Consider the following 144,179-nt stretch of genomic DNA (forward strand, 5'->3'; position numbering starts at 1 on the left):
CTGGCTCAAGCTGACAGGAAGGTGACAGTAATTAAATAACCATGTATTACAACAGTGGTATGCAGAAGAGCATCTCTGAACGCACAGCATATCCAACCTTAAAGTGGATGTCAGCTAAGAACAAGAAACCGATGCTACAGTGGGCACAGGTTCACCAAAACTGGACGGGTAGAAGATTGGAAAAATGTTGACTGGCCTGACGATTTCTGCTGCTACCTGCACATGGTAGGGTCCGAATTTGGCATAATCAACATGAATCCATGGATCCATCCTGCCGTTGATCACATTAAGCCACTTAATACCATTGAAGATTGTTAAAATGCCACAGCCTATCTGAGTATTGCTTCGGACCCTCTGCATCCCTTTATGGCCACAGTCTACCCATCGAATAGCTACTTCCAGCATGATAACACTATGTCACAAAGCACATGTTATCTCAAGATGGTTCCACGAACTTTGGAATGTGGTGGAACCAGAGTTTAGCAGCATGGATATGCAGCCTACAAAGCTACAGCAACTGGATGATATAATCCTGTCACCATGGACCAGGTCTAAGGAATGTTGAATCCATGCCACAAAGTATTCAGCCTGTTCTGGGGGCAAACCAGGGTCCTACCCAGTATTAGAAAGGTGTACCCAATAAAGTGGCCACTGGGTGCAAGACTATAGTGAAAAAACTGTTGTCGGCAGTGAAGCAACTGTTGGAAGCATGAGGAATTAGTGTCCTGCTGTCAGTGTGATGGGAGAAGTGAGGGTTATAAATGGGGGAGGCTGCTGGGGTGGAATGAAATGTGGATGATGAAAGGTGGATCACTGAGGGATTAAAACGGAGGATGAAGACTGGGATAAAGGAAGACAATGGAGGACAGGGATCATGAAAACAGGGATGCAAGGAGAAAATGAAAAAATGAAGGGATGATGAGAAACATGGAATGAAAAATTCCACGTTACCAAAGTTGATTACTACTACAATTTCTTCCAATCTTGCAACCTCTAGACTTTACTCACATCAGGTCTGAGTGTAATCATTAATATACAGCCAATAAAATATTTTAGATACAATAACAGCACTGAACAAAGTCGAAGAAGAATGATTGTGGTTTTGTGCTATCACAGATTTGATCTAAATGTACCACCACAAGGCGGATTGTAAAGATGAACTGTTAACATACTGTAACTCCCGAATTACTCTCATTTTAGTAATCAGATTACCAGTGGAAAAATGCAGCATATTTCAGTATGTTTTCATTAACACAAATCCAGATATAAGATAAAAAATATACAGGTTATTATAATTATGGGCATCTCAAGCACTTGGTAATGACAACTTAAAATGTTCTGCCAACACAGAACAGAAAAGGCAGTTTGTGGAGGACAAAACAATGTAGGCTTCTGAAGCCAGCGAGTCAAATATAGGGATCGTAATCAATGCTGTAAGAAGATGATAAGATTCACTCAAAATCTACACCATGGGGGTATATTTACTAAACTGTGGGTTTGAACAAGTGGAGGTGTTGCCTATAGCAACCAGATTCTGTCATTTTGTAGAATGTACTAAATAAATGATAGCAACCAGATTCTAGTCATCATTTAGTACATTCTACAAAAGCTAGAATCTGGTTGCTATAGGCAACACCTCCATTTTTTTTCAAACCTGCAGTTTAGTAAATATACCCCTAGGGGTTATTTTTCAAATGGGATTATGGCTATCCAATATGCTTCATGAACCAGTCTCTCACGCAGTAGAGGTCAAACTCCCTTGAAAGCAGCCTATAACATGGCAATGGAGCAAGAAGACATCATTTAAATGTATCATTATATTCAATGTGTTAGAGAGTATTTAAGTCAGGTCTTAACAAGTCTCAGGCTCCTGGCAGCCAAGGTGCTTACAAAGTCATTGCTGGCTGTCTAACTCCTGAGTCACTTCTATAGATGCAAGTGAATGCATACCTCTTCTAGATCCTTAACAGATGCTGCCGATTTGACAGACTGGCTCATAGTCCATATTACTTTATCCACCCGTGATACAACAAAATGTGAAAGTTAGATGGGGAGGTTGTATTTCCCCTATATGAAAGCTGGACTACCACTTCCATTTTACTAGTTTTAAAATTCTATAGCTGCAGGCCTTTTTTACGGGGCTCCATATTGCAGATTTATTTCATGCGCTACATTAAAATAGTGAGGGGGGGGGGGCAGGGAACTGGGAGGAACAATCACAATCTCTTGACTGTGGCTTTTGATTGGTCCTCCCACTCATTCCCAGCCCTACCTTGGAAAAGCACGGAGCTAAGGAAATCAGATTTGTAAAATTTAGGTGGTAGTACAGCTTTAAGAAAAAAATAACCACAAAGATGGACAAATCCTATAATAATGCAATTCCTTCTTAGTGCTTGAGGATCATGAAGAATCCTCAAGCACTAAGAAGAAAGCATCCCATTTTTTTAGAGTCCAGACTCAAAGGGGCGTATTCAACTGTTAGCGGTAACGCTGATAAACGAGCGCTCAAAAAATATTACCGTTTATACGGTAATATTGCGCGCGAAAAGCGTTAATACGGTAGTTTACTCGCGAAATTTCAGCTCGCTGCTCAGGGGGCTGCGAGCTGAAATTCCGCGAGTAAATACCGTATTAACGGCAAGATTTTTTTGAGCGCTCGTTTATCAGCGTTACCGCTAACAATTGAATACGCCCCATAGGTTTAAAATTCTTCATCTTGAGAAATTGGCTAAAGATATGAAATATTGTTGTTTCCTTTGTTCAGGGATTTGTCAAACCATGCCCTAAGACAGACGTGTCAAACTCGCGGCCAAAACGCATATTTTTTGCGGCCCGCATTACCATGGGAAAACAAGTGGAATGCAGCCCACATTTTAGTTTATTCGGTTAAAGAACTTAAAAATTTGCTGAACATGACAGAATAGTTTGCGTGTGAGTTCAGTCAACCTTCCTCGTCAGTGTCACGTGACACATTTGCGCACTGATTCTGCTCGTCTCCGTCTACCCACGCTGTATGTTGTGTTGTTGCACACAGTCAGAACAGTACGCTTTCGTAATTCAGCAAACTGCTTGGCACTTAGTAATCTGTGACTGTTTGTGCTCAAAACATCATTATTCGTTTGGTAAGTTGGTGTCCAAGTACTTTTATATGACAGTTTGCTCATTGTTTATCAAATGTATTACCTGTTTGTTCCGCCGATGGTTATTTATTTTTTAGTTTTCTTATGGCCCACACAATCTTAGACTTTGATTATTTGGCCCAATTGGGGTTTGAATTTGACATGCCTGCCCCAAGATATGCATTTTGCACGGTAGCCCAACGAGATAACATTCTAGCATGACACAGGCTAGTGCTGAAACTAGAATTTCCACCTGAAAATTGTAAGTTTCACCCTTGGTGGGAACACATTACTGTAAGATAGAGTTTTTCTGCTAAGAATGTGAAGCCTTACATAGGACATTGAGAACCAAAATTAATATTCATACACAGACTTGTAAGTAAAAATGCAGCTTGCAGTGATGTCTCCTACACCTGGTCCTTGTTGTAGCAAAATGTGCTATTACAATATTGAAGTAAATCAGACATATCATAGCGTAGACATAAATATTGGAGCCAAATGGACCTTTTCATGAGCCAGCAAAAATGTAGAGCCATAAAAATGACCTCTATATTCTTCTCAAACAGTACATAAGTGCTGTTACTATATGACTTCTGGGGTTCATCCAGCATTAATGCGTTTTCCACTGTAGAATAACTCCTCTACTTTTATCCCTTCCTTTTCCAATAATAGTACTTTAGTGTGAACACCTTACCTGGGACACTCTATTTAGCTGGAATGTCTTGGGATCACCTTTGATGCTATTCAGGTCTCTAAAGCTGGGTACACACTACAGAAATTTCAACCAACTTTTTATGCCGAGCGATTTTACATGCGATCGATGTTCCGATCGCTCGGTCCATGAACTGCATACACACTAGCCTTGTTTAGGACGATAATGGAAAGAGCGGACGTCCCTTTAGGGACTTTTTACAGCCATGTTGTCGTGAGCAATGACTGTAATTTCGTACTCACTGTTGTGGATCGGTCGGAAGTTTATACACACTACACAACGGAAACGAGATTGGAACGAAAATATTAAACGGTACAGCCAACCAAATGAGGCGACAATCGTCCATTTGGGCAGACTTTCGACCGTCGTGTTACTACACAAATTGACCCGACTTTTGAACGAGCGGTCGTATGTCGGCTGATTGAGCCGATTATTGGACGAAAACCGTGTAGTATGTACCCAGCTCAAGTAGCAGAGGGGATTCAACACAGCACCACAATCAGGGCTACTGTGTCAATCTATTCTGTTACAGAGATAGCTGAGCAGCGCTGAAGATAATCAGCGGAAGTCCTGGCTGTACGCAAGGGTCGGGACTCTTCTAAATTGTGACTTATGAGTATACTATTTTTGGTACGGAGGGGTGGAGGTTAAGAAAAAACAAAAAAACAAAAAAAAAAAATAACTTTCAGCTGTCTGAGATATCATGCCCTATACCTAGCCTGACAATACCATATTCACTAAGCTTTTTCTATACACTGTATAAGAGTAATCTTAGCTATAAAGAAATCATTTGGTCACTAACAGCAGGTACAGTAGTGTACTGTTCTTGATATTAATAACCAAACAATAAATATATATACATATCTTTCAAACACTATCTCCCTGGTTTTCAATTTTCTCCAAACAGTTCCTGCTTTGTGGATATCCATTTCCGAAAAACTTGTGATAATCACCAGCCATGTCAATTCAAAATATCCACCATGTTCCAAATATGTCCACGCACAGAACATGGCCTGTTTTCCTGTAATAAAACTAAACAAAGATTCTCAGTTCTATGCGAGAACCTTCACGCATGACATATTGAGAATGTGACCAACTTTGAGTTCTCCTTGCCCATGCGTTGACAAACTTAAGCATTTTAGCCGGACACAGAGAAAATTAAAGTCATGTGAATACAATGTACTGTGTAGCTCTGCACTGAGCTTTTTTTCCATTGAACACTGCATTTGACCCTTTCATTGCCAGGGGACACAGATGAACATGAACAAAGATTGCTTAATGAAGAAGACAGTTTGCAATCAACTAGATCTGTGTGTTAAGTGGAGAACGTGTATTACATCTTATTTTCATCAGTTAGACAACCATATACCTAGTTCAATATGAAAACAGGCTGCTCAGAGTTTACTTGCACGTCTAATCAAACACTAATATGTCCACAGACAGGGCTGGGGACCGGGCAAGTGTTAAATAATGATAATAATTGTTAAAAAAAAAAGTACTAGAACTGCAACTTGCAGACCCTTCTCTCACCTCTACGGTCTGGCCCAATTCCAGGTCGAAGCCCACCACACAGATACAGTGCAGCCAGGAGGAGAAGCGGTCCCAGGGGAGGGACAATGGGTCCCCGCTGGCTGTGTGCAGATCCTCGGTCCCCTCCATCCCCAGCGTAGACATGTCTACCTGCTCCCAGCCTCCATCCAGCCGTCAATCAACACAGCCACCTACGTCATCACCCAGCGCCAGGACCGTGCGTCGCACACTGATGACGCACGAGGCGATGGGAGATTGTTTGAGCTGAGGGCATCTGCCAGGAAATGATGTTGTTAGGACATGCAGTGTGTATACAATATGCAGTAGCTGATTTGTTATTGTATGACTTGCTAATGTTGTAGCTGATATCATTCTAATAGTGTAATACTTATGAAAACACTACAATTATATGTAATACTGACTTTTAATAATAGTATAGTTTCATATTATTAAAGGTCAGTGTTTTATACTTTATACTAGAAAATCATGTTCAGTTATGTTACTATAGCCATAGTGGTGACATTCCTGCCACAGAAGCCATTTCTACAGTGTACATTTTGCTCTTGCTTTTCCTTTTTTTTTTTTTTCCAATTACACAATTACCTAAGTCACTTTAAACAGTGTTGAAAACACTTCATTTTAATTATTTAATTTAGCTCATGTTATTACAATTGGAAAGAGCTGTAGTAGAATATCAACACACTATGAAATGGCACAGGTGTCAGGAGTGAGTAAATGCCAGTGATCATGCTAACTTTTATGGATTTTGTTACTAAAAAGGTTTCCCTGATACTGTCCCAGGTTTTTATACAGATCAATTGCACAGTACTGCTCCATCATCGTTTATTTGTAAGGTGCCTCAAAACTCTGCAGTGGCAGGAAACTAGTAAACTTCTAGATTCCCCGTTTACTCTTGCTGAACTTAATGAAGCCATCAAGTCATCTCCACTAGGGAACAGCCCTGGTCCGGATGGGTTCTTGATTTTGTGTTGCAAAGCTTTTATGGGAAAGCTAGGCCCCATACTTCTGGAGGTATCTGATGTAAATGGCTTTTCACCCCAGTTGTTAGAGGCCCACATTATGGTCATCCCCAAGGAGGGAAAGGATCCTGCATTGTTGTCCCAGTTACCACCTGATCGCCCTCTTTAATGTAGACGTTAGATTATTTGCCAAATTCATTTCCAACCGGTTTAAGTTTCTACTTCCCAATCTGATTTCTAATGACCAGCTTGGGTTTGTCCCCGGAAGAGAGGTAAGAGACAATACAAGCCAAATTATATATCTCATCCACTCAGTCTCGGTCTCCTCGATTCCTCCTGTCTTCAGACACGGAATGCATTTGACTGGGTGGACTGGTGCTTTATGAGAAAGGTCATGGAACACATGGAGATCGGCCCCTCTTCTTTTCATAGGATCTTGGCCTTATATAAATCCTGGACATCCAAGTTCAGAGTTAACAGTGTTTTATCGGAATCTATCTCTATTTCCAATGGTATTTGCCAGGGTTGTCCACTATCTCTGCTTCTCTGCTAATTTTTGTTATATCTATGGAGGCTCTGGAGAGGGCTATTAGATGTAACCCCAATATTTCCAGGTAGGAAAGAGGGAGTATTGTCTTGCTTTGTTTGCAGGTGACTCGCTGGCCATTGTCACCAAACCGGTCACCACTCTTCCTAATTTGATGTCTGAATTCTCAAGGTTTGGTTGCCTTTTTAATTTTAAAATGAATTACTCTAAATTGATTGCACTTAATGTCTTAGCTTCGGAGCAAACGATCACTTGTCTTAAGACGGCCTTCCCATTTAAATGGCAATTCTCTCATATTCGCTATCTTCGGGTCTCCATCGCTAGAGCTAATGACCAATTGTTCCACTTCAATAACTCTCCATTGCTGCCCAAAATTAAGAGGGAGTTAGCATCTTGGTCCTCCTCCAAATTCTCCTGGTTCGGCAGAATCAATATTATAAAAATGAATATCTTACCCAAGGTTTTATATATTATGTAAACTTTGCCGATCCAGATGCCTAAGCAATTAATGGAAGAACTTCCTAGATTAGTTTGTGGCTTTTTCTGGGGGGTAGGAAACCTTGTTTTAAGCATTCTATTCTGTATAGACGCAAAAACATCAAAGGGGGAGTGCAACTGCCAATGTTTCAGAATTATCTCCAGGACATATCTTTGGGTAGGATATTGGGAGTGGACTAGGAGGGACGGGACCAAATTGTGTAGATGTGGAAAATGACTCTATTGAGACGTCATTACATGCTCTTCCCTGGCTATCCAAAATTCCTAAAATAGTCCACCTCATAATTTGACCTACAATACATTGGTGTCGTAGAATAAGCCTTTCCGTCTCCTTTATCCCCCATTGTGTCTAACCCAGACTTCCCCGCCGGTCTCTCCAGACCCTTGTTCAACAAGCGGATTCAGGCAGGGATCATTAGCCTTGGCCAGCTAGTGGTTAACGGGAAAGTTTGCTCCTTCCAGGAATGCCAATCCTTATATTCTGTGCTCTCTGGGGAATATTGGAGGTATATCCAGGTGATGCACTACATTAGTTCAGTTGGGGGCATTAGACCAATGGGTAGAGATCCATCCCCTTTTGAGGTCATGTGTCTGTCTAAAGCCACTCCCACTCACTCATGCCATTTCGGGAATTTACAAGATCCTAATGAAAGACTTATTTCAGTCAGCACACTCCTACATGGGTCCTTGGGAGCGAGATCTAGCACCTTATGTCCCCCATCCTTCCTGGTCCAAGATTTATCAAAACACTCACAGTTGCTCTTTGAGTGTCTCGGTAGTTGAAACACAAATGCAAATTGTTGACCAGGTGGTACAGGTGGCCCTCCACACTCCTTAAATTTCATCCACAGATGTCTTCAGCTTACTGGAGATGTGATGGAGCCTCTGGATCATTGTTACAGATATGGTGGGAATGTTCAGACATTTCATCTTTTTGGAGCGAAGTCTTTAGGCTTTCGGAGATTATAGTCAGGCACGAGGTCCTCAGAGATCCTGGGCTCCTGGTTGCTCTACCTTTCCAACATTCCAATATAAAAAGTTGCTATTAAAGCACTTGGACAATGCAGCCAGAGCTGTTGTCCCGGTACGTTGAATGTCCCGATCCACTCCCTCGATTTAGGATTGGCTCAGTAGAGCTGATTTTTATATGTCTATGGATGATATTATTTTCTCTGTTAATGACAAATCCTCAGATTTTATGGCCACTTGGTTAAGCTGGATGGAGTTTAAGTAATCGGAAGGATTTTATGTAATCTCCTCCCATCTCTGCCAAGTTGCTGAAAGCGACACATAATCTCTTATTTAAGCACTGGGTTCTTCCACAGTTGGTTCTCCCTCGTGTTCTCATTCTCAGTTGATATTCCAAACACTTCTGGAGATCCCTACATCTCCACCAAACATCTAGGGCCTGATTCATTAAGGAAAGTAAAAAAAAAAAAAGGAGTACATTTTCTCCTGGACAAACCATGTTACAATGTAAGGGGGTGCAAATTAGTTCTTGCACAAACGTTAAATACTGGCTTTTTTTCATGTAGCACACAAGTAGTTTATTTTTACACTGAAATTTAAAGTTGATCTAGGACATGCTCTACCCTAACTATAAATCTGTCCACACATTTTAAATTTACCTCCCCTCCAATGCAACATGGTTTTGCCAAGGTGCAAAGTTACTCCTTTTTTTTTTCTTTACTTTACTTAATGAATGAGATCCCTAGTGACCATTGGAGAACTTTCCATATCCACCCTTTTCTTCCTCCCTGTTTTTTCTCTTTTTTTTTTTTTTTCATTTGTTGTGTTTGTTTCCATATTACACAAAAAGGAGTGTTCTGTCATGACTCTTGTTTAGCTAAACATTCAAAGACATTCTGTATATTGTTCTCACAATTCTGTTATGTCCTTGATATGGTTGATGTAACTCAATGATTAATATTCTGTTTTTACATTCGAACATTCCTTCTTTTCAAAAATAAATAATTTCTAAAAAAAAACACAAAAACTCTGTAGTGCCGGACAGTCGGTATAACAATTCTTACAAAAAAACAAGTCATAAATAAAAACAGAATAAGGAGATAAGATGAAAAAGGAGCAAACATGAGACGGCGGTTAGAGAAGGGCCTGCTCGTTAGAGCTTACAATCTCGAGTACTTCTCTTATATGCATTTTTTAGTACTTGTTGTTGTACCTGCGACATCTAGGTGCACCATGTGTGATGTGTATCAATGCATCTTCACAGCCAAGAAATTATTGGCAGATGTTGGAAATTAAGGGTATGTAGTTACATATAAAACAATAATTATATAATTAGATTACATTATAAAAGTATCACAGAGACTGTATGAGTGTTGCTTCCTAGACTTCTGCAATTTTAATTCTCCTATGATTGTAGTTCCATACATATTTTCTTATTGTTTCACCTTTCTATTCATCAGAACTCCCGATTAAATATTGAGATGCAGGACAGCTCCGGTCAATTGATTTTTTCCTGAATGCCTGGCCACACTCCTAGACTATTTAGCCATGCTGTTCTTCATGCATGACCAGGTGGTACAGGTGCCCCTCCAAAGCATTTCAGGATATACTGACATTTGAAGGGGTCTTGAGCATTGCCCATGGAAATGGAACAATGTCATGAAAGTTTGGGAACGTTGATGGGAAGGGTATGTACTGTGTGATAATTTTCCTATACACATTTTTCATCCAAAAACTTATTTCCTTCCCCATTCTATTCCTACTCTTACAAGATAATTTATATTTCACTTTCTGTATCTATTACTATTCCTTGCACTACATATTAATTGCAATAAAAACATGTTTATTATATCAACTGGACTTTATTTTGAATTTGGGTTGACTGGGAAACAGGATGGCCATTTGAGAAGACAAAGGTAGAGCGTTGTCATATTTACATCTAGGATGACTGAGCATTAGGGTAAGCATTTCTGCACTGGGTTGGATGGAAATGAGGGCCGCATTTGTGTATCCAGGGGCAATGGCCATATCTGTAGTTGAGAACGCTAAGGAAACTGGGGATTTTAGGAAAACACAGGAATAACACGGTTATGTTGTAGTAAGACATGTTATGGCGTTTATTGCAGTATCAAGAGCAGACAAGAAAAGCACAACCTCTGACGTAATGCAGGGATGAATAATTAGCCATAATGTAATGCAAGAATCGTGCAGTAGTACAATAGCCTTTTGTTGCAACACAGATATAAACAATGTCTCTGAACGAATACTGGTGCAGGTTTATACAGTCTGAGGCAATGCACGATTATAAACAATGTCTCTGAAGCAGTGCTGGTGCAGATTTAAACAGAGTCCAGTGATCACTGCAGAGCCCCACAAGAGAGCAATAGATCGTTATCGCTGTCTGGGGATTCTGAGTAGAGCTATATATGAATACCATGTAGATGTAAACAGGAGCCAGGCAACAAATATTTGCACAGCCCGAAATCAGCAGATTTGTATAATACAATCCAGGAACCAGGAGTCCAATATAAGCAGAGTCAGGAACCAGTAGACTTGTATAATGCAAGCCAGGTATCAGGAGAAAAATTAATGCAGAGCCAAGAACAATAGATGCAGGTCAGGAACAGGAACAAACAGAACACAAGTACAGGAACCAGGAAGCTTGCATGCACAACAATATCACTGGCAATTAGCGCGTGACAGGTGATGGTTTAGATAGTGGAATTTTCCAATCTGCTCACAGAGGAAGGGACAGCTGAAGTGCATAGTAGATATAAGAATCCAGCAGGATGCCAGACAGATATAACACTACCAGGGTATGTCTTCATTTGGGGTGGAAGTAAGAATGCATATATTTCTATTTCAGTTAATCTCATAAAGCATTTGGGATGGCTTGGAAGGAGAAGATATATATTCGGATTTGATTAGGGCGTTTTATTCTGTATTTGAGGAACGTCAATTTTTAAAGTGGAGGATGCAGAAAACCAGAAGGTGGGAACAAAAGCTTTAAAGTATATTACTTTGGAATTGTCTTGTAGCATAGAGTGTAATCTACCAAAGATCTTGGAATTTCAAAAAAAAGTAATGAGGGGTGCAGCATTCTGAAAATGCCATCAAGCAAAGCAATGAAGAATCAATTGTATTGTTATACTCACAGAGATGGTTGCACAAAGCAACTAAATGTCAGGCATACAGTGAAATTATAGAAAAAAATCAGGACAAAGTCCAGTCCCCCTAAGGAAGTCCAGTCTCCCTAAGGAAGTCTAGATTTATGAAATGCATTGGGCCCTACATCAGGACTCCCTACTACTACTGAAAATCTGTTAACCCATGCTAGGAATATTGATTTGAATATTCTCCTACTGTTCATCTGTAAGTTTCCATGATCAGAGCATTTCTAGATAGCCCTTTGATCTTCCTCTTGTTTTATTGCACGTGTATTCTGTTATTGTGTTATTATTTAAGGATTGCTTTAACCTACTACACTATATTAGTTTTATTATACGGTTCTGTTGTGTGAGCGACTGAGTTACTCAAAGAAGTTGCCTTGCAACTCATAGAGTTTTCGATGGAGCTAATACAGGTAAGCCGATATATATTACTTTTGTTGTATGCATTCTAATTGTTGTTTTAATACATCCATTTTTTATTCTTTTTACTATGGCTCTTAAGTTTTTGGGAGGATTCTTTGTGCAATGAAAACACACCTACCTATGGAGATCTGCTTGCTGATGGCCTATTGGGTCTAGATAAGCACATTACCACCACTACTTAATTATTTTGAGTGTTATAGAATTTATTCACTATGCTATGTTTGGCGCCTCTTTAATTTCTGCTATTATTTTCTAGATTTTACATCTACCAACTAATCGGTATTTATAATGAAAAGGTATTTCTATTTTTAATGAATTTCATTAAATTGTATGTAATATGGTAAGAATTGGACTTTCATTTATTTTTTTATTATTCACCAGTCTCATTCACTCATTTAACATTTTTAGCGCCTGAGACTTTATTTTCTTGTATATTCAAGGAAATTTAATATATTTCCTTGAATATGCAATGTTTGAAGCTGTCCTATCATGGATGCCTTTTCTAGAGAATGTAACCTGAATTGATGCAGCAATCAGCTTAGAGAGAACCAGGTAAATAAAAAAAAAATGATCAGGGAGCAGAAAAGAGAAGCTGGATACACACTACTGTGTTTTCAGCCAAATATCGGACCAATAAGACGATAAACGACTGATTGGCCCAATATTACAGTAGTGGTTCCAATTCTGCAATGTGTATGCACTCTGCAGAATAGGAGCGACAATTGAGACAGCTGGTGCACTTACCAGTGGAAATGTGCCCTGGCAGGATTGTCAAGAAGCAGGTCCTGGCAGGGAAAAGGAAGCCCACTAGCTCAGGACAGCTGTCTCTTGCAGCCAATGGTTATGACAGATGAAGAGTACAGATATGAAGGTAATCGTGTACAGTGTCTACACATGAATTTGCATGCTGGTAGGTAGATTATTTTTGCCTGTCGGAGAATCTCTGTCATTGGTAGAGTTTTCATGTAGTGTGTACCTAGCCATAGTGTTGGTTAACACATAAATTGGATCTGTATAGAGAAGGTGACAATTACCTTAATTTTGATAATATCATCTTAACAAACTTTTTTTCTATCTACCTGAGATCTGGTAGATGTACACTGTTAAGCTCATGTGGTCCTCTTTCTCTCACTATCCCTCCCCTCTAGAATGTAAGCTCTCTGTCATCCTTGTTTATCTCTGTAGTGTCTTATGCTGATTTTTTCCTATATGCTATGTGATGTGTCCTGTTGATTGTATCTGTGCATTTATTATTCTGCTCAACAGTACTCATGTTCTTGCTATCATGTACACTGTTTCCATGTTTGTCGTATCTGTATGATTATGTCAGGAGCTGCAGAATCTGTGGCGCCATATATATAAATAATGATGATGAATACTACTTTGTGTTTCAGAGGTTGGACGCTGAAAGTCTGTAGTCACATGACTGAGGTGCTCAATATTTAAGAATCTGTCAGCCCTCTAGGAAAGAGAAAGTAAGGGACTGAGAGAGGCAAGTAATAGAGTGAGAGGTATGGGCGGCCATATATATTTTCCTATCCTCATTTCAACCTGCCTTGACTGAAGCTAAACAGCTATGCTACAGATGTATAATATTTCACAAGTGCCATTATGCATTGTGTGTTAATATGTCAAAGTGATATTAAATTATACAAGTTATTGTACAAATATAGCAAAATACTAATCAACGCACCAATTAACCTTATGCAAATCTACATTTCATCAGCCTAAATGTTACTTACTCGTTATTCTAATTAATCTAATTGTTTTTATCAGGTTAACATTTAGCAACAATCTGGATTGCCAGATTAACCCTTTGAACACAGTTACTTTTAGACACCTCCTTAAATAAACACAACCATGCATCTGTATTGTGTTCACCCTGAGTTTGGTTCCTATACATGCTGAACATCCCATACATGTCATTTGGGATAGGGATCACTGATACCTATGTGGGACGTACAGTCGTTATCATAGGTGATAACTTCTTACCTGGAGAGTACGTAAGTCTATTATGCTTGCTGAACAGAGGCAGATATTAACATCAAGGTAATTAAACGCCCTTGGTGTGAGGGTAGGATTTATAACTGTTTAAGTCAATACTTTCCACAATTAAGTGCAGTGAGAAGCTTCCACCTATCGCCATTATACCAGGAACTGCGGTTGTGGCCGCTGTAGACAACAATTGACTTTTCTGTTGTTTATAAACGTCTTAGCATACCTTTCCAAGGAGCAGCCTACCGTTAATATGGGGGGTATGTTCTGTGCACACTGTAACAGTGTTTGTCAGTGTTTATGTGAGGCTTAATAACTTCCACTTAGAATAATGCTGTCGTTTTCCTTTAAGTCTGTGCACAATGACATGAGAAAACAAAGTGTATCTTCAAGAAAGTGTGATAATAAAGATGACACATACTGACACACCTCGGGTGCTATTGCCACATATGTTAGTTGTACTTGACTGACTGGATTCCTCTCTCATTCACAACCATCTAAATATAAAATCACATTAGCACCTGAAAATCCACAGGTGAATTCTAGAACGTTGGCTTGGTAGTAAAATGCAAGGATAGGGTTGGTGCTATGATCTTTCTTTACTAGTGTTGATTATTTTCTTTATGAGTGAATACCATGGTGCCTGTGACAGCTTCAGCCGCTCGTTTCCTGAGTGTCACCGTGTATTCTTATACATTAAAGTTGGCATGTCCTGTAAATGTTGGGAAGAATTGTGAACACTTCCTGTTTCAAAGTCCATTGGGTGACACGTCAGTCTGTCGCTTACCATAGATTTTCTTTATGGATAGATTGTCTCAGACACCACTCTCCTCATCACTGTTGTCATTGCTACAGCTCCTTACTTGCATTTCTCTCTAGGCACATTGTACAGAACAAGCCCTTGTTCAACAGTTTAAACTTCCAAGCAGTTCAAGGAGATGCATTTGCTGGAGGTGCAGGTATTTGTGATTTTCTTACAAAATAATGGGAAATCACAGTTAAAAAACAGAGTTAAAACAAACTGTTATTAACATCTGAAGACAACCAGCAACAATCATCTTTTGATTCCTTAAAACTCATTCTCGAATCCCTACGAACTCCCTCAATGTTTAACAAATTGTTTATCTTACTACGCTACCATGATATTAGCCTTAAGTATTTTAAATTTCCTTTAAATTCCTTTAAATAATGCACATTCTGTATCTAACCTTAATCCTCTCTTCATGATGCACATTCACAGTTCTACCAATTACTCCATCACTTATGTTGCCATCTTTTGAAGTACACACTATCCAGTTATGTTTTCCATCCTCATCAGGATAATATAATGGATTTGAGGAATCATCAGTTGGATGGTTAGCGCTCATCCCTATGCAGCTTCAATAAATTTAACCTGGAGTGTTTCTGCCATATCATCTTGGATGTCCTCTCGCCAACTCAAACTTAATCTTTCTAAAACAGAGTTAATAATAATTCCACCCGCCAACATGAGCATACCTGACATTTCTATCTCTGTTGATAACATGACCATAAATCCCACCCCACAAGCTCACTGCCTAGGTGTAATCCTTGACTCACACCTATCCTTTGTTCCCCACATTGACTCTATATCTAAATCATGTTACATACATCTAAAGAACATTTCCAGAATTCGCGCATAACTCACGCATGACACTGCAAAAACCTTAATTCATGCACTTATCATCTCCCGCATTGACTATTGCAATTCCCTCCTTACTGGTCTTCCCAAAAACAGACTCAAACCCCTACAATCTATTTTGCACGCTGCGGCAAGACTGAGTTTACTTACAAATCGTTATTCCGCTGTTGAATCACTCTGTATGTCTCTACACTGGCTGCCTGTCTTCTACCGAATCCAATATAAAATACTTTTACTAACCTACAAGGCTATCAACAAGGCTGCACCAACATGCATCTCCTCTCTTGTCTCAAAATATCTCCCAACTCGGCAACTCCGTTCTACACAGGATCTGCGTCTCTCATCCACCCTCTTTACATCCTCCCATTTCCGGTTACAGGACTTTTTTCGGGCTGCACCCACTCTATAGAATTCTCTCCCTCGCACAATAAGACTCTCCTCTGGTCTACAAACTTTCAAGCGTTCTCTGAAAACCCACCTCTTCAGACAAGCTTATAATATTTCTCAACCACCCTCTTAACCTCACTACTTTTAGCCTGTTACCGCCTGTTACACAATTTCACACAAGACAACTACCCCCTGACCAACATTGTTGTGTGACAGGATCATTTAGCTTATGAGTCACTTTTACCTTTGCAGTCTGGCTGGGCCAAAATGCAAAATGTAGACTCAACCTCATGTGTCAATGTCCCATTGTCCCATAGATTGTAAGCTTGCGAGCAGGGCCTTCTCACCTCTTTGTCTGTTTTACCCAGTTTGTTTATTAGTTTATTATGTTTGTCCCCAATTGTAAAGCGCTACGGAATATGTTGGCGCTATATAAATAAATGATGATGATGATGATGAGTGCAATAAAAATGCTATGATGGTATCATTGTCCTAAAAGTTCACAAGATATCACTGTATAATGTTTATAGCGACATAGGCAGGGATAGATGTTTATTTAAATTTGATGTTAGATATGTTATTTGTATTTTATAACTAAAAAATCTCAATAAAAATACTTTATTTAAACATGCTATCCAGATTTTCCACATCCTTCTACATGCAAGTTGCTATGATCTATCTTCCCCTTGGATCACTCCAACAATCCCTTGAATATATTTGTGCCTGGCTCCCAGATTTATTATCCTTTGACATTTCCACCATCATCTTGGGTGAATTCAACATCGCAATTGGTGTTCCACATTATTCTTCTGTTTCTACATTACTCTAACATCCTCACTTCACCTCTCCCAGTAGACCGTCTCTTGTACTAATCATGATTGGCATTATCTTGCTCTTCTTTTATCTAGACTTTGTTCAATTTTTGATTTCTTTAACTTATTTCCCTCTTTGAGACCAACACCTTTTAACCTGCAATCTCTCATCCAGCACTTTCACTTCTTTGCAATCTAATTCAAACAAAGCTACTCGCGCCCATAGAAATCTCACTTCTATTGTCAACAACTTTCCATCTCTCTGCAACAACTTTTCAATGTTTTCCACTAACCCAGCCGAGGAACACTAAAGAAGCACACAAAAAACTTTCCTGCAAAGTAGAACGCCATTAGTTAAAGTCATGTACCTTTCATGACTTTCTCAAATATATTGCTATCTACTACTACTAACCAAATACTCTGGACTATGCCAAATAAATATACTTCCAAAACCTCATCTCTGCTCAGACTTCTAATTACAAATGCCCTTTTATTATATTTAAATCTGTTCTCTATCCTCCCACAACAACTCCCCTGACCAACATCACTGACCAAGATCTTGTTTCCTACTTTAAGGACAGTGTTGACAAGATCAGATATGAAATGGTGTCCTCTTCCCCGAAAAACAGCCTGCTCAGTTCCTTTGCTGAACCATCTGGCTCTTTCACTTCATTTATTCCACCAGTGAAAATAATATTTATTTCCTTTTCTTCATCTCCAACTCAACTACTTGTTCTGTCAATCCTGTCTCCTCACCAATATGTTGCTTGCTGTCATCTGTGGTTATCCCAGCCTTAGCTAACATCAGTAAATCTCTAACTCTCCACTGGTATCTTTCCATGATTATGTAAGCTTGCAGTTATTCCGAAAAAAATTTCTTACCCGAACGCTCTCAGATTACCATCCCATCTCTCTACTCCCATGTCCATCAAAGCTTTACACGCCTCCTTTCCTCCTAGAACCTATTGAACCCTCTTCAGTCAGGCTTTTTTTCCCAACACTTCACAGAGTCTGCGCTGACTAAGGTGGTGAATGATTTGATCACTGCTAAATCTGTCAACACTGTGGACCACTAACTTCTCATAGAAATTTTGAATTCCCTAGACCTATAGGACACTCTCCAATCGTGGTTTCCATCCTATTTATCAAACCACACCTTCATTGTTTGTTTCTCTGGATCCACCTCCTCTCCACTTCCTCTCACAGAGTTCCACTAGACCTGGTCCTAGGCCCTCTGCCCTTCTCCATCTATACCACTTCTCTTGGAAAAATTAAGAAGCTCCTTTGAATTTCAGTATTGCCTCTATGTGGACACCCAAATTTATGTTTCCTCTCAGGATCTTTCATCATTGGTGTTGGCCTGTGCTACTGAATGTCTTTCTGCCATTGGATGTTCTTTCGACACCACAAAACTCTTTCTCTGAAAAACTGAGCTAATAGTATTCCCACCAGTCAACAAAAGCTTCCTACCTGACATCTCTATTTCTGTTGACAACATAATATACCCTAAACCTCAAGCTCACTGCCTATGTTACATCAACTATTTTTTGTTCTTCACATCCAATCTGTATCCAAATCCTGTTCATATGCATCTAAGAAATCTCTCCAGACTACCTCACACAAGACACTGCTAACACTGTAATGCATACACACATAATCTTCAGCATTATCTATTGCAATTCCCCCCAATTTTTTTTTGACCACTAGGAAAAAAGTCAGACTTTAACTTACTGTCACATTTCATTCTATCTAAGCAGTTCTATCCCACCTGATTAATGTCAAATAATGGATGTTCACCCTTATGCTCTGAAGCAGCTGTATTACTTTAATCCCGTAGTCTAAGTCAACCAAGCAGTTCTTATCACTGTCCTCTAAAATGATTGGAATAGCTTCAATATCTTTATTTTTCGACCGTTGGCAAGCAAAATAGCACTTGCAGCTTAGTGTACTTATGTAATGGTTTAATTCCATGTACAAATCAAAAAAGTTTGAGTCGTAAATTGGGTGCATAATTTAAACCTTTTTTTTTATATAGATAATTTGGCATTGTCTATGAATTTATTTGACAAATTCAAAATGCTGACCATATCTGTTGGGTTTTTAACCTTCTTGTTTGATTTCCCCTATATTTTCACCCCTACAATCTACATGCGGTAGCTAGGCTAGTCTTTAGCATACAAAAACATTAACAAAACTGCACCAACCTACATCTAAAATATCTTCCCTTTTTTCAAATATCTCCCAACTCGATCTCTGATCTTCTCAAGATCATTACTCTCATCAACACTCGTTACTTACCCAATTCCCAGTTTCAGGTCTTTTTTTGGACTGCCCACACTCTGTGGAATTTCCTGCCTCGTACAAGAAGACTTTCCCCTAGCCTAGAAACCTCCAAGCATTCCCTGAAAACTTACTCCATCAAGCAAGCTTATCAAATTCCCAAACTACCTTCCTAACCTAGCCACCTATAGTACCCGATTACCAGGGCCGTCTTTCCAATTGGGCACAATGGGCAGGTGCCCGGGGGCCCAGGGGGAAAGGGGGCCCTGGCAGGTCTGCTTCTGTAAAAAAGCCTGTAAAGAAGAAAAAAAAAAGAAATAACAGCTTAACCCCAGTCCTAGACCAACCTGCTGTATCAATCAATGTCTTCCTTAGACCTGGTATTTAAAAAATACTACTTTCCCTGCCCTCTGTGTACTCTCAGTATGCTGTGTTTTGCAAACATAAGACTGAAACCTACCATAACACAGACCTTACGGTTGTGCTATATATTCTTATTCTGTTTACAACCATGAATTAAGTGCCAGTGTTTGAATAATATCACCATTGAAAATAATGAATCACTTTCTTTTATTTATGATTCGCTTGATTACATCCAAAGTGCTGCCATATTTTCCACATTTAGCCTACTGGGTGTATAGAATTTCATTTGTATAAAAGAAAGTGATGAGAGGAAAACTTCCTTTAATACACAGGATGACCACTAGGAGTACTTGCCATTTGGTTTGTGCAATGTCATTTGTAGTCATTTATTAATGTGTTGATAAATTACTACAGAATAAGAGATATTGGGATTCCCTGTTTCCCTATCTCATAGTTGCGATAAGAGGGGTGCCTCAGGCATCAATGGGGTTCAGTCCCTTTGAGCTTCTGTTTCGGAGACAACCCTGCAGAGTTCTGGACATCCTCAAAGAAGGGAAGGAACAGCAGGGACCCAAGGAGCCAAATATAATACAGTTTGTGGCCCAGTTATGCGATCGACTACAGCAAATCAGTCCGTTGGTAAAGCAACATCTGATGGAAGCACAGGGATGTCAAAAGAAGGATTATAATATCCAAGCTACCTTACGCACCTTTAACTCAGATGACAAGGTGCTTGTCCAAGTACTCACTCAATAAAGCAAGTTGTATGTGCATTGACAAGGCTCTTATGAGGTAATAGAGCCCATAGGACAAGTAAATTACCGGATACGACAGCTCGGTAGACGGTGGAGAGAGCAAATATAGTAATTTAACTTGTTAAAGCTGTGGGTGGAGGAAATCACACCATTAACATTGAAGCAGTAAAAACCTAGGACTGCATAGTCCCCGTGAAGTCTTTGCTAACATTGTCTCAGAGATGACAAACATTAGAAATGGAGGCTCGAAATACAGACGTTTTTTGGCTATTCCAGGGAACACCACGATAATTGAACAAGACATTATCACCCCACCAGGAGTTATAGTTAACCAGCAGCAATATAGAATACCTGAGGCAAGAAGGGCTGCAGTAAATAGAGAGGTGGAGGACATGTTACAACTCAGGGTAGTGGAGAAGTTCACACACTAACTACACCCACAATCAGCGTCGGACTGGCCCACAGGACTACCCGTAAAATTACCGATAGGCACGGCTACCTTACGGCCACACCCCCTTTTAGATGTGGGCGGAGCTTACCTGGAGGCCGGTTGTTCACACCAGGGTGCTCGCATTCCTCTCCGGCGTCCCCGCTGCTGCGGATGACTGGCTGTCACTGACAGCCAGTCATCTTTCACCTTTCACATGCGATCGCAGCTGCAATCATGTGACCCGCCCACTCACCCTGTCAGCTGATGTTCCCGCGCCGCTGAAGGGAGAAGATCAGAGAGGCTGCATCAATCAACTTTTGGGTAAGTATACTTTAACCAGTTGTTTATATTGTTTGTGCTAAAAAATCATTTATGTATTACAGTTTTTTATCTTGATAACACTGGATTACAATGTTATTAGTATTGGTTTTGATATTAATTTAGCTTTGTTGATCATTACACACACCCAGTATTAGATACACATTACAGTCCAAATAAGGTTTGTATCCTTGTGTGTCCCACTTCCCCCCTGATTTGCGCCCATCCCATAAAACCCTGTAAATTTTCATTTTTTTGAGTACTGTCAGGATACTCTACCCCCTGGGAATAGTGGCAGCATCACCCTCTTCACCTTCTTTTTATTTTTACCAGAAAGTACTAAGGTAGCGCTCATCGTAAAAAGTATATGGGGTCTCCCATTACATCTGTTCTCAATATATATATATATATATATATATATATATATATATATATATATAAAATGTGTGTGAATTGAGAGGAATATTGCAGGCATAATATGAATCGGGGACACTTGCGTGGCGTAACATTGTGGGCACTACCGTGTGGCATAGCATTGTTTTGGGGGCACTACTATGTGGCATAGGGGGGCTGCCTATCTATACTAAACTATAGGGGGGCTGACTATACTAAACTCTAGTGAGGGGGGCTGCACAGAGAACACTATAGGGAGGGGGTGATGGGACCTTTAATGCTGAGGTGGTTTGGGTCTATAATTGAATGTGGGTGCTGTTGATTTAATGGCAGGGATGGTTGGCATTTCTAAATGTACCCATTATTTTTTCCAAATAGGGCCCTCAACATTCCTGGATCCAGACAAGCCGCAACTAAAGAAACCAGCAGCCACAGGTGGCAAAAGTGACAACAACAGGTAGGACAGTCTGTCAAATGTTCTGAGTCTAGTGCAGGCTTGGCTAACTTGTGGTACTCCAGGTGTTGTGAAACTACAAGTCCCAGCATATCCTTACACCAATAAGCTGCTATATATTGGCAAAGCATGCTGGGGCTTGTAGTTTCACTACACTAAGGTGCTAGCTGTCTTTCGTGGACTGACCACTCCCCCTCTAGTGTCTGGTTCCGCCTCTATGATGGCTGACCACACCCCCTTTGGTGCGCCCCTAGTGTTGCATTCCCCGGTGGGCCCTTCATGCCCCAGTCCGACACTGCCCACAATCCCTAACTATTGTTCGGCTGCTAGCCAGCGTCTGAAGCCACGGCCAACAGATCCCACAATCCTTTTATACACATATACACCACAGCAACCACACCCATGTCGTACAATTTCCATAATATATATGTGTGTGTGTGTGTGACAAATTTATAGTTAGGTGTCCTACTTTATGTTGCTTTAATCAATAAAATGTAAGAAATTTGACAAATTAATATAAATAATGGTAAATGACTACACTGGTATATTAATCCTCATATGTTAACATCAATGGGTATATTTGCTAAACTGTGAATTTGAAAAACTGGAGATGTTGCCTATAGCAACCAATCAGATTCTAGATATAATTTATTTAGTACATTCTACAAAATTACAGCTAGAATTTGATTGGTTGCTGTAGGCAACATCTCTACTTTTTGAAACCCGCAGTTTAGTAACTATACCCCTGTAACAGGGTGGGCCGCCTATGCCACCCTGTCTGTTGTTGCTGGGAACTGGCTGGGCTTACTTCGCCACCGTTCTCTTTTGTTATCGCAAATGTGCCCTCTCACCGCAAGTAGGAGGGGGCTTACAGATGCTGCCACCACTGGACTCCTTTACTGGCATCCAGAACCGGGTTTCTTTTGGATAACTGACGCTGTGAGTGTACCCTGTTACTGGTGTACCTGGGCTGGTACTCCTGACCTCTTCCTATGGATCAGGGTTGCTGTGGATGGATCCCCCCTGGCCTATCACACTGGCCAGAGCTGCTGGGTAGCGAGCAGATCGGTGGTACTGGATGCTGGATTCAAACCTCAGAAACGGCCGGGAAAGGATTCGATTTTGGTTCTAATCTGTAGCTCACAGGAATAGAGAAGTTTCCAAGCAGGTCTTTGAAGCAAGTGATTGTTTATTTGCTCACCCTTGTTGATGGTACCGGGGAGCAGGTCAGATGGAACGAGAAGAACAAATTCCAATACAAGTCAGTGCTTTTTATACAGATTTGGACACAGCGTCAAAGGGCAAGCCAGCCCCCTTGATCTATTTTTAGAATCAGGATGCAATTTGTTTACCCAAAAATGGATTTACATGCAATGCAAAGCTAACAATATTTCCTGCATTTTGTTTTTAGACACAGGAAATCTAGTGGCAAGTCTTAATTAAGCCTTCCTCTACCTTCAGGTGCTGGACCATCACACATCAAAAGGTCTAATTAACATGAGATTAACATGGGTTCTTTCTTAAGACAGCTGCAGAATACACATTCCCAACAAAAGTCACAAAACCCCAAACAAGTCATTTCCCCATATCACGATACACAAAAGACTTTCTCCACAAAGGCTTATTGTATTAGATATATACTTGCTGCTGCTTATATAGGGAAAAAGTCCAAATTGTTGACTGATTGAGAACAATCAACAACCTGAACTCATAACGCCTTAAATTATATATATCTTTCCGTGCGCCCCCAACCTTGTTGCCACCCTCCTTTTCTCCTAGTAGTGCAGCTAGTGCCTGCACTATATATATGGTACCTTGTATATTATACAGTATGATGCTACTTATTTCTTTTAAAAAAATCTCTTTGTAGCTCTTCAACATCAAATATAAATTTTAAGTAAGATGATAAGTTAAAAATAAACACATTGACACATTAGGGAAGCCACTTACACTGTCTGCCATAGGAAATTACTTTCCAGGGGGCATGGCTCATTTAATCAACTATTCAAACACTTTGAAATTAAATGTTGATGGAGCTCTAGGAGTATTAATCATTATCAATCTTTGATATTCATTTTCAATGAATCCTCTTAATGGTTTATGCATGATTCCAAGTCTCATTTTTAGACTTACCGAATTAAAGTTTTACGAGGTCAGTTTAATAATTTAAAAGGAAACATGTTTTGGACATAACTGAGTTGCAGTGTGCAAATGTTACGTCTCAGCTGCAGCCTCAGTGAAATCATGAAATAGAAGAAGATAATTATAATATTATATCATATTATATTGGGGCACGAAAAGTCATGAATGAACCCAAACTATAACCCTATATATATATATATTGTGGCAAAGAGCCAAATTTGCCACAGAAGGCAACAGACAGGGTTAAAGGTTCCCTGGGATCCTCTTTTAGTACACACACACACCCACACACACACTCACGTGTTCCACATGGGTGTGATTGGTTTGCTGTGATTTGTTTGTATTGCTTGGGGTGGAGGAAAGACACTGGGCCTGATTCATTAAGGATCTTAACTTGAGAAACTTCTTATTTCAGTCTCCTGGACAAAACCATGTTACAATGCAAGGGGTGCAAATTAGTATTCTGTTTTGCACATAAGTTAAATAATGCTTGTTTTTTCATCAGTCCCACTGTCTGTATGTGTGGGTGGGACCACCGATGCCAGTAAGTGGCTGGCTTGTAGACAGGGAAGTAATGTCTAGCCAGATGTAGGTGGTGGGGATTTTTGTGTACTGTTCCTGATATGAGTGCTGAACCAGCATTAAAAATGATTTACCTTCCTGACAACTGCCAATAAACAGTTAAATGGTTCAGCATACCTGTGCCAGAATCCTGTGAATGCTGTACTTTCTCACAATATATATACATACACATACACACACACAGTATTGTAGTATGTGTTTGTGATTGTTAGTAACAAATATAACGCCCAGCTAGTTAGACAATGCATGTAACATGAATTTAGGAAGCTTTGTGCGCCAGAGTTAAACCATAAGCTAGCAGGGTGAATTAATTTAACTAGCGTGACTAAAAAACTTCTAACCTCTCGAGAATCTGCTGGTGCTGCATGTCGGAAATGGTGGAGGCCCACCCTTCTAGTAACATTGTAAATAAAATAATATTCTGTTGGCTCCCCTTTACAGTACAGTACATTACTATTAAGATTTCACTTTAAACTAAAGGCCTTGCGTTCAATAACCCCACTTATGGACTCCGTCACACAATCCTTAAACTCTTTAAAAGAATCATAGAGAACCCTACTTAGAACATACATGTGGTCAGCAAACATAACTTGTTTGTAAAACGATTGTCAAGTGTGACTTTATTTTTCCTTTAGGGTTCAGAATGATCAAAACGCTTCCAGGCCCCTGGAGAGATCTCGATGATTGAATTTGGCTGGGGCTGCCAAGTTTCAGTGCAAATGTTTTGAATGGAAGCCAGCTACTGGCAATGAGCTATATTTTTGTTTGTAGGAAGCTCTACAAGTCAGCCCATGACACAATCTCAGTTCACTGACTGTGGATTGAGCCTATCCACCTAGAATTAATTAAAACTGTTTTGTTTAAACAACCACACAGCAGTCAATGCAGACCCCAAACCGATAGCCATTGTTTGTATAAAGAAGATGTACTTTTTTCTGTATACATAGATGTGGACGCTCATTTTGGGAGGCTTTGGCATACAATTGATTATAAAACAAAATGTACTACACACACAACTATAAACACCTCTAACCACATACTATTACAATGGTGTATACTAGTCTAAACAGAGGAGATAAAGTAACAGACCTGGTAGAGTTAATGGAGAATATCCATACAGATCTACAGTAGATGACAAGAGAGGGACACCAGGCACTATTCAAGGTTAAGACCTTCTGGAACCCCATCTATAAGGATGTTATATTGTATGTTTAACATGGAACCATTATAATTGTGTCCCTAAGTGAGCTGTAAGGACCCTGTGGATTTCTTCCTGACATCCTAATCCCAAAACCCCTTTTTACTGGTGTGTCAGTAGCCCTGGCCAAAAGCAATATGTCCTAGTACTGTCAGTGTGACAGGCCAAACAAAATGGCCGCTGAACTCCATTTTATTGTTCTTGTACTTTTTATTGTGTGTATAATGAAATGCTGAAGTAACTAAGGCAAAGCCGGGATATGTCTATATACATGTATCAGCTAGGCGTTGTCCCAGTGCTAACTGTGCATGTACTGGAAAGTCCCATGTAACGTCACTAATATTGTACCTGCGTAGAATAAGTGAAACTGTTTAATACTCATAGTTGTACCAATAAGAAGTTCTTAATCATGTTTATACCTTATATGTTAGTGATATCCTTAGTTTCCTTTCTATAAAAGCTGTTTTTTCTGCGACACAAGGTGCCTCGTCCTGGACCGTCTGCAATGGTGCCAGTGATTTCTCTATCCAGCTCGAGAGAGAGAGTGGAGCCCTGGATAATTGCTGATTAAACATATTACTAAGAGAACTATTGAAGCTAAGTACCTTATTATTATCTTCTTACTTGTTTGCAAAAATAAATAAATTGATATTTGAACTTTGTGGTCACGACACTTTAACTCCTTGCAACCTGAAAGAACCTGAAATAGTTTCACCGGAAACAGCCAGCAAGGATGAGCGACCAACTTAGCAATACTAACCACACTGGAAGCAGCTGTCAGAGGAATCAAGGAGGGGAACCAAGCACTCTCTACCATGAACTACTCATGGGACTCTGTTCCTCATATGCCATATCATATTGTATGGAGTACTTATCTCCCGACTCATTTGATCAAGGACCAGCAGAGAGTACAGGGAATAAATGGGCAGCGACTCAGTTCCTAACTCACCCCCAAGATGAGTGCCACCAATCTATAGCAGCCCGGAGGATAGATCCGTCATTTGTATCCATAAAGCTCTAGTCTGGTAACTCTCGTCCACATCCAAGTCACCAGGAAAGCCTGTTGGTCTTTACACCACAGTGATGTGAAGCATAGGCTGGACTGCTTCCAACGCAAATAGTTGATTGCTACATCTTTCACATTATTGCGAATATATTGGGTAACATATTATGAAGTAGAAGCACCATTGGCAGAATTTAGGGAAAGGTATAAGAAAACTAGTTTTGCTTCCTTCTAAACAATAAGGCAGAAATAGATCCAAGAAAGCATGGATCTTCACTTACAAGTGAATCAAGGTCCCCCGGGCAGGCTCTCTGTATTTGGTTGATGTTTTCTCCTTGGTTGTATCTGGGTCTGCAGCATAGCATGGTAAGTGTTGAATCGGTACAGAGTAGTACCTGGAAATCACTAGATACTCCAGTATTGTGACATTCTGTCCCATAGCAGGACAATTTTAAAGGAAATAGGTAACTGAAAGACATATATAGATACAGTATTATATTAACCCAGAAATGGACAAAACCAGCTCACCATGTGCCCAAAACTATACCATGGAAAAGGAAATTGTGCAAAAATTACATTAGCAAAATCCATTTCTGCAGCAAGAAAATAACCGAAAGACGCAGTCTGGTGGCGGACTCCTGTTCTAGCATCCACCCCAGAAAGCCTACAGAGACAGACGCCACTGCGATGCATTTGCCAGAGAATGTTACAAGAGGAGAAGAGAGCTCTCAGTTACATCATTGTGGTACACAAAGCCACAGTTCTCTATTTGCTGAGAACCCCAGTGATGTCATGACTGGGGTTCCACTATGTCAGACTCTGACTATTTTGCATTGGAGTTCTTTTTTTCTTTTAAAACATATTTTGTTAGAAGGTTTTTCAAGTTATAACAGCATACAGGTTAGGTTACAAATCAAACGGTTAGTATTAAAAAATATTAAGAACCTTGTTATGATGCAAGACAACAGAGTTGAGTATGGAGGAAAAGTGAAGCACAAGAGGGTGACGAGGAGGGGGGTAAGGGAGGGAGATTGAGAAAGAAAAGAGGGGAGAGATGGACAGGTGTAGGGGGTAAGGAAGGGGGAGGGTTAACAAGGGACAAGAGGGAATAGGAAGGAAGCCCGACCTGGCATCTTGGTGATCGTAAGATATTCGGTATGTGATTTGAAACTAAATCCATAGCGTCAATTTCTGCTTCAAGAGGTTCTTGATTGGTCTACAAGCCAGGGTTGCCAGATATTTCGGAATTTGTTGGGTCGATCATTAATTATGCTTGTGATATGCTCACAACGATAAGTCTGCCAGATTCTGTTAATCACTTCAGGCAACACAAGGGGTTCAAGTTGTTTCCAGCTTGCTGCTACCGCGCATTTGGCAGCATTAAGTATATGGCTCATAAGTGCTGTTGTGTGTTTGTCAATGTCGGGTCAAGAGATTAGCTTCTATGTCGACCCATAATCTAGTGTAGGATGGGGAGTGAAATAGGACTAGTTGGGTCAGATGTGTAGCAATGTAATATTTAGATATATTTAGAAGACCCAGCCCTCGCTCCGAGGTTTAAAGTTTACGGGCTTGTACTCGGGGTCGTTTGCCTGCCCAGACTGCATTGGAGTTCTTATTGCTGGGAACCAATTTCAATGGCTCACATTAAATACACTACAGAGGAGGCAGGTGCTGGAGGTCCTTTTGCTGCCACATATAAGTACAGAATACTATGGGGTCCACTATAGTCAAAAACAAATGAATAGGTAGCTTATGACATTTCCCATGCCTGTGGTTGTGAGATGTGGCGCTAATAATTAGCAAATGAAAGAAAAGTTCAACGTCAAACTAGAGATCAAAACCAGAAGTTATTTCTATTCAGTGTTACCAACCATATGTCCATGTACTTTATTTGTAAACATGGGATACTGCTGAGGATAGGACCATGTGTTACAGTGATGGAGGGGTGGGTGTATGGGGCAGCACAAAGTATTTCTCCAGAGAGAGACTATAAGAGGAGGAGGTAAAGTCTGTCCTTCTGTTGGCATTGTTCTGTTTGTGCCTAATGCTACGCCATGTGCAGGGAAAATGTATTCAAATTGCATCAACAATTGCATTTCTGCAACATGACGTTGCAATAAGATGGGATAAATTCTCTCCCTCACACAATAAGACTCTCCTCTGGTCTACAAACTTTCAAGCGTTCTCTGAAAACCCACCTCTTCAGGCCAGCTTATGATATTCCTCAACCACCCTCTTAACCTCACTACATTACCCTATTACCATCCGTTACACAATTTCGCACAAGACAACTACACCCTAACCAACATTGTTGTGTGACAGGATCATTTAGCTTATGAGTCACTTTTACCTTTGCAGTCTGGCTGGACCGAAATGCAAAATGTAGACATGTATCAAACTCACATTTTCCCATAGATTGTAAGCTTGCGAGCGGGGCCTTCTCACCTCTTTGTCTGTTTTACCCAGTTTATTATTACTGTGTTTGTCCCCAATTGTAAAGCGCTACGGAATATGTTGGCGCTATACAAATAAATGATGATGATAAATTAGGTAACTCATGATGAACCTTTGAAACCAATGCTGCCGTTCATAAACAATGGGCAGAAATGACAGCCAGGGAATGGGGAGAGGAAGTAACTGGGTGCTACCAGATTTTAAGAAAATAGTGAGGTCACTTTGCAATTCTCCAGCAGAGGACAGTGCAGAGAGATCTGTATCAAGTCTCTTCTGTCTGTCAGCAGCATTACATCCATGTAAACCAGATCTAATCAAAACAGCTCTTCTAAACACAATTTACAATGACTCTATATGTTGGCATAAGGGGATACCCATAACACTAAGCAGGGGGGTTCCTTTGTTAAAACCAAAAATAATGTGAAATGTAAAATAATGTTACAACATATTTATTTCAATGTCCTACATACAGAAAGGCCAATATGTTGTGAACAAAAATATAAATATTACTATGTGAAAAAAAAAAAAGTTATTTCAGCCGAAACTGAAACATAAACATCACTAGTGAAACTGGCATTGTCATGAAGGGGTTAAGAACATCCTTTTACCAACAAGCATTCAGAGCGGGTTACTACAGCTGGGAAGAAACGGGTCATGTAGAATTGTTACCCGTATGTGAGCGGGCACCTCGGGTCACCGCACCCGGGACCTCCCCTCTCACTCTCCCACTAACACATTCGGGAGGTTTCTCCCTTTGACAGTTGGATGTGGGCGGAGAGAGGTGATGGGCGGACGCGGCCGCTCATTGGCTGATAGCGTCGCCACGCCCACCCCTCCAATCCCCGCCCCGTGCTGTGGTGACGCAGGAGGCCGGCTGCTGTGCGGCTCTGCGGGGAGGTCGCTCGGATTCAATATGGCGGCGCGGGAGGAAGGGGAGCGCGGCGGGGCTGTGGTCCATTAAACTGCCGGTTCTTTTAAGTCGAACGAGGAATTTAATTCTCCTGGAAGCAACGAAGGGGGTGTTCTTTGCAGTGTCCGGTTGGATAACTTCTCCCGGTATCGGCTCTGGTTTCATCTCCCATCACCGCTGCTCACGCAACTCCCTGCCGGGCCCCAGGACTCCCGCAGCGGGCGAATTTCGGGCCTATCCCCGGGGGAGGGCGCATGTCCCAGACTCTCCCCCCTGCAGTCAGTGCTGAGGATGCTGCCGCCCGGTCCTGAGTCCATTCTGTAAGCTGTGCGCCCAGCCGGTGTCTCCTGCCTATCTCCCACCTGTCAGAGTCTCCTTACCTGCCCACCTCTCATCCCTCTGCCAGGGCATGGGGACTGGCAGCCTCTCAGCCTGGTGGATGTGACTGGGCACTGCTGCAGGCCAGCTGTAAATCACCTCACAGGCATTGCCCCTCACTGTGCCTGGCCTCTGGGGGGGGGGGGTCACAGACTGCACCATTACAGGGAAGCTCACCAAGGTGCATGATTTGGACATTGGCACAGGGTGGGCACCAGGCAGGCAGATGTTGCTTTTTGCACCATTCCTGATGATGGATTGAAAGCTGGATATCTGGAGACCAATACTTTCTATCGGTTACTGGTGGTCCTTCATGGGACCAGTATGGGGTATTGGCTGTGGAACTGGAAGGATAGTTAACAGACTGACCCACAGTCCTTTTAGCCTGTGTGTTATGAATCGGTGATAACTTGACAGTGGAATTTCCAGAGGTCTGGAAACTACCAGCGGTGGATAAGTCTGGATTAGGGATTTTTCCTGTCACTCTTTGTTTCCAGTTGGGAGTGATCCTCTGCTACAGCTGACCCAGATGCCTTCAGCCTTTGCAATCTTCACCTGCCGCCCAAATTCACACCCTTTCCAGGAGCGACATGTCTACCTGGATGAGCCGGTCAAGATTGGCCGGTCGGTGGCCCGCTGCCGGCCTGCGCAAAATAATGCCACCTTTGATTGCAAGGTGCTCTCCAGGAACCATGCGCTGGTCTGGTTTGATCACAAGACTGGCAAGGTAATCACTGGAATCTGGTCAGATATAATTTTCTACAAAGAGTTCCATACTCTTCCACTAATCTTATGGCAATACTCTTAGCCAAGAACAGACACTTGATTTCAGTCCATTCTGGCAGTGTATAGCTCAGAGGCGGTTGGGAAAGAGGAGATTCAGTTTTCTTAAAATGGAAATGTATGTCCTTCTGTGATGGTATAGATTTACACAACCAGCTGCTTCTACTGAGCTAACTGGAAGCCTGGGGTACAGATATTATGGCAGTCATAGTAATAATCTGTAACAGTTGCATTTCTTTCAATTGCTTTTCAATGGCATTTATGGCTTCTCTGCTTGATAGACGCAGCAAAGGCCCAAAGTTTAACTGTAACATTCTATAATATATGAGGAGAGAACTTGTGATTGTTTAATTCTACTGATCAATTGATTAGATCCTAAGTGGGGCCTCCTAGTAACTAGACAGATTAGTAAGACTAAATTGCACTTGTGAAAAACAAAACAAGTCAAACCAGAAACTGATTTACCTGTATGTAAACATAATTTTTAAATGTAATACTAGCCAATTTTAGGTTTGGGCAAATACTGTGTCGTAAGATTTTGCCGAATCCCGAACGGCTGCCAAAATGATCAAACCAATCTCACGCTATTGTTGACATGGGCCAATACTTATTTGATATTCTTTGCAATGAAATCTTGAATCACAAGGATTTTGCTAGATATAAATCTTGCAAATTCTCATTAATTCATTCTGAATTGGATAGTCGCTTTAGAGGATTTTTTAGTTTACTAATTATGAGCAGGGTTTGCAAGGTAGAGGTCTACTACTCAGATGCAGTTGTTATTGTGTCTGCCTTGTATGACATTAAAATTTAACAGGATTCAGGCTGGTAGAATCTATTTATAGGAATTATGTAGTCTTTCCCCGGTTCATGTTGTGGAAGTTGAGAGTATGAATCTGAGCGATGTTGGACGAGGTACAGACTACATCGCAAACTAGTCAATGCGTGAAGTGTACTACCACAAGAGATATTGATGATGATGATGATGATAATAAGTTTAAGAATGATTTGATCGTTCCTAGTATATTTAAAGGGATTTTCTTTATTTGTACAGCCCTACCTAGCAAGGCCTACCCTGGCACCCTCCCAACAACTGTAGTACAGCCATTCATCCTGGAGCGACAAGAGTTGGTACAGGAGAAGGTGATTGACAACGCTGGTCCCAACCTATCTTGGTTGTTGAAACCGCTTGGTGTTCATAGAGTAGTTGCATTTACAAATCTCAAAGTGGGGGGACTTAAATTCCCCCAGAATTAGCGTTGCGTTAAATGTATTAGCGTTATTACGGTAATTTTAACACGGTTTTCTGCTCGCAGCTCGGGTAGCTGCGAGCAGGAAGCCTGCGTTGAAACTACCGTAATAACAGTAATTAAGCGCATTATTACTGTAATGACAGTAATCATGCGCAGGCCGCGTTACTTTTAACGCGGCCAATTGAGTTCCCCCCATGGAGTGAGAATTTGAAATTTCCACACACTCCCCCTAGTGATAACAGTGCTTTCCTCTTTTGGTTGTCAGTTGTGGCAGTGACCATCTGTGGTCTTTTAACAATGGGCCTCCCTGATGGGGTGAAACCCCATTGAAAGACAAAAGGGGGGGGGGGGGGAATAAACCTAACTGAACTGTGGTACAAAGGTATGTATTTCCTTTACCTAGCTAGTAGTGAAAACAAACCAACTACAACTGCCCCCTCTGCTGCTGGAGATACATTTCTTTTCAGTTAATAAGTTGAATGAACGAGTTGAACGAAGATCCTATCGCTCAGGGAGAGTCTCAGGATTGCCCCAGGAACATCATAGTGATGTTAACCAGCCTACTGACAGTGATTCAGTTTCAAGGTGTGTCTCCTTTTTATTTGACTTCAAACTTCAACTTGCCTGAACTGTGGCTCATCATTCAAGCTCTGGTAATGAGAATTTGTAACCTATAGTGTAGGCCCGTTTCTTATAAGTAGAATCTATTGGTGATGTCAAATATGGCGCCTTCTGAAGTAAAATATCTCTGGATGGTGAGTGCAAGACATGGCCCTTCAATATGCTTAACACGAACTTCAATGTTGCTGAGAGCAGGGTCCTTATCCCGTGGGTGATGACCTACAGATCGGTCCCCATTTAGTGCAGTGGGCTTCTATGTCCCTCTCTTCTGTCAGAGCTCTTAGGCCAAGTAACCACTGATGCTCCGTTAATTTTTTATTTTTTTTGTTTGTTTAGTATGTTAGTGCAAACACCTGTCAAGTGTTTACTGACATTTTTGTTAGCATTGGGGGTTGGTCATTGTAGGATCCCCTAACTTTTCACCCAAGGTGAACGCATTCAATAGAACATGTTGCATTTGGAGAAAAATGCAACCTCCTAAACACTTAAAATAACAAATAGGAGTGTATACGGTGACATCACAAACAATGGGTTATATTTTCAGACTGTTTACATGCCTTTTACTAAATTAAAACACAACTAATTAAATGTGTATAATTTACACCAGTGGGCACAAGGCCGAAATGTACTGACTAAAAACAAAGTTAAGTATATTCATTTTATTGTCTCCGCATAACTAGTTTTTTTTCGTGCCATGTGGGCGCTTTCTGACCTTGCAGTTTAAATGTGCAACATGATCGCTTAGTATACAGGTATTTAGTAGTGAAAGTCAAGTTACAGTAACTTGTCTTCTAGTGCTCGTATGCGTCCTATATTGCTTCAAGCATGTATAGCCTTGATGTTAGTAAAAAATGTGTTTTCATTTAGTGTTACTTTAAAAATGGGTGAATCAAGCTTCTACTCTAGCATGTAATATATTTAACTGTCAATCCTGTAGGGGTTCCTGCCATGGAATTGGTACTGTTTGTCCCCGACTTTCATCTCTCAGCATCCTGATATAGTGAGTCTGAAAGCAGTTTCTGATATTGCTGCTTAAAGTGCTAGAGCTCATGAATGCAGGCATGGTGCTCCCATTAGGCAAGGTTAGGCAGTTGCCTAGGGCGCCGGGCTCTGGAGGGCGCCACAGAATGAAAATTACCTTAAAACTGTGCGGCGACCGCTGACCATACCTTTCACGGCTGCCGCACAGCTTCAGATAAATTCACGGGGAGGGGGAAGGGGCTATTGATCACCACCGCCACCTCTCTGCTCCATCTCCTCCCCTCCACTCACTGACTGTCAGGCGTGACATCATCATCACGGCCCGACAGTGTCAGTGAGTGGAGGGTAGGAGACGGAGCAGAGAGGCGCAGCTTTATGGAGGCAAGTTAAGGTAAGAAAAGACGTGGGGAGGGGGGGAGGGGCACCGATTTTGAAAATGTGTCGGGGGGGCAATTTTGAAAGTGCCTAGGGCGCCAAGCACCGGCCCTGCATGAATGGCTGTGTCAGACTGCTGGCAAGTGGGGCTTGTAATCACAAGCAGTGAAAGTTATATATCTGCTGTAACGTGTATACAGTAGTAAAGTTATCAATCAAAGGAAATAAGTAATTGGTTTGAAAGTAAAAACATGCATCCCAAAGCTGACGGATCCCGCAAGTATTGTACATAAATATTTTTTTTAAAGGACAATTCTGCTTAAAGTGACGTTTAGAGAGGGCAGGGTGCTTGCAGTTTAGTAATAATGTAACTTAAGCTGGGTACACACCTATGCAATTATTGTGCAGATTACATGATTCACAACCGTTTGGTCAGATATTGCGATAGTGTGCACGCTCCCACGATTATGTTTTATCATGCCAAAACGCGCAGCATCTGTTGATTTGGTTTTCTAAACTTCCTAAAAATCGTGATCAACGATGGAGCGATGTCGGGCAAATTTGGAAATGTGTACGCACTCACGACCGTCTGTCCAACGTTTCTGCTATTAGTTCTTCTGTATGTCTGTAGAGCGTACGGAGTCCTAATCTTTTCAGCTGATTGTTATGAGAGGTGCAGATCTAACTAAATCGTGTAGCTGTGTAGACATTGGGAATTTCAGTTGTTGGTAAAATCGTTACAGAAATTGCATCTGAAGTAAGATTGCATGGGGGTGTACCCAGCTTTTTGGCCACACGTGCCACTCTTCCTGTCCTCCCCGAACTAATTTCCGATCCTGTCCAATCAAAATCCTGTCTAATGTTGGTTGAGCAGGCAGAATACCCCGCTTGACCGATTCTCCTATTTGGTGCTGGCAACAAAGTATGGAGTTGACCAACCAGATCTGCCAAATATGGGAACATTTGACAATGACATGTGAGGCTTAATATGGGCGCTGATCTGATTGTTCAACTGTTTGGTCAGACAATGGAATCTTATAATGTGTGTCCAGTTTACCTGACCCCCTCCCCCCTACACACAGTGGTGGCATCTATTTAGTGTTCTGAACTAAACTTTGCGAAAGTATCTAATACTAGTTAGATAATACAACATGATGTTACTAGTACATAGCAAATTGTTAGGCCAAATATTGGTTCAGAGTTCACTTAAAACAATGGAGCTTATTTGTTGCAGTAATGTTGTGTCTGACAATGTGCAGCTGTATGAAGATCAGCTACTTGTACAGTTAACTCTGTATAAAGCAAACCATAATTATTTTTTCTATGTAAAATGTTTGTCATGTGATGTCTCTGTTATTGCCTAGTTAACAATCTTGCCAACCACACCCTTCTAGACAAATCACGTTATCTGCCCCCTCTTTATCCTACTCAACTGATTTTGAGAAATACCAATATTGTTATGTATTTTGTAAAGCAGAAGCAGGCCTTGCTATTAGCCTGTATTTCGTTACTGGAATTGGCTGTTCATTAGAAGCCGTTTGTTGGTAGGTTTTAGTAGATGTTGTTCTAGTTTCCTTGTAATATCGATTTTAGTTGAATGCCAGTGATTAAAGGACAGCTATTTTCCTTTTAGTAAAAATACTAAAATAATGTAGTTACTATTCCATGGTTTGAAGTATACTTATTGCCTGGAGGCCGTCATTGTGTGGACTAAAAGACTGTATTCTGTAGAATATTCTAACCATTAGTTCTTGGTTAACGGACAGGCTACATCCCCATGAATTTTTTAACCCAAAATCTCTGGCCTCACTCTGTGTACGCAGCTTATAAACTTTAAATATCAGCAACAAGGGATGAATTAATATATAATATGAAATGAAATTTTTGGTTGACAAGTAATAATGATTTCTTTCTTTTCATAAAATAGTAGCTTTGGAAGCAAGGTGACTTTTTTTCTTTTATTTGTCGTGGTACTAAAGGATTTTTATGTTTTATTGACTGTCATGATCTATTTAGAGTTATACTTTGTTACTCAACCTTTTTATTTCACATAGAATCTTAATTTTACTTTGGGCTGAATATGGATATTTAAATAGAGTGCAACGTAAGAGAAATGTATTTCTCTTGGAATTTCTAGAATGGGTAATATCCGTTCTAGATATCAGTCTTTGCTTATCTCTTAAAGTGTGCTTTATGTATTAAGAGCAGAGATACTGTTTGAAAACATGTACGTTTCTGTAGCGCACATTGCTAGCAATAGCATGATATTACTGTATTTCCCCATGTATAAGGCGCACCCATGTATAAGACGCATCTTAATTTTGGCCCCGAAATGTACATTTTTTTTTTTTATGGTAGCTGTCAAAAAAGGCAGGGATAGTATAATGGCCGGCTGCTCTGATTGTGATCAGAGCAGCCGGGCAGCACACTCTCCCTGCAATTGCCCCCCCGCTGCCACTCTGCCGCCGTCCCCCTCCTCCTGGATCCCCGCTGCCACTGTGCCTCTGTCCCCCTCCTCCTGGATCCCCGCTGCCACTGTGCCTCTGTCCCCCTCCTCCTGGATCCCCGCTGCCACTCTGCCTGTCCCCTTCCTCCTGGATCCCCGCTGCCACTAACGATGCCCCACTTCCCCTCGATTTCCCCCCTGCCCATTGCCCCTTCCCTGCATCCCCGCTACCCATGTATAGAATTCACCTAGGTTTTAGACCCAAAATTTGGGAAAAAGGTGCGTCTTATACATGGGGAAATACGGTACTTAAACTAAGTCAGTGGAAAGTAGGAGGTACTCACTCAGAGATATAAAGCACCAGGGCAACGTATAGGTGGTATTCTAGGTCAGTCTTGGCTCACCTGTGACACTCCAGGTGTTGTGAAACTACAAGTCCGAGCATGGCCGTCTACTTTCCCCTAGTAGATTACTAATAATGTGTTAAGTTTAGTTCTGTTTTAAAGGCTTCTCTGAGACAGGTACTCTCTTGTTAACTAGCGAGTATTCAATTCCTAAAGTAGTTTCCAGTGGGGTTGGGCAATAAGAATGTTGGTCAGCGTCTTTAGCATGAAAATCTCCTCCACCTCCCAATGGGTAGTGTCGGTGGCTGAATGATTTAACACTGTAGAGGATGAATTTAGCCATTCCTCTCATGCAGGGGAGGTGGAGTGTTTTCTTTCTTTAGGCACAAAGAGCACAGGTCTTTTATTATTGTATATTTTGTGCCCTATCATGTTACCCACGCAGTGGTGTCTTTATCAGCAACATGATATGTTTAGGTGGGTTACTGACTTCCTAAGGTGTATCTCGCCATTCTGCTACTGTCTTATATAACCTTTGGATGTATTCAACGTGTATGTGTTTAGAATGATCATCATGACACCATAACACCCTGTTGACTGTTTGTTTCTTAAGTTGAGAGCAGTATGATGTGCAGTGTGATATTCCTACCCTGTGTTGTCTTGACACCCTCTTGCACAGAGCCAGCCTGTGAAAGTGCTGTGATATACAGCATCCTTATTGGTTTCCTTGTGATTCTTGCTAAGATCTGTGATATTCTTTCTAAAAAGACTAACCACCTGTTGTGACCATAGGAGCCTCCAGAGACCCACCACTTCAGCTCCTTAATCACATGGAAGCTTTCATTTCAAAGTCAGCATCGTATTTTATGATGGTCAGTTTCATTAGACAGGAGCAGTGTTCCTGAGGTCTCTGTAGAAGTGTATAAGGCAGCCGTACATCAGGTCATATATCTAAAGTAGAGATGAGCGGGCTCGGATATCTGAAATCTGAGCCCACCCGAACGTTGCCGATCCGAGACAGATCCGGGTATTCCCGCCAATTGCAAAACTGAAACCGAGGCTCTGAGTCATAATCCCGCTGTCGGATCTCACGATACTCGGATCCTATAAATTCCCCGCTAGCCGTCGCCATCTTCACTCGGGCGTAGAGGGAGGTTGTTTTAGGTGGTCCTCTGTCCTGCTATATCTCGTGCTGTGCTGGGGAAATAACAATGCCCTTAGAAGGACATAGCACAGCCCAGCACAGCACGAAAAAGTTTAAAAAAAGTTATAATTTTTTTTTTAAAAAAAATATCCAAAAACAATCCTGCAGTATAAGTCCATTGGTTCTGCAATATTACAAAGTTCACTGATTCTGCAGAATAGACTGGGAATTAGTGGAAATGATTGTTATTGAATGTTATTGAGGTTAATAATAGCGTAGGAGTGAAAATAAACCCAAAAACTTGATTTTAACACTTTTTATGTTTTTTTTCAAAATAAATCCAAATCCAAAACCTTAAATCCGAACCAAAACCTTTCGTCAGGTGTTTTGCGAAACAAATCCGAACCCAAAACCTCAAGCAAATCCGAATCCAAAACACGAGACGCCAAAAGTGGCCGGTGCACATCCCTAATCTAAAGCTGCCTACAAGCTGCATTTCTCTTTGTTTGCAGGGCACTAACTTTGAACGGTGTTCTGCATCTTGCTGATCACAGTTTATACTTTATGTTGCGTATGACTACTTGTCCCCTATGGAGATGTAGACATGGAATGTTGGAACAAGAAAATACTGTCTTGAATCGCTGAGGATGTTTCTAACTGACAAACTAGTATTATGTGACGTTTGTGATATTAAACTTGATGTGTTTTCTGTATTGTAACAAACATCTGGTGCTGTCATCTTTCTGAAGATCTATATACATTGCCCTTCCACCCACATGTCCCGATAAAGAATAAAATGCACCAGTGGTCCTGTTTGGTACTTGGGATTGTATAATTGGAAATGCTTCGCATACGTTATCCCATATGTTGTCTGCTCTCAGAGGGGCTCGTGAAGGTCTCTTTGTGACTGCTACATAAAGGGGCAGTAGCTGTTGCACTCCAATCTGGTGTGATTGCTGATTCATCCAGAAAGCAGTTGGAGTAATCAGAAAATGAATGCTCTGTATATAACCTCTATGTTGTAAATTTTACAAGATGTAAATCATTGTTTTTCCATGAATGAAAAGCCTGAAGACTTACTGACTATGTATCCTAGTCCGGGTACAAAGAACACATGTTATTACCATCACCATGATTCCATACACTCTGCAAGCATTGTAACCAATGTAACAACTAGTAACGTCGCCCTGATTCCATACACTCTGCAAGCATTGTAACCAGTATAACTACCAGTAACGTTGCCCTGATTCCATACACTCTGCAAGCATTGTAACCAATGTAACGACTAGTAACGTCGCCCTGATTCCATATACTCTGTGATCACTGTTATTAAACATGTTTTGTTCTGGACAGTCGATCAAGACCTACTTTTAAGTTATTTACCATTTTATCAGTCTTTATTTTGTTTCTGGCTGTGCCGCCCTAAAGCTTCTGACATATGCAAATCTCGGAGAGGAGAGGTTTTAATAAGAATGCATTCTCTTAGTGTTAAACAGAGCTCCTCTGCAATTTTGGTTTGAGTAGAGAATGAATAATTTACGTATTTTCTGTTTTTAACACAATATAGATATATTTAGACAAACTCTTATTAATATAGAGACCAGTGTGGATTTATGCAAGGATGTCTGGTTAACTTTAAGTGAGCCCTTTAACTTACCATATCTGATGTGAGAAGTTTATTGGTAGTAGTAATTTACAACATGTTCGTGAACAGGAGAGCCAGTTACTGTGGAGCTAGTGTTCCAATCCATCCTGAAGAATTAATGTCATCACCTACGTTATCCAAGATGGCCTTCCTATCGTTGCGGAAGTCTAGCACTGTTGTCTGCTTTGTTCTACGATCCAGGAGGGGATCCAGCTCCTAATATAAGATTGAGGATTTCCTGACATTGCCCTCCTGTTGTGAATAAATCTTTGCACACATTTGGCTCTCGTATGAGCATTCCTTTGTGAGCGCATGAATTTGCTTTCCCTACTAACTATTCTAACCATTTTGAGCTATCTATCACTTATGTAATTTTACAATGGTTTTCCTCCCAAGTTTTTTGGCTGCAAAAGCTGTTATGGATACTTGACGTCCAGCTGAAAGAAAGAGACTTCAGTTTTGCCTTTATTACTTTTGTGGTAATACATGATAAAGTTTGCTATAATTATTGATGTAGTTCTTATGATTATGGTTTTTGACCTAGTTCCCGCAAAGAAGAATGTTTGTGCAGAAAAGATGCTTTAAGGCAAGTTCCCATGTTTTGAAGTAGTAGTTGCCCTACTTATTGCAGAACTGATTTACATCTGATGTTCATGTTTCTTTTGAGTTAAATTGTCCACACAACTGTTGGGGAACTCCAAGCCAGCGCCTTACAGATCTGTATACACACAAGCCTGGTTGTTACTGGTGTGTGGCACTTTGGTGTAGCAGTGGGTTATATATTCAGACAGTGGTTTCAGGAGACGAGCTGTGTTCTGTCACTGTGTCGTTTGCTTATATCATTTTAACCCTGGGTGGCTGCTTTCTGTCTTCCCGGACTTCCGTGTAATGTAAATCATCCTCTTTCTTTGCTCTCCTGTTGTATTGTTGATACTGAAGTCGTTAAAGCAGTTGAACTTCGTATATGTAGAGCAATCCTTTTAAAAGTAATTTTCCGTCTAGTATGGTGTGAAACTGGCATGCTATTTGTGACCTGCTGTCGCTCAGCTTGAGAGAATTTCAGAGTGGAATAAGAAAACATTTAATGGATAAGCCTATACTCAAGTCACCACTGCACACTGGTCTCCTGCTGCGATAACATCCATTAGAAACCTCATTGAGGCAGACTAGAGAGCAATGACTGATTGTATATGGATTTATGCATAACTTGGGCATCAAGCACGTAATTGTCTAATGTGCTGCATTTATGACAGTTAAAGGATACCCCTTTGTGGACTTTTTTTTTTGTGATTGAGGGGTGCAAATAAACACGTAAGCATGCATTTTGCAAATATAACCCCTATGCTATGGTTGGTTACGCTAACCGAATGTATCTAGCACTTATCTTCAGTGCACACTTTTCATTTTCAGGGGGCTGGGTATACAGTCCTTTGTCTATAGCAAACTCTCATTGCATCTTCTGGTTGAATACATAGATGTTTTGAGCTGAGCAATGTAAAAAAATGTAGTAATAAAAAATAAAGCACCTATCATCTGCAAACAATGAAGAAAATATGATCTATTTTCTTCATTCTTCATTTTCTTCATTCTTCAGTAGTATGTTGCCTATTCTCTAGCGCCCATTGACTGAAGCTCTGCATGCCATCTTTCCGTGGGATGGACTAATAAGTAGTATGTTGCCTATTTTCTAGCTCCCACTGACGTTAGCGCGTCTTATTACATCATCAGTGATGTCTCTTGTTCCTAAAGTATCTCATGAAGATTGTTTTAACCACAATATGACTGCCTACACTGTGTGTAGGAGACAGAGAGGCGTCTTAATGCAAAATGCACTTTCATACCATCAACCCATAATTTAAGACCTTTTCATATTATGTAGTGTATTCTAATTGCTAAATTCTAGCACATCCACCCATCATGTTTCATGCAGTGCTTGCCTGCGATTAGAATATGACATAACCGCAGCTCTCTTCTACATTATGCTGGAGAGATCTGTCTTCTAGTGGATGTGGGAGGAGAGGTGGGCGCTTCTGCTGTTGTCTAGTTCATTGTAAGGTACAGGCAGATCTCACACAGCTGTAAAACATTATTTCCTGGACAGGAAATTGCAGGATCTTGTTTTAAGCTCCGTATCTTTACATATTATGGATATACTGTCATAGATTAAAATGTAATGCCAGAGAAACCAGAATTGCTGGCTCCCCAGCCTATGGTTGGGTCATTGCTGACTGTTCCTGATGTTCAGTCCATTCCAAACATGCTCTATTTCCTTGTTTTCATTGTAGTTTGTACATTGCTTACTGTCTCATGCCTGCAAGTATCTCTTTTACAATGATCGAGCGTTGTAAACGTGTAATACAAAGTTATTATGAATGACACCAGTCAGCCTTTGATCTCAGTCTAGCATTTTCATTTATTAACAGTTTTTTTTACATATCGTCTAGAAACTGTGCAGGGTTTTGCAGACAATAATATATTTCAACATCTCTTAAAGTATGTTCTTCAATGGAGATAGATACAATGGACAAATAGCTGTGCACTGTGTTGTAACCCATAGCAATCTGGTTGCTATGGGTTACAATACCTTTATTTAGTGCTGTTTAGAATAGGAACGAGAGCCTCTTAATTGCTGTAAAGTCACCTATACAGCAGTTTTCAGTGTCACAAAACCGTTTTGATTGACTTTCTTGATATGTTCTATGTCCCTTTCTTTCTAATGGGGTTTTAGGCTGATTTTGTTATGGTCTGCCTCTTGTTACTATGTTGTGGTGGAGTCACTATACTCTGTAGCCTGGCTATGCTAAGTCATTGTTGATTGATCTGTTCACTGCCTCAAAGTCAGAAGTGTATGGGAGGACGGGGCCTCTGGTTCCCCAGCTCTTGGCTCCCTATAGAGCCAGATGATACGCGTTGGATCCAGGCAGGCTTCCAACATGTGATTGTTAAAAATGTTGTGTGGTATGCTCACTCTGATGCAATGCTTACCCTTAACTTATTAAATAACTACTTATTTTTATTTGTTCTACATTTATACCATATACAGGTGTTGTTATTATTATTCTTTATTTATTATTATTCTTTATTATTGTTGTTTTTTATTTATTCTTTAATATTATTGTTCTTTATTTATTATTATTGTTCTTTATTATTCTTTATAGGGTGCCACAATATTTCCGCAACACCGTACAGAGACAGACATAAGACCATACAGGGTAAAAACAGTACCGAACCCAACATTAAACAAATGCTACCAGGACTTCAAACACTCCAAACTTAGCTTGCATAGTGAAGTAGGAGCAGAAGAATAGGTAGAGAAGCAAGAGGGAAGAGGGCCTTGCTCAGAAGAGCTTACATCCTAGGGGGAGGGCAAACCAACAGGAGGCACAAAGGGAGTCGGTGGAGGGGATCAAGCGCAGGAGTGGAGGGAGAGGTGACGTGCATTGGCCAACCGCAGGGGGGGTGGAGTGTGAAGGGAGAGGAGGTTAGAAACGTAAGGGACGGTGGAGTGGGAGAGGGCCTTGTAGGTGAGTGTAAGGTGTCTGAAAAGGATTCTGTAGGGGAAGGGGAGCCAGTGAAGGGTGAGGCAGGGGAGGTAGAGATTGAAATGTCTTCTGCCTAAACCCACAAAGATTGCTCATTGATTAGGGATACAAGTTGCATTTGTCTTAGAGGTTGCAAAATTTTGGCCACAATTTGGCAGGGGAAAGATAACATGCTTAGGTTACTGTTTTGAGTACATAATCCTTATACTTTTTAAGCTCGTTTAAAATGTAATTTCATGTGACCTGTCTGTACGTGAAGTCAGTCTTTGCGTCTGTTTTGTTAACCCTTAACCGTTAAAACTTCCTTTGTAACAGTACAGTGCAGAGTTATACACTGATCAACCACAACATTAGCACCCCCTGCCTAATATTGTGTAGGTCCTCTTGTGCCACTAAAACAGCTCTCACCCGAGGCATGGACTCCAAGACCTCTGAAAGTGTCCTGTTGTATCTGGCACCAAGACGTTAGCAGCAGATCCTTTAAGTCCTGTAAGTTGCGAGGTGGGGCCTCCATGGCTCGGACTTGTGTTTCCAGTCCACAGATGCTCGTTTGGATTGAGATCTGGGGTATTTGGAGGCCAAGTCATCACCTTGAACTTGCAGTGTGGCAGGGCGCATGCTCCTGCTGAAAGAGGACACTGCCCTCGGGGAATACCGTTGCCATGAAGGTGTGCACTTGGTCTACAACAATGTTGCAGAACATTGCCCGGACCATCACACTGCCTCTGTCACCTTGCCTTTTTCCCATAGTGCATCCAGGTGCCATCTCTTCCCTAGGTAAACGATGCACACAAACCCAGCCGTCCATATGATGTAAAGAAAATGTGACTCGTCAGACCAGGACACCTTCTTTCTTTGCTCCATGATCCAGGTTTGGCGCTCCCATGCCCTTTGTAGGTGCTTGGCTGTGGACAAGGGTCAGCATGGGCACCCTGACCGGTCTGTAGCTACGCAGGCCCATATGCAGCAGGCTGTGATGCACTGTGTGTTCTGACACCTTATCAGAGTCCGCATTAACTTTTTCAGCAATTTGTAGCTCTTCTGTGGGATTAGTGCAGACTGGCCAGCCTTTGTTCTCCATGCGCATCAATGAGCCTTGGAGGCCCATGGCCCTGTCACTGGTTCAAAAATTGTCCTTCCTTGGACCGCTTTTGGTAGGTACCAACCACTGCATACAGGTAACACCCCAAAAGACCTGCCTTCTTGGACATGCTTTGACCCAGTCGGCTCGCCATCACAATTTGGCTCTTGTCAAAAACGCTCCGTCCATAACGCTTGTCCATTTTTTGCTTCTTTCAGCACATCGGCGTCAAGAACTGACTGTTCACTTTGTGCCTAATATATCCCATCCCTTGATAGAAACCATTGTAACAAGATAAACAATGTTATTCACTTCACTTGTCAGTGGTTGTAATATTGTGGCTGATCAGATTTGTTTTGTTTAGGTATTTCCCATTTTATCCTTAAATATAGAGAAATGGCCTCCGTTTTTCTTTAAACGCTTAAATAATTTTTCCCTTTTGACAATATTTGCATAATGAGGAAAAATGTTTGAATTTGAAAAAGAAATAGTGTATGCAAAACGTCTGGTGTTTTAATTATAGTGTTTGGTTGAGGTTGTGGCTTAAAATACAGAAGAGCAATCCCATGTTCGTGCTTGGGAATCGCTCATCACCTCTCTTGGTCTTGAAACCCATTCCCTGTAACCGAGCACAAGAAACATTGTTGCTGCGTGTGATTGAATTCGGCTGTACACGGTGTTGGTCCCAGTGCTGACTCTGATCTAATCACTTGGCTGTTTCCTGTTTTGCTTCAGATGACGACAAAATACTGATGTTTATTTACACTACTTCATTTTACGTTGGTTTCCAAGTGCAGAGGTTTCACCGATTTGTTTCCGGTATTACATTTCCTAATTCCCCTGGAGACTCGGCTGCCTGTGGTCATGGCTCACGTGTACCAGGCTAAAAGTTCAAACCGTGTAATGTGTTTATCCATACGCAGGCGTCTCATAGCTCCATCACTGAACCTCTGAACCTTTCTTTTTTTTTTTTCTCTGGATATTTCTTTAATATTGACTTGGTGCTAGGAATCAAGTTATTAAAACTGCCATTTCTAGGGAGGAAAAACCTAAAGGTACTTGTTGCTTGCAAAGTTTATACGTAGAGCCTTAACCACTGCCAGGGGTGAATAGAAGGAATGCAAGATATGGAAGTTTGCTGAAAAGAGTATTGTAAAATGATTGCAAATATTGTATAGGTGCCCACAGCACAAGGCAACTTGGTTGTATTTAAACATTTGATCAGGTGATGATATACGCATGTATAGGGTTTTATACATGGTCGTCACATCTCGGTGAAATGTGAGCGCAAAAAGAACTACTGATTTCAGTGTATAGGGTGACTTTAATACCATAATGTAAATTGGAGCTATTACATAGGGCAATCAGTTTGATGTTCGCTAAGTGTTTAGTGAAAGTTTGATTTTAATCTGGGTTATATTGCAGTGATTGGACTGTGCGATACTATGCTTGGTAAGTACAGATGCTACAAAGCCACTCATTACACTATTGTGCTGACTGGTTCATAGTCTAGAAATAAGACTTCTCAAGCGTGTCATCTGTACTCAGTTGTGAATAATCTCCATTTGTTCTTATGTGTATATACATACACACTATATTGGTGGTTAATATTTTACATAGACTTAAATATATAAATGTACTATGTTTCACTACAGATGCAATATTTTTCTGTGCACATTTTGTAATTTACCTGCTTAGAACTTGCATTGTGCTGACCATTCAATTCTCCCCTCCCTGCTGGATTTCAAGTTTTTATCAAGGTTCAGGTGAATGGGGGGGGGGGAAGGGGTACTTGGCAAAGTGAACAGTGTTACACTCTTGGTGGGAAAGCTCAGTGGTTGTCAGATAACTTTATTATTTTGCTGAGAACTTAGTAGGTGCTTTCAATAGATTATTTTATTATGATCTCAAGTGGTATAATTACAGTAACACTTTACTGTCAAATATAAGACAACTGCCCAAGTGAATGGACATGGGCGTGGTGTGAAATTCTTCATGAAGAGCGGGGGCAGTTCTCCAGGTGAGCGTTTAGAGTATTCATCTAAATATAAAAGAAACCACAGTGGCCGGCTACAGAGAGGTGCATCTGGTCCACGGCTTATCTATAATTGGTTGGGGTGCGCGATATCGGTAACTGCAACAAAAGCATGCCGATTGCTATAATGCAGACAAGTAGGAAATGGCGTCTTACAGAAAAAGTGACAGCGCAGTATTTTGGCAACCCTGCTGTCAATCCCGACTGTAGAACATGTCACTCAGAGTGGTGCAACTTCTATTAGCAACAGTTGCATTGCTAGTATTAAGGGGACAATGCGAGGACTCAGCAGCTCTATAATGTTAAACCCTTTGTAAAAAAAACAAAAACCCAAACATTATACCTCTGTCACTTTTTCAGTAAGTCGCTATTTCCTACTTGTCCAAATTACAGCAATAGGCATGCTTTTGTTGCAGTTACTCATGTCTGTAAGGTCATCGCACCAATGACTACCACCGCCATAACAGCTGATGACTGATACAACAACAAGGGGGTTCAGGATCTCTCCAAGAAGTGGCTATTTGATTAGTAGCATTACACATTTGGTTAGTTTTGGTGTTCTCTGACACACACCTGTGATCAGTAGTGGTAGGAGGAATCTGGTACAATTACTTCACTGATGATTTGTATCAGGTGACCGAGTTAAGATCGGTGGGGTGTGAGCTTGGGGCACTCACAAATGATCCTACCTGTATAGCATTAATCTTTTTTTTACCAATGTGAGATGAGTAGGCTCTCTAGTAAAGAGTTGAGGCTTTAATATATTTTAAAGAACCTGCTGGGGAAAAGTTTAAGCAGACGTCTGGTAGGCGGGGTGGGAGGTGGTTATTAGAGTAGGTGATGTGCAGATCTAAGCTGATTTTGAGGAGAGATTTCAAGTTGAGGTTCCAGACGTATGAAGGGGGGTTGGTAATGACTGGGGGGGGGGGGGGGGCGTATTTCAGTTTGGTTCTGAAGGATATGGGAGCCAGTGTAAATTTTTGCAGAGTGGTGGATGGTGGGCAGCAGAAGTGGAATACCAGAACTAGTGTTAGTCAATCATCAGTCATCGTATTGGGTTGTAAGAGCATGACATTAAACTTTTAAATTTCTCTATAAAGAGGACACTGCTAAAATGTTGCTGATCTTGGAGGCTGTTCAGATTCCTATAAGGAAGTACAGGCCTTGAATCACTGGATGTTGTCTTGAGTAGAATGCAGCAGTTTGACCTCTTAAGAAGTATCTCCTAGCGAAATATGTATGTGCGTGTTCTTTCCTTATGTAACTAGCTCTAAACCTGTCTAGCCACAATTGATGGTTTATGTTTTTCACTAACGTGCGATCCGTGTCCTATTGGGGTTAAATACATGCATTTGGGGGGGGGGGGGGGGGAGGAAACAGCTAATTTTTCTGGAAAAAAACATTTTTACTTCCACTGTTTTACAGTATTCTGTTCATTATCCTCTTCTAATACCAGTTACCTCTTAACGTACCATAGTTTCTTCATACAGGTTATGGGAATAGATGAGATTATCGTTGCGTGCGTGCCACACACAAGCGCTTAAGGTTTGTGATTTAATAAAAAGATCTTTCAGAAATATGATTAAGCTTAAACAATCATTTTGACCATTCATTCCTTGAAAAAATCGTTGCATCGCTAGGCGGGTTTGAGTAGCCTTAATTAAGCAATCTTTTGCCTTCTCACAATATAGAGTTTTTAGTGTTCTGGTTTGTGTACAAATAGTTGAAAAAAAACATTTATTAGCTTATTTGACAAACCTACATAACTGCATGTGTGGGAATAGTAGTACTTTGTTAGGTTGAGCCATTCTATTTAAATAAATACTTGTTCTTCAGATTCTGTGACATTTGAACCGTCATTTATAAGGGTCTGATTTTGGCAGCCAATTGGGTCTTTCAAGACTAGGCTGGCCAGATTGCTGCATTTATGGGCCCACAAGAATCACTGATCTGTCAGCTGTTGATGAGGAGGATAGTAAATCTGGTCAGACGATGAGCACAGCTGCCCTGTCGGACCTGGTAGTTTGGACATAAATCTTGAATATAGGGAATCAGAAGCTGCCATTGCAGACATTGTGACTTCTGATTGGTCTTCCCGCAAACAAAACCTCGAAAACACTTTGTTCTCTTCCCCAAATCCGCTTATCATTTGTATATAATATGTTTGTTTCTTCCCAGCATTTAAATACAATTTTTGTATGAAACATTTGACTGCAGAGATAACTGATTGTTTTAGTGACATAGTACTGTTATTTCTTTGAGTCTGCAGAATCATAAATTATCCACATCATGTAGGTTCTTTTTTTCTACTGCCATGTCTGTCCGCAATTGCAAATAATATTACACAGCACTAGTCAGTAGATCAGCTCATAGTGATAAAGCAAGGTTGGACCCGCATGTTGCTCAATGGTTAGCATTTCTGCCGCACAGCGCTGGGGTTAGGAGTTCGGTTCCCGTTCAGGACATTATCTGTGTGGAGTTTGTATGTTCTCCCAATGTTTGCATGGTTAACCTCTGGGTGCTCTGGTTTCCTCTCACGCTCCAAAAACATACCAGTAGGTTAATTGACTGTTGACAGACTTAACCCTAGTCTGTTTGTGTGCTTGGGAATAGAGACTAAGCTCCAGAGGGGCAAGGACTGGTGTGATTGGCGAATATTCTCTGTATAGCACTGTGGAATTGGTGGCGCTATATTGGAAAATAAATTATTTTATGTTGATACTTCAGGGATTATTCACCGGTCACTTTTTCTGTTGGTGCAGTATGTTCACTTTGAGTGGCTTTCACCACTTGATTCAAGCAGCTCAATGAACTCTGCAAATAAGGATCGTTGAACCCAACAAAGAACTGCTGATATTACACAAGTGTCCGGAGTGAGCACTGGATGGGCCATTGCTACAGGACAATGGGACATGCTGCATTTATGGTCCAACCAGCGTTACCTGTGAATGTGTTTGTCTATTGTCAACATTTCATTGTATGGGCCAGTTAAGATGTTTGCCAAATAGTGAGTGCAGTTTATACAAACCCTTGATCTCTGCCTAGATCTAACCTGTGGGGGCCTGTGTGAACCATAACTGGTCTTTCTGCTATTGTGCCTTGTCATGTGCTGGCTGCACTTTGTGTGATTAGTAGGAAGGTGAATGTGTTTTTAATATTTTACCTGTATGGATTAAGCTTTGTTTTTGATGTGACCTCTTACTTTCAGCAGTACTATTCACTGTGATCAAGTGGGTGCTCTTGTATGCAAGGTATAATTAGAAGGTTGTACCATTAAGTCTATTCTGAATCAAAGTTTTGTAGAATAAGGCATTTGGATTTGTTTGCCAGAACTACCTTTGACATTTTAGCACTTTTTACTTCTTTCTAGTTTCCTTCTGTATGAAATGCAAAAAAATATTGGGTATTCCTTTGCATTGCTCTATTATTCTGTAAATATTTCTTGCCTGAGAAATGTCCTTAAGGTGTTATATTCCAGGGAGCGTTGCTTGGAAGCCATTGAGAGGACGCATTTCTACATAACTGTGGTAAAGTCTTCAGAATCTATGAACATGGGGGGGCCACTATCCCCATTACCACAAATCTGGGCTCAAGACACTGGGAGGAACCCTTCAAACTGTTCGCTGGCTTAGGATCCAGCGCTTCTAGTGGACTGAGTGCCCCCTCTCCAGAGGGAACCTCATTACCATAACTTGCTTACTTGCCAATAACTTGGAATCCGATTACAGAATGTTTATTGTTATACTTTCTGTAACTACTACCTTACTGTTAATGATTTGTAGGTTAATATAGAGCATTGTCTCTAGCTGACATTGATAATAAAGTTTAGAAAAAAAAAAGTATGGGAAATATAAATCTGATAATTGACAGATGTCTTACTGCAGGGTTCAACTGGGTACACACCTATGCAATTATGCTGATCACACGATTCATGGCCACTTGTTCAGATACTGCAGTCGCTTCTACGATTGTTTTATCATACCAAATCACGATCAATGATGAATCATTGTGTTTTCAACAGATGGTTATGAAAGATGGCTGTCATAGATCTAAAGGTAATTTTGTAAGTGTGCTCATCGAGATTTTCAATCATTGGTAAAATAGTTAGACATTACATCTGAAGTATGGTTGCATAGGTGTGTACCCAGATTAGAAGCCGTTTGTAAGTTTTTGCTCTTTAATAAAAACAATCTTTAACTTCAAAACACCTGTACAAAATCCTAAATGATCAGCTATGAACATGTTATGGGCCCAGGTCAACAGTTATGCCGGACTGTAAGGAATACCTGTAGAAATAGCAGTACCCCTATAATAAGAGCACTATGTTAGTGGCATTACGGCTACAGGGTCTCCCAGACGGCCGTGAATCTCTTGTAACTGAACTTTATGTCCTCACTTATCTGCTGCTAACAAATGGCCTATATAAATAAATGATGATGATGGCCTGTTTCTTGATAACAGATTGTTCAGTGTAACAGTGGTTTTGTCATGGAGTTAGTTGGCAAATGCTGTATGACTTCTACTGGTATAAACTCCATGTGAAAAGGAGGCGATTGCTACATTACTACAAACTGTTGCTACATACACGTTTACATTGTTTGTTTGAACATTTCCTCCTTGAAGTGTCTATTCATTATTCCAGGACATGTAAATGAACATACCTCAGTGTGCAGCCTCTCCCATTCACTCACATGCCAAGGGAACCTGTCACTGATCAGGGGAGGAAAGGTTACTGCCAAAGGAGTATATTGTGTGTATTTTTTTGCAGTTGGAATGAATGCATGTTTACGGCCCATAGATTATCCGCGTATAATGAGCTGCTTACCACCTGGGTAGACAATATAATGCCACATTCCAGGGCTAGCAGGATCCTGGTAACGAGGAGGGGCGAGGGGATGATGACGTTCACTGACATAAGTACAAATGGCTCCTCAGAGTTAGGGGGCCACATTAACTCTTTAGGCTCATTGGCTTCTGGGATTCTTCATCTTGTAGTCTGTTAATGGGTCAAACCTGATGAGCACAGTACAACTTCTCAGCTTATGTCACACTTTGTGTGTGCGGTGCACGGCTAGACATTCATTTCGTCGACAGTCAGAAAGTCGATTAACATTAGGTCGACAATTCATATGTGTGCAGTATTATATGTTTAAGGATATTATTGTGCACATTCACATCCCTAATAATACTGTCGCTGTTATTGTTGGCTTTCCAACCCTGTCTATATTACTGTGTCGATCATATAACTGTCTAACATATAAATATCACGCCCACATTGACTACTTTCTTATTGGATCAGAGTTTCATGACTTTACGATAAAATGGGTACAAGTTTATGCCATTATATAAGTTTCATACTGTAAATTTTATGCTATTTTACATTAGGCAGTGGTGCTTGGCATTTAGTTGTGACAATTCTATTACATCATCGTATTAATATGCAGAACTGTATAAAATGTTCTATTTTCTGCTTACAAGAGTAAATATGAAGTTATATTTCAGTATAAAGAGAATTCAGCTCACTTAATTATATTTATGTAATAAGTAATAATCAAAACTTATTCTAGTTACCTGTTTTTATTTTTTATTCCGTGCTTGTCTGTCCAGGACACAAACAAATACTGGGTGTGGTATTGTCATGGTCTTGGAGAATGTTCTACAGAAATACATTGGTACTTGTGACTGTAAGCCAGACAGTGGTGGTCTCCTAGCATTGGTTAATGAATATCTCTAATTTAGAGCTTCCCACTCGGACATGGTTTAAATAAACTCCACGTGTGTCGGGGGCTGTATAAATGACTTTCCTGTTGGCAGCGAGCAAGTCGCATATCCGGGATAAACCTGTTACTATACTCTTAGGAAATTGCTGTAGATAACCTTGGGAGTGTTGCTGTTACAGTCCTACATTTTTGTGTGTCGGTTGCTCTTGTAGTGATTATTTTGTAGCATGTTGGTTATGTGACTCCGGCACGTCTCCTTAATACTGTCACAGTGCAGAAAACACACATTGCTCAATATGACTCATTTTCAATCTGTCAAAATGTTGTTTTGTATATACAACTGGGGGGGCAGTTGTAGTACTCTGCAATAGTATTGAAAAAGGCAACCTGCTGGCTGTAGTGCTCACATAGAGCCTGTTTTAATAAGCGAAACAATGGTTTTCATTACAATAGAAGTCTGTTGGGCGCCAAGAGCCAGGTGACAAGTTAAAACAGCCGGGTGGAGCACCTGGGAAATAGGTGCTGGGGAGAACACTACGTGTGTGTGTATGTATGTATGTATGTATGTGTGTGTGTATATATATATATATATATATATATATATATATATATATATATATATATATATATATATATATATGCGCATGTATATTTGCACACGTTCAATTGAGATTGACAACCTTGTCGCACCTGATACAATGACCAGGGAGAGATCTATAAATATGTGCGCTTTAACTTTAAAGCTAACCCGTCCATGCCACACTTTATTTCCTCGTGTGTATATTGCTGTGTGCCCGGAATAGGATTTTACATACGTGCCTAAATTGTTTAATACGATATGGATATGTATATGTATGTGTGTGTGTGTGTATATGTATATATATATATATATGTGTATATATATGTATATATATTATATTAGATGCATTGACTACATGGCCTCATCCATCCCTTGCCTATGTATATGTTTGTAAAAGCTATATCACGATTTGGGTTATATTGCCTGTTCTATTCTGGACTGTGTGGTTTTCTTTATTATTCTCTAGACAATCGCTGTCGTAATATTTTTTTTTTATTTTTTTTTTTTTAAAAATATGCTTGAAAACTTATGAAACAAAAATTACTGAAACACTTTTACAGATCACAGCATGACTTTGACATATCTAGAAATACGAGTTCTCATAGGGCAGGTTAGCTGGATGACAAAACCCTGGAATTCAGACTTCTGCCGATGTTTGCTTTGTGTGATGACCTCTGATGTCAGTAACCTTTCTGAGCTAATTAGAATATACGGCTTCCTTTACATATTGTCTTATACTGTGTGCTCCTACAAGTTAACTGTAGGAAAGTAGTTCTCTAAAGTTGTTGTATATGAGAATTAGACAGATCCATTTTTATAGGCAGAGGGAGAGATTTTTGTAGTGATGTCGGGACAAGTGCACAGTAAATGTTGTTTTAGACTTTTATTTTTTTATTTTCTTTTAAAGACGAGTCTATCAGATAACTTCCACATCTGACTTTAATCATCAGCATAGTTATGGTCTGAGCCTCATCGTGGTCATCCTCCTAACTGGACGAATGCATTGATGCTTAATTTTCCTAATTGTCCTTCTTAACTATATGATCATACTTCGCTTTGAAAATTGTACCTGTATAGCCTAATAGTGGATTGCAGAGCGAATTATATTTTTCAGGGATTATCCTTCTGCCCAGTAATAGGTCTCTAGTACGTTATATGGTATCTGCAGGTGAATGTAGATTCATAGGATGTGATCTGTTGGGTTAACACCTAAAACAGCATTCTGTCCTCCCTGTTCCTCAGTCTAGCCCCAGTCTTACATTTATATATTTTATGGAAAGTATTCACCTTATAATGTATCATTGGTGGCAGAGATTTATGTGTATGACTACAGTGCGTCTGATTGTACTCCTGAAGACGTAGCCTATCGCATACTCATTACCCAAAGAAGACTGGACAAGAAGGTATGGATACATCCCAGGGGTGGTGCTGCCCCTTATGGGTGTTAATGAAGAAAAAATAAAATGTTTTCTGCACTTGTAACAAGTGCAGAAAACATTTTATGGACGTAGGACAAAGAAATCACGGTACTTGGACGACCTTTAAACAATTATCGTGATTGTAAGAAATTGTTGCCCATTAATTATCTGCAAAACTGTTCCTAGCACAGTATTTGTGCAACCGTTTGACTAAATAAGAATTTATTGCTGGTGCTTAACTTTTAAAAGCACTTTGTATTGATGATAATGGATGCACATTATCCCTGGCTCCTTAAATGGTCCTACTGGCTTCTAGACTTGACTGAGTTTCCGGCTCCTGAATTCTACATTATCTGTTCCACCCTACAGTAAAAAAGCCAGAAATCCTAAAATACAAGTCTCTATATAAAGAGCTTACTGGTAACATTCGCAGATATAGATGGAGACTTTTAATGATCCATTTTATGTCCTAACCCAGTGGTTTCCAAACCTTTCTCCGTTCGAGACACCCTTAGGGTTTCAAGGCACCGAGTAATTACCGATTTTTAAGTAGTTGGGTCAAAATAACGTAATAAGTATTTAGGTCAGGACAGAAACACTTAAACTCATTTTCCTCACTAGCATGCTTCTTTCTAGTGTTCAAATATGTTTCCATTTTTTGTGCGAGAAAATAATTCTGTCCTGAAACAATCACAAAAAATATTATTAGTTCAAGTCAAATCCTGTGTAGCTCCTGTACGAGAAGTAAAGTTGCACTTCTCAGAATCAACACCACACAAATAGCAGGAACAGTGCAGGGTGACACCCCACTACAGTGTTGCTACAGTATTGCTGTATATGTACAAAGTATGTCCCCTAATGATAGCTCATCTGTCTGCAACAAGTACTGGTCAACTAAATTATCCAGCGCCTATCGATGCCTACGTTAACCAGCGCCTATCGATGCCTACGTTAACCAGCGCCTATCGATGCCTACGTTAACCAGCGCCTATCGATGCCTACGTTAACCAGCGCCTATCGATGCCTACGTTAGCCAGCGCCTATCGATGCCTACGTTAACCAGCGCCTATCGATGCCTACGTTAACCAGCGCCTATCGATGCCTACGTTAGCCAGCGCCTATCGATGCCTACGTTAGCCAGCGCCTATCGATGCCTACGTTAGCCAGCGCCTATCGATGCCTACGTTAGCCAGCGCCCATCGATGCCTACGTTAGCCAGCGCCCATCGATGCCTACGTTAGCCAGCGCCCATCGATGCCTACGTTAGCCAGCGCCCATCGATGCCTACGTTAGCCAGCGCCCATCGATGCCTACGTTAGCCAGCGCCCATCGATGCCTACGTTAGCCAGCGCCCATCGATGCCTACGTTAGCCAGCGCCCATCGATGCCTACGTTAGCCAGCGCCCATCGATGCCTACGTTAGCCAGCGCCCATCGATGCCTACGTTAGCCAGCGCCCATCGATGCCTACGTTAACCAGCGCCCATCGAAGCCTACGTTAACCAGCGCCCATCGAAGCCTACGTTAACCAGCGCCCATCGATGCCTACGTTAACCAGCGCTTATCTCACTCAATACATAAAGAATGTGGCCTTATGTTTTACAATGTATCTCGTTTCCAAGCACCTCACTTAAAGGAGTGACAAGTTGTTCATAAAGCACCATAAAAAGATATAGGAGTGTTTAGGGAACGAGAATCATTTTTTATTTTTTTTTAATTCAATGACTTTTTTGAAACATTTTAAAAGCTATACAACATTTCAGAAAAAATGTGCACATAGTCATATCGTGATGTACATCTATAAGTATAAGATAAAGGTGGTAATAGTTATTGGTAAAGGAAGAAAAATGACATGTACAAAAATGCTGTTTAAATAAATGCAGAGTAGGTATCTCCATCACACTGTGCCCCGTCACAGAATCGCACTGTGCCCCTTCTACTTACACCATGTACCCCTACAACAAAAGTATCCGTTATCCTTGTTTTGCACTGCCCCCTTTATCCTCCGTTCATATTCTTACCTTTTACTTACCCTTTCTTCTGTTTTGTGTTCTTGTTCCTCGCTGCACTGCTCTCCACTAAATATGTCGGGCATGATGATGTCACGCCCGACATGCAGTGCAGCGGAGCAGGGAGGAGTTTGTCTTTTTTTTTTTGTGGCCCTCTGGTGGACAAGCGGAGGGGGGGGGGCAGGTAGATGGGAGGGCTCTTGGTGCCTACCCCACTCACCGCAGGCCCTGGCCGCGGCACCCCAGGGATCCGCGGTGCACTGTTTGGGAACTGCTGTCCTAACCCCATTATTGTCTTGGCATGTAAGCTTATGGGATTTTCGCTAATATTTTAACCTTGTGTCCTGATGAAAAGCTGTGTCCATGTTTTAGCAACGGTATGGACCGTAATCCTTGATCTCTCCATCAGCTGTCGGTCCTTTTCAGGACACAGAATTGATCATTGTATTATAAGTGGCTGACATGAGTGAGATTGATCTTTGTCAACCTGCCAACAATTCTAGAACAAGAGCGAAGATGTTTTCCCAAGGCGCAGCAGTGCCCATTATGTTTCATGGCATTGATGGACGTTAACTATGTTTAAAGGACAGTCTACCTTTTCATCACCTCCCCACCCAAATCATATTTCCAGTGTTATGTTTAAAGTGGACCTGTCACCAAGGAGAACCTGTTTGTGTTTTTTGTATTTTTTGGAAAGCTGCTGATGGCATTTTATGGCAGATCTCGCCCTACGTGAACTATAGTACGGTTTGGGGTGAGTAAGCTGTTTATCAACACTCTGAGATACATTGGGTTTACTTGTTAAAGCTTCCTATTTACTTAACCCAGTGTTTTATTTCTTGTCTGCTTTGTATTTGAAGTTGATGTATGGAAATATTCTTGCTGACTTGGTTTTATTGAGGTGTAATCATACTGTCACACTGTAATCGCAGTGAGGGTGTGGCCTAGTGATCAGGTGTGTATGGGGTGTGGCCAGGTATAGAAAGTGACTGTGCAGGCAAAGAGCTGGAAGGCATAACCTACTAACTTCACAAACTGATTATATGAGCCCTGTCTAGTATCTAATTACCTGTGTGAGCACAATTAAGCAGATATATATTTTTATTTTATTGTATATTTATGGTCCTCTTGTATTTAACACTATACTGTCATCAGCTGCTTTCCTGTCTGTTACTGAGCTCCTTTTCGAAAGTAAAATCACTGAATGTAAGATTTCCTCTTTTTATACATCTGTTACCACATATATAAGATGCTTCAAAAATTACCAGGTGTTTCACGTTTTTTTGTTTTGCACTCCTGCTTCTTATAACGGACATTGCTGCCTTATAGCAACTTCTTGGTGGTTTTATTCTTAACAAAGCTTACGATGGTAGTTGCTGGCATTTCAGGAGTTGTGTCCTATTGATGATTATGCTGGCGGGGCGTCAGGTTCCATATAAGTAAAACGCACCATGGCACAGCTTTAAGATCCGTTGACCTATAGAAGAAAGTTTGATTTAGGTACACAATGAATCTTACACCACCCTTCCCATACTTGGGAAATAAGTCTAGTTTACAGATAACACATTGAGACTTTTACAAGCTTCTCTGTTTCTAAGGAGTGTCCCCATGACTGTACTGCGCCATGGTCTCCTGCTTGTACGTGTTCCCACTGTTATGTGGGTGCAGACCGAATGAACAATTGGATCTTTGGAATATTTACCGCTGCCTAGATCCATAATCTGCTGGTTTGGTTGGAGATTGCAACCTGTTCACTTATGTCATAGTCAAATAAAAAGAGGCCACACACTCTACTCTACATACAGATGGGACTCCACACAATCCCATAAATAGAATCACAATTATACATTAAATGGCTTGAACTTCTCTGCCTAATAAGGAATTAGATCCACCTTCTGCGGATTCATGTGAATGCTTGATGCATAAAAACTTTAAAAATGTTGCAGCTCTGCATGTAAAAGGCAGTGTGTGTGTGGGGGGGGGGGGGGGGGTGAGCGACAAGGCAAGCAGGAATCCTTGCACTGAGAGTTAGGTGGTGGAACGAGCAGGGTCCCCCCAACAGCACAGTAAAAGTGAAATGGTAAGATTGTGCTGTAAGACGCACCTTTATATGAATCATCTTCAATGTTCTGTATTGTTTCACCCTGTATAGTCTACTGTTTGTACTGTGTACGGCGCTGCGAAAATTTTGTGGCGCCTAAACGATAATAAATAGTGACAGTAAGAAAAAAAATGTTCTCCACCTCTTCCAAAATATATATATATTTTTTTAAGTTTTATATTTGCAAAGTAACATTAACAGAAGATTTCGATTGACAGAGTGAATACACTTATTGAAAGTACCCGAGAATCTCACAGCCTACGACCAGCGCAAAACATGGCAATCGCCAAGTCAACCAAACATGTAGATATAAAGAAAATGAGTGACCCAGAGTTTTTGTACATAGAGAAGAAGGAAAAGAGGAAGAGAACAGGAGGAGGAAAGAGTGTGAGAGGAGGAAGAAGGGAGGGGGGGGATAAGTGACTAGATTCACTGTAAGAGTAGGAAGAAGTCCTAGAAAGAAATGAAGTAATAGAACGAAGTTATGTAAAGAGTGAACACGCCTGTAGGAAGGATAACCACAGGTCCCAGACCTTGGTGAAGGCTTTTGAGGAGCTGCAAATACGGGTATATATTCCATCCATTGAGTTGGCCAGACTCTATTAATTATGGACTGCATGGAGGGAGGGGATTACAGTCGCCAGTCTGCCACTATTTGACAAGTAGCTGCCGAGAGAATGTGCTTGATTAATTTATTCTGATGTCCGGATGCTGAGGGTGCTCCCACAGGGAGGAGGAAGAGTTTAGGCTCCAGGGGAATGTCCACCTGAAGAATTGAGTTAAGCCTTTGAGCTCAACCCAGAAGCTTGACAGATTTGGACACGATCACCATATATGGAGGAACGTGCCCTCATGGGAGCACCCCCCCCCCCCTTGCCAACACAGGTCAGACGAGTCAGGGAGGATTCCACGGAGACGAGAATGCGTGTAGTACCAGCGGTATAGCACCTTATAGATGTTCTCTTTAATTCTGACACAGATAGAACTAGAGGCAACATTCTCATAAATCTCAGACCATTCTTCATATAACAGCTCTTCACCAAGGTCCCGCTCCCAGGCTAATTCGTGGGGGGCTCTAGGATTCGAGGTGGAAGAAGCAAGCTCATAATAGAGCGTAGAGATTAGACCTTTTGTTGAGGATTGGTGTAAGCAGAGGGATTCAAAGGTAGAGAGGGGGCGGGATGACAGGCGGTCTTTGACAGCGCTATGAAAGTGACGTAGTTGCAGAAACTGGTAAAAGTGCTTTGAAGGAATGTGGGTATGTGATTGAATTTCAGAGAATTGAGGAAAAGTTGCGGAGGTGATTGATATAACTGACTCCCAGCGAGTGTCAGGGCAGAAATAAGCTAGGATGAATTCCTGAAAGAAAATCTGGGGAAATAACGGTATGACCGGGAGGGATGAGTCGACAGACCAAATTTCTGAGATGATGAGTCCCAAATGGACAAAGAATGTGTTGCAACTGGATGTAGTAAAAAGCGTTTGGGGCGACGAGATCTTGGGAGCCACAGGAGAGAAGATAAAGAGAGCAGCCCCAGACCCTCGACCTCTATTTTAGATCAAACTCTAGCTTCTATCAGACTAGACCAGGGGTAGGCAACCTGTGGCTCTCTAGGTGTTGTGAAACTACATATCCCAGCATGCCTTTCCACCTATCTGCTGGTTATCTACTGGCAAAGCATGCTGGGACTTGTAGTTTCACAACACCTGGAGAACCACAAATTGGCCAGGCCTGGACTAGACCATAAGACACACTGGGCGGAGAGATAGTATCTTCGGAAGGCAGGAATCCCCAAGCCTCCTCCCTGCGGGGATCTCTGAAGAACCTTAAGTGCCAAAGTGTTTCATATGTATTGATGGTGCATTCCCTCTCTATATGAGCCTGGTGATGGCTGCTTACCATTGTCAAGGGGCAGTTTACATAGAAGCTATTGAATTAAATCCAGTCTGCTTGTGAACACAATGTGGATATTGAAGGCCACAGATAAATTGAACGGTTTCCAGACTGACCTTTTATATAATTTGGTTTACAGCGCTTGTTGGTGAACTGAAAGTAAATTGACTAATGCTGTCATTTCTATAAATAGCTTGGGTAAATTCAGAGTTTCCAGCACATCTGGTGCACACACAACCATAAGATATTGGGACAGTTCATGCATGCTACGTAAGAAAGTGTATAGTAAAAGCTGGATTTGGGAACAGAAAAATAACTGACCTGGTTACTGTACCTTACTGCTTTTTTTGTGGGCATACAGTGGCATATTTGTTTCCTTGCAATGGCTTGACCGGTAGGGCACACTACATACAAAAGGCTGCAAGAGGCCAGTTTTATGGCATCACCAGCTCATTATGTTGCAACCCTTAACCTTTTTGCTAAAAGTAAATTATTTTTAATTACATCCATCACTTAAACACACAGTGCAGGAAGCTCATTGAGGCATGAGGCACTGTGTCCACAAATTATAAAGTTTGTTAATAAAATAAAAAAACTCCGTCATTCAGCTGTTAGTAAATTGTAATGTTGCTTTGTAGCAGTGGCAGAACTACCATTGGTGCGTCAGGTGATGTGCACCGGGGCCCTTGGAGATAATGGTGCTCGCTGCAGATGCAGAGGTGGGGGGCCCTGGCTCCCTCATCCCTGCCTTGGGGCCCCAAATGTCAGCAACTAACCTTTCAATCCACACATGCAAAGAAATCAAACCATAGATGCCCATAAGTTAAGTTTTGTGTTATAAGGTGAAATGACACAGGGAAAAAGTATTGAACACTCTTCCTGAAATTTATTTAATATTTTGTACAAAAGCCTATGTTGGTAATGACGGCTTCAAGACACCTCCTGTATGGAGAAACTAGTCGCATGCATTGGACAGCACGGTGGCTAAGTGGTTAGCACTTCTGCCTCACAGCGCTGGGGTCACGAGTTCAATTCCCGACCATGACGTTATCTGTGTGGAGTTTGTATGTTCTCCCCATGTTTGCGTGGGTTTCCTCCGGGTACTCCGGTTTACTCCCACACTCCAAAAAAACCCTATACTAGTAGGTTAATTGGCTGCTATCAAAATTGACCATATTCTGTCTGTCTCTCTGTCTGTCTGTGTGTGTTAGGGAATTTAGACTGTAAGCTCAAATGGGGCAGGGACTGATGTGAATGAGTTCTCTGTACAGCGCTGCAGAATCAGTGGCGCTATATAAATAAATTGTGATGATGCTCAAGTGTTATTTTGCCATATTCTTCAACGCAAATAGACTTCAAATCTTGAAGGTTTTGTGGGCTTCTGTGAACTCTGATGTTTAGTTCTTTCCATAGATTTTAAATTGGATTCAAGTCAGCTGATTGGCTCGGCCATTCTAGCAGCTTTATTTTCTTTCTCTGAAACCAATTGAGAGTGTCCTTGGTTGTGTGTTTGGGATCATTGTCTTGCTGAAATGTCCATCCTCATTTCATCTTCAGCATCCTGGTAGATGGCAGCAGATTTTTATCAAGAATGTCTCAGTACATTTTTCCATTCATCCCTCCTTCAATTACATGCAGTCTGCCAGTACCGTATGCAGAAAAACAGCCCCACACCATGATGTTCCCACCTCCAAACTTCGCTGTCGGTATGGTGTTTTTGGGGTGATGTGCAGTACCATTTCTCCTCCAAACAAGGTGTGTATTATGGCATCCAAAGAGTTCAATTTTGCTCTCATCTGACCACACTATATTCTCCCAGTATTTGACAGGCTTGTCCAAATGTTGTGCAACAAACTTTAAACAAGCTTCAACATGTTTTTTCTTGAGCAAAGGAGTCTTGCATGGTGTGCGTGCATACAGGCCATGGCGGTACAGTGCATTACGTATTGTTTTCTTTGAAATAATTGTACCTGCTAATTCCAGGTCTTTCTGAAGCTCTCCACAAGTGGTCCTTGGTTCTTGGACAACTATTCTGATTTTTTTTTTTCAGTTCTCTGTCAGAAATCTTGCGAGGTGCACCTGGTCGTGGCCGGTTTATGGTGACATGATGATCTTTCCACTTCCGAATTATGACCCCAACAGTGCTCACTGGAACATTCAGCAGTTTAGAGATCCTTCTGTAACCAATGCCATCAGTATGTTTCACAACAATAAGGTAGAGAAGGTCTTGAGAGAGCTCTTTGCTTTTACCCATCATGAGATGTTTCTTGTGTGACATCTTCCTAATGAGACACCTTTTAATAGGCCATCAATTGTGGCTGAACCAGCTGGCAGGATTGCTTTCTAATTACTGATAGATTTAAGCTGGTATCTTTGCTTTCCATGCCTTTTTGCACCTCCCTTTCTTCATGTGTTCAATACTTTTTCCCCTGTGTCATTTAACATTATTACACAAAACTTAATTTATGGACATCTATGGTTTGATTTCTATGCCTGTGTGTATTGCAAGGGTTGTTGCTGACATTTGGTGTAACTTTCATTACAATAGCCATATTAAATATATATTTACTGAGAAAAATGTTGATGTGTCCAATACTTATTTCACCTGCTGTATATGAATTCTTTGGTCTGTGACCCTCTTGTTAGTGGTAGTAGCTATGTTTTGGAGTATTTCATACCAATGCACACAATCCTTACTGATCTCCCTTCTGCTGTAAGCAGTACTGTGCCCCATTACTTCTGTCCGCTCGTTCCTTCCCAACAAGGTGTAGGAAAGATGAGCTGTTACATTTGTGCTTCTGTGGGGGTGTGTGATAGATAGATATTTGAGGGCATGCAGTATTTGCACATCTAATATTCTTTGCTTCTGCACACCAGAGTGTATTAAGTGTAAATATCAAATTTTCATGGTAATTCTATTATTTAAGATCCCTGTTTATTGGCTTGTTATATCAGATCATCTGGAGTGATTTAGTTTAATTTTGGCTTTTCCTAGGGTTTTTATTTATTTATTTTTAAATCTTTTTCCTTTTAACCTCTGAAAACCATAATGACTAGAACCCAATAAATCCGTATTAAGACTGCTGACAGCTAGCTACACCCCAGGAAATGCACAAATATTGTGTGTACATCTCATGCTGGGAGCCCCTATAAGTAAATGTGCATTTGTGACATATAATCTGGCGGAATTGCACTGACACAGCGCAGTGATTGAATTTTTCCCCAATGATGAAGTGGATTTCCTTGTTCTGTTGTACCTGGCACTCTGTTCTATAGTTCAACTTTCCCTTGGGCCACATGTGCTTCAATACAGCTATTAAATTATGTTAGTGATATAGAATAGGGGAGGAAGTGAAGTGGATACACTTTTAGTTCATAGAACATAGTTTATTATTTTGGCAGTAGTGTTAAATGCTTGGGGAAAGTGGAGAGCTACTCGGTGTAAATAAACCAGGTTTTTGCACTTGTGTATCTGCAGTTGCTATCAGTGTGGTTTCTCCTTTGAGACTCTTGGCCCATGAACTAGGAATCTATTTGGTGAACAGTCTGTAAATTGCTAGATCTAAACAGTATTTGATAGAAACTGTTATTCTTTCAGTGTGGTAGATGCAGATCCATGGTATGTTGTAATTACTTGATTGCCATGAAAGGACTTTCTGATTCTCTCACTAGATGGCTTTATGGCGTGGTGCAGTGGTCAAAGTGGACATTTAGATGTGAATGGAATTTGATCGTTTTACAATGAAGGCAGTAGGAGAAGTGGTGGTATGGCGTACCACCGTATACCTGCTCACTTCCACCACTGGTGTGGTATATGTAGTGATGTCTGATTCTGTATAAACAATACACATTGTGTCATTTCAACAGCAGACCATGTAGTCTTACCAGGAGGGACTCTGTTCATTTTCATGTGTATTGGTTACGAATGCTGAGTAGGACCTCCAAACTGCTTCCCAATTACCAAGCCAGCAGGGCCCCACATTTTACTTTTGTTTAATGAAGCTTGATGGGCAGGGAAAGAACATCCCATAGCTAATCAGACCATCATGTTCACAGCAGCACATGGTATTTCAGAAGAAGAATGTGCTGATCTTGTGGGAGACAGTGATTGGACTACTGCTGTGATTTTGTAAGTGAGGATAAGGGTGATATCATGAGGAGGAGAATGGAGACAAATGGGAAGTCCCAGACTTCTCTCTGTGGTGTCCTTTTATATGAAGCAAAGTTCATATATTGAACTTGTTGTTCTGGATGCTGTCACTTGCTGCTGTGCAACTTGTGATTATACTAAGGTGCAAACGTTCCACTTGTAGTTCATAACAGCTGGAGAGTGATAGGTTGCCTGTCTGTACTTGCAAAAGGATATTTAAACATAGCAGGTACACTATAATGGAACCAGTAAGTGAATAGCTTATTATTGCATTAAGAAATTTAAAGCTGTTGTCATTTTTATACCTGTTTGTTTTTGTTTGGGTTTTTTCCTGCTTCACCGTAGGATCAGGTTGGTTGTTTTGCTAGGAGCAGTCTTCACGCTCTCCTGGTGGATACGTACAGTGCTCTCCCCAGCACCTATTTCCTGGGTGCTCCACCCGGCTGTTTTTATTTTGCCATTCAGTTCTTGGAGCCCAAGAGAGTTCCATTATAATATAATAGACCATTGTTTCCCCTATTAAAACAGGCACTATGTGAGCACTGCAGCCAGCAGTGTGCGTTAGACCACTGACCACCAGTCTGACCAGTCCTGGCAGGTGCTGCCATTAACCTCCAACATTATTCAATATTATTGCAAAGTATTATAACTGACCCAACTTGGCTATTTCTTAATGCCACCCGGCTGGCAAAATTTTCCGGGGGAGAATTCCTGTACGTAGTGCAAGCGCGCTAATATGTAACCAGAATCACTTGTGTTTTTTATGTGTTTACTTCTATACTGTTTTTGGATCTTTCAAAAGGATAATTGTTTCAAAATTATGAGAAGTAATATCCGTTCTCTTGTAAGAGAATAAGCTCTGCTGCCAGTAATTTGTGTATGGGAATTGAAGACATGTATTGTCGTGTAGTCCGTCTCCATCGTCTCATCCTGGCGGATTTCTGTTTAATGCCAGCGGATCCAGCATGCAAATGAGCAGGGCGAGAGACTCCACAGGGATGCGTAAGAAGGGTTGTAAGGTGCCAGATAGTGGGAAACCCAAGACATGCAGGTGTGAATATGTAGTGGGGGTGCTGCTCCTGAGAGCTTACCATTTAGTGGGAACAGGCTGAGCTAAAAATAAGGAGGTTGGACAGATAGGTAGGAAGTGAACAAAGAAAGACCTGTCCCGTAAGACAGAGGAGTGAAGGATGTTGCAGTAAAGAGGATGATCCGTGATGATGAAAGTGACAGTAGGTCCAGTAGGATGAGTATGGAGATGTGATCTATTGGCTTTGCTGTTAATGTTTGTTAAGGGGGGGAGGGGGGGTCTCAGTGTAATGTTGGGGAAGGTAGTGAGCGGAGAACGTGAGTAACATGGATCCATAGTGTAATTCTGCAGCGATAGAAGCCGGCATTTTATCATACAGTGAGAATGGCACAGAATGAGTCATATTGGTATTGTCTGAGATCTGTTATATAAATATTATTTGCACTCTTGTTCCACTGAATTCTGTCATTGAAAACTTTCATGTCTTTGTTTAAAATGGTAAATGATCACTGACAGCATTGGACCTTGACTGCTGTTTATGGTGTAGCAAGTCTTCGTGAAGTATTACTGTCTGTCTGCTTGGTTTGGTGTCGAGCACACCAAAATATATATATATATATATATATATATATATATATATATATATATATATATATATATATATATATAATTAGAATTGAATAAAATGTAACTCCCTAGAAGAAAGGTTTATATATAGCTGGAGAGAGAGAGTCTTCTTTCATTTTAATTCTGGTCCATCATACTAGTCCAGGCCTGGACAATTTGTGATACTTCAGGGTGTTGTGAAACTACATGCCCCAGCATGCCTTGCCAGTAGATGGCTATCAGGACATGCTGGGACTTGTAGTTTCCAACACCTGAAGTGTCACAGGTTGGCCAGACCTGCACTACATGAGTAACTTGTGTAGTCTTGCCAGAAAACTTTGCCAGCCGGGTGGAATAAGAGGTAGCCGGGTGGGGGCAGTTGTAATACTTTAATAATATTGAAAAATGTTGGAGGTTATTGCCCACACCTGCCAGGACTGTTGGTCAGTGGTCTAACACTCACTGCTGGCTGTAGTACTGTGCTGCTTTCTGTGTCCTTAGTGTTTTGTTTTTAGTTTGTTTGTTTTCTTGTTTGCTTAATAAAAAACTAAATTAAATGCATTTAATGATCACATTTGAAAATTACAATCTCTATTAAGTGTGTGTCTGTAATCCTGTATATTTGCTGTATTCACCCCCTGAGTGCATTATGTGCGAGTTCTTGAGGGTGTTGCATTAGACCTACTAAATTTAGCAGTGTACCTCATCGCTCTGTGCAGTGAGCGATCCGTTCTAAATTTAACTGGCTTCCTTTAGATCCTATAGAATTGCTCATCAGGCATAAGTGGAAGGTTGTTGGAGGAGAGCGCCGATACGTAAAATAACATGCAATTAGTAAGCCCGCCTGACGCAAACCATGCTAATTAAGGGGCAGCTCTTTGTTTTTACAGCCCTTCTATCTTGCAGTCAGGATGCATGAATGAAAGATACTGATTTACGTTTTTTGTGCGTTCTGAAAGTAAAATTAAACCCGTTGACGTTTGGCTTTGACAGGCCTTGTAAGAGGTAAAGCTGAATGAAACGGCCTGGCACCTCAATCTTGTGGCATCAGGGGTTGATATATCTAACCACGTGCTGAACTGTGTATGGAAATTATCGGCAATCTTCATGTTAGTTTCTCTTTTGTTCTATTTTTGTTGTATTTTGACAAGTGAAGGCCGTAAGTGAAGCCAGTACTCGCAGCTTTTTAGTTGGTTTTCAGCTACTAAAACCACTGCTGGCACCAATAAAATGAGTTGAACGCTTTAAATAAATCTCCATGTGAGTGTTAAGTAATAGAAAGATAAAAGCACTTGTAAATAACAGATGTGTATGGTGTTCCTCATTTAGTAATCACACAAGTATATTGTCTCACAAATGGCTCAGCAGACTCAAAGCCCTAATTTACATACTAAAAGTGTGGCCTCTGATCATTTGTCTATAACTTTCACTTCTGGAAATGAATACTTTTTTTCTGCACTACAATCATGTGTAAATTGGGTGTTTTTTGATTTACAGATTTAGTGCATCCTGTATATTTGTAAAGCTTTATTTGGTGTTTAGCAGTATTTTAGTCTTTGTGAGACAACACAAATTTGCAAAATAAACAGTGTCTATTGCTATGAAAAGATCTCTGTGACCTGTTACTTGCTTGCCTTATCTGTGTGGAGTTTGTATGTTCTCCCCCTGTTTGTGTGCCTTTCCTCCAAATTGACCCGTGTGTGTGTATTAGAGAATTTAGACTGTAAACTCCAATGGGGCAGGGACTGATGTGAATGAGTTCTCTGTACAGCGCTGCGGAATCAGTGGCGCTATATAAATAAAAGGTGGTGATATTATGTAGTCAGGAACTCTGAAGTATTTGATTAACCTTTCTAATATAGGATTGATATAATCACGGGTTGTAATTTGCCATCCGGTTATAATATAATCTACTGCACAAAACGGTTTAACAAAGGTGGTGCTAATATATGTATAAAAGCTGAAAATAGAATGTGTTTAAATGGTGACGAAGACGTGTTCATTATCAGCATATTTACAGTCATGTCAAAGCTCTCTGAGCTCTTGGTGGTTTATATATAATTTACACTGTTGGTACATTACTCTGTTGGTATTGCACAATTTAAGCTGTATTTTATTAAATTTGATTGTTACCCTTAGGTTCTGTGTACCAATACAAGTGAAGGCTCTACATGTAACCGATACGATATTGCAATCTAATCCTGGGAGTAAATGTATTGAGCAACGAGTTTCCTGCGGATTTAAAAAGTGGAAATGTTGCCTATAGCAACCAGTCAGATTCTAGCTATCATTTATTTAGTACATTCTACAAAATGATACCTAGAATCTGATTGGTTGCTATAGGCAACATCTCCACTTTTCAAACCCGCTGGAAACTAGCAGCTTGATACATTTACCCCCTAGTGTGTATAGATCCTGCAACCTCTTAGACTCTCGCTGTTTTATGTATGCCTTCATGGCTCCTACACTTTAATAAACATATTCCTTTGTTGTATCTTTTGGTATTGTAAAACATTTTTGCATTGTATGTGCTGTATTTCCTTGGGATCCTATTTAGCAGAGTATTGCTCTACTGTTGGGTCTTCAGCTTGCGATGCCCCCAACAATAGTGTTCACATACAGTCTAATGTACAGGAATTGTTTGTGTCTCTTTCCTATTACAGGAAAATACTGTAAAGTGCCCTGGCCTGTCTTCTATTGACTGACTTGTTTGTTTATCTGCAGTTCTACCTTCAAGACACTAAGAGTAGTAATGGTACCTTCATAAACAGCCAGAGGTTGAGTCGAGGGTCGGAGGAAAGCCCGCCATGTGAGATTCTCTCGGGTGATATCATTCAATTTGGGGTGGATGTAACGGAAAACACCAGGAAAGGTATGTGGGCTGCACTTTCTCATAGACATTGTTATAGATCTTAACTTGTTATTGGGGCTTCTGTCCCTGAAAACCCAACTGTTCCCAAACCCCAGGTTTCCAAACCTTGTATGCTCTCTCTGGCTGAATACCAGCTAGTGTCACATAAACAAGGTGGTCATCATCCACTTGCATGCCAGAGTCTCCCTTTACGTCTCTTGCATCTTGTTAGTTTATATCTTCTGTCACTGTGCAGTTCTATATTTTGTAGTGTGAGGGTGGCAGTGTTACAGTGTCGTATACTCCACAGTAACATGAGATCTTGTTAAGAATTCTCTAATGAAACCCAGTCAGCATCTGGCGTCATGTCTAAGGCTGTCAGTGACCTGTTCCCTACCTCCCTACAGTGCTCACATGATGGATTGTTCATGACCTAACTGCAAGTCATACCCTGCCAGGGGTTTTAAACATGTTGGTCAGGCGATCTGGTAATCTTAAAGGACCAGTAAATGCTGCCTTTTTTTTTTTTTCTTTCGCTTCAATTATGCTCACCACCATTCTTACCCAGCATGCTCTTCCCGACTTGTGCAGGACTTCAATTTCGGTTCGGTTGGGGTCATATTGTTACCCCACATCAACTGGATGACCATCTTCGGCCGGAGATCCGAGGGTTTCATGGCAGGCGGCTGATGGTCAACCCCTCTTCTGATTTTTTTAAGAGTGCCTGGTGCAGATTAAAACCACTATATTGCAGTCCTGCAGTCTATACTGATAGCTGCAAAGTTTAGATTTATTTTTTTTCTTTTAAAAACCTCTTTACATTTGATGTATTAAAATAGTATTATGTTTATAGATGCTATGCTGACTTTTATTTTTTTGGTCTTTAATGATTCTTTCCCTTGTTTACCACCGGTTTGTGAGGTTTTGATTACAACCATTGAGTGTGAGAGATTGTTTGTGTTTTCTTTTTTCTTTTTCCTTTTTCAGCAATATTTTTTTTATTGGGTTTGTTCAGTATATGGGATACAGAAAGCAATTTGTGTGCTTTTTATGTAGCACATATGTAATTATGACATATAGCCAGATATATACAAAGGGCTACAACCCTGTATTGCTTTGTATCTGTCTAATGCAGGGGTGGTGGAAATAACGTTTGATTCAGGACATAGGCTGCAAATCTAGGAGCCAAGTTGGGGTAGTGTGCATCCATTGTCATAGACGGAAAGTATCAATGGGATTGATCCAGCCCTAGTGTAAATATTTAGGGATGAATGTATAATAATCTTTTATAGGACTTATCTAGTGTCTAGATGATTGTGCCCAGTAAATCTGCTTCCAGAAGTCATCATTTGTATCTCTTTCTAATAAATCCTTTTATCTACTCCCAGAGCTGTTGATCTTATTGATGTGTGATAATCCTCACAGTATAACATTTTTGGCAATGGGCTACTGGAAAGGGATGTGTGGCTTTATTGGGGTAGTGACAAAGCTTGCCACTAGCCGGTACAGAGGGGTGGCATTAAACTAGTATAGTGTATGGATTTGACTTTGCTGTGCGCAGTTAAATAAAGAAAATTAAAGATTTCAGAGCCCTGAAAAACTCAATTTTAGATGATGAAAGTGGGTTTAATAGGACTCAATACAGTGATGATATTTTGTGTTAACCTTTCTCCATCTAATTTGCTGGGTAGGTTTATTACCCCAAGAGGGGATATTAATGTTTACTTTGTCTTTCATTTCTTACAGTGACCCATGGTTGTATAGTGTCTACAATAAAGCTCTTTTTGCCAGATGGACTGGAGACTAGACGACGGTCAGAGTAAGTGTTGTATACTTTCTCCTGTACATGTAGTTTATCTATAAAGAACTGGTTTTGACTCTCGCATTAAACCCCTATCCCCCCCCCCCCACCCCACCCCCGTTGTTTCACTAGTTCACAGGGATATACAGTGTCGGCAGGACCATGAGACCTGATTGGCTGGGAAACATAGTCCAGCCAACATAGCTCTTGGGAATATATCCAGCTGGTAATGGCTGGATGAACATCTTTTCTCTGCCATAATGGTAGGGGGGGTAGTCAGACAAGGTTCGGTTATATCTGGAAAACACCTTTTTTAACAAAAGTTTTTTTTTTTGTTTTTTTTGTTCTTTTGGATTTTTGGTTTTTTTAAATTGAATAGTGTTGAAGCAGCGAGTATCTGGACTTAAATACTGACATGTTCTTCATATAGTATTTTATGTTTAATGAAGTCCGCTCTCTGTATTTACTAGCTGGGATAGTGAAAACCGCTTCTGCTGTTTGTTTTCTTGTTGTACAATTCTGGTATATACATCGGTTTTAGACTTTATGAATTTATACATGAGATCTCATTGGAGAATCAGACGGCCCATAGGATGTCTGACGTACTAGTGCCAGAGCATCCAAAGTGACTTAGACTGGGGCTTGGATGAGTTCTGTATGTTACTCGTTCATTCGAAAATGGCTCTGGGTGTAAGATATCAATTTAAACGAAATTAACACATGCTGTATAAGGAAGGAGAGAATTTAGTACAAAGTACGTCTACTAACATACAAGGTCATCGGCAAAACATCTCTTCACTAATCTCAATATATCTGCCGTCCCAACCCCTCCACTCTGCCCAGGATCTGTGCCTCTCATTACCTGCTCTTACTTTGGATTATATGAGCTTGTTCGGGCTGCACTCACTCTGTGGAATTCTCGCTCTCCTATAACAAGACTTTGTCGAAACCTCCAAACCTTCAAGTGTTCTCTGAGAAGTCATCACTTTAGGCAAACTTCAATTCCCTTATTCATCTTCTTAATCTCTAGATTACCACGGTTCACTCAAAATTTACATTGTATATGTTTATTTCTGTATATAGAAATATGTATATTACAATAGTCAATCTACCGACACCCAAACCCAACCCTCCAGTGTGACTAGATCATATAGCCTCACTAAGCACTTTCCCCATTACCAATCTGCAATCTGGGGCATATAACTTCATGTCCTGTAGATTGTAAGCTTGTGTGCAGGGCCCTCTTACCACGTTGTCTGGCTATTACCCAGAATTGTTTTAAAATTGTATTTATTCCCAATTGTAGAGCGCTGAAAAGTATGCTGACACTATATAAATAAACGTTTAATGAATAAATGACCAATAGAACACCTTTTCATTAACACGAAAAGCATTTGTCTTGTCCCACTGGCGCCTCCTAGTGGAGAAATCTCTTCAGTTTAACCTGCAGTTTTTGCTGGTTTTCTTGCAAGAGGTCAGGGAGCCCCTTTAAACATAAATCAGTCACTCGTATTTAGCCTGAATTACAGCCTTATAAAAACGCGGGATGCACATGTGAATACAGTATGAGCATTTCTGTTTTTTGTTGTTTTTCCCTCATCCCTGCAAACACTGAGATAATAGAGCTTCTTTTTCTCATGCGGATTCAGCCCGAGTTCCAGGATTAGAAGCACAGGGGAAGATCATGTAAAAGGGCTTTTGCACATATTTAAAGCGATATGTGATTTTATTTATTTTTATTGCCAGATTAGCGAAATAACATCCTACCACCAGGACATGCTTGTAAAGTCTGCACCCTTTATTACATTATCAGATGACACTAGTCGGAATGTGTCAACCTTTACCCGTTATAACCAATGACTCTCTTACAATGCACATTATTTATAAGTACACGTTTATACGTGTGACAGGGCGCTCGGTCTCTATGGTTATTTTGTATAGGTGAAAAGATAACTGGGACCATTGTACACTACAGGCATTTAGGATACAGGATTCACGTTTTGTTTTTTTTTGTTTTTTTTATGCATGTCAGACCAGCTACATTTGCTCAGAAAATCATTTATAAACATCACGTTAAGGTTTCATTTTACTTTTCTGTTATTATAAAATTCCCATTTATCCATTTTACATGAAGGTTTTTAAGAAGGTTTTGACCACTTTACCCAGTAGCATTAAATTTGCATAATAAAAAAGCAATTGCAAACCGCAGGTGGAAAATCGTCCATATGCGCAGTGCGTTTATGCGATATTCTTGCGGTTGATATGCATTGGAAAGCGTTTGTTCATTCCAGTGGTAATTTTACAATCCATGTCATTAGCCCATTCATGACAATGCAGTTACCAGAGTGTTATATGCAGACACCCCATTGACATGAATTTGAGAAGTTCCATATCTAAAATATACATAAAATCAGGCTGCGCTACCCCTACAAATTACTCAGCCAGCCCCAGCGCTAACAGCCCAGGTTGTTCCCACTACAGCTGATGGACAATAAGCGTGAGCCCCCCTGCTGTGATACCAGCTACACGCTGGGCTACCCACTTAATCAGGAGACCCAGAACCAGCCCAGGCTGGTCAGCGCACGGCTGGTATCTCTATGGGGGGGTGGGCTGCAAAAGAAAAGCACTCCTTCCAAAGACTAGAATATTGGAGTGGCACCAAGGCATTGATGTGAATGAGTTCTCTGTACAGCGCTGCGGAATCCGTGGCGCTATATAAATAAATGGTGATGATGATCGCAGTGTAATGGAAGGGTTCCATAAGAAAATGTTCCACTAAGCTAAAATTGTATTAAAATGTATATTTAACTTTCATTGCAATAACTCTTTAAACCCTCACTTGCCAACTTACTGCTACAACAAATATTGTATTTCAACCAAGGTGATCTTGTAATTTAGAGGGAAATGTTAACAAATAGGAAACAAGATAAGAAAAAAATGCGTAAGAGAAAACACACACACTCCACTCAGAGCTGAGCCACAGAACGAGAGGTGAAGCCATTAACTGGGAGTGTCGCTACCTGGTCAGAGGGTCCGGCGTTCTCTGCTGTGACCATACGTCAATAGAGATTAATTACCAGCTCAGTTCATGTCTATGGCCCATTCATTTCAGTGAGTTTTCTACATGTAGCGCGCACAACTCCATTGAATGGGCCAAACCACCTGTAACATCTAAATGGGTATGTACTATTTATACGTACACTTCCATAGAGATCAACAGACTTTATTCTTATCTTTGGGCGATGATATGCTATTAAAGTGATCATTATCGTAATGGAACAAGCAGCATCCAAAAAGAGCTGTATTGCAAGTATGAGTGCAAACGGGCATGTAGAATAGAAAGGCTTTTATTTTTACCTGTGTTAAAACTGCTTTAATGTGTTTTCTTTTAGAGGGGGGGGGGGGGGGTTATTGATGTGAATGCTGTAAAGTTGTTTTGGGACCGCTTCGTTACTGAAACAGAGGACAATGTTCAGCCCACTTGGAGTGCACAGGCGAGCATTAAAGTATATAAGATTGTCCATCGTTGGCATACAGTGGGTGAAAGGATAATGATATAGGATAAATGAGGTTACACTTGCTGTTTTTTATTGGCCATTTGTGTGTGTGAAACCATCTATCCATAGAAATCATTTTGGTTAACTAGGAGACTGCAAGCATATCCGTCACTCTGCTTTTTGTTCTTCTGTAGCTAGTAAAACTCTGTTTCCTAATATGTTAACCAAGAGCAAGGCATTGTGACCGACTTCAGTGAAAGTTACGTCATGTTTATTTATTTGCTTAATTATACATAGACTTGGTAATAAATGCCTTTATGTACAGTAATTCCGCTTTTGTTACACCACAGCACGGAAAAGTGTGTTCACAATAATCTTATGTAAACGGCACAAGATATAACAGACGGTAATTATTTTACCGAAGAATCAATCCTCCATGGCTGCAGTGTTTGTTGCTTTTGATGTAGAACCAATGGCTTCTTTCTCTTTATACTTTCACTGCTTGCTCAGATACCCCAAATAAAGTGAGTTTAAAATCCTCTTAGCTTGATCCTGGCTGCGCACAATATGCAGTCTTGTTATGAGCAAAGTGTTTTAATGAGCTGATGTGTGTCCTGAACCCACCCGTAGTCATGCAAAGTTAAACTACTTTAATTAAAGACACCGTTCACGTTTGTGGAGTCACATTTTTTGAAACTCCCTATCTCTTGTTTTCGTTTGTTTTTTTTTTTTTGTTTTTTTTTTTTTGTTTAAATGTTACTCAATATACCGTTGAGCAGAGTGTATCTAACCTTGCCATTAGGTAGACTTCTTACTTCTGGGGATATGCCTGTATGTGCTCTATATAGATACTTGCGTCACCGGCTGACGTCTTTGGACTTGAATTCTACGTTAAACAAACTTTTCTCTTTTTCAAACAAATATAGGCAAGTAGTTTCATTTGTGAAAATGACCCTTTCTAGTACTGTAACATTCTGAGGCTTGGTGTACCAGCGATACTCTCAAACAGTGTTCTTCCCGAAAAATGTTGCCAGCTGGGTAGCATTAAGTAGTAGCCGGGTGGGGGCAGCTGTAATACTTTGCAGTGCCGTAACTAGACATTTTGGTGCCCTGGGCGAGACAGGGCACCGGCGCCCCCCATCTAAGTGGGAGTGGCATTTGACAAGTGGGTGTGGCCAACCTAATGTGGGTGTGTTTAGCACTTTACTGAAAGAATTTGTGTGTGTGTGTATATATATATATATATATATATATATATATATATATATATATATATATATATATATATATATATATATATATATATATATACACACATATCTGCACCACCCTAGTTACGGCTCTGTGTTGTCGGTAGTAATGATTTTTAATGCAAATTTTTTTTCTTTCGTTACACATGGACAACATGTATAGGTGCTCTGCAATTCATGCACACAAACCATCTTTGTAAATCATTTCATCCTTATTAAAATCATGTTAAATCTTTCAAACAAATATAATATTAATATGCTTCTTTACTTTGCTGAGGATTCTAGTATGAGACAAATTAATATGATTTTAGTTAAAATAGCAGAAATGTAAATATATTCACCATCCATCACATAGTCCTCATGAGGAAAATCCTGAATATACAGTACAAAAAATACATTGACTATTCAACAGCTTCACTTTTTGGTGTGTTTAACTGCATATTAGAATTGCGGTCACAATATTTCACATTAGTTTCACATTAGTCATAGGTAAAACAGTTCCAGTGATACTTCTGTTTAATCTCCTCTATATTATTAAGAGCCTGGATTTACTCCTCCAGAATCCAGAAACAGATTAGTAGAGAAGGCAGACATAATTAGAAGCCAAAGGGAATCATGCAACATTTTAAGATGCATTTTACAGAAGCGGCTAATGGATACATGGAATATATTTCTAACAGACGATGTGGAGACACGGGAGGGGACAAACAGCAAACCTGGAGGAGAGTGCAGACAGGACGCAGCGGAGCCTTTCACTCAAGATGTGCCTTTGACTTCCGCAGTGGAACGCATGTGCGTTCCACAGACAGGAAGTTCGGTATTTGGAACTTCCTGTCTGTGGAACGCACATGCGTTCCACTGCGGAAGTCAAAGGCTTTTCTTATTACTGGCAACAGAGCTAGGTAGCGGGCGGCTGCTGCGCCCTCTTTGGGCTTGCGCCCGGGGCGACGGCACCGCCCGCACCACCCTAGTTACGGCTCTGATACTTTGTAATGATATTGAAAAATTTTGTAGGTTATTGCTCACACCTACCAGGACTGGTGGTCAGTGGTCTAACACACACTGCTGGCTGTAGTGCTCACATAGCGCCTGTTCTAATAGGAGAAACAATAGTTTATTCTGTTGTAATAGGACTGTTAGGATTCAAGAGCCAGGTGGTAAGTAAAGAGCCGGAAGGAGCACCTGGGAAATAGGTGCTGGGGAGAATACTGTTTAAATATTTTTGTATCATCCCTTTTTATGCACCCTTCCCCTGCCAGTTTTATTGGGGGAAGGATTTAGATTGCAAACAGCGATACTGTTTAATGTGACTTTTTTTACCTGATGACACTTTTATAAGTAAAAGGTTTAAAAAAATATGACTTTCTGTAATATAGGACATTAAAATACAAGTCCACAACGTTGGACCTAACCTTTTTTTTTTATATTTTGAAGTTCATGCAAAATGAACGCTCACTGCAAATAAAAAAATCATAATAGCAGAACATTGAAATAGACAAAGCTAACTGCTGGTGTAAGGACTCTGTTGTACTTGTCACACATTCCTCTGTTACACCCAAATCCTATTGTCACAAGTGTCTGGTTCCTCAGTGTATCATCGTCCTTTGTGTTCTGAGGGTTTAGCAGGGGGAGCGCGTATACTTGTGGCTTAGGCTTCATGGCAAAACATGCATGTTTGTATGTCCTGCCACATAGATCTGTTCATACAGGGAGATGTCTGAGCTGTTACATATGTTGGACAGTATAATACTGTATGTAGATGTGGAATCAATTTTTATTAAAAAAAAATAATTTAAACGCATCTTTTCCCCCCTTATTACAGACAGATGGGCAGCAATATTTGACTAATTTCTTAGAAATAATCTGTTATATTGAGAGCATGAGTTTCTGAGGCACACTCATTGGATTAAGGCTTATTTTGTTTGACTGGTTAGGGGTCGGTGATTTGAGTTTAAAGCTGGCACTAGACATGTTGGTAACCTTACTTTACCTTGTCCGTTCCTCATTTCACTTTCTCCGGTTTCTAACTTGAAACACATTTTGGAATCTCTTCTTTGGGCGTGGACGCGTTTACTTTGTTTTTCAAAGACTTGGGCAAAAAAATTAAAAAAAATAAGGATGGTATTAAAGCATCAGAGTTGTCGTCATCCGTCATTAAACACCCACTAGTTCGGCCAGCTAAATGTTTACAGTCCTGTTTAATACAGCACTTTGCAAGCAACAAGTTAATTCCATCCATTCTCTGTTTAAGGTGACCTAGGCCTGCTCTGTGAATGGTGTAGTTATCTTGTAAATATTCCAGTCCCTTTATTTCTCTATATTAGAGAGCCTGCGCATATTGATGCCACAGAGAGATCAGTCTTTACTTTCCACTTCCTCATCCATCACACAAACCTGTTATTCTTCTGCCATAATTAGTATGTTTTGAGAGTCGTTTGGTGTGTTTTGAAGTTTCCTCTAACATAGAATATCCCCAAACGCTGTTATATAGCAGCAGTGAACTCTGAGTGCAGCAAGAAAAGACTTGTTGAAAGGTTGTGTGCTTAAAAATAAGATCCACACCTTTAACCATTTCGGATCTGAGCAGGATTGGCGGACACAGAGAGGTGCCCAGTTGGGTGCTGTAGTGGAGAAGTGATTTGGCCATTAACCACGTACAAGCCGCCCTGTAAGAACCAGAGACCTTGGCAGTGACAGCGTTTATGAGTTGCGCTCTGGAATGGAATAGGGAAGAAAAGTCCAGGGCAGAGTTAATTTCTATCCCATGCTGCCGCTCCCTTTCAGAATTAACGTGAGTCTCGACAAATCCAGTTAAATATTTACAGAGCTGGCAACAGGGGTTTTTGAACTATTGCTCCTTGGTTTTTGTGTTTACATTCTGACTGTAATTCCTTTCTTCCTAGTGTCATCCAAGCTGCGTTGCCCAGTCCCGTCGACAAGGTAAGGTGATAGCATTTGGGTGAAAGGATTTTAGGGAATAATTTGTATATCCCTAAGGGACATCTGGCCTCACCCTCTCTCCACGAATGATGTCACTTGGCTCCGCTCTGTGTTCTGTGCTTGTGTAAATTCTGAAAATAATACAGGTGGGAATGGGGAGCAGAGGATGTTTTTTTTTTTTTTTTTAGGGTTTGAGATTTGTAGGTAGCCTGTAACGGTGATCACCCACTAACCGGGTGTCAGGAGGGAGCTGTGTGTAATGTTGTGGAATACATTTCCAGGTGTGTGTGTTTTACAGTGCAGAAGGATTGTGTCATGTTACTGGTGGTACGTTGCATACAAGATGACATGTTTTGGGCTGCATGGGTTGTTATCTACACCCCCCAGTAAATGATAAACGTGTCTCTGCTTGGCATTGATTCCATGTAGGGTTGAGTCATGTGGGCAGCAGCTGGTTATAACATCGGCCTCGGGTCAGGGACCAGAACCTCTCTGTGTGCTGTAATAAAGTTCCTTTTACATTGTCTACACAGATGTAGCTTATGTCTCCGGTAATCAGCTGGGTTTTTGTTTTAGTTAAAGGTGGTGGTATAAATATCCAGAAAATTGTCTTTTCCTTCTAGTAATTTCCCTAACCACGTCCCATCCCATAGTCAGGATTGATAAGGACCCTGACCATCTTTACTACTGAATAATGTGCTCATGTAAAAAATATTATCTTTCCTATATTGTTATTGTGTAGACATTTGATAGAATGATCTGGCACCACGGACACATGTTATCTGCTTTATCTGTATCTATGCTTCTGTATGTGTACACTGTGGCCAAGTACAATGTGTCTATTATATTCTAGGCAGAGTTCCCTATAAGAACAAGCAGGGTTGTCTGAGAATTAGTGTACGGTTGGGGGAGGTATTGCTGTAACAAATATCGTCCAATCAGTTATTTACTTTAAATGAGACCATCTGATTGGGTGCTATAGGTTATACCACCTGTGCACCAGTCTTCATATTGTGTGATGTGTGTGGCTGGCTGACTCTCACCGGATAACAACCATGTTGTATTCGGGAAGATTACACGTCTGGTACATATTTCCTTTATGGCCCATCTTGGAAGATTCTTTATATACTGGGTTTTTTACCTCTCTATAGAAGAGTTTTAAATTCTCTGGCAGTATATAATCCTCTCACGTTGTTCAGCGAAGGGATTATCTGCTAAACTTGCTTTCTGAGGATCAGTATGTTTACCATGTAAAATTACACTATGGGGAAAGTGAGATGATCACATAAGATTAGGTGTTTTTGTTGTGGTTTTTCAGCCGCTGTTTAAACACATGTTCAGTTTTGTACAAAAGTCTTAATTTCTATTCTATATCTGTGTCGCTCTCATGCATTTTTTTAGCGCGTTGATGCTGTTTCAAAAATTAAATTTTCATTTTTTTAAGGTTTTCTTTTCTACTAGTGCCCATAAGAACCTTTGTCAGTCATCGCTCCCCTGATTATAGTTTGTCTTGCAGAACTCTATATTACAGCTTTTTGTGTCTTGTCTGGTTTCAGGTTGCTGCTCACACTCCCAGTATGTACTCTCAGGAACTGTTCCAACTCTCTCAGTATCTACAGGTAAGGTCCGGATGGGTCATTTGTAATTAGGAAGGGTTGCGTTATTGAACGTGATATTTATATTGCTGGGCTGATCTTTAAATCTGATATTTAGGGCATGATCTACAAGCCGGCACTTATTTTTTTTAAAAGGTGTAAAGTACATTTTTTGTGCCATCTGGGTTTGCTGGACAATATTTTGTCTTATACAGAGGAGGCGGGTTGGATTGGAGAAGTCACTGAGGTTTCTTATGAATTCATATTCTGCATTTTCCTGGTTATTGGCTCCTCCCACAACATGGCCACCTCCACTATAGGCAGCACTGGATATGTGATATCACTTTATATCTGATTATTGGCACTTTCTAAAATAATAATTGTGACAATATCCAGTAACTTGATTTTAGAGTGTGTCCATTATTGCGCAGCACGTTGTATTTAGATTGTTTCTATGATGAGTAGATTCCCGACCATCATGTGTTTGTGTCAGTCATTTTCTGGTCTCTTGGTAACGATTATTTTACATGACCCTAGTGGCACCATAACCCCTATGTAACTACCTGTGTCTTGTCTGCAGGAGGCCTTACATCGGGAACAGATGTTGGAACAGAAGTTGGCCACTCTTCAAAGGCTACTCGCCAATACACAGGAAGCCTCAGATACTAGTTGGCAGGTATCTCAAAGCGAACCCTTCCTCTCTCCGCGCTTATGTTGTGGAGACTGTCGTAACGTTAACGTCCATGGTGGTGTTCAAAGGATGCTCCTACAATCACTTACTGGGACAGATTTAGGGATTTAGGAGAATGTATCCTGTGACACTTGTTTAATCTTTTGCAAAAGGTTATCTGACTAAAGCAGGTTCACTTATACCCGTGGTTAGAGACAAGGGCAGCTCCAGTCTAATCCTATAAACCAGTGATGGCTAACCTGTGACACTCCAGGTGTTGTGACACTACAAGCACCAGCATGCTTTGCCAGCTATCTGCTAGTTATCTACTGGCAAAGCATGCTGGGGCTTGTAGTGTCACAATACCTAGAGTGTCACAGGTTAGCCATCACTTCTATAAACCATGATCATTTCAAATGTACATTTTCAGATATGTTCCATAAAGGTAAAATACATGTAACAATGATCCTGACATTCCTCTGCAGCTCTTTAAAATAAATAAAAAACTTAAATATTGCCTCCAGTCCCCGTGCCGCTGTCCTAATATGGCACCCGTCTACAAAGGAGTGGAAGAGATCGCGGTGGAAGTGATTGAAGTATAAACACTTTAGTTGGATATTTCAATAACTTTAAAAGAAAAAAAAAAAAGTGACAGGTCAGCAAGTTTAAACTCTTTATACATCTAATTGCGTTGATCCAGAGGAAGGTAACACAAGCTCCCTGTAACAGTTGTCAGTTTAGCCTCATGGGAACATTCCTTCCTGACCCTAACAATGGCAAAAAGATACATTTCCTGGATCAATCACACCCATAATGTCCTCTTTACTAATTATAGCTGTGGATACTATTTCGAGTGAGAGGCGTCCAATCCATTTTTAAACACTGTTAGTGAATGTGCCTTAATCACCTTGTTGTAAAGGATCCCGCAGTGTGTAACCACCCTTAGCGCACCGCTTCCTATGTCACGGTAGAACGGTTCTTATATTCGCAGTTGATGACTCTCTGTATGGTCTTTGTTGAGAAAAGTCTTGTAGACTAATCTTTATATTGGCCTTGGTTATATTTAATTAAACATGTTCATTAGTTAACCTATAAAGGTGTGTTTTTTTCCCCCAAATAAAAGTTTTTCTGACACTCTAATTTAACCTTTTCAATGAGATTTCCTACCCCTGACTTCATGTCCTTATAGGGAGGTGTCCAGACCGATACCTCATTGCAGATGTGTTTGAACTAGTGACTTGTACAATGCAATACTGTCTTTGTATCGCATGCTTGTATCCCTGTTTTTCTGCATTACCAGGATTTTATTTGCCTATACAGCTGCTACCTGGTACTGTGCCTCTCCTTTTCTATTAATTAGTATTCCCAATTCCTTTTCCATCTACATTTTCCCAAATTGTATTCCCTTTAATGTGTAACTAACATAGTTATGAACACTAACATTTATCTACATTAAATAGTTGGCCGAGATTGGCATTTTGTCCAAAGTTCATCCTGCTCTGCTAATACCCTGCGTAGCTGAGTGTATTCAGCAAATAAAGGTCATCAATTAGAAGATTGAAAAGGACAGGGCCTAATGCTGATAACTGTGGTGCACCACTAATAACTTCAGCCCAGTCAGAATGTTACATTTATTAATAAAGCATTTTGTTAGGGATCGGTACTAGAGGAATCCATGCCGACGGTTATCAAAGTGTTTTCTAAAATCTATTTAAAAATCTTGTCCCCCATAATTTCTTCAAATGTGCACACGATAGAAGTCAGACTTGCAGTTCTGTAATTTCCTGGTTCAGGTGTTAAAGATTCAGTGTAATCTGATGACCTTTTTGTTGCTACAGTAGCATTTTACATTTGCAACTTTTTTGTTTCATTTAACTTTTTTAAATGCTTTGGTTTTGTTATCTGTTTTCTTTTCTCCAATATTTTCTCATTCAACCACATAGTGTGCATTGCATCCGTATAAATGTTGTTGCTATGTTATTCTTGCAGCAGTATTTAAATATTTTTGTACATTTTATTTGCTACCCTCTTTATTTACTTTCTCTGTCTACAGACTTTAATGCTTCTCTGACTGATTTAAACCTTTATAAAATTCAGTTTTTATGGATCCTTTACAGAGTGTTTTCTTGAGACTGATTAAATGTTACCATGTTGTGGTCGTTATTCCTTAAATGTTTTGTCATCTGTACATATAATATATGTTCTATTAGATAGTATCCTGCTCGGCAGCTCCCCTCCCGCTGGTTCTTCTACTGCTTGCGGATGGTAGTTCTGTTTCAATACATCGATATTGGATTTTCTAGCTAATACCACTAGTTTCAATGTCCCAATTTATATCTGAATATGAATGGTACCACATTTTACTTGCTGCCTATTTCATTTAAAATATTTGAATTTCAGTACAATCATTTATATTACGTGGTTTCTAAGGAGCCACGGGTGAGTACTTATTAGTGTATTTGATTCTACATTGTAATTTTTTTTTCCTCTGGGCTGGTCTTAAAAAGGCCTTTACATATACACAAAACCGTCCCCAATTACTGTCTTTATTAAACACACTATCAGTCTAAATTCACTGCCCAGTCGTAACTTTCGGATAGCAAAGCCGTAATTATACCCACTAGTGTACAATTCTCTTGTAGCCTTACTAGAGCTGTACTGCTGATTAGTAGTGTCACGTAACACCCCCCCCCCCTCTTTGTGTGTGTGTGTGTGTGTGTGTGTATACATCATTGGATTTACAAACTAATGTCTGATATGTGAGTGCCCTAGTTTGTTGTAGCAGGAAAATGTCTTATGTAACATATATTGGAATGAAAATATGTAATATCGTGTGTTAGGGAATTTAGACTGTAAGCTCCAATGGGGCAGGGACTGATGTGAGTGAGTTCTCTGTACAGCGCTGCGGAATCAGTGGCGCTATATAAATAGATGGTGGGGATGTTCCCTTTTATACCACTGGATAGATGTTATTGCAGACACGTCCATGACACATAACTCTTCAATTTTTCTCCAGGCTCTAATAGATGAGGACCGGCTCCTATCACGACTGGAGGTCATGGGAAACCAGTTACAGGCTTACTCTAAAGTGAGTTATGTATATGTCGGGACACGGTGGTTGCCCGTTATATTGTTTTCTTTTCATGGTTTCCTTTTGTGCATTAGTTATATTATTGCTACCGAACCAAGGATGACCCTGGCACACGTTATGTTGTAGTCCGGTTTATGTGAACCAGTGGCAATAGTCTAACCTACCAAGTCAAAGAGACCAGTATTAAAATGACATTATACTTTGAAATCACTGAAGCTCTTTACATGCACATTTTATATCTGTAAAGCTGCAGTCCCATAGATGTTTTTTTTTTTAAAAAAATGTTTTTACCATGACTGCGATGTTCCTTTTTCTATAATGTCCTCTTCCGCAACCAGACTTTGCTTTACAAATTCCTTTGTGGAAATTACTTCTATGGCTGTAGGGTCTCTTAGATAAACACATTGGAATTTTTAGCTCTCAAGCTCGTTCCTGAGGAGAGGATCACCTCATCTCTTATTCAGAGCCATCCCTCCATGTACTGATAGCGGAAGTGTGTGTGAGGGGAGTAGGGGCATCCTAAAACATCTTTACTCACTACATCATATGGCACGTGTATGTGCTATGGTAGTCGCATGACTACAGTTTCTTCCCGTAGCCCAAAAACATTCTGTTAGGTTAATTGGCTGCTGACACACGGAATAGTAGAGTTTAGACACTTCAGTTCCTGCTCCATTGAAGCTTAAAGTGCTGTATAATATGGTGAAACTATATAAATAAAATGCAGATAAATAAAATAAGGAAACAGAACACCATATGTTGTGTTGCAGACAACCAGAGTGATTTATGTTAGCAAAAAAATGCACTTTTTTTTTTTAATGAGAACATTTTAATATAAGACACCGTGATGAAACTGGTTCCTGATGCACTGATAGACTGTCGGCTCTGCTGGCAGGATGGATCATTGCATATAGGATATTGGTACATCTTATAGAGGGGGTAGTAGAAGTAAAATCTACCTGTACGACGCGATTAACCAAATGTAAGATTGTGCACAAATGTCTGGGTCTTGCTGCGCCATGTAGTGGTCTCTTGGTTGTGAATGTTCTGATGGATATTTCGGTACAGAGAACTAATATATTTTTTGGGGTGCAGAATCAGACGGATGATGGGATTCGGAAAGAGTTAATAGCGTTACAAGAAGACAAACACAACTACGAGACAACAGCCAAAGAGTCTCTGAGGCGAGTCCTTCAGGAGAAGATCGAGGTGGTCCGGAAGCTGTCTGAAGTGGAGGTATGCACCAGATGTGCAAATAACTCTAACGTTAGTAATACATTGTAACGGAGTGTTATTAGATCATGTATTGTGTTCTGGGCTTATTGTCCAGTCCAGTGAGCTGCCAGCTCTTCTCATCACCAGAACATCAGTATGTCACAGCAGCCATGTCTTCAACATGGATCATAACTAGTCAGACGCCCTATTGTGGCTCCCTGCTTGTGGTGTGATCAATGAAGAGTGTTTATATTCTGAGACTCGAGCACGTTCTTTAGTATAGAATCTGGACACTCATTACCATGAAAATGTTCCTTGTTCATCTCTAGAATTAAAAGGAAGAGATATTACATGGACATTCAGAAAAACGGCAAGTAGTATATTAAAGTACTACTGCCACAAATATGATTCTAATGTGCCTGTAGTATATTACCGCCTACGCTGGTTTAGTTACAGCTTAATGTGCCAAAGTGGGTGCACTCCAGAGACTGATTTGGGCCTAGGTTGCCCTATGGATGATCCTGTTCTGGTACACTCCAAAGTGTTTTCTGACTTGAACCTTTGTGATTTTGTTTGTTTTTTTTTTTAATCTGGGTAAACTATATATATATTATATATATATATACCCTTATGTAAAATGTATCTTCCCGAGACATCCAACAACATTACATTTGAAATGTTTAATAAATTGTTACCTGGAAGTTGAAGAACGTGTTTGTCTTGCACTTCCAGAGAAGTCTGAGTAACACAGAAGATGAATGTACCCACCTGAAGGAGATGAACGAGAGGACCCAGGAAGAATTGCGTGAGCTGGCCAACAAGTACAATGGAGCAGTCAACGACATTAAAGATCTAGCGGACAAGCTCAAGGTAATTAACTGGAGCGCTGATTTGGGAATTTAGGCTTTTAATTAAGAAAGTCTTACATCACATCGTTAGTGTAATCACGTTTGTTAAATATTTTTAGGTTTGTGGGTCACACAAATAACAATGTTACTACGGTAATAGCGCGCATTATTTCTGTTGCTACGATAATGGTGCGCGTTGCTACGGTAATTTTAACGCAGATTTTTGCTTGAGGCTCACAGCTGCGAGCAGAAATCAGCATTGACCATAACGTACTAACGGTAATAATGCGCACTATTACTGTACTTACGGTAATACTGTGCGGACCACGTTCGTGAGAACAACGCAGTGAATTGAATCCCCCCTATGTGTACTGTCAAACTGGCGATTTTGAATGCCACATTTTTCTAGTAAAGAAGAAACCAGCACAGTCACACATTAAATCAAAGAGGAACCCACGTTTCTCTGTCACATAAGAGATCTTCACACTAATGAGGACTGGAAATATTTTTTGCAGATGTGTAACTATACAGGCTTCTGTATGCTGTTTTATGTGTTTGCTTCTTTTTGCTGGAAAAACTCTGATAATTAGGAATTTCAAAGACAGAGGAGCAGACACTAACATCTAAAGTGCTTATCACAGGGGTCCGTCGTGCAATCATGGTCAAGCTATCTGCTTGCACTTACTGGTCAATTGCTTGCAGCGTGCCCGACAGTCTTGGTAATGGGACTTTAGTTTAGTTCTTGATAAAGTTTGTTGAGAGTTTAATATCTGTCAAGGTTGTTGTTTCTGATTCTCAAAATAGTACAAATTTCTTAAGAAATATACTTGTTTTGAAATGTTTTAACCACTGATCTTAACGTTAGAAAGCGGCAACAGATTCAGCAGAGCTGGGTGTTATGGAGACAGACACCAGACAATATCTCAGAGTACATTAAGTGCTTTTATAAGATGCCTGGTCCAAGATGGATCAGAGAGTGTAAGCACAGAAATAAGTGCTGGAGAGCAGGTGTGAGCGGAGGCTGGAGTATGGTGAGTGTAGGGTTAGTATTACACACATACCATATGGGACACTGCAAGGTCACATTTCATTATTCAGAAAACATGTCCTGTATAATGGACATTTTAGAGCTGTAACAAAGATTTATGTTTGGATGCTGTAACCCGTCTGCTAGAGATGGCTTTCATTTAAGGATTTATAATGGATTTTCCTAATATTTAGCATGTACATTTAAGTGAGTTTGAAAGACCAATGAGCGATGTTGTACAAGTATCCAGCATGCGCTCTGTTCCCGAGACCCAGCAATCTGCTTATTATCACGGGTCACCAGAATGTGACCCGTGGGACAGAGACCACCCGCTCAGTGTCGCCTTCACAGGTGCAAAAGAAATAGTTTTAGAGTGTGTGTGTATATATATATATGTATATATATATATATATATATATATATATATATATATATATATATATATATATATATATATATATATATATATATATATATATATTATAGTGTGTGTGAGAGATATAAATAGATAACACTTTACTGTAAAAAAAAAAAAAAAAACCAAACAAAAACAATTAACCTACTAGTATGTTTTCGGAGTGTGTGAGGAAACCCACGCAAACATGGGGAGAACATACAAACTCCACACAGATAAGTCCATGGTCGGGAATTGAACTCATGACCCCAGTGATGTGAGGCAGAAGTGCTAACCACTTAGCCACTGCGCAGCCCCGTGATGTCACTTTCCCCACACCAGTAAAACTGAAATTTGTTTAAATCAAAATTAAATGTATTTTTGTTTATTGCTAGTCGAATTATAGAGTAAAATAACATTGCATATTTATTAAAAAATAAAAAAAAGTTTGTTCATGGTAACGGGCTCTTGGAGCGCCTGTAGCTTGTGCAGAGTGGAAGCAGCAATTTTGATTATATATCTTTAGTACACTAGGATCTGCTATGATTCATGCATACAACATACATACATAGATCCATGTGTAGTCTATGTGCAGACAGGTATTGTGTGGATTCATTTATAAACGTTGTGAGCGTTTATAATGACCATTGTGATCACTAGTAATCCCCTCTCTGACTCCACAGGCAGCTGAAGGCCGGCAGGAGGAGATTCAGCAGAAGGGCCTGACGGAGAAGAAGGAATTACAACTGAAGATTGAGGAGATGGAGGAGAAGGAGCAGGAACTACAAGCGAAGATCGAGGCTTTGCAAGCGGACAACGATTTCACCAACGAGCGCCTTACGGCCTTACAAGGTGAGCTCCTCCCACTCCTCTCGCTGCTTCTTTTCTTTTTTGTTTGGCAATTTTTTTTTATTTTTGGAATTCTGCTTGCAGTACGGTTAGAGCATCTCCAGGAGAAAACACTTAAGGAGCACAACAGCTTAGGTAAGTGCTACATGTAGATGGGATCAGGAGCTACGCTGGGACATGTAATAACATCATTGTATTTGTAAACTTGTCCCCTGTGGGGGGGGGGAATCTCCTAAGGCTGCAAACATCTATCACAGGATAAGTCACCAAGAGTAGAGTTGACGACTACAAGTGTTTACAGGGACAAGTTATCTGCCATCCCCTTTACCTGCTCCCTGTCATTAGTTCAGTCTTTTCCAGACCTGGCCATGACACCACCAACGTCGCCCACATCCCTGACCACGAAGGCATCCCCCCAAGATATTTTTTTATGTGATAGGGTTATAACGTCTCCGTTCACAGGAGTTTTTGGAAAAGTTAAAGGGATTTTAAGGGGAATAGAAGGCAAACAATGACCACTCTACAGATTGGTGAGCATTGCAGACAAACTTACAAGCACCATCATAGAAACTAAGAAAAGACTCATTAGCAAGAATGTTTTTATGCATTCATCCCTTAATACATGTAAACATTAGACAAATATGCATTAGTAACATACTAATAAAACAAAAAGCCCTACAGTTTAAATGTCCCTCTAAGACTGCATTTAACACTTATTATGCCATTCCCAGGCTTCTCTCGCATTCTACAGTGCGTGTGCTGCAACTTGCTTTATGTGATCAATACACTTCTAGTGATAACTTGTTCTATTGACCCAAAGAGTGTAATTGTTCTACTGATTTTGTCACAATATGGACATTTTCGGTGCAGCAGCGTACAAATATCCTGAACCCACCCATCTGAGATTCCAGAGTTTAGTTTGTACCTGTAATAAGACTTCCTAGTGAGTTGGCTAGTTTGAAAACGCTGTGTATGGTTTATAGGCATCTACATAGGCCAGCAGCAGGGTTTTGTTTGCTTAAAGTAATCTCCTGGTGCTAGAAGTTAAATAACATTGCTCTATAACCTGTTTATAGTATTATTCCCACTATTGATGGGAGACGCTCTTTATGTTAAATGAGGACTAATTACCTGAAAACGTAAAAATATAAACTAGATGGTATTTTTTCTAATTCTTCAGTACATTTCAAAATTTCTGTATGAGACACTTAGTTATTTTTCCTACAAAATGACCTGCTATTCCCCCTGTCCACTATAAGTGGTTTGGAGAACACATGTGGAAGCTGTGTATAGAGGGGCAGCCAGCGAGTTGTAGTTCAAGTTGAACTTTACCGCACCTTGGTTCTGTGCGGTGCATAGAGAGCGCTGGTACCGGGAGTACTGAAAGGCAGCGGAGATGGTAACTGAGGGTGAGTATTATAATGTTACACACGTGCAGGACATTTGTACGCGGGATCTGCTTATTGTATAGTAGTGTTATTAAATTCTCTTATCTGTCAAGTTGGGGCCCAGTGGTTTTCACACTAGAAAGTGTCTAGTTTATCTAGTGTGTTTTATAAAAGAGGTCAACAGCTTCAGTTGACAGCAGCTGGACTCGGAGGAACGGTCACATCACTCAGATGTGGTTTGTCTCTAAATCGCTACAAAATCGATAGAGCACTGAGGAATACATTAAAATGTAGGATCTTTAATACATCAAAATGGAGAATAATGGGACAGACAGACCACAAAGGTGCCCTTTCGTAGACGTCCTCGTTGACCACCGTCTTGGACCCAATTCCCAATTTATCTTCTGAATTCAAAGAACGTTTGTAGCTGTTGATCTGAATGTACCAGATCAGACAATACAAGGTTTACAAAATACTTTTGCATGTAAATGGCATCCCTCTCGGATTACTTGACAATTAAAATGACCAAAGCAACAGATAACTTGTATAAAACCAGTGTTGAAACAATATTGACTGAGATTCGATTGAATCTTAAAAGTTTGCAATCGATAACTTCTCTTGGGTGAGAAGAATTAATGTAGTAAAGATGAACATCTAACCTAAAAATACTGTATTTCATATAGACTTTACCTGTGCTTATTCCACCTAGGTTCAAGGACTTTGCTGGGGGAGGTAGGAAACCTCCATTCAGTGACTTACAGCTTCCAAATATCCTAGTGTATTATTAACTACATTTTAACATAATTTTGGAGTCTCATCTGGGTAGATCAAAGCAGTGGGTTGCTATAGAACAGCGGCTAACCTGTAACACTCCAGGTGTTCTGAAACTACAAGTCCCAGCATGCTTTGCCAATATATAGCAGTTTATTGCTGGAAGGGTATCCTGGAACTTGTAGTTTCACAACACCTGGAGTGTCCAGGTTAGCCAACACTGCTATAGAAGAACACTCATTAACTTGGCCAGTCAGCTATAGTGCATAAACCCAGTGTTTCCACATATACTCCACCCAACGATCACACCAACCTTGTATCAATGAAAAAATTTCTTAATATCCCCGCTCACATCGTTTATACCCAATGTAGACTTCCCACCAGCCCTAACACCCTAAATTGGTGCATATCATAACCTCTGTGTCGGCCATCTGGTGGGCACGGGGGGGAATACGCCCCTTCCAGGTCCTACAGGAGGTTTTCTATCCCCTAATGAGTTCTACACGTGTACACAGATGGAACATTACTTAGAGAGAATTAACAAAAATAATATATTGGGCAGAGAACTAACCACGTTCCAACTACTTTGTGTTACACGTCGAGACAATAAACATTGCTCATTACTCATAGGAGACCTTTTCCAAACTCTTCCAAGTTCACAAGTGTATCTAGGTAGACCTCTTGATGACTCAGTGGTCAAAACTGTTCTAATATATTCAAGCCGCCTCTCAAAGCAATAATGCTTTTGACAGAGATGTGATAGAGCCGTTGAATAGTCTCCCAGCATTTGTCGTGGGGGCTCAAGAATTCAAGAAAGCATTGGGCAAATATATGGTTAATGTTAAAGAGAGAGAAGGGGGGGGGCGCAGAGAGAGGCGGGGGGGGGGGGCGCGCACTACACTACTGTGCAAATGTGTTGGGCAGGTGTGGAAAACAAATTCTGCAAAGTAAGAATTCTTTCAGAAATTTAACGTTAATAATAGTTTATTTTTTCAATTAACAAAATGCAAAGTGAATTAACAGGAATCTAAATCAAATCAATATTTGGTGTTAACCACCCTTTGCCTTCAAAACAGCATTAATTCTTCGATATATAGATAGAGATAATAATAAATATATATATATATATATATATATATATATATATATATATATATATATATATATATATATATATATATATATATATAATGGAGGGAGATATATGTATAATCATTTATTTTTGTAGAAAAAGGCTTCTCAAGATAATTGCCAACTTTCCACGGTTTTGATACTGCCACATTGACCACATCACGTGTGGTACATAAATCTTTCGGATGACGTTAGTAAATTGCAGGTAGAAGCCAATAAATACAGAAATGACATTTTCTTTCCAGCTTCCTTCTGTGTATTTTGCAGATTTTATTTCCATTTCCATGGGATAAAACATCACGCTACAGAGAACAATTGTATGCAGAGGGCAGGGTTGTGTCCCAAGTCACCCAAAACAAATGACTGCCTAATGAGATAAATACATGGTTAGAAAGCACAGAGAGAATCTAGTAAGGATAAAACAATGCACTTATTAAAAGGTCCAGCAAGTACATTAGTTAAGTTTGATTTTGATGCCGAAGACAAAAGCTGAAAAAAAAAAGTTTGTTTTCAGAAGACTTGTATTTCTCAGAGTTCTGACACGGGCGTCCATTTTTCCCTTGTCAAGTACTTCCAAAATTATTTAACATGAATATTTATTTCTATCTCATTGGTGAATTCTACCAGACACTACCCTGTGACCCATTTCATACAGACGTTTGTCTGATTCTGAACCTACCACTAGCTTTCTGAATTAACCTTTCCTCAATTTATGTAAAAAATGATTTAATATCAACTTGCTTATTGAGTCTGGGACTAGTGAGTCAAAAAGTAACATAGTAACATAGTTGATGAGGTTGAAAAAAGACACAAGTCCATCAGGTTGAACCTATTTTGGATCTCCTGCGATCCCGCACTTATATTTGAAATTGATCCAGAGTAAGCAACCGCCAATCTGTTTCAATTGTGAAAATCCCCCCAGACCCAATATTGCAGTCCTATTTTTACCCTATATCCACTACTATCCTTTATTTGAATTAACGGTCGTATCCCTGGATACAGTTTTCTGCTAAAAATTTGTCTAACCCCTTCTTAAATATATCTATTGAAGTCTATGCTAGGTTCAGAGAAGATCAATATCTCTTAGGTGAAATGTGTCTTAATTTTGTTTTATGCCTGTCTTCCCTACACCAAGGCTGTAGGCTCAAAGGCATGTAGGTTCTGCAGAAAATTTCTGCACGGCTTCTTCTTGGTACTCTGTCAACCTCTCACAAATTCAATCAGCAGAAGACCGTTCTGGCTGGTGTCATACTGACAGTCCTCCTGCTTGTGTCTGAGTCATCTACATAGTTAGTTGTCCTTACGGACAGAGAGAGGAGAACTAGCTATTTCTATTTGTCTGGTGTTTCATTACCTTCTCTTTCGTAAGTCTATACATGAAAGGTATTGCATACAGCAGGAATTAGTCTATTTTTCTGTTAACTGCTCAATTTTTTTGTAAAGGTAGCTTTAATGCTATTGTGTCTTTGGCTCAAGGGCCTTGGAGGAAAATATCTCATGGTACTTTTTAAAATGTCCTTTTTGACCATTTATGTAATACCTGCCTGCTTCCAGTAGAGGGTGCTGTTGCATAATAAGTACATGGTTTTAATTTTTGTAAACCTAGTACTTGATCTGTTCTAAACTGTGAGCATTTAAACTGTAAAACTATTCTCCTTCTCCTTTATGTAAAATAATAATCTCTTGTGATCACAGGAATACAAGTTGATGACTTCAAACCTAAAATCAACGGCAATGCAGACAAAGGTAGGTGTATCTATCCTCATACCAAACATTACTGATCACCAGCCGTTATGTATATTTTGTAACCAATATTTTTTTTTTTTGGGCTATATTAACAACAATACAGGTCTGGAAGGGGATATTATATGGTATTCTGATAGCATTACGCATAGGTACATTAGTGTTACAAATCTCTGGTCGGCTTGATTAAGCAATTTGGCTTATTTTGATTACTCATTATTTACAGAATATATTCAGTAATATCAGATTGTATGATTGGTACACACATGTGCACTTTAACAGAATACATGTTGTCAGGTATAGTTCTTAAACTGCATATGGCAGAAGAGCCAACAAACGGTAGCAGTAAGGGGGGCACTGAACATATTAACCGAACCAGTAATGGCCCCCATAGTGTCATCTATTGCTTGATATATCTAAACAGTGGGAGCACATTAAGGACTATACATTCTTCCAGTTTCTAAAATATATTTACACAATAGTATATAAAGCAGTTCACCCAGGTTAACCCATTATCCTCAGTTTGTTTATTAATGGCCGTCTAGTCTAATGCGAATAAATCTGACCTACCCCAGTTGATATGCAGACTGGAGTGTTAGCATGCACTAAATATAAATGTCATGTAATCCGCATATAGTGATATTATCTCCTCTGTTTTTCAACTCCTGCCTGTCTGGACTCTCCTGCCTGAGGTCGGGGATACAACATCTGAGTCCACTTTATATATTCTGGCCTAAAACACATTTTTATCAGCACAGACCACTGATAGTGTCATTTAATACAGTTAGAGGCTTTTAGCACTTTCAATTAACCCAACGCTCAGGAGCCTTTTTGTTTGTTATTCATTTGTAAATAGTTAAAGACCTGCCTTATATTAACTGCCATGGACACCTGGGGCACAGTCCCTGCGCCTGACTGCCAATATTTTCACCAGATTTTTTTGTGTCCATGTTACTTAAGGCTGTGGACTAATATGAGTTGCAAATGTTAGGTTCTTTCTCAGTATTTAATATTAATATAATAAGGATGTCTTATCGGCGGTGGACGTTCCCCTTTTTTGAAGTGTCAGAATATGAGGGTAATTGTTTTGGGGCAGTTTCAACTGACTGCACCTTATACCACCCGCAGGGAGCCCATCTAGCCCGGGAGTTTTACAGGTTACAGGTCCAGCTGCCACTTTGCCTGTAATGCCAACATGGTATCTGGTGTATTAGCTTGCAGTAACATACCTGAGGTTGGCGTCTCTGCTTGTGGGGTATTCAGTGAGGAGTAATGTAATCATTCAATGCCCTGATACATTCATTAGTCAGAGTAGGATTGTTACTAATTGGCCATTGTTGTCTCAGCACACAGCTCTCTATAGAGACGTGTCAGCATTTTCCATGTACATAATATTCACGTGTGTGGACACAACTCCAGCCAAATAGCAGTTCCTCTGGGGAGGTGAATAAATTAGCTCTGTCGCTGTCTTGTTTTGAGTTTCGCTGGGAATAATATGGCACAGGGAATGTAGACCTCTTCCCAGTAAGCAAAGATCTGCCTGGTTGCGATGTCAAGTCAGGATAAAACGCGGAATTGCCATTCCAGCAATGCTCTTGTCCCTGTCGTAGTAATTGTGCAGCCAGATGATGACCTTGGGGCTGCTCCGGGTGACTCCTGTTTGCTCTGTGTTCTATGGACTACACAGTAAATATTTCTACCAATAAAAGTTCCAGAAATGATTCAGGTTGTTTCACTAAACAAATGATAAATCTACATAGCCTGTGTTCCAGGTTATTGTAGCTCTACTATGAGGGATATAACCTTTTCATTAACTCCTTATCCGTTGAGTATGACCTGTCCACTGACACTGTCCCTATTTTCAGCATCCCCAGGCCCTGGTTTAGAAGGGACAAGACATCCTGCAGTTGTTAGTAATGAGCCTTGTCTGGCAGTTATTAATGGCTTGCAGTAAATCTGCTAATTGTGACTCTCTTTGAGGCGTAGAGTTAACCTCCGCATGTGCCTGTAGTGGTGCCCAGACTGGCGGATGGCTGTGGTACAAGTGGAGGTAGGTATCACAGACTGGCAGTCACCTGGTTTTGGGCCCTATCCCTGTTCTGTGGATATAGAGAATGCAAAGTAGGTGACCTGCATTCTCTATATCTGTACGTTTATCTGATGTCTAGCAGCGGCGATGGAGCTTCTCGCACGCGGACATCATGTGACCTCCCCGATTTATGTAGATTTAATGTTACGTCATCACTCCATTACCTGCTTATTCCATCACCCATCTGTTGCCGTTCAGTAATGTGGTCTGCTATTTCCCATCCCATTGGTGCTATGTAATAGTTCTCCTTGGCAGACATTACATTTGTAGAGACACTTTTTATTGAATTGGAAATGTAAATAAATGGTATTATTGTTCCTGCACAGTAGATGGACATCTGCCATATTCAGCGCTGTTCTGCTTGTAGCCTTATATAAAGGAACATTGTGCTCACATTATGCAATATGTTGGAAGGCAGCATGCTCACATATAAAAGATGCATGTACAGGGCTTTATAAACAGAAACAATCATTGGTGCCCTATTGCACAAACACTTACTATGCCCCGTGGAGATGGTACAGAGGAGACTAACGAGTGTAAGCCCCCAGTACACTGTGGAGGGCACCTGAGACTGCTGCTACACTGTGTGCTCAGGGCTCATACACTTGGCAGGCGGTTTAAAGCTGTATTTTGGCAAAGACCCCTCTGCTCATATTCTAGCACATGGTGCTAACCTGAGAGAAACCTGATCGTGTTGAGGCTCCTGTTACACCAGCACCTTCTTCGTTCCTCCATAACCAGCATTCAGCAGTATTGCCTTATTTTCCTCCTCTTACTGCTCTTTGTATATATGTTATATGCATAGTGTTCATTACTCTGCTGTCAGTTATACATAGGTAAGTCTGTCTGATTACACCAAGGACCTGTGTGAGGAACGCTGGCTGTATATATCCTGGTTTCTGCACACTATATGTTCTTACTGTAGTCACATCAATACTGATTTCACACACTGATCTATATACAACAAAACATTTGCAAAGAAAAGCCCTGGCCTGGTGTGTATATATTAAGGGAAATATTCTGCATTAAGCTACCTGGAGACATTGAACAAATAATTGTGTTGAGTTTATACCACAGGACGTACTGTGTCTAGTAAGAGAGTTTCTATAAGAACACTGTGCATTTGTTTTGTGGGCTTTATACTTTGCTGGTGGAGCGGTCTCTCTCAAGGTTGTTGTCAAATTAGGGAACTCTCGTCCTGCTCCCATATCACCTGGTGAATAAATCTGTTCTCTCGCCTCTCCGGGTGGTTAGATGTAGAGGGGGAGGGGGTGTAAGTGGATGTCGCACCTCCTATACCTGCACACGTAAATCTATTATATTACACCCCCGTCTCGGAAACTGGAGAGAAGTAGGTGCAGAGGAAACACTACTTTACAGAAGGGTAGTGGATAAGTGGAATAGCCTCCATCAGAGGTGGTAGAGGCTAATACAGTAGAGCAGTTTAAACATGCTTGGGATAGACCTAAGGGTAATTCCGCAGCGCTGTACAGAGAACTCATTCACATCAGTCCCTGCCCCATTGGAGCTTACAGTCTAAATTCCCTAATATAGACACACACAAAGCGAGGTAGAGACTAGGGTCAATTTTTGATAGCAGCCAATTAACCTACTAGTATGTTTTTGGAGTGTGGGAGGAAACCAGAGCACCTGGAGGAAACCCACGCAACACAGGGAGAACATACAAACTCCACACAGATAAGGCCGTGGTTGGGAATCGAACTCATGACCCCAGTGCTGCGAAGCACAAGTGCTAACCACTAGGCCACTGTGCTGCCAAATAGGGTTGGAGGTTACCATAGGATAAAATATGGGCAGACTAGGTGGGTCAAGCGGTTCTTATCCGCTGTCAGTCTGTTTCTTTGTGTGTTACCCAGCATGCCTGTATACTTACTGCTGTCAGTCATTGGCCAGTCTGCACTGGACAGATAAAAGTGCATTGCTGGTTGGCTGCTTAAGAGTAAATTTGTACCTTTTTAAGCAGTGTTGATAAATGAACATGCCGGGTTTTCAGTTAGCAGAGCCGCCATTTCATACTGTAACTTTGCCCCCGCGGTGCTTGGTCCACATTGTATACTGCTGTGTGATTGTCACTACTCTGGCTGTGTGTCTCTCTTATGTCAGAGTACCTTTTGTTTCCTCAAATTGTCACTGTACTCTGTGTATCTATATCGAGTACTGACCCCTTTCATATGTTACGTGACTGTAATGCTGCCAAGTCCAGGGCCTGTTAATTCCAGCCCCTTCTATTTGTCGGGATATCTAGGGGCGCTTCCACGAGGGGTCAGTCATTTGCCCCATGGGGAGGGAGATCTCCTGCACCTTAGCAGACAGACGGTTGCATGCTTCTTGTTTGATTGCGGCTTTTAGTCCTATCCTTATGGCTTTGTTAGTTAAACTGATTCTCCTCCGTCCAGGGGGCATAGAAGGAAGTGGTGGGCCACTTTTGGTAAGCAGAACTGGCGCTGCTGGATGAGCAGGCCAGACAAGTTGTTAGAATTTAGTGCCTTACTCCCAGCACAGCGCCCTCTATACCCCATGGTCAGCAGTGTCCCCCAAATGGGTTAAGAGAAATGGATTTTACGATCAGTATTTTCTTTAGGAATGGTAGACTCACCAGGTGTATATACCCCCTTAAGTTTGCTCATGGCCTACATAGAGGGATATAACAGAAAACGGTTTGTCATATGGTGCTAGTAAATTTCTTTCACAACTCGCCATTTAGTACAGTTCCGTTGTTTGTGTTCTCTCCTGTATAATCTTTTATCTTCGCTAAGAGCTATCCTGTCACTCTAATGGAGGGCTGGATATTTTCTTATAACAAATGAGGTACGTGTGTTCTCATGGCGTGCGCACATTTAATATGTATTTCCTGGGTCGCCATAACTTCTGCACAGGGATTACACTAAATAGTATTATTATTATTATTATCATCCTTTATTTGTTAGGCACCACAAGGTATCCGCAGCACTGTACACATTACAAACAGTTGACTATACAGGGTGAAACAGTACAAAACAATAAACAAAAATACCAATACTTTAGGAACTCCACGCAGGCTAATGCAATAAAGACGGAGCAGAAGAACAGGTGAGGAGACAGGAGGGGAGGGGGTCCTGCTCATGTGAGCTTACATCCTAAGGGAGGGTAAACAGAACAGGCACAAGGGGAGCCAGATGAGGCAAGGGGGAGAGAGGGAGAGCGAGTAGAGGAGATTAAGGGGCTATGTGGATGGTAGGCTTTAAGGCACACAGGACAGTACCTGAGCATTGTGCGTTCACGAGGGTCAGAAAAATGTTTATTTGCTCATCCACTTGTTTTGCCAATAATTGGTGTTTTGTGAAGTCCTGGCTGAGGGTGGGTGATCTTTGTACAGCACGTTCCAGCAAGTGACTGGTGCCTGTCTGCTCATTTCCTCTGTGCCTTCCAACAGTGACAGCTCAGGTCTATTTCTGGCCGTGTTAAATCCCCCAGTGTCCACTTTCATGTACTATGATTCATCAAGATCTGTCCTGTGCCAGTGACCAGCAAACAGCGAGTGTGAGCTGTCACTTCATGTCACTATAATAAAGGCTGTGAGCAGCAGAGCAGATTTGGGAACAGTGGAAAGGTCTGTATAGGGGGAGAGTGAGAGAGGTCACCATGGAGGGAATCCCTAGAGAGAGCAGCTGAACGGTGGACATGCCAATCCCTTCTTGCCAACTTCTCCTTTCAGCAATCAAGCAGTGGTTGCTTTACTTTTTTTTCTGGGGATGGGCATGAAACTGGCACCACTATATTCCTTGGTGAAATGATAGTGCTGCTTTCTCCATCCAACATACTTGGGCTCACTACAAAGGTGACTAGGAATTAAGTACAGTGCAATCTGACACTAAATGAAATGGGCTGTGAAGCCACTATACAAGGGGCAGCAATTTCTGTACTGGCAGCACAGTGGTTAGCATTGCTCTCTCAGTGCTGAGGCCATTAGTTAGATTCAAGACCAGGGCCCTGTGTCACCCCCCAGAAACATACGGGTAGTTTAATTCAGGGGCAGCGCGGTGGCTCAGTGGTTAGCACTTCTGCCTCACAGCACTGGGGTCAGGAGTTTGATTCCCGACCATGGCCTTATCTGTGAGGAGTTTGTATGTTCTCCCAGTGTTTGCGTGGGTTTCCTCCAGGTGCTCCGGTTTCCAAAAACTCCAAAAACATACTAGTAGGTTAATTAACTGCTATTAAATTGACGCTAGTTTGTCTGTCTGTGTGCGTTAGTGAAATTAGACTGTAAGCTCCAATGCAGTGGCTGATGTGAGTGATAAATATTCTCTGTACAGCGCTGGGTAATATGGTGGCGCTATATAAAGGATGATGATGATAATGTGCTGATATGATTCTATAATGCAGCCAGTACCTGTATTCATGGACTTCTGAATTTTGATGAATGACCTTAGTTACCGCATGGTAGGATTTATGAAGCGTTGTGCTTTATAATGAAGAAATACACCTTTAATTTAGAGTGAATTACTGGCACAATTTTGCTGTCCATGTAAACCTTTCAGGTGCTGAATGTGTTTGAGAAAAAGCTATTATTTGGAGATAACCTATTTTTCCTATGTGCAGCAGACTTCCTGGCTGTAAAGACAATGCAGTCATCCTGTATTTTTTTATTTATTTTTTAAATTAATGTGCAGAGCAAATAGTGCGGTAACTTGCACACATTAACTAGTATGCCCAGAAATAAGATTCTTTGTGTAGAATGATTTATGTTACTGACCCTATAAAGAAAAGGTTTAGAGTTTATTCTTTAAGTCTCTTTGTAGTCTTTTAATCATCTTTTGAGTAGAGGTTCACTTTTGACCATTAATGGAGCTGTATTTCATCCACAAACTGTGAGGTTAGGAGCCAAATTCTTGTTGTATGAAGTGGGAAGAAGCTCTCGGCATAAGTTAGAGTATGTCTGGAAGATAATGCAGAACGTTCTTGTGTTGGAATCAGATTATCTGTAAATAGCACATTCCAGTAATTGTAGTATGTTTATATTAGTCTATATTTGCTTTTTCTTGGGTTTTTTTTATGTACCAGTGTGTGTGTTTGTCTATATTGTTTGTTTTTTTTTAAATCTGTTTATTGTACAGAAATAAAAAAATCACATTAACAAAATTCATTGAAATGTAGATAATCAATAAACTGTACAAATATAGCTTTTAGTGATTGTTAAAATAAGTGAGAAAAAAGAAGATGAAAAATAGGAAAGAGAGGGAGGATACGGGGTGAAGCGAGAAGAGTTGAAGTCCCGAAATTCCAATTGTCCTAGTTACGTCCATTCACATATATGTAACTCTATGCCCCCCATGTCCATGGAAGGAGGCGAAGGAAGTAAAGGAAAAGCCTGGGGGGGTTGAAGGGGTAGAAAAAGATAGGGGCCATAGGATACATACAGATTAGCCCATAAAAAGTATATCCTGACACTTTTTAATTTACATATTATAATTATCTCAAACACCTTCATACTGTGGGTTAGTGTGTGGCTGTCTAATGCTTCATGTCTGTACCCCTCAGCACAGCAGCTGATGTGCCTGGTAACGTTCAGCAATCTTTATATTCTGGACTGTTCAGCTAATGTATCTGTGCAGCGGTGGCCAAGTCTCTCCCTGGCCTGTGAATGGGGTGGGCTCTGTCCCTGCTTTAAATAAGGGCATGGAATGTGCTCCACTTGTCTGTGCTGAGCTCCACTCACCAGCATCTGCTCCTCTCCTCCACAGACAAACTTATAGATGATGAACATCTGACCAAAGCAGAACAGGAGACCCAGCATCTGAAAGGTATATGTGTGTGTGTGTGGGGCTGCGGATGGACGTACTGCGTTACTATACTGTAGTGTATGTGAGTGATGTTTGATTAGTGAACATTTATATCTTAATAATAGAACTTTGTTACATGCTGTATAGTATGAACTGAACACGTGATCTGCATATCCGTAGAATTACTGTATGTTATTGCTAGATCTGCTTTGATCCTTAAAACGTGTTAATAGTCTATTTTAATATTCTTACAATCTGGGAATTCATACACATCTGTCCTTGCTCCAGGGGAGCTTACAATCTAATATCAACACACTCTAGTCAGAAGCCAATTTATGTACTGTGTCTCAGGACTGTGTAAGGAAACGCGTTGATCCAGGGGGAACATACAAACGCCACGCAGATAAATGTTCAGGATCAGTGCTGTGCGGCAGCATTGCTGAGCACTGTGGTGGGTGATCGCTCCAAGTACTCTGCTTGTTTGTGGTATTCAGCTCCTTTGTAATTAAAACATAATGTGTTTTGGATTTTCAACCCGGTGCATATAGAAGCCAACTGTGCATTACCTCCCATAATCTGCATCTCACACACATGTAATCTGCTAGATCCACATATATTAGCAGAATTAAAGTATGGCGCAGGTTAAATATCAATTTGGGATAGGGGTAGAAATGTTCCCCTCCTCTACACAACCCTAAAGCTCAGCTCTGCAGCTGCTACGCAATCTTAACACATGTGATTCTATTTTGAGCCTGTTCCATATGTTAGGTAGATTGTAGGTGTGACTTGACATCGGCACACAAGGGGTGAAGCTGCTTGGCAGGGATACAGTGTGCTGGCAGCGATGTGTGCTGGCGTCACCCTTTATGCATCTTGCTCCTCCTTAACAGGCTCATTCCAAATTGTTTGGGACTTTCGTCCTTACATGGTGCTGCAGGATACACTTCTACGATGCATGGGCAGCACGGTGGCCCAGTGGTTAGTACTTCTGCCTCACAGCACTGGGGTCATGAGTTCAATAACCGACCATGGCCTTATCTGTGTGGAGTTTGTATGTTCTCCCTGTGTTTGCGTGGGTTTCCTCCGGGTGCTCCGGTTTACTCCCACACTCCAAAAACATACTGGTAGGTTAATTGGCTACTATCAAAATAGCACCTAGTCTCTCTTGGTCTGTCTGTGTGTATGTTAGGGATTTTAGACTGTAAGCCCCAATGGGTCAGGGACTGATGTGAATGAGTACAGCGCTGCGGAATCAGTGGCGCTATATAAATTGATGATGATGATAAGTGACATTCTTTACTGGGTGTTTCTGTGTCCGAGATAGTGGAGATATATAAAGCATTGCTTCCTGATTTACCTTCATCAGTTCTATGTTTAATGGAATTCTGGCCCCTGATTTTATAATCGCTCTGCACTCTTTGTAGTTCAATAGCAGCTGCAGGGGGACAGAAAGTGTCCGCTTCAAAACTACATAATTACCTGCCTATAACTCCTTGTAACTAACACAATCCACTTCCAGCAATGATAGATGTATTGGACTTTTTAGCCTTTCTGACAGAAGTCTGGCGGTGTATACAGTTTCTACAGCACTTTTTGCGCTGCCACAATGACAAGTGGAGCGTTTTTTCCAACCATGAAATGTTGTCCGTGGCTTCTCCACATTAATGCACATTGTGGATCAGGTCTTTGTGTCCCATTCATGCAGCTGTTCTAAAGATTGGCCAAGATCGTGTCAAATTTGAAGACCCCTATTTGCCCTTGAATGTGAACACCAAATGATATAATCACATAAGCTATCAAGTATTTTTTAGGGTGTGTATCTGAGCATAGTTTGTGTATAGTAAAAAAAAAAAAAAAAAATAGTTGTACATACATAGATGTGTTTGTATTATGCAGCAATTGTTTTGTTTTGTATGATGACTTACAAGACGTACAGTTATTAGCAGCTAATACACATGTTCAGCTTTTAAACACTTTGATAGAAATACACACACCTAAATATACTGTGATTAGTAAATGTCTAATGTTATGTTTGTGGTCTTGCTCCATAATACAGTCTACATTCTGCTGCCTTTCCTGTTTCCTTTGTTGTGCACACAATGGACGCAGGGCAGAGCTGTGTTACTATGGTTTTGAATCCCTGAGCACTTGGAATGGGGTAGCCACATTCTCCAGCATCTGCCAACATAGCACAAACCATTGTTGCCTCCTATGCGTGACAGCAGGAGATGCTACATGCCAGGGAGGGTGGCACATTTTAAATGGTCTTGAAAAGGCAGCAAACTAAAAACGTACTCACCCGGGTGAAAATCCAGCTGCCTGTAGGTGAGCTGTACAGACCAATTCTGTTCATAAGTGCAGTGGATATGGCAGTGTTGGCTAACCTGTGACACTCTAGGTGTTTGTGAAACTACAAGTCCCAGCATACCCTCCCAGCAATAAGCTGCTATATATTGGCAAAGCATGCTGGGACTTGTAGTTTCACAATAACTGGAGTGTGGCAGGTTAGCCAACACTGGGATATGGGGTCACTGTAATCAGTGGTTTCCTTTCCTATACTGGTTTACAATGCTGTACCGGAAAGGTGGTCTTTCTGAGCCTCTTTCCGTTACACAGAAGCCCCCCTCAGCTGAACGTCTGCTCACCATGAATAGAGGACATTGCTTGATTATGCTGGCAGACTCGGGGTTTGGTTACAGAAGTTATACAGTGGGCTTTTTGCCCTCCCGAACCCCCTCTTTAACCTAACAATATACATACAACATATTAGCACTGGACATGCCATTGAAGTGAATAACGCACCAGTGAATGAAGCTAATTTATCCAACTGTTAATTGTGTCTTTTGAAGGGAGTCCGGCAGAAGTGAAAGATTCGGATTTATCAGACACGCTCAGTCCTAGTAAGGAGAAGAGCAGCGACGACACTACAGGTATTTATGTGCAGTGTGATAACCCCCATCTGTTACGTCTTGTGACCTCTTCCCTGCATATGTTGGATACATATGTGTTAGCGGCATAGTATTATTTGAAACAGCATCGTATGTACATCAATAAAAATGAAACTGTAATGGTCATATCTAAAGCCATTTTACAGTTTGTGTAACTTTGTTTATCTTACAGACGGCCAAATGGATGAGCAAGAGCTGAATGAACAACTTAATAAAGTTACTATATTAAAAGGTGAGCGTTCCGCTTTCTGGACCCTCCAATGTGTGGTTTTCGGAGTTGTCTCTTACAGAGAATTGTACAACACATACACAACCACACTGCGGACAAACAGAAACTGGTGTACAGGAGAGAGGTGCAGTAACCCATATGCAGGCTAAGACTTAATCACAGACAGTGCGGTCCATGACAGAATATAGCCTTTTGATCGTTCTAGCCAGTAATTAAGGCTACATTGAGAGTGTTTCTGACCAGCACCATCTGCTAAAATTGCACCTCCTCTCAATTTGTGTTTTCAGTTCCTTTTTGTTGTCAAAAGGGAAAGAAAGGTTCCCAGAATCCATCCACAAGAGAGATTTAATATAGTAGGAATCCTCCACACGTCAGGACCAGAAAAATAGATTAAATCTAGTGTGGACCTTCCTCAAATGAATATTGATCATTACTTAGAAAGCTTCTCACCTATGGATGAACTTTATATGCGCTGTGTATCTGTAGTGTTCAATCCTTTTGAGGTTGTAGTAAGTAATCTTGGGACTTATATGGCCTATTCATTTCTATGGTCCATTCATTTTAATGGAGTTTATATATTTAGCACACAACTTCATTGAAAGTAATGGGTCATAGAAATCAATTGGAAAAATACAGCAGAACACTGGTTAAGCGGCTTGTGTTAATCTCTAATGCACCCTTATAAATCAATGGGACTTTGTCAATTGAACGGACTGCTTATTCCATTACAGTGCATTCAAAGCATATGTCCATAAATCCTAGATGCAAGTATAATATTGACCATGGATAAAACCAAACAAAAGACTCCCAGGGACAAATTTTTACTGTCTTTTTATCCTTTCAAAATGTCTAGTTTGTTCAAATATTAAAGAGTCTGATCGCAAATGAATGTGTTGCATGGTTTGTTAGAATTTGATATGCGAGTGGATAACCTGACAGCACAGAACTGAGCACATTTCCTCTCCTCCTCCTCCAGATGAGCTGCATCATGTACAGTCTGGCTCTAATGAGGCAAAGCCGGAGATCCAGCAGCTGCGCAAGGAGCTGGCAGAGGCCCAGGACCTAGCTAAATCCAGCAGGCAGAAATGCTTAGAGCTCCAAGGTGAGTGGGATCGGGGTGTTACAACACAATTCTCACCAAGTTTGGTGGTGAAAAGGGTCTGATTATACTCATTAGTCCAGTGGATTCCAAACCTTCTCAGTTCAAGGCACCCTTAGGGTCTCCTAAATGTTTTCAAGGCACCCCTAAGCCAAAATAATTACCAAGTAGTCCCCTGCCTTGCATACCACTGGCCCTGGCCAAGGCACCCCTGTGAGATCTCCAAGGCACCCCTGTGAGATCTCCAAGGCACCCCTGTGAGATCTCCAAGGCACCCCTGTGAGATCTCCAAGGCACCCCTGTGAGATCTCCAAGGCTCCCCTGGGAGCCTAGGCGCACAGTTTGGGAACCACTGCATTAGTCTGATGGTTAAGTGTCTTGCACTGACAGCATAAAAATAGATCAAGGAGACTTGTTATATATGCAACAATGGGAAACCACCGTTGTATCCTGTACGTGTCTGTCTCTTAAGGGTAAATGTACATTGCTTTGGTAGCTTTGTGTAAAAGTTCCTACAGAAACAAAATCTCACCATGACAATCCTATTTCACACCAAAGAGCCCAGTGTGCAGCAGAGGAAGAGCGTTTATCTGTGTCCAATTGTACCTTTGTAATGGAAACTTTTAATGTGTCCCTATTTGCAGCACTTCTAGAAGAGGAGCGTAAATCCAGTAGGAAACAGGCTGAGGAGGCCACCAAGCAGATTCAGCAGCTCCAAGGTACTAACCACGATCATTGTAAAGAGTCTACTTAGACACGCATGACTCCATGACCCGTCTAAGCAATCCGTTCTTAGGTTGACTCCTAGCACAACTGCTTTGGTAGTTACCTTTCTCTTCTAGGATTGGGTGGACGGACACCTGATATTACATTGTCGTTGCTTCTTTGTTCAGCTGAATTGCACAGGTTACAGCAAGAGATTGAAACCCTGCGGGAACAGAAAGAGAATGAGATTTCCAGCACGCGGGAAGAGCTGATGAACGCTCAGGAGGAGATTGCTATCCTGAAACACGTCTCGGAACAGATGGCCACAGAAAGAGATAATGATCTAGCGGAGCTTCAGGGAGAGCTGCAAGAGGTGCGGTTCGAGCTCGAACATTGGCGTAAAACTGCCTCAAAGAACGAGAAGGAGATTGTCAGTCTACAGGCCAGTTTCCAGGAAAAGTGCGAGCTTCGGGAGAACCAGCAGAGGAGCGAGTCAGCGCGGTGGCAAGGTTAGTGGTGTCTCCGTGATCTGAAACCCCCACTTTTACCTTTACAGCAGAGGGTAAACTTAAATCACGCGTTTTACCTCCCTGCCTCACCTTTCGGGTTAGGTGCTCTTTCACTGTTGGCAAAGTAATAATTTTATGTTTGTAATAAACGTTCCTTTGACAAAGCTGAAACGTACGTTGGGCGCTGATATCACAACCCGGAAGTGCGGCCGGCCAGCCAGCGGCAGCGCTGCATGTACTCGAGTGAACAGTGGAGTGTTTATTCCACGGGCATTTATATAGCATCAAGGTAGATTAATATTTAGGCGCTATAAATGATAACTTATTTAACCTGGATCAGGTTGCAGCTGGATGTGGGAAGTGATCACACACACAAAGGACAAAAAAACAATTCAAAAATTACCAGCGCAGAACAGATACCAGGATAGCAGTTTATATAGTGTAGAGAAAACCAATCGATATGTAATAATATAACAATATTGATTACCAATATATCTTACAATGATAATATTAAATTACCTAAAATTAATATATCACATTAAAGGTACTAATCCAATGAGATAAATAAGGTTAGTACAATAATATATTCAAATGACAAGATCAATGATAATATTTAAAAGCACTGTTGGAAAAGTATTGAAGATCCAGACCTTCTTCTTAAGGAAATATAAGTCTAAAACTCTCACTGGTTCATTAGGGAGAAATATCCCATACAGAATATATACCATAGAAGGCTTAAAATGTATAATGATACCAAACGTTGGAATCTCCGGAATTAATGGTCGCTGATTGTTCCGGTTACACGGTATAGAGCAAGAAATACACAATACCTCTCCCAAACTGCACTTGTACACGCCGAACGCTGCTCTCCGGCTTCAAAGTAGAAACATATGTTGAATGTGGTGCGCACCACTAAATTTTGTCCGGACGGACAGAATATCCCCAGTGAGAAGTTCCTCATAAAATGATTCCTTCCTTAGTAATAGATATCAATAGGGATCTTTCGGATCAACATTTAGGCAGACGATGAACAATCTTCTGACGTGTTTCGTCTGCTTATAGCAAACTTTTTCAAAGCTTTGAAAAAGTCTCTCTGCCCGGACAAAATTGGGTGGTGCGCACCACATTCATCATATAGGTTTCTGCTTTGTCTGAAGCCGGAGAGCCTCGTTCGGTGTGTACAAGTGCAGTTTGGGAGAGGTATTGTGTATTTCTTTCTCTACACCGTGTAACCGGAACAATCAGCGCCCATTAATTCCGGAGATTCCAACGTTTGGTTCATTATACGTTTTGAGACTTCTATGGTATATATTCTGAATGGGATATTTCTCCCTAATGAAGACGCAATGTGAGTTTTAGACGTATATTTCCTTAAGAAGAAGGTCTGGATACTGAATACTTTTCCAACAGTGCTTTTAAATATTATTATTGATCTTGTCATTTGAATATATTATTGTACTAACCTTATTTATCTCATTGGTTTAGTACCTTTTAATGTGATATATTAATTTTATGTATTTTAATATTATCATTGTAAGATATATTGGTAATCAATAAATACTGTTATATTATTACATATCGATTGGTTTTCTCTACACTATATAAACTGCTATCCTGGTATCTGTTCTGCGCTGGTAATTTTTGAATTGGATTAATATTTAGGCAGCCATAAGGGTCTTCAGTACGCGGCATGCACTTCTGAACTATTAGTGTCATATTTGTGTCATAGACAATTTGTGAATTGATCCATGGAAACATTATATCTAGGCAGTATTAAAAGACGCCAGTACTCCATCGTTGGTAGTAATAATGTACTGACCCAGGTGTTAATACTACGGAGGGGATAACAAGTACTGGTAATTGGGAGTGTGGTATCCTAGGCTTAAGTAGACAATTTTATAAGAAAGGGGAAAATGCTTAATGTATAAAAGCCCCATGATAGAAAATATATATATAAACCAGTACTGGCGAATAAATAGGAACCCACTATCCTTTCATTTACTAATCTGGATTAGGGCTACTTAATTCTTTATATGTCACATTGGACAACATAAGGAAGTCCAATATACCTTGGATTCTGTGAACAGTAGGAGTTGTTAATGGGCTGTTCCATCTTAAGATCTATATAAAACATCATATATGAGATATATTATATTTTAAGACCTGTGGGAAATATTATGCGCATGGATATAGGAGGAGTTTATTACATAAAGCTGTTAAAAAAGGAAAATTTAGCAGATAAGCAGTATAAAAAGACAGTATACAATATCTATATATTCTCAATAAATTGGAATAAATCTTTCTTGAGGAGGAGAGATTTTTATGTGCAAAACATATTGCACACTCGTGTGCGCATTGAAAAGAACGCATTACTTTATTGATACAATACAATGCTAATTAAGGATACCATTCCATTTACAGACTTTGCAAGCTAGCCCCACCTAGGGGTTGAAAATAGTATTTTATTTACACATTTTTCTTTCTTTGTACACATTCTTTATCTATATTTTACCGCTACGGACTAGGGTTTATACAAAATTGTTTGCGGTAGTTGTATATTTTAATGTAAGAATTAATAAGGGTATAAACCAAAACTTTTAATATTTTTTTTTTTCTGTCTTTTTGGGACTGGAGTGCCTTCTTGTATTTCCAATTCAAATCTCTTTTCTTTAAAGTTGCATTTACAACAGAAGGTAAATTTAAATTGTGCATTTTCCCTCCCTGCGTCACCTTTTGGGTTTAGTTGTTCTTTCACCGTTGGCGAAGTAATTATGTTTGTAATAGACCCAATAACCCCAGCTCTTTATGTACAGTCCTCTTAACACTGCTCTTTATTCCCCAGCTGAACTGGAGGAGCTGAAACAAGTCGTCACTTCTCTGAAGGAGGAATGTCTGTCTCTGCAGAAGGAGAATGGGATGCTGAGTGAGGAGAGCCAGAGGATTGAGTCTGAGCTTCGTAGGTGAGGACAGTGTACACACGCTGGTGACCGTGCCTTGGTGTGTTGTATTGTTTAGTTGTTGTGTTTCTTTATGGGTATTTACAGAAGTAGTGGGGCAGCACAGTGGCCGAGTGCCTCAAAGCACTGGGGTCATGAGTTTGATTCCTGACAATAGCCTTATCTGTGTGGAGTTTGTATGTTCTCCCCGTGTTTGTGTGGGTTTCCTCCAGGTGCTCCGGTTTCCTCCCACACTCCAAAAACATACTGGTAGGATAATTGACTGCTATCAAATTGACCCTAGTGTGTGTGTATATTAGGGAATTTAGACTGTATGCTCTATTGGGGCAGGGACTGATGTGAGTTATCTGTACAGCGCTGCGGAATTAGTGGCGCTAAATAAATGATGAAGTAAGTGCAGTGCTCTGGTGCCTGTGTACTTCCAACACACGGGAGTTAGTTTAAGCTGGTCTTCCGTGGCTTTATTCCTCAAATGTTCAGCTTCATAGATTTCCATGGTTAATTATGATGATTTAATGAGACGTCTGCCCAATATACTCTGATAGAGTTCACGGTGAGCTCTCGCTATTATAACTCAGGCTTTGTTTACACAGACGTATCTTGCCCATTGTGCTTTCAATGGACCCAACCCAAGCCAGAAAGGAGCATTTTAATCCCTGTTCGAACATGTTTAGCAAGAAATAGCTGTTTATGTTGATAAAGTGGAGAACATATGTGAATTTCCTAGAGACCCTCTGATTGTTTAATTGATCAGTTTTCTTTCTAATTTGAACAAATCTAGTTTAAAGCTTATAATGTTCGATTCCTCACACCTTTTTGTGGTCTGTATACTTCAGCTCTCAGAAACAGTCTCTGGACCTCACGAGCAACCTCAGTGTCCTGGACAGTACCCGCAAAGAGCTTGAAAACCAGGTGGGTTGCTTGAAAGAGCAGAGTCACCGGGAGGCAGACAACTTGAAAACTCAGCTCAGAGAGGCAGAGAAACGCGTAGACAGCGTTCAGCAAGAGGTACGTTGGACGTGTCAGTGTATGTAGTGATCTGTGTGTGTTATGGTGGAGCCTACTCTTGTTCGTTGTAAGAGTTTGGTTGTAAAATCCCGTTAGTAGACCTGTCCTGGCTGTGAGTCACATGACATTGTCTTCTGCTTCCTCACTGCTGTACAATTGTACTATCACCTGTACCTACAGACTGACCTCCTTCTAGACCGTGGTATAAGATATGCCTATGCTGCCCTGGCCATCAAACCAGCAGAAAGACTGAGGTGCCGGGGGGCTGTATGTCGCCCAAACCATGGAAGTCTTTTAGTCTTGGGGGTGGGATGGCTCCCCCTAGAAAATTAACCCCAGATACATCTCTCCAGTAATACATCCAAACCAGATGCTGGGGCAATGTATTGATATCTTGGGAATTGAGACTTTTTAGCTCTTCACAATAATATGAAATTGTGTTTGCCAAATATAAACTCAACACTTACGTTGTAGACTCGCATAGTTGTCATTCATCTAATTGGTCAATTTCAATAAGAAATGGAGGCTTTGTCCATTGATAGCAACGGTGACTACCTACATACTCTTCTTCATTCCTGAATATCACTGCATTCTTTCCTCAACGTTACTTTATCATTCCAAATATAAGAAACTTCCCACGTCTTCCTGTCGTTCCTCCCCGACCCTTTTCTGTCCCTGTTTGTTTCCTCATCTCTGCGGTAGTAACATACCTACTTTCTTGCAACAAATCAGAGTTTTCTTCAGTGTTTATTTCCTTCTTTATTGTCCATTCACGCTGTCAATAACGTATATTGCATGATATGTATTTTATGTGTCGACTTGTAAAAATCAATAAAATATATAAAAAAATTAAAAATAAACGGTGACTATATCTTATAATTATAATTGCATCCCACATTTAAATTCACTTAATTGTGCCGTAGTACGTCTATCTGATAATGCTACAAAAAGTCCTGTCACATTCATTATTTCAAGTCTAATTTCTTGGTGTTGCATTAATGCCATAAAAATAATGTTATATTTAACATTCCTAAACACACTTTAAATTTAAGTTATTTACAATTGAGTGTGTCCCCATCCTTGCCTATCTACCTTATTCGGAGCGCTGGTAGTCATAAGAAGGATGGTGAAAACTCCGCCATCGGTATCCCCAACATAATGAGCCCGAACCTGTCATTCCCGACACATCTGTAATAGCAACAGCTTGAAAAAAAGACTTCAAACCATTCCGAGGGCTGATCATGCCGGCAGGCTTTAATGATGTCAGTTTCAAGGGAAACACTGTGATTCCTGCTGTTAAGGTGGAAATTTAAGGAGACAGCGGCGGCTGGACAATGTTGTTTACAAAGCCTACTACATTGTCCAGCTGCCACTGTCTCCTTAAATTTACCACCTTAACAGCAGGAATCACAGTGTGTCCCTTGAAACTGACGTCATTGACCCCGCCGGCATGTTCAGTCCTCGGAATGGTTTGAAGTCTTTTTTTCAAGCTGTTGCTATTACAGATGTGTTGGGAATGACAGTTTCGGGCTCATCATGTCGGGGATACTGATGTCAAAGTTTTCACCGTCAATGCAAGGTACCCAACCCATTCTGAGCTGTCCACAATTGTAAATACGAGGGTAGAGTGCAGTATTTTTCTCTCCTCTCCCAAACAACCAGTTCACTGATGTAGACACTCGTATTTCCTGTGCTGTGATATGTGATACTACAGTATAGTATAATACTGTACTTGTGTGTGTGCTCTCATACTGGCTAATAATAAAGTCTGGACGGGTGTCCTGGTCATCAGGTGGTTGTTTGCCTAGGAGAGTTAGTGTCCTGGGCAGATATAAATAGGTGAGAAAAGTAAAGGGGTAATTCTCATTAGAACGAATGTCATTCATACTTTGATCCATATGTAGTGAGCATTTCATTTTGATTTTTATCCTTGTAGTTTGAAAACACCCAACTCACGTTATCTGACCTAAAAGTGACGTTTGAAAAAACGGAACAAGAGAAGCAGACAATGGTGGAGGAACTGAAGCAATGTAAAGACAAGCTAAAGCTGCTGCAGGAGAAGGGTAATAATGTAAGTGTTCTCCAGCGGGAGTAAGAGATGTATTCTGGGCCTCGTCACCAAGCGTCTGAGCTTGTACACATACCAGACTCCTGACTGCTTGTAGATCACACATAGGAGGTAACTGCTCTGCAAAGTGGTGGAGGAGAATGACTTCATTGGCTGCCCATCATGCTTTAGTTATTGTGGTCTCCTGTATCACGCGAGAAACTTGGCATCTATTCCAGCAATGCTAAATATTTCTTTTATCTCATCAGAGCTTATTATAAGCTGGCTCCTGAACTCTGTATTCAGGGTAGCTGTAATGGGTCATTAATCCATCATTAACTGTGCTGTCCCAGAGGCCTCTGCTCTGTTATGTCTCTAAAGAACAGCTTGTACCAAAGTTTATCTAAAGTTAATTACTTAGATAACAGATGTACATATATTACCTTATTTATTTTTACAATGTGTTAATGGGCATTGCTCTTTCAGCTGCAGTTTTCTAGGTACTTTAATATATATTTGATGGAGCAGTTGCCATTTACAACACAGGTATTGAGTGCTACAATACGGCACGGTGGCGGCCATGTTTACAGTGGTACAACAAGGGAGTATTTTGTCATTGTGCTTACAGCCAGAGATTGAGGTCACCGTGCTCTTGAGATGTTTGGACTGTAAACGCCTGTGTACTCTGTCATGTGCTCGTAAAATGCACTGGCCTTGGTGTGCAATGCATGGGAAGTCACGTGTTCTGATGGGCCTGGTTCCCAAACACTGCAGAAGATACTCACTTTAACATAACCCTCACAATGCACAACTACAGCACCTACGCCTGTGGCCATACACGTCCCTCAGCATCGCTGCTTCATAGAAGAGCATCCCAGCAGTGTCGGTTGTAGAAGATGGGCTATATCTCCACTATTCTACCCGTGGGCGTCGCCTTTTCTTCTATTAGAATGTGGGCGGTGCCAAAACAATTGATTCTTATTCCTCAGTTGCTGCATTGTTAGTTGTTTTAACCCCACCCCCCAAAAAAACTAACCTGATTTTAAATATAAAAACAAAAAATTGTTTTCTGTGAACACCTACATTATACACCAGTTTCATGGGGTTGTTAAAACTTAGATGGCTAGAATTGTTTGTTTGTTTTTTTTAAGCACACCAGATTTTAGTATTGATGGACCCTCAGGGAGTCACTCAGAAGCTAGTATGGCTGATAGCTGGCCCTCGGCTCCGTTAGAAAGTTTCATACAACAATATTGGTTGTGGTATAGAAGATTTTGCATATATGTTTTGTAAAAGAGATTATTTCTAGCACTAACCTTTTCTTTAATGATAATTCTGCACCTGCCTGGTTATGTGGGATCTGGTATTAAACGACAGCTGAAGTGACGTTTCTGTGGTGTATGGTTGGTACCTGAATAACCATTGTCATAGATTATGAGATCTCACTAACCAGGATCTTCAATCTGTTGATTCATAGGTCAATTAACCACAAACATCTAACACAATATAAACAAGTCAAATTATAAACAAAGTAATAGGTAATCACGAAGTGTTACCAGTATGTAAGGTGTTAGCAGTTCGGACGCCTTTACCTACTGTATACAATTAAATTATCCAATTAGATCCTTTTTTCACTTGTCTATTGTATTGGGGCAGGGGGTAAATTTGGGGTTAGTTGGGTTTTGTTTATCAATTATATTAGACCTTGAATTTATACGAATGAATCAGGAGAACCAGTTCACTAATGTATATTAAAATTACTCCCACGCTGCCTACTACGTAATAGATTGAGTCCCTGATCTATGTGAACGCGCGCACTATCCTGTACTCCACATACAAAGCAATAAAGTTAAAGCTCTTTCCAAGATAAATTATGGACTTCTGATGGCGAACCTCTATCATGATTTCTGATTGGCCGCTCTTGATTGGATCACTACTCTTCCAGTTTGGTGGTTGGCATTGTTCACCATGAATCACATTCTTCCTCTTGGTGCTCGGAGGTCATGGCAGAGGCTGGCCAGCAGAGGTACCCACTTACTGCTACGTTCAGCAGGGTCCCTTCACTTACAAAGGTCATGGGTCTCGGGTATTGGTAAATGCAGAGTTACAAGGTTATGGAGGGATTTTAAAGAAGTATTAGAATAGTGGAAACCTTTTTTAGTGTCCTGGACACTGTAATTCAGAGATGGGACACTTCTTAGGGTTGGCATCTGTGCCAGGAACCAAAGAATAGTGAAACAGCACATTTCACCTTTAAAATATTTATTTTTTAGCTTTATTAGACCTTCAAAACATTGTTACTAATATATTGTGTTAGATGTTCTGAAATTCTGTTTGTTTTCCTTTGTTTGAGCTGCAGGTGGCAGTTCATTGCTTAGTGTCCGATGACCAGCAAAATCACGTTCTCTAGCTTTATTTAAATTTTAAGCATCTGAGTGATTTCTAATATCCCTTCCCTTCTTCAGCCTTCCGCGTTACTTCCCGTCCCAGCCGTATTCTTCGGCGTACTCGTGGCTTTCCTGTATTGGTGTTACGGCCTGTTGTGGTAGAGAAAGGTACACGCACTGCTCTTGTTTGTCCGTCACTATCCACCTACATGTCCCATCCTTTTAACAGTAGTGCATGGTCAGATAATAGGACGAGCTGTCCAAAGCGAGACTAACCGGGACTTACTAATCATTCAACATCTGTCCGTCACTTCCTGTGTGTGCTAAACACTGACTTTTCTTCCAGTAACTGTTCATCATTGTCTAAGTGTCTGCAAGTGCCCTGCACATCCGGAAGAGGAGCGTTCAGAAGGGTGCCAGTTCTCGCTCAGTTGAGAAATTATATAAATGTTTTGTGTGTGTTTACTCCCTCTTCCAGGGATGACCACTAGTGCATAATTTCTGCAAGAATGCAAAGTATTGACTACATCATTTCTTTCTATCACCCGCACTGACACCTGGTGGTAAATCTATCAAACCTTTTAAAAAGGAAACACAGATGTTCTAGAACAGGCCTGTCCAACCTGCGGCCCTCCAGATGTTGTGAAACTACAAGTCCCAGCATTCCCTTCCAGCTATCAACTGGTTGTCTACCAGCAAAGCATGCTGGGACTTGTAGTTTCACAACACCTGGAGGGCCGCAGGTTGGACAGGCCTGCTCTAGAAGATGGCTAGAATCAGATTGGTTGCTATTGGCAACATCTTCACTTTTTCTTTTTAAGAAGATATTGATACAAGTGACTCCAGGGTGGGTAAATGTATCATAGTCTTGATAACCAATCCAGGAATCGTCTTTCTGTCTTTCTTTCTGTCTTTCTTTCTGTCTTTCTTTCTGTCTTTCTTTCTGTCTTTCTTTCTGTCTTTCTTTCTGTCTTTCTTTCTGTCTTTCTTTCTGTCTTTCTTTCTGTCTTTCTTTCCGTCTTTTTCCTTTGACATTGATAGAAAATACAGTGACATTTTATTTTCGAATGAGCCGGCTGCCTTTCTCAACGCTTCATCTTTGGAAACTTTGCTCACCGTTGCCATGTTTCTACTTTAAAGATATTTGTATGGGTTTCTGAAGATGTCATAAATGTTTGGGGCTAAATGTATGCAAAAGAGCAGCTCTGTATACCCCACAATAATAGCATGTTTATATGTCCGACAACTTCAGCAATCAAGATCCGATAACACAACTGCTTCTACACTAGTTGTACGGAGATCGGTGGAGCATGTTTGTAGCTGACCCACAGCTGTCTATGCTGTAAATAGTTTTATTTTCTTTACACATGTGATATCTACATATTTAAAAAGAGCTTTCTCTACAGGTATCAGAGGACTAGATGAAACATGTAAATAGTACATAAGCTTCACAGTTTGTAAATGTCAGTTTCTATTGCATACCGAGGCCCCTGCTATGTTCCCTTCAGTGTCAGCTATGCTAAAATGTTTGTTAATAGATCTCATTAATATAAATATAATAAGTCAATTGTGGGGTTAAAGTTCCTTAATGGCCGGCCAACCCACCTCTTTGACTCTGGAGAAGCACTCGTGCCATTTGCCTGCTGGTATTTCTGTATCTTCCACTTCTAACTGTTTATGACAACCTTATTATCCGCATGCGTTTTTCCCGCAGTGGCGTACCAAGCTGTCTGTCTGGTCGTTAATAAAACCTTGTTGTGTGTCCTCTCCACAGAGACGGTGGCCTTGGATGACTGTGATAGCGGCATTGGTGGCCGTGACGGCAGTAGTGCTGTACCCCGGCCTCACCAGAGGCTCATCGTAAGACTCCCTTTTTCAAGCCATGTACTGTCCTCCATTGAAGCAGACGCCGCTCATGTTTGGAGAAGACAAAATCTTATCCTTACTCTTCCTTTTTACCTCTTAAAAACCCACAGATCTCTGAAAGAGAACGGCAGTAGGGCAATTGCTTTAAACTGTAATATATGTATTTGTCAAGCAGGGGAATAAACACACGACTTTATTCTACCGTAGGCAGCACCTTGCTTGCTACTGTTCATGTACTTTTTAAGTTTAGTTTGGTGGTATTGGACATACTGTTATGGCCTCAAGCAGGCTTCTTGGTACCAAATTATTTATGATGCTTTGGGTTTGTGGCCGTTTTATTATAGAATCTTATTGTAAAAACGAGACTGTATACTTTTTTTGCCATAAGAAACACACACATCCAGAAATGGCAGCGAGAGGCTGATCTGATTTACCTGCTATGTCCCCACTTGTCCCAGAGCTGTCCGGCACATGCTCCTTATGAAGAGGGAACGTCTTTCCATGCCCAGTGCTCAGCGGTTTTAATATTGGTTCAGTTCTCAATGGCAGCACACGTCTCCACACCGCACCAGTTAAAATCTGTTTGTCTGTATTATATCGTCATGTTCCCGTTTTATATAGTAGATTGTCGCACGATGATGAAACCACACGTTTTAAGTTGTCTGAGGGTAATACATATTGTATTGCATTTCAAAAGTGTTTAGCTGAAGAATTTCTGTGTAATCAGCCGAAGCGATCTGTTGTCGGAGCCGGAAGGATGCTCGGCTCTTAAAGGAAGCCTTCACTAAAGACTGTAATGGGATATAGGCTGTTAAATGAATAACTATTTTTCTCTTTCATCCAGTCTGCTATTTTACCCTATGAAGTTCAGCAAAGATTTTAAGATTGAAATGAATTGAATCACTCCACCCCACTCCCCCACCCCCAATACTGCTATATGCAATAATCCTGGTATATAGTGTTCTCATTGCAGTCACATTGTCCTGGGATCTGGATCTGTACGGGAGGGAACTGCAAGCATGATTACAATTAAAATATAGACGTTTTATAAGCAAAGCCGAGATCTGCTTAATTTTTAACTGCTTAAATAGGGAACAATATGCATGCTGGTTGGTTTAGAGGACAATGGCACATACATTTTATGATTTTTATAGCCATCGTGATGATGATTTCTAAATCCTAGGCCTATAGCATGTTTTATATGCTTGCGTGGCGGGTTACACAATGAGGATCGTTAATACCCTTGTAAAATAGATCATCAATACACAAGTTCTTTTTACCAAATATGTTAGGGAACCAAATGGGACGGGAAGATTCATCCACTTGAAAAGGAAAAGCAGTGTGTATTGATGATCCGTTTCAAATAGTGATAACTGATTATATATATATATATATATATATATATATATATAATATATTTTTTATTTTTTTTTTAAATGTATCACCCACTACAATGCAGTGTGCCAAAATAACCCTGTATGAGATATTACAGTACATAGAAAGCATTTACACTTAGTCTTTCCTATGACACTGTTGGCTCGCTGTCTTCAGCACACATGTAGAGAGTTTAAAAACTACTTTAATAGATGCTTTATTTCCACCAATGGGCTGCAGAAATTAAAAGAAAAAAAAAAATACCTTGAATATAATGGATCTCCACATGGGCTATAATGCCTTAATTGGTCTATTACACTTTTCACCAATGAAAACATATCTTATTGGTTGGGCTGCTCTGGGTAACCAAGTAGAATACGCTTCCACTTTTGCATAATTGTATTTAAGGCTGCTGTATCGGGCTTGTGTCCCACTAGAGCACCACATTCATGTCAAGAAACAATTATTGCATCTACTACAGTACAAATATCTCTGTTTCTGTTAAAAAAAAATAATATATATATAAATATATATAGATAGATATAGTAAAACACATATTTGCTAAATGGTCTCTCCACTCAAAAATCATTTTAAAAATATTATTGAATTAAGATCATAATTGTCAGTTAAGTCTAAAGTAGCAGTTTGTTTTAAAATTTAATTCCTATATTGCGTCTATAGTTACATGACTGCTTTTTTGGGTATAATCCAATTAAAGAGTTGGGCTCATAATAATCTTTCCTCTTTGTAAATCAACCATAGCTCTTAGTACATAGTGTTCTTCGCCTGCTCCACAATTGCTGCAAATTTCTTGGTAAAGTCGATCATGGTGCTCTGGTGGAGGAGGCTATGGAACCAGTTCCCATTACTTCCCTGTGACTGCAGTTTGAACACTGTACACTATCCTGTTAGGTGTTTAGAACCACTAGGCAAGCAGTTTACCCACAACTGTTTGTTTCTTATAGATTATTTCTCTGTTTCTGGGAAGCCAGAACTAGATTTTATCAACTAATCAAAACTGAGACTGGATTAGTCGGGAGCGAATCTGACCGATACGTCTACCTATGGCTTCTAGATTTAAAACATTCACATTTCTGAACATTGAACAAGGTTAAATACTTTGTTCATCTTTCTTTTAAAATGTGCATCTTTCTCTTGGTGGAAGACTTTCAGCTGTAACCCGGATTCACAATCTGTAATTGAAAACCAAGGTTGAATATCCGATTCAGCAGACAGGTTTCATGGAATTGGTTTACTGTTCTATTCACTATTGATTTTACCAGATGTTGTAGTGTTCTACAGATCCTGTGGTGATATTACCAGATAATCTAATGTTCTACAGATCCTGTGGTGATATTACCAGATAATCTAATGTTCTACAGATCCTGTGGTGATATTACCAGATAATCTAATGTTCTGCAGATCCTGTGGTGATATTACCAGATAATCTAATGTTCTACAGATCCTGTGGTGATATTACCAGATAATCTAATGTTCTGCAGATCCTGTGGTGATATTACCAGATAATCTAATGTTCTGCAGATCCTGTGGTGATATTACCAGATAATCTAATGTTCTGCAGATCCTGTGGTGATATTACCAGATAATCTAATGTTCTACAGATCCTGTGGTGATATTACCAGATAATCTAATGTTCTACAGATCCTGTGGTGATATTACCAGATAATCTAATGTTCTACAGATCCTGTGGTGATATTACCAGATAATCTAATGTTCTACAGATCCTGTGGTGATATTACCAGATAATCTAATGTTCTACAGATCCTGTGGTGATATTACCAGATAATCTAATGTCCTACAGATAATGGCAGAAAGGTCTGCTATCCAAATGGTTTCCATTTGTTTCCCAAACCATAGGTGGAGACAAAAAAAAGTAACATTTTTCTGCGTGTTTTTATACCACATCACTACATCTTGTCTTATAATTGCCAGGGATCATTAGACTTCCAGAGTGCATTGTGTATATAGTCCCAGGATAATATAAGAATTAAATGATATATGGCCTTGATTTTAATCCAGTTGGTCTACTGCGCCCTGGTAAGTGGGTTTCACATGGTGTGAGAGCTGCTTTGGTGGATGCTTCTTTTGACGTAAAATACAGAGTAGATGAAACTTTTTTTTTTTACATTCTGGAAATGATAGTATATTGCATTCATTGGTGGTTTCCACTGTTGCCTGCCTGGTGCCATATCAGCACCATGTATGCCCAGTAGTCTCCATCACACACATGCAATATCATTGTACTAGTAGCACTTATGTGCTGTAACACTTAGCAACTAATTAGCGTCCCTGAGTTTAGTGCAAGTTAAATTATAGAAAGCCAATATCTAGTTGCTATGGGTTACAGCCCATGATTCCCATTTGCTTTGTGGTATTAAATAAGCTTTTATATGTTCATGTGTGTTTGCTAGATCTCTTGTGGGTCTAGAATGCGTTGGTGTCTCCAGAACCACGACTGCAAATGTGACATCCGATAGAATGTTGCCTTCAGATCAAACGTGTACTGTATTTACTGGATGTTGGAGACACAGGCAAATGTATAGGATTTATATAGGAATATATAGGGTAATACGTCTGGTGACGTCCAGGAAGTTATGTAGCTTACGTTCCTCTTGTGGGAGTTTGTTTAGCGCACACATAACATGCCTTCTCATTGACTGTCCACCATCGCAAGCCACCCTGACCACAACACTCATATGCCAGTGGTACTTGGTACCTCTTGTATATAGGTTATTGCATATATTGTTCTGAGATGCTAAACTTCAGAATTACATTTTTTTAAGTAAATAATTGTTTTAAATCTATTTTGTAAAGATATAAAGGTTCCATAGAATCTCTGGAGCACAGATTAAACTATTTGCACTAACAATTGTGATGTGCATGATTTAATAAATAACTTTACTCTGGAATCTTTGTGGATTTTTATTTTGGAATGCAGAATTATCTGTGTGTTCCTGTGAGTCATTTCTAATCTTAGCACTATTAACTACTAAGCGGTTTTGCTCTTCACTCACATCACTTTTTAAACATGCTTCTAATATTCCTAGGGAGAGGTACTTTTCGTCCAACTGTGTCTTTTTAACATTATTTATTTTATTAACGTTTATATAGTTATACTATAGTCATACTCTACACAAGCCGTAATAAAACAAGACTGGGTATTAACAAACATGCAAAGAGGTAAGAGGGCCCAGCACGCTGAAAAATAATTGAACGCAAAACCAAACACAAATTGTGATATAATTTAGCACAGAGGGAGCTGCACTCAAAAGTTGGTGTCACACAAGCTTGTCTGAATCCTACAATTTGTGTGTTGCCTTCTGATCAATACATAAAAGCACATGGTTTTGGAGGCAATTTTAATCTGCCTTTTCTGTCTTCAATACACCAGGATTTATGAAAAATTCACCGTAATTTGAACATACTTCCAGCAATTATACAGACATGGCCCTATAGTGTTTTATGGAAAGAACAAAAACTTATGCACAGAAAAATGTGATTTAACCCACATTTGTCTAGTGCCATTTACAGGAAGAGTTAAGACATCTGAGTATATCCTGCTACCTGGCTCATCAGAAGCTGATACAGACTGGTAAAGTGGGGCATTCGTCAAGAAATATACACCCAACTTGCCACCATGCAAAAGACTACCACTAAAGCTTAAAAGAAAGCCTCCTCTGATTTCACCTAGAAGTAGTGCCTGGGTGGGCAGGCTGCTGAGCATCTTCTCATTCAGGAAAAATAAAATGGTGCTATTTTAATGTTCCAGAGCTTACTTAAAGGTTTGATAGATACCGCCACAACACCAAACTAAAAGGTGGTGACTGGTCTAACACAAAAAAACAAACTAAATGCCTAGTTGCCACACTTGAACACAAGCCTCCCAAAACTTCCAGGCTGAGACAGACCGAAATATATATATTTGTTTTATTTTTTTTTTTAGTTTTAAACGCGTCTCAGATTAATGTCCAGATTTCGAAAAAGGATTTTTGTACTTAACGTTAAATCCTTTGCTGATTCCATCTGGGGGGACCCTGTTATCATAGGGTTGTATGAGGGTGCATGGAGTTGGCGCTTAAATAGTTAATTAAACTGTAAATGTAACTTGACAGAAGCGCCTCAGTGTAATTGAAAAGCCCCACGGAAGGGGAACAGAATAGCATACAACCAACAAAAGCAACAGTAGAGAAGAAAATGGAGTACCCCCCAGATGGAATCAGAGAAAAGGATTTACTGCAAGTACAAAATTCCTCTCTTCTCTTTCATCCAAGCTGGAGATCACTGCTATCATGGGGATGTTCTAAAGTAGCCCCTTGAGGGAGGGATAGCTCTCAATCCGGCCTGCAAACTTTGCATCAGGAGAGACAAAAACATGAAAACTAAAGCTGGGTAAAGTGTGGACAGAGTACCAGGTTGGTGCCAGGCAGAGCTGATTTTCCGATCCACTGTTGTGCGCAGCCCAAGAGGTCCTCCACAGAATTGGATGGAAAGCGTGGCCATGCGATCAGGTACAGGCCGATCAGAACGAATATATCTGCCTGATGGAGAACATTATCCACCCAGCAGCAGTCTGTTTTGTAGCCAGCCAGCCCCTCTTGTCAGCATCCTATAAGAAGATAAGGGTATTCGTTCTGTCCACATACATTCTTAGAGCATGGGCCACAGAAGTTAAGGATCCCTTATCCGAAGAGGCTGTCAGCTCCTGGAAGACTGGGAACACAATCTCTTTGTTAAGATGAAAACCAGATCACTTTTGGTTGGAAGGAATCTTGCACAATACAGCCCTGTCAGTATGGAATACCAGATAAGCTGAATGACTAGAGAGAGCACAAAGTGCTGAAACTCTCCTCGCAGAATTGATGGCTAGGAGAAAAATAACCTTCCAAATTAGGAACTTGAGTTCAGTCACCTCCAACGGTTCAAAGATAGATGATATAAGATCCCTAAGCACCAACTTCAAGTTCCAAGGTGCCTTAGTTGGTACATAACGAGGCTGGATGTGTAGATCCCCTTGGAGGAAAGTCTGCACCTCTGGCATGACTCAATATACTTTGAGAAAAGTCTAGTAAAGGGCTGATACCTGCACCTTCATCGAACTAAGGCGGAAGTCCGCCTCCAAACCATCCTGTGAAAAAGCTAAGAACCTGGAAAGTTGCAAGGCTGCCAAGTCCTGTGTTCGCACCAACTAACGTAGGTCCGCCACACTATGATAATTTAGGGCAGGGACTAGTTTATTTGCCTTCAATATGACATCAACAACCTTGGAGGTCAGGGTGCTGAAATGGCCCCTGAAGCAGTAGATTGTCTCGATTGTAGAAGTCGCCATCCTTTACCGACTGCCATGCGCAGTACATCTGCATACCAGCCTCGACTTGGCCAATCGAGTGTAATTGGGATCACTGGAAGTCTGTAGTATCTAATGTTCATGACATCCACTATCCTCACCAAGGGGTCTCTGGTCCTGGAGCAGAACCTGGGCACAAAGCGGTTTCGGCGAGACCCACAAGGACCACATGCGAAGGTTCCCACTTCTGGACCAACCATCAAAACACCTCCGTGCGTAGAGACCACTCCACTGGTAACACGCTTTGTTTGCTTAGGTAGTCGGCCTCCCCATTTTCTACAGCCAGGATGAAGATTGCAGAATTTGCCAGAACATACATTTCCACACAGAACAATATCTGGGGCGTCTCCTTCATCCGGCTCCAACACTCCTGGTGCCGCATTGTCGATTGATGTACGTTACAGCTGTGACATTGTGCGTCAGAAGGTGAAATGGACCACCCTGAATGAATGACTGAGCTCCCATGCCAGCAGCATGGCTCAGAGCTCAAAAATGTTTATATTAAGTGACACTTCCCACGCCATCGTCATTTATTTATATAGCGCCACTAATTCCGCAGCGCTGTATAGAGAACTCATTCACATCAGTCCCTGCCCCATTGGAGCTTACAGTCTAAATTCCCTAATATAGACACACACGCACACACATAGACATATACATACAGACAGAGTTAGAGACTAGGGTAAATTTTTGATAGCAGCCAATGAACCACCTACCAGTATGTTTTTGGAGTGTGGGAGGAAACCCACGCAAACATGGTGAGAACATACAAACTCCACACAGATAAGGCCATGGTTGGGAATCAAACTCATGACCCCAGTGCTGCGAAGCACAAGTGCTAACCACTAGGCCACTCTGCTGCGATGGCAGTGAAGAACTACTACTCCCCAACCTTGAGGACTGGCATACGTGGTGACTATTGTCCAGGATCACGGGACAAAGGACCTGCTCACTGTCAAGTGCCCTGCCAACAACCAAGAGAAAGGCGCATCCTGAGAGACCACTGGAGCTTCTGAGAGGCCAGCTGAAGGTGGTATCCCGACTAGTTGAACAAGAGGTCCCACTGAACTATGCGAGAGTGGAACCATACGGAAACTGAAGAAAATGCACCTTGTTACTTGATAGAAACACCTTCTGGTGTCCAGTATAAGGCCAAGGAAAACATCCTCTGATCCGAGTTCGCCTTTACTACTAAATCATCCAAGTATGGAATGATGCAGACTCCCAGGATACACAACCGTGCTGTTATGACCGGCAATATATTTTTAAAGATTTATGGTCTTTAGAAGGCACTTATGGAGCCTTGGCGAGGCTGGCCAGAATGGAAAGTGGGAGTCCCCCGCTGCGATGAGATGAAAGGAACCGTCTGGCTTGTGAACCAGGAAGAGATTTGAATAGAAAATTCTGCCCCTTTGTCTCTCCAGGACCTGGACGATGACTTTGCTTCTTACTGCGGGAGTTACCAACTATCTCATAGCCAATCTCTTTACTTTGTGTCACGGAGTGCTGAAAAAGAAACGGTGAGGTGGCCGACCCTGGTGGTCTATCATATCTGCATGATTCCCGTAATCCACCGATCCTGAGTGGAAGCCGTCTATTGGTACAGGAAAACGAGGTATCCACCCACAGCAACCGCAAGGCCGAGAGGAATCTCATCAGGTTGCTGTTAGGAACTTACCTTGTCCCCGTTCCGCTGCGCTGTCAGCGGGAGCTGACAGCGGTGTCCATATCTTCAGCGCTGCTTCTGTTAGCGCTGCCGCACTTCCGGCTTCTCACTGCTGCTGATCATGTGACTCCTGGGCGGGGAATTCAAACTCCTATATCTAACCTGCTCTGACACGCTGCCTGTGTCAGAGCAATGTGTTTCCTGTTCCTGGCTACAGTTCCTGTGTCCTGACTCCTGTGATCCTGCTCCCTGTTTACCCCTCTATTCCTCCTACTCCTGTGTACCTACCTGGCTGTGACCGACTATTCTCTGGATCTCCCTCTGGCACCGTATACCTGATACCTTCTGTGTACCGACCCGGCTGTGTTACCGACTATTCTCTGGATCTCCCTCTGGCACCGTATACCTGATACCTTCTGTGTACCGACCCGGCTGTGTTACCAACTATTCTCTGGATCCTGTCACGCACTCATTGCCTCCGTGCATCTACCGGTTACTGTTCCAGACCTACTACGCCTGGAATTCACGGTTAGTGCCTGTACTTGCACCGCATTGTCTATTTTCTTGTCTACCTGCCATCACTTAGAACTTTCTCCCTTACGTCAGTAGGCTAATCTGGGGGCCGCGACCTGCGGTTCTTCGGCAGCTAAGCCCACACTACCTTGCGGTGGTTCTTGGTGAAGACCGGAAGGCCGTTAGACTCCGCGCCCTAGGTAAGCCTGTGCTAATACTGACTAAGGCATCAAAATCGTAACAGTGGTATCAGGTATACGGTGCCAGAGGGAGATCCAGAGAATAGTCGGTCACAGCCAGGCAGGGCCGGATTAACCCGAGGTCTAACTGGGCTATAGCCCAGGGGCCTCGGGCATCCAGGGGGCCCTTCAAAGTCCTCAGCAGCATTATTGATCGGTCCGGGGGCGGGGGCGCCCCCAGCCCGATCAATGCTGCTGAGCACTGTCACTGTAGTCCTCCGTCCCCGGCGCTCAGTAATCTGCTTACTGAGGAGATCTCACGAGTGAACTCTCGCGAGATCTCCTCAGTAAGGAGCTTACAACGCGCCGGGGACGGAGAACTACAGTGACAGGTAAGCGCTTGGGGGGGGGCCCTCACGAGGTACGGGGGGGGGGGGGGCGGCGGGTGGCTCACATTGGGGGCCTTACGGGGAAATGGAGGCGCCCTTAGCCCAGGGGCCTCCATTCCCTTAATCCGGCCCTGCAGCCAGGTAGGTACACAGGAGTAGGAGGAATAGAGGGGTAAACAGGGAGCAGGATCACAGGAGTCAGGACACAGGAACTGTAGCCAGGAACAGGAAACACATTGCTCTGACACAGGCAGCGTGTCAGAGCAGGGAAGATATAGGAGTTTGAATTCCCCGCCCAGGAGTCACATGATCAGCAGCAGAGAGAAGCCGGAAGTGCGGCAGCGCTAACAGAAGCAGCGCTGAAGATATGGACACCGCTGTCAGCTCCCGCTGACAGCGCAGCGGAACGGGGACAAGGTAAGTTCCTAACAGTTGCAGACTTTTTAGGCCCTGGACACCTGTTGGAATAGGACAACTGCCCCTCTGTGACTGGGCCCTGGATCTGATAGGCTTACCCCTGTAAGACTGCCCACGGTTTAAAGAACCACCCCGAGAAGGTAGACGAAAGGAACCAAAACAAGGTCCTCGGGGGTTCTGGACATTAACAGGGAGGAAGAAACGTTTTCCTCCTGCATCCAGAATTATGATGTTGTACAGAGAGATTCTAAGGACTTTTTGGATTCTTTATCTGCAACTACTGATGCGGAGATGGAAGAAGACACTGAGGCTGCATTCCAAGCTGCCTCATATAGATATTCTGAAGCTTTTTTCTGATGTAAGGCCAGAGGAAGCAAATCAGAATCCTGTAAACCATCAGCAAGCTGATCGGTCCAGGTCTCTATCTTTCTAGTCACCAAAGTGGAAGAAAGCATGGTCTTCAAAGAACTTCCCATTTTATGGTCAGAGTTATTTTTACGAGTAGCGAAGCCAGGTCAAGAAAGAGTGGTATGGCATGCCTAGCCTATTACAGGTGTATTCACCTTATATCTGTTCCCATTGGGTCATCTCATCCAGCTTAAGTGGAAAGAGGTTAGGAAACTTACTCAGTACACTGAATTGTCTATCTGGCTGTTTCCATGCCGACGCAATGAGATTTGTTGGCTCTTCAGAAGGAGGGAAGCCGTCTACAAGCTTCTTCTGCCTCTTTCCCATTAGGGCTCTGAATCAGAGCCCACTAAGAAAGGATGAGCAGACCTATGCCTTTTACGGGAGCACCAAGTTCTCGTGGACTCAAGAAATGTATTTAATTTTTCAAGGTTCTCTACCAATGCAGTAGACCAAGAAACTTCCACTGGGAGGACAGAAGAATGTTCCCCTGCAACCTTTGCAGATGTCGAAAGGGCAACAGTGTTAGAGGGCTGTACTGATACATTTTGAACCAGGGTGGTAATCACATCCACTGCGGCTATCTCTGCAGGAAGAGTGAGCAACTGAAATAGCACTGCCGCCTACTTTCACACTGTGGATGCCTATGCTGAATCCCCCATCTGAGGGGGTGCCCTACTGCGCACCCGTCCTAACCATCTGCATCACTGTACACTCAATCTGACCCTGGCTCTTATCATCCACTTGGTAGTTTGGTTTTACATTCTGCAGAGGAAAAACATTTCACCTTGTTTGTTCTACCTTTGTCCAACATGTTTTGCACTATTAAGGATGCAACAGAAGTAGATAACTTGCAAGTCTATATCAATAGTTACACTACACTATTTTTTATTTATTTAACCTTTAAATATATATGTAAATGTGTATACATAGCTATATATAGTTATGTGTTTATATAAATACTCATAAATATCTCCTAACTCTACTGGGAAAAACCCATAGTTGTTCTCCTCAACACAATTTTGTGTTGAGACATAACAGAATAATACTTACAATAGAAAGTCTTAGTGTTGGGATTCTATCGCTGTGAAGGAATTATCACTAGAATATTTACATATTTTTATTATCTATTTGTACAAATATGCGTAAAACAAAACTGCTGTAAGGTGCTCATACCTCCAGAACCATGTCTATGCGAGAGTACATGCAGATACAGCCTGTTAGTCAGATACAGTATACTGCTGCTCAGTACCAGCAGATAGAGGGCAGCCTGTCAATCAGTGTGCTGCTGATCTGTACTAGCAGATAGAGAGCAGCCTGTCAGTCACACACAGTATATACTGCTGATCAGTACCAGCAGATAGAGAGCAGCCTGTCAGTCACACACAGTATATACTGCTGATCAGTACCAGCAGATAGAGAGCAGCCTGTCGGTCACACACAGTATATACTGCTGATCAGTAGCAGTAGATATAGAGCAGCCTGTAAGTCGCACACAGTATATACTGCTGATCAGTAGCAGTAGAGAGCAGCCTGTCAGTCACACACAGTATATACTGCTGATCAGTAGCAGTAGATAGAGAGCAGCCTGTCAGTCAGACAGTGTATACTGCTGATCAGTAGCGCAGTGTCCATGAGTAAAACTTCTCAGGAGTTTCTTTAACTGTCACTTCTCCTGAATTGGCTCCAAGGAACATACCAATTTGCGAAAATTGTGTTATTTAAAAGGAAAACAGACAGACCATAAACAATCACACCACAGATATAATAGTATAATCACTTTTGTGTCTACCCTGGTTAAGGCCTCAAAACAGTATGAAAATAAATCTCTGGATAATAAAATGAATGTCTCAGAATCATTTAACTGAACACTCATGTAAGATACTGTCTACATTAACTTTAGGGCCTTCTATAATAAAACTCTAAACTTATATATGACTACTGTTTTCTCTCTATTGCAACAAGGAACCTCATTAACTAGTTATTCCCCAGTGGGGTACTTAGCTGCTGAGGACCCAAGGCCTGCATGAGGATGAAGAGGGAAGGCGCAAGCTGCTGTTACTGTGAGGTGAGCAGTAAACTGTGCGTTTGTCATTTAGGCGTGGAAAATTCCAGCTCTGGGCCATACCAAGTTGTTGGGGGAGATTCGCTGCTCCCACTCCCTGCACTGTTTGCTCTCTTGCTTTTCTGGCTGGCGAGATCCAAGTTCCCTCATCCACGTCAGCGGGGCACTTGGTATCTCCCCGTAATGGCCGCTCACCTATCGGCACAACGCTCTATGCCTAAAGCAGCGCGGAGCTCTCAGGAGAAATCAGTGATAGCATTGTCAGCAGGGGGCTGTCCCTGCCTCTAACTGAAGAAATCTTCCTGTGTAACTGTAATGAACGGAGCAGTGCTCTGTTTAGCTTACAGCACTTACCCCGGCCTAAGTAACAATAATAAAGAATAAATATAAGAAAATCTAATCTAACCGCAAATACTGCAGAGCAGTACTGAAAACAGCCCAACTCCTTGGGCACTTAACTGAAACGGAGGAGCTACAGGGGTTGCAGAGGGGACGAGCTTCTGGCAACAGTTACATTAACAGTTTAACTATTTAAGTGCCAACTTCATACATCCCCATTAAAGCAGCGTCCCCCAGCTTGAATGAAAGATAAATAAGTGGTATTTGTAGGAAATAATGTGCTTAAGAAACATATTGAAATCTGTCACCCTGGCGATCTATCGATACTGGTTGCCCACCTGTCCCAACCTGATGGAGAAAGCTCACCCAAAAAGGCATCAGACCCTTCACAGCCTTACATATATTTTCTTTGAAATCTCTAAAGTGCAAGTTTCCCAAAACCTAGCACCATCTGCTATAGTTAATCTAAAAGAGATGTGGAACATCACAGACACCCTGCATTTGAATGTGAGATATAGATGGGTATTTCCTTTTGGCCTCATTTAGGAGGTAGATGGTAAGTTTCCTTCCCCAACGAGGGGAAGGAAATGGTCGAACATCTCCACCTAAACGATTACCCAACAATAACCACACACTGCTTAGTCTTCCAAGCGAAACCTACCACGGGCGGTAGACTGAATCTAGCCAGACTAACTTTAAACCTATAAATCATATTAAAGTGAATTGACATTGACCAGCACTCGTCCAGTAAAGGAAAATGTCGCCTTCAGGAGTTTACTTTCCCAACTCGTCCTCAGATAAGGATTTTAGACAGAATAGTCGTTTTTTTCCACAATTGAGTCAAGTGAACATCACTCATTAATTTAAATCACAGCTTAATGAAACACCAGTCAGCTATTTTTTGTTTTGTATTTTAATCAGAAGTGCTACATGTACCTTGACAAACCATAGTCCATCACATTTGCATCATCTTATATTCATAATATCGATTGAGACAGACGAATGTTACAAAATACTGCTTAGTCTTCCTTACTGTCTTTCACTCATCTAAAACACAGTATAATTGAAGTTATTGTTACAGAAGGTTTAGACAGTTGCTAGCTGATAACTAATGGTTTTTATTGTTAGCCCTACCAGGGATGGTTCCAGTGTAAGTTATCAAGAGCTAACGGGGCCATACACTCTATACCCAACCTCGAACCAGCGGATGCTTAAGCACGCATAACTTGACAACATATTTAAGGCACCTGGGAGTCAAAAAAATGGGTATTGACTCAGAAATGACACACTGCTATGCCTACTAGAGATTATCTAGACCAGTGTTGGCTAACCTGTGACACGCCAGGTGTTTGTGGAACTACAAGTCCCAGCATGCTTTGCCAATATATAGCAGCTTATTGCTGGAAGGGTATGCTGGGACTTGTAGTTTCACAACACCTGGAGTGTCACAGGTTAGACAACACTGATCTATACACACACACACACTATCGATTTGTGTCTTAAATGATCACTTCAAGGCCTTCTTGTTCCAAGTAGATCTTGTTAGGTTTATGTAAGTGAGCTGCCAAGTATTAAACCACTTATATAGTAACTATTGGGCGTTGATCTAAGCACTACATACTTGAACAGTAGGCAATACTTATGCTCTAGATTGTAACTTCCACGAACAAGGGCCTCTCCCCCCTTCTGTCATGTTTGCCCCATCTTCATCAACCTCGTACGTACTGACTCTGTTTTCATGTGTGATTTGTACTTTTGTATAACTTGTAATTCTAATTAGAGTGACAAAGTTTTCTTTAACCTTCCAAATAAGCAATGATGCTTCTCTTAAAGGCATTCTGATGACACCCAAGTGATCCCAAGGGGTAAGATACAGACAGGTAGCCTAAGTATACTGAACAGTTTCTATTTAGCCATGACATCCCACCTAATGGTACAAATTTATCAAATATATATTCATGTATTTCCATGGTAAATTAATCATTTTGGTTGCATTTTGTGTACATAATGTAATATTTGAAACAGTAAATATAGGTAAATAACTTCAGTCACTTATATGGATTAATCCCCCATATCTAGCTATCCCTTGCACAAAGATTGGGATAGGGATATTATTATACCTAACACACAACTGTTTAAGCCCTTTGGAGCTAGCCTAAGTGGCTTGATGCTGAGATCTAGCTAGCTTGGTGCTCACACAACAGTGTTACCCACTTGGGACCAGGGAAGTATCTGTGTTAAATCTAATCTGAGCCAAATAAAATACAAAAAAGTATGTATTTATGCCTCATAACTTATATTAACTAACAAAGTTCAAGACTAAAGTTACTAAACTGCGGGTTTGAACAAGTGGAGATGTTGCCTATAGCAACCAATCAGATTCTAGCTGTCATTTTGTAGAATGCACTAAATAAATGATAGCTAGAATCTGATTGGTTGCTATAGGCAACATCTCCACTTTTTCAAACCCGCAGTTTAGTAAATATACCCCTAAGTGTCACTCATCCCAACCTTATCAAGGATGGTGATGCATTCACCCTGGGCTGGGGGGAGATCGAGAGGCGTTCCCCTCTATATCCTACGAACCTGTCAGATAGAACCACAAATATACTGTAATATGATAATCAAATTTGTATTTATGAATGTAAACAGTTTCTATACAACCCAAAAGCGATCAATGTTTTACATAAGAAAAATAATAGTTGAACATTCAAACATTCTTTTTAATTGAATAAACATGAATCACTGTCTTCTAGATTCTTGGCCAAGGTGTTTTATTCATCTCGAAAGTGCAAACACAATGGAGTAACCATCCTCCAGAGAGACACTCACTTTTGCGCTATATAACCTCAAAACCGATAATGAGGCACATATCCTATTAATAGGAAAACTGGGAGCCAGGGATATAACTATTGTAAATGTCTCAGTGACCGACCGAGAGAGAGAATCACTGAAGGGGGTATCGTTCTGACAGGTACAGATTTTAATATGGTTCATGACCAGATGATAGATCACATTTACAGATTTTCACACATATCTAGAATCGGGGCCTTAACGTGTTTAAGGGAACCGGGCATTTTTGTTTTTCCATAGAACATAGAACATACATTCTGCTCTTAAAAACTTACTCCAGATTTGACATGGTTTTGTGGTGCGTCCACAGCATAAAACAGTTAGCTAAGGTAGACCTCATGGTGCTATTGTTGAGCTGGATATGTTCTACGAGTAAAATGTGGGCAAAAAAAAAAAAAAAAGACTATTTTGTTGTGTATGCTGAGGGAGCCAGTTTCATCTACAGCCCCAAAAGTCATCCTAATTTCACCAAACCTGTCCAGGAGCACAAGGTACGCACACATTCCTGAACTCACAACCAATGGACCATGGAGCTCTCCAACTCTGCAGCACTTACTCTCGTTGGGTCCTTTTCTTCACCATGGCTTTTGAAGCCACGATCCTCAGATGGGGAAAAAATATTCTAGAACCCCTGATTTAATGATCAGGGACGAGCAAGCACAATGCTGCTCCTTGTGGCTGTTTCGATGCATCTGAATTTGGTGCTTAACCCATAAAGTTGTAAACTTTCTTTACACACGATTGTATTGAGGTTCCACAAATCCCAGGAGCTGGTGCTCCCCTCTGTCTGTGTCCAAGAAATGTGTAGGAAGCCCCAAGAAGAGGTATTCTGTTTTCACTCAATCACTATCCAAATGGATTAAGACTGCAAAGTCCTACTCATTCCACTATGGTGTTAGACTACTCTTAGGTGGTCCAAGGCTGCCACTTAGTCATCCTTGCATACAGTCTGCGAATTCTATAAGGTAAGTGTCTTGGGCTTGGTCGTTGCTGCTTTTAAGGGTGCTACTTTTGTTTTTAGTTTTTTTTTTGTAGTTTGATTTTAATGCCAGTTATTCCTTAAACACCTGCGACTAGTTTCTGTGGTTCATTTCTACTTAGGTGTGTTACAGCACAGTCTACAGTTAAAATGCAGAGTTATTTTGTAGAGTTACCGATGGTAAATATGTAAAAATAACTTCACGCAGCAGCGTATTATGTATATACAAAAGAAGGAAATGCTGTTTTGCATCAGACAGACTTCCCTGTTCATGAGTGTGTAATATAAGAGGTATATATCCCCTGTGCCTGCTGCTGACAGATCTCAACATTTGCAGACATGTAATGATCATTTCTGATACTGGTTCCCAGGTAATTATTTCTAGTTCCAGCTTGATCTGATCTAAACTTTCAACTTCCTTCAAATATGTTTAAGCCAGTGATTCTCCCAGAATCGTTAATTAATCTTAAGAATCCTGATACCAAGATATAAGTCTGGATGTTCAATTTTTTATGCCAGTTTGCATGGCATCATTTACAAAACTATTAATTGGCCATAGAGAGCGCATGCAGAGAGCAGCGTACATCTGACACTTGTGTCTACTTACAACTGGTGAGGTGGTCTAAGTACATTAAGAGCATGTTCACGTAAATGCAGCTGAGGTAGACCAGCTAACAACCGCATATACACCTGTTGGGAGCCGGCTCTTCTGCACCCGCATGTGCAAATACATTCTGATGATGATGTTCACCAGCACTAGCTAGCTTCTGATTGGCTGATTACGAATTCACCTATGAATTTGATAGGTGCTTTCTTCATTGATTGTACCTCTATTATAGGACTTTGTGGATGTATTTTTTTTGCTTCTTTCATTCACATGCGAGAAGGAATATTATATCTGCTGTATTATATCAAGACTATTATAATAATAATAATAATAATAATAATAATAATAATAGAGCTTGATATCCACGTTTTAGTGTTCGACTATGTCTAGACCCTCAAGGAGATGTTTCCTATTTGAACTTATTGCATATCTGACAACCTGAGGACCCCAGAAATGGATTCTACAACCTGAGTTGATGTCCAATCACACAAGTTGTGCATATATGAACTATTTCAGAGGTTTCAACCTTCCGTGCAGTCACTCCCAACGCACCTCACACTGATTTAAGGGATGTTCGGTCTCTTCCAATTAACTGGAAGTAGCAGCTCACTGTAATGTAAGAGTAAAATATATACAAGATAATAAAATCAAAGGGAAAATATTGTAAACATTTACATAAATTAAGGGGTTCATAATATGAAGAATATTGAAACCATTTTGCTGGTTTGTCTTCTGCAATAAAGTACCAGTAATATTTGTGATAATTGTGTAGATTGAGGGACCACGTAATATCCTGGATAAAGAGCAGAAAGAATCACCCAGTTGTCTGTACTAACTCAGTCCCATGCTGCCTAGTTACTCATTTCCCTGGAGACCAATTAAAGTAGTGAGATCCAATTGATGTGACTGGGAGCTATAAATACTACAGAGCTATGGGCATATTTCCCCAGAATCACCAGGTACCTGATGCCTTTATCACTCTTGTACTGTACAGTAATACTGTGTCTGTATATGTAGCCCTGACAAGGCAGCTTAGTATGTTAGATGTTATATCTGGGTGTCTTTAGACAAGTTATACTTATGTACCCTTAGGGAGACAGAATAACCTGCTTTGGCTTACTATACTTAGTGCTCAGGGTGTTGCTCTGCGCCAACAGATATGTAACCTCCTGTCCTGCTGTGTAGTGTGAGGTGCACAGGTTACACAGTACACCTCCTTCTTAGCCCTGGCTAGAGAGGTACACCTACAGTACACCTCGTTCTTAGCCCTGGCTAGAGAAGTACACCTACAGTACACCCCCTTCTTAGCCCTGGCTAGAGAAGTACACCTACAGTACACCTCCTTCTTAGCCCTGGCTAGAGAAGTACACCTACAGTACACCTCCTTCTTAGCCCTGGCTAGAGAGGTACACCTACAGTACACCTCCTTCTTAGTCCTGGCTAGAGAAGTACACCTACAGTACACCTCCTTCTATAGCCCTAGCTAGAGAAGTACACCTACAGTACACCTCCTTCTTAGCCCTGGCTAGAGAAGTACACCTACAGTACACCTCCTTCTTAGCCCTGGCTAGAGAAGTACACCTACAGTACACCTCCTTCTTAGCCCTGGCTAGAGAAGTACACCTACAGTACACCTCCTTCTTAGCCCTGGCTAGAGAGGTACACCTACAGTACACCTCCTTCTATAGCCCTAGCTAGAGAAGTACACCTACAGTACACCTCCTTCTATAGCCCTGGCTAGAGAAGTACACCTACAGTACACCTCCTTCTATAACCCTGGCTAGAGAAGTACACCTACAGTACACCTCCTTCTTAGCCCTGGCTAGAGAGGTACACCTACAGTACACCTCCTTCTTAGCCCTGGCTAGAGAGGTACACCTACAGTACACCTACTTCTATAGCCCTAGCTAGAGAAGTACACCTACAGTACACCTCTCTCTCTAGCCCATAGGCATGGATGTAGATTACCAGGGGCTCCCTGCACAGGTATTTTATTACGAAGTGTCTTTGTAATTGGTGGGACCCAGGTGATGTATTTTGGTGGTGCAGTGCCAATAATTTGGGGGCCAGACCATCTCTATATGACAAAATATAATAGCTTTATTTACACGCCTTCTTCACATTCTTAAACTGTCGTAATAATAAATGAAATAGATACAGCTCCCTTTCTCGTCCTGCATAGATCTTAACTACAGTCTGCACTTTGGTAGTGAGGTAATCATTACCACAATACTCCTCCGGCACATTACTTCCACGCTCATTTCAGCGTCTTCCTGCTCCTGTCTGCAGGCCCCTTGTGGGCTGTTTCTCTACTTTTCTCCTGAATCCACATTGTGAAGCCTGCAGCCCACTTTAAGTCAGCCGGTCTCACAGGGATGCTGACAGGCGAGACATCGCCCTCATTTCAGCACAGGCAGCTTTATCACCCTCTCGCGCGGTGTATCTTACAGCTGCAGCTCCTCCTCTCTGCGGGATTGATAACTCTTGGTTGGGCTCTGACATTCGCCAATGTACTCTCAGCCCTGCTTCCCTGTCTCAGGTACAGGTTCAGTGACCGTCTTGTAGACTGTCCTCACTATCCCTGTAAGCTGACTCTCTACAACAGTTATTAAACGCCCAGCCTAATAAGACGTAGGCTTCCTATAGGGCAGACCTGAAATATGATTTTAGCACTGGGTCCCCTTTCTCTGTCTTTGGGACTCCTCTTTTGTATTGGGTTATTCTACATTGCCCAAGGGTCTATACTGTTTCCTCTAAACTTCTGATGCCTTGTATCAGAACTACATTGCATTTACCCCCTGAAGACCCAGGACCTCCCTCTTCCTCTCAGGTCCTGGTGCTGTCTCCCCCAACTGCCCCCCCACTGTGACTCTGCCTCTCCACATTGGTTCTGATGCCCCCATACCAGTGGCGAATCAAGGAAGGGGGGTTAGGCCGCCCCCCTAGCAGGGGCTAGGGGGGCGGCCGGGCAGCACACTCTCCCTGCCTGTCTTTGCCGAACGGACCTGCACATAGTGTGCAGCCGCAGGCAGCCTTAGCTGTCACAAAGGGGGCGGGGACTAAATCCCCCCCCCCCAAATCGCCCCCTGTAAAATAAAATTCTAGATCCGCCCCTGCCCCTTACCAGCTTTGTTGCTAAGCAACCCTCCTGGTGTCTCTCCTCTGGATCCTAGTGCCAAGCCACACATTCAGCCACCGGGTGGTGTCAATAGCAACACCAGAGGGGGTGTTACATTAATATAACTAAACAAGATTTTTTGTAGATTGAGCAACACAATAAACATTGAGAAGAAGCTATAATTATCCAGCACACAGTATAAAATGAGGGTCTATATTGTATAGAACACAGTTACTATCAAGTCAACAACTATCTGCAAAAGTGAAAACCTTGGCCACCTGCCTACTGTCCCGTTTGGAAGGTCGATACTCTCAGCAGCCTGTTCCATTTTGTCCATGGTGTTTACATTGATTGGGACGATGTGACTAGTGGGGCCAATGTTGAATTCACAGTCAAGTTCCTGAATCATTCTAAGACTTTTGTAAACTTGAAACATGGATCAATATCTTACAAAACTCAGATGGGTACATTACTGCCATAACGTGAGGCACCTGATATTCAGATATTCAACTGTTTATTTATTTGTATAAAGGGACAAAATATGAGCTATATAAACACATCCCACAATATTACCTCCATCATTTTCCATTATTGACACGTGAAAGGATTAGTCCTTGGTGAATTTTTTCTACATACCTTGACCCCTCATTGGTGTGAAACAGTAGGATCTGGGGCCTTAGACTAAAATGGTTTTCCCAATCATCCAGTGTGTTCTTTAGACCTTTGCAGCCACACCACTTTGTTTTTGGAAATTTGCAGAGTTGTTATTGCTGATAAACCACATCCATGACAAGAAACAACAACTTGTGAGTTCTCATAGTCCTCGTTCAGCACGGCGCATCTCTTAGCCGATTGATCACATCCTATCTCCACAAGTCGCTTAAGCCTCTATTGCATATTTCAAGACATTCCCATTTGGAAAGCTGAGACAAACTAGGCCAGACGTCTGACCCTCTGATCCACCGCTGTCATTTCCATTTCCCTCACATCTTGCCCCTTTTGACCTTTAAAACATGGGACTGTTGATAGGTATGCTTACTGCCCCCTTTCAATATGTGTGTAGTGTAGGGCTTAGGCTAGGATGCCTGGGTTTAAGGGACACCTAAAATATTAAATGAGTGAATTAATGTCTCTCCAGCATAATGTCACTTATTCTGTGTTCTTATTTACCCTGTGTCGCTCCCACACTGAGCACCAGTCACTCACATGAAAGTGCAGCAGCACCTGACAGCTCCTTACCTGTGACCTCCTCCATGTTGGTAAAGCGCTGGGCGTATGACACTGGGCTGTGGTGCCGTACTCCCAATCTGAGACCAAGGGAATATTATACCCTCTGCTCCACACAAATAAAGAAGGTAGAGCGCTGGTGGAGGGGCAGTTGACTAGGGCACCCAGGGCACCTATGCTGGCCCTAGTTTTCAGACCCACCCTGGACACTATCATACTTAAAAACATCTGTTTAGGCTTTTGAGACCATTATGGTGATATGTCTGGTACCCACTATCACACCACATCCAAAGTCACTTAAATCCTTTGTCTTGCCCCATCTGTCTCTGAATCTCACAGATACAATCAGTAACTACCCGCTGACCAGCTTTAAATAATATTGTCTGTACATATGATGCAGTTACTGGTTGAGCAGTCAGGTGTACTTAAAGGAGAACTCTACATCTACAATCTAGTGTTGTATGGATTTTGATAGGTTAACATACAATCATGAGTTTGCCCTAGCACTAATTAAGCCCCTGCCTGATCTGTGCTTAGACAGAAAAGGCTGCTGTGTTTGATCAGTGGGAGGATCTGCAATCCCAAACTTTTGTTAGGATGAGCTGCTTAGTCTCAGGGGGTCTACGATCACAGCTGTTCAGCCCCCACTACTATACTGGGTTAATGATGGAGCCGGTCCATAGACATAATTGTGATCTACTCAATGGATGATGGAAACTTGTGTGACATCATCATGTCGCGCAAAACTTCATTTGTGCTTTGGGTGAGCAGACCCCTGTAATGTGGGCTGTTGTGCTTCAAAGTGGTTTTATTCCTAGTCTGGCCCTGCCTCTGATGCAACCATCGCCAGATGGGCTGGAATAACAAACTCTGCAACTTGCTGGTCCCTGGCTGCTCTTCTATATGCAATTACCGCTCACCTTATTTTAACAGGCAGCAGCGTTACTGATGCTCCTCCCCAGTTTACATCCTATCTGCCTGTAATGGGCATTACCTAGAGGGGGGAATTGACAACATCGCTGCTTGTTTGCATGTGGTGAGCAGTAGACGTATACATAAGCACAGGACTATTGCAGTCCTCGGGGACACTGTACATCCAAGAAACGGCTCATCAGAGACAAACATTAGTATTTAATGTCAATTTAGTGAATGTCACCCAATAATAGACTTTAGGTTTGAGATTACGGGGTATATTTACTAAACTGCGAATTTAAAAAAGTGGAGATGTTGCCTATAGCAACCAATCAGATTCTAGCAGTCATTTTGTAGAATGTACTAAATACATGAAAGCTAGAATCTGATTGGTTGCTATAGGCAACATCCCCACTTTTCCAAACCCGCAGTTTAGTAAATCTAGTCCCAAGGCTTTTAATATACTACTATATTGTTTTGTAATTAAAAAAAAAAATATAAAATTAGACTAAACTGTTCGTCAATTAATTTATTGGGGAGTATGAGCAGTGTTTCAATGACACAAAATTTGCAATAACTAGCGCCTCTTCTGTAGTGAATGCACATGACAACTCCTTATGGCTATGCTGGTTCTTTCAGGACATTGCAGGACAGCCTCATTACTGAGCTTATTGTGTTTTTATGAGACTAAAACCTGCTTCCTTTCCGCACATTCCACAGGAAAGGGATCACCTTCCTTTCCTAAATTGTTTTTTTGTGCCTTATGCTCATTTTTATTGTCATACAGAATATGCGATCGATAAAAACTAGTTTTGGCAGCCGTGGCGGCATGAACTGGCAGCGAACGGCGTGTGCTCATTGTATTACTGCCCCCTCCTGCTTTGCTTCCTGTTTTCACATTGTCTTCCTAGTATATCGCTCAAGGTGCAAAATCCATTGACATTTCTTAAAGTCTACAGATCTAAAATAAACAATTTAATAAAGGAGTCATTTAAAATTAAACTAGGGCCTGCTCCACCTTCTTTATTGATATGTATTATATTTCTTGTAACCTAAGGTATATGATAAGTAACATGGGTCTGATTCTTTAAACATCTTAACTTGAGAAACTTCTTATTTAAGTCTCCTGGACAAAACCATGTTACAATGCAAGAGGTGCAAATTAGTTAGTTTTCTGTTTTGCACATAAGTTAAATACTGACTGTTTTTTCATGTAGCACACACATATCAACTTTACATTTCAGTGTACAAATAAGCTATCAAGTATTTGTGTGCTACATGAAAAAACAGTCAGTATTTAACTTATGTGCAAAACAGAATGCTAATTTGCACCCCATGCATTGTAACATGGTTTTGTCCAGGAGACTGAAATAAGAAGTTTCTCAAGTTAAGATCCTTAATGAATCAGGCCCCAAGTTATTAACTGTAGTTTTCCAGGTTTTTCTTTATATAATTATTTTTAATAATTGTTCTATTTCATCTCTCTTCTCCTTCCTCTCACCTGGAAACCTTCTCAGCTACCAGCCTTTTGGTCAGTGCTGTGTGATTAGTTGCACAAAAGACCAGCAAACAACCTTTTATATGTCAGCAGCTTGTTTGAAGATAACAAATGCCTAGGCCACATTCAGGCTTTGTCTCCTTCTATTAAGTGGACAGCTTTGCCGTTTACCACTTTCTCTCTCTGTATCTGTAGTCTCAGATTCTCTCTCTTGCCTGCCTCCTGCAGGCCACGCACTGGCATTACCATCAGTCCTCCGCTCGTGTCTGAGTAGTCCTCTCACAGCCTCCCTCGGGGGGTCACATCGGCTTCACACTGGGTCCCCTTCTTAGTTCCATGCTGAGTCCTATACTGAGCTCGCCTTTTCAATCCTTTGGGGGAGAATCCCAAATTCCAAGGCCTAAACAGGTGGCAAACTAGCACCAACTATCCTAACCTAGATTTGAGACAAGGGGTTGATCATGGGCGAATGTCTAATAAAGAACATTGCAGGAAAAGTTACTGCACCTAAAGCTGGCTCCTGTGAATTCAACTGTGATATCCGTAAATTTCATTGATTGGTGCATGTTGACATCATGCCCAGGCTATAGTAGTAGTGATCTGCCACCTGGCTATTCACTGACAAGTCCTCATAAGTCCCAGTCGCTTGTCCCAAGAGCTGAACAGCCAGACCTCTACAATTTCACCACCAACATGTGTGGCCAAATCAGAAAGACATCTTGTTGCATCTTGTAGTCATTACTTCTACAGATCGGAAGGATCCGTCTATGAATAGCTTGCATACGATGGCAGGAAACAGACTGCTATATCTTACAGTGGGATTGATTACAAGGTCACATACTATGTCAAATTTCCTTCAGCTCCATACACACATGGGGAATATGGACAGCACGGTGGCTTAGTGGTTAGCACTTCTGCCTCATAGCACTGTGGTCATGAGTTCAATTCCCAACCATGTCCTTATCTGTGTGGAGTTTGTATGTTCTCCCCGTGTTTGCGTGGGTTTCCTCCGGGTGCTCCGGTTTCCTCCCACACTCCAAAAACATACTAGTAGGTTAATTGGCTGCTATCAAAATTGACCCTAGTGTGTGTGTGTTTCTGTCTGTGTGTGTTAGGAAATTTAGACTGTAAGCTCCAATGGGGCAGGGACTGATGTGAATGAGTTCTCTGTACAGCGCTGCGGAATCAGTGGCGCTATATAAATAAATGGTGATGATGAGGATGATGATGGTCACTCAGCTTGTTTACCAAATGACCAGATTTTTGCCCAATTAATTCATACGGTTTGAGGGCCGGAATGAACAGATCTGGTCATTCGGCTATTGGGCCAAATGCCTAGGTAGCAAAAAGCCTTATGCATTCTGATCAGACAATTACGCACCCACTAATATATCATCATCAATTATTAACTTCTCTCCAATCTAATCAGATCAGAATTAAACTGATTGTTTTCATGCCAATATCTGCCTAATCCAGTTGTAGACTATCAAACTAGCAGACTAAATCACTTTATACATACAATACATGGTAATATCTATCAAGGTATTTTCTGATCCTTTTATAATTAGAACTTTAGAAAGTCAGAGCTTTAACTCTCATATATAATAAACTATCTGCTAGGAAATGGCTGCCCAATTATACATACTAGGAATACTGTACCAAATAATAGTTTATTGCATTCGCCAGTATCTACCCAACTAACATTCTGTACACCCCACTGTACTAAACATTAATAAATGGAAATCTAAGCAACATAGTTTCTTATAACCTTTCAACAAAACACCTTGAAACCAAAGATGTGATTTTGGTTTAAAATTATTTTAATGGCTGTTGAGCTCAATATCGAATAATGAGTCTCTGGGTGCATTACACAAATAGTTAACCTGCTACGCTCTAACTCATGTGGAACTACAAGTCCCAACATGCCCTCCTAGTATCATTACATGAGAGTATGGCAAAAGAAGACTATATTCGTAAATCCAACAGCTGACAGGGATTGCTGGGATTTACAGTTCCCCATCAGCTGGAGAGCTATAAATTGCTGAATTTGCTCTAAACTATAAATTCTTATATTGGAGAGTCATAGGTTGCCTAATGCTGGTGTACGGTGTTACAAGATAGGTGAAAAGTACCACACCTTTTGTATAACACAGATTATGCAATATTCATTCTGTAGGTGTGCACTTGTAATTGCACTGCCAATTCTACTGCTAGCACTGGTCACATGTTCACAATATATTCTACTGATCACAATATAAATGAGCACACAGTGTCTAGGATGTATCATCAGGGTCTAGTTATCATTTATTAAGTACATGCTACAAAATGACAGGAGGAATATGATTGGTTGCTATAGGCAACATCTCCACTTTTTCAAACCCGCAGATTGATAAATTTATCCCTAGGACCTGTTCTGTGACTTTCCGAAGATACCGGCCCTGTACTCATTACCTGACAGCGGAAGACACTGGATACAAAGAGATTTCACTGATTAGTGACTATATAAACAGGTTCTACAGATGTGTCATTAGATTGTGTCACTTTAATTGGCCGTCCTCTTGTTGCCTCAGGATGGTGTTAGATTTATGGAGATCCCACAGGTGTGAACTATTTAATTGCCAGAAGCAACAGGTCAGAGGGTGCATAGTGTGTTATATTTGCCTGTGGTTCATGCATTATAAGCTATAAGACAGCACTGAGTTACACAATTGCAGCAGAAAAAAACAATACTGTAAATTCTGCTACTTGAGACGCTATGTCACTGGTCCTCATTATAAGATTATTCCTGCCACTAATAGCTTGCTAAATAACAACGTATATCAGGGAATAGATGTACTCTGCCTATATTGCTGTCGATGAACTTGTACAGTGCTTGTACTTAAAAACATGAAACAAATATCCTAGGTACTTATAGAGTTAAAATTCTTAATATTACAAGTCAGCTCCTTATAAAAGGGATGTGCCATACACAAATTATAAACAAACAAGAGGCATCCAGTAATAAATTCAATTTATAGTAACTGAAATAAATATATATATATATATATTGGCAGCACACCTCCTTCTCAGCCTTGACTAGCTCCTGGATGACCAGAGGGTCCTCACATATACAGGTTATTTTTACAGAGTCTCTGTGAAGATCTTGTGACACAGGTGATGTAACTTGGTGGTGCAGCAATCGGATGTCTCAATAATTTGTCAGACCATCTCTATATTGCAAAATAAACTCTTTATTTACACTCCTTCTTCACTGCAGCACATTGTTAAACTGTTGCAGTGATAAAATAAATATGTACAGTTCCTGTATACATGTCCTGTCTCCTCCTGCGCAGTTCTTAACGTATACGTGTACAGAATATTAAT

At 41.0% G+C, this 144,179-nt stretch overlaps 2 protein-coding genes across 6 annotated transcripts in view; one reads left to right on the forward strand and one right to left on the reverse strand.

Annotated features, from left to right (window-relative positions):
- The window catches only part of DENND6A (DENN domain containing 6A), a 49,690-nt gene extending 44,122 nt beyond the window's left edge, over positions 1-5,568 (reverse strand). Inside the window, exon 1 of the mRNA XM_075183270.1 lies at positions 5,362-5,568. Within this exon, the coding sequence (XP_075039371.1) occupies positions 5,362-5,505 (144 nt within the window). The 5' untranslated portion in view covers positions 5,506-5,568. The remainder of the gene's footprint in view (positions 1-5,361) is intronic.
- Positions 5,569-30,061: 24,493 nt separating this feature from the next.
- Positions 30,062-117,963, forward strand: SLMAP (sarcolemma associated protein). Of its 5 annotated transcripts, XM_075183272.1 has the most exons (23): positions 30,063-31,192; positions 68,947-69,094; positions 70,820-70,892; positions 78,525-78,561; positions 80,118-80,180; positions 80,737-80,832; positions 83,843-83,914; positions 85,013-85,153; positions 85,865-86,002; positions 88,085-88,253; positions 88,335-88,385; positions 93,236-93,286; positions 101,114-101,173; positions 104,002-104,082; positions 104,273-104,332; positions 105,306-105,431; positions 106,073-106,147; positions 106,322-106,642; positions 109,485-109,602; positions 110,436-110,607; positions 112,544-112,678; positions 115,120-115,209; positions 116,816-117,963. In XM_075183272.1, exons 1-22 carry the CDS (start codon positions 30,995-30,997, stop codon positions 115,201-115,203), a joined length of 2,469 nt encoding a protein of 822 aa, XP_075039373.1. In that variant the 5' UTR covers positions 30,063-30,994; the 3' UTR covers positions 115,204-115,209; positions 116,816-117,963. The 5 variants fall into 5 exon arrangements, with proteins under 5 accessions (XP_075039372.1, XP_075039373.1, XP_075039374.1 ...); XM_075183271.1 differs by lacking the exon at positions 115,120-115,209 and having other exon boundaries at positions 30,062-31,192; XM_075183275.1 differs by lacking the exon at positions 88,335-88,385 and having other exon boundaries at positions 30,064-31,192.
- The last annotated feature ends 26,216 nt before the right edge of the window (positions 117,964-144,179 follow it).

The sequence above is a fragment of the Mixophyes fleayi genome, chromosome 8 (assembly GCF_038048845.1).
Source record: "Mixophyes fleayi isolate aMixFle1 chromosome 8, aMixFle1.hap1, whole genome shotgun sequence".
In the NCBI taxonomy this organism is placed as follows: domain Eukaryota; kingdom Metazoa; phylum Chordata; class Amphibia; order Anura; family Limnodynastidae; genus Mixophyes; species Mixophyes fleayi.

What these genes read in the sequence shown, in the direction of transcription:
- SLMAP (XM_075183271.1), top strand. Translation starts at nt 30,995, where the DNA reads ATGCCTTCAGCCTTTGCAATCTTCACCTGCCGCCCAAATTCACACCCT. An exon ending in TTGATCACAAGACTGGCAAG is followed by an intron (nt 31,193 to 68,946) that starts GTAATCACTGGA and finishes GTTTATCTGCAG; the next exon opens with TTCTACCTTCAAGACACTAA. An exon ending in GAGCAGCGACGACACTACAG is followed by an intron (nt 104,083 to 104,272) that starts GTATTTATGTGC and finishes TTTATCTTACAG; the next exon opens with ACGGCCAAATGGATGAGCAA.